The sequence below is a fragment of the Antechinus flavipes genome, chromosome 2, assembly GCF_016432865.1.
Source record: "Antechinus flavipes isolate AdamAnt ecotype Samford, QLD, Australia chromosome 2, AdamAnt_v2, whole genome shotgun sequence".
Taxonomy (NCBI): Eukaryota; Metazoa; Chordata; class Mammalia; order Dasyuromorphia; family Dasyuridae; genus Antechinus; species Antechinus flavipes.
In genome coordinates, this window is record NC_067399.1 from 616054322 (window position 1) to 616165738 (window position 111417).

The 111417-nt window shown below is 37.6% G+C and overlaps 1 protein-coding gene across 2 annotated transcripts; it reads left to right on the plus strand.

Moving 5' to 3' along the window:
* The first annotated feature begins 23297 nt into the window (after positions 1–23297).
* On the plus strand, positions 23298–103947 carry CNNM1 (cyclin and CBS domain divalent metal cation transport mediator 1). 2 transcript variants are annotated; one of them, XM_051981838.1, is made up of 12 exons: positions 23298–25083; positions 46322–46465; positions 52647–52787; positions 54012–54181; positions 69012–69111; positions 69355–69402; positions 73294–73356; positions 82548–82708; positions 96999–97182; positions 97346–97474; positions 99849–99971; positions 101348–103947. In XM_051981838.1, exons 1-12 carry the CDS (start codon positions 23505–23507, stop codon positions 101425–101427), a joined length of 2922 nt encoding a protein of 973 aa, XP_051837798.1. In that variant the 5' UTR covers positions 23298–23504; the 3' UTR covers positions 101428–103947. The 2 variants fall into 2 exon arrangements, with proteins under 2 accessions (XP_051837798.1, XP_051837799.1); XM_051981839.1 differs by lacking the exon at positions 73294–73356 and having other exon boundaries at positions 23453–25083.
* The last annotated feature ends 7470 nt before the right edge of the window (positions 103948–111417 follow it).

A 111417-nucleotide genomic window follows, 5' to 3' on the forward strand; every position in this document is an offset into this window, starting at 1 on the left:
TGGGAAATGAATGTAAACTGCTTGCATTTTTGTTTTTCTTCCCGGGTTATTTATACCTTCTGAATCCAATTCTCCCTGTGCAACAAGAGAACTGTTCAGTTCTGCACACATATATTGTGTCTAGGATATATTGTAACCTATTTAACATGTATAGGACTGCTTGCCATCTGGGGGAGAGGGTGGAGGGAGGGAGGGGAAAAATCGGAACAGAAGTGAGTGCAAGGGATAATGTTGTAAAAAATTATCTGTCAATAAAAAGTTATTTTAAAAAACAATCTCATGGGGGGAGGCAGAAGCCCACAGTTAAATTAATAGTAAAAATATTATGTTATAAATGAATAACTTAACCAACAATATCACTGCATGGTCTTGCAATGTTATGATATGAGATTGTATTAAGGCATTTCAAAATAATGTCATAAATAGGCAAAATGCCATATGTAATCTGCCTGATATACCTAATAGGGGAAATAAGGGAAATGCAAAACATAAAGAGAGAGGTATAAAGTCTTATGGAGAGTTCAGATTTCTGTACTTCATAGTTGGCAAAGCACTTTCCTTATGACAACCTTATGAGATGTGAAGGGCAATTTATCATTTTAATTCATTTTGTTTTTATGTAGTTCAGTTGTATCTAACTCTTCATTAATTTGGGGCTTTTTTTGGCAAAGATACTGTATGGTTTGCAAAAATTTCAGCTCATTTTATAGATGAGGAAACTGAGGCAAACAGGGTTAAGTGACTTGAAGGGTCACGGAGCTAGTAAGTATCTGAAGTCAGATTTGAACACAGGAATATGAGTCTTCCTGACTTCAGGTGTAGCACTCTAGTTGCCCATTTTACATATGAATAAACTGAATTTCAGAGTTACCTAATAAGAAGAAGCATATCATAGTGGATAGGGCACTTGGCTTGCAGTTGGAAAGATCATTACTAGTCATGTGATCCACCTGTATCACTTACTCTCTCTGTGCCTCAATTTTCTCATCTATAAAATGAGGTCATTGGATTTGATGGCCCCAAAGATTCCTTCTAGCTCTAAATATATGATTTTATCACAGAACTGGGTCTCAAACCTAGGCCTTCTGACTTTTACTTAAGTGCTTTCCATCACACTACAATGAGATAGCGATGCTGGGAACTCTTTAAATTCCATCCAACACAGGCAGACCCCATCAGCAAGCCTTGATTAAATGATTCCCTATGAGCTAAGTGATGGCAAGGACCAATTATTCTTTACCTTTATTTCTTCAGTAGCTTCCAAGGTGTCTTGCATATAGTAAATACCCAACTAACATGCTGCTGAATTGTTCATTTCTTCAGTAGTCTCACTATCAGTCCAGTCTGCATCTTGTCTTACCTTTGCCATCTAGTGGTGACAAGGGGAAACATCAAAGCAGTAAACCTTTCTCAACCTGAAAGGATAGAAGCAGAGAATCAGAGTTGGAATTGGAAAGGTCTTTCCAGGTCATCGTGTCCAAACTTTAATGATTTGCACAAGATCTCTCACAGGGGACATAAAGGGGCAGAGGGGAAATTCAAATCCGGATCATCCTCTCTGACCACAAACCTTCTAGGACCTGTGCTTATGGTTCAGTCATTTTTCACTCAAGTCTAACTCTTTCTGACCCCATTTGGAATTTTCTTGGTGAAGATGCTGGAGTAGTTTGCCATTTCCTTCTGCAGTTCATTTTACAGATGAGGAAACTAAGGCAAACCAGATTAAGTCACTTATCCGGGGTCACACAGATAATGTCTAAGGCCAGATTTGAACTCAGGAAGATGACTTTTCCTGAATTCAGGTTGGGCATTCTACCCACCGTATACCCACCTACCTATCCCACATGCTATACACCTTCTATGGGAATTTACATTTACATACAGAATGTCTTAAACTGAGTGATGTTCTAACCTGCAAATAGAAAACAAAAAATCTCAGAATAAAACTGTATGATCACTGGGGCAGCTGGGTGCAAAGTAGAGAATGCCCAGCCTGGAATTAGGCCTGAGTAGAACCGGTTGAACAAACAAACAGAAATCAGAGGATGAAAGCAAGGAAGAAAGTGGCAGTGATGGAAATTATGAAGAGGGATGTGGTATAAAGTATAAAATCTGAAAACTCAAAGTAACAATACATAAAAGTAGCACTTGATGGTTACAAAATGTTTCCTCAATCATCTCAATGTTCTGCACAATACTGTGAAAGTTGAAAGACAAGTACTATTATCCTCATTTTACAAGTGGGAAAAATGGGTTTCAGAGAAGTCCTTTAAAATGTCCCACATTACTAAGGGATAGAACCAGAATGTCAACCTAGGTGTCTAAACAGAGCTGTAACTAAAGTTAGGTGACAAGGGTTTTGCCCTGGCACATTAAAATTTAAAGTGCATTGATGACAATCATATCCCACTTCAGTGGTAAAATCAACTATAGTTAGAGCCAAATTAGCAAAATAAAATAATTAAAGTATGTTGGAATCTTTACAAACTGTTAAGTCATTAGAGTTGATAGAGACAATAATTATCTAATTTAGCATGATTCAGTATCATTGATCTGATCTTACAAGGAGATGTTTTGGGCCAGAACCTGAAACAGATATACATGGTATACATAAATCCATCAATATGGGAGGCATTATACATAATTTACATAAGCACATAGCAATATAACACAGAACAACATGAATCAACCTGAAAATTTACACATGTCCATAAGTCCTAGAAATAGTCCAAAAGGAATCCATTGTCCATTAGTTCATGTGCCAGGAATCCAACAGTTCCTGTAAGCTCTAAAGTACTGCAATAGTCTCATCAACAATTTTTCATCTCAAGGAATCCAATGATTCTTCCTGGTTTTTCAAGAACTAAAACAGTCTCATCTTGTGTTAGGAAATCCAATGATTCCTGAAGATTTTAAAAGTTCTTTTAACAGTCTCATTGTCTGCCATGCTCTTTCAATGTCAGATGTTTCTTAAACCTTCTCCTTTGTTTTAAAGTTTTTCTGCTTTTCTGTTTCTCTCTGATGGACAAGGCGAATATAGCTTGTTGGCACCCATCTGATTCCTTCTCCATCTGTATCCTTCTCTGTAAAAATACAAACAAACCCTCTTCCCCAAGCTGTTAACCTATCTAATTTGGATATCTCATACAAAACCCTGAAATCTCCCCAACGTGTGAACGCCAATGAGTACTTAAATACTTCTTGCTTATAGGAGCTCTCTAAAGGTGTGAACACAAGCATTGTATCAATTAGTTCTATTTAATACCTTGTTTCAGGTTCTGGCCCAAAACATCTCCTTATAAGATCAGATCAATGATACTGAATCATGCTAAATAGATAATTATTGTCTCTATCAACTCTAATGACTTAACAGTTTGTAAAGATTCCAACAAAAGTAGAAATCTATCATATGATTACATGAATCATATGAATACACCCAGAAGTGTGCCATAAATAAAGAAATAACTACTCTTCCCCCCCCAAAAAAAAGTATGGCTTGACCATTTTTAAGTTTAATCTGAATTATAAATACTTTATCTCTTTCTTAAATCCAAATAATCAACAAAACAACAAATCAAGCTCTGATTTTATGGTATTTGCCCATTTTTGAGGTGCAAATGCTTACACTAAAAATTTAATAATCAATTCTTAAGGGATGCTAGTTCCAGCACACTCCTGGGTGACTGCACACCCCAACTCAGTGAGTTTTTTTTTCAGCTCAACTCATTATGCTTCCTTCTCTAGCAGATCTGAAACTTGTGTCCTATAGTCTCAGGCATGTTTCATAGTATTGGCCCCATTCCCCAAAATTGCTACTTACCGTTCTGCTTCTGATTTCATATCTCAGGGTTTTTCAGTTGCACCATCCTGCTTTTCAAAATAAAAGAAGAAGGTAGCCTTCCAAACCAAAGGCTATTGAAACTTGTATATCTTTATTTTGTATTGTGTGTAATTATGCATTCAAAATAAAACTATTCCTCTTCTTTTTAGGGACATCACCTTACATTTGTATTTGGTTTAATTTCTGGTTAATGTGGCATTGGCTGGAATCCTGATTATAAATTAGTAATGCTAGAAATTAGAATCCTGATTATAAATTAATAAAGTTAAAAGTAAAATTAGAAGTTATAATCAGCAACCCTGATTATAAGTGAATCTTGTTTAGCTCCATGCAATTCAGAAACCAGGGTAACATTAAGTATATTTGAATAACCAGAAATGCTCCCCTTCCTGGTTCTATCCCTTATGTTAAAGGATGGTAAGGTTGATAAATACAGATGTGAAAGTGAACTCAAGAAGTTAAATGACTTCCCCACAATCTCACAGCAAAGTGTTTGAATTCAGGTTTCCAAACTTTGAGTCTAGCTAGTTTTCTTGGTTAAATGATAACTATGACATCTATTAATTATCACCCAGTGGGATAGGCAGGCAATGATTCCTTTATTCTTGATTAGCTTTTTATTAAGTTCCTTCTCCAGTTCCTGATTTAACTAGTTGTCATTATCTACTTCACCATGCTTCTCTTCTCTGCTTTTGTTCTCTCTTTTCTTTGTCTTTATCCCTTTATTTCCACTTCCATTTAGCTACATGAATATAAGAAGTTAAAAACAATGGTGCACATTCATGCTGTAACCTGGGAAATGTCCCATTCTTCTCAAAAATCATACTGTGGGAACTACTTGAAAAGCATTGTGTACAGGTGTCTGAATGGAGAGAGAAATACTAGCTGCACTCTCAAAATCACTAGTAAACTCCATTCCTCCTTCATTAGTTGAAGTTGGCAAATGGATTGAAAAAGTAATCCAGAAATAACATAAATAGACCAAAGGAGAGGATCTTGAAATAACAACACAAGACCATCACCTGCATACCATGTAGGACTGAAGAGACTCCCAAAATAGAAGACTTAAAAGTTGGGATCTGAAAATATCCAGATTATTACCCAAATACCTCCCTGGAATTCTCCTGCAGAGCTAGAGTCTTGTGAACTTGGAATCTTTTGAACTTGGCAATAGCACGTCTTGGCAGATTTCACCCAATAAATTGCACACACAGTTTTCTCCTTGAGAACAGGGGTATAAATTTATTGAACACAAAGGATTAAAACATACGATAATTACTTTGGGGAAACTTTAGAGATCCATTGGAGAAAAGTTCATCCAGGAGAGTTTGGTTTCTCACTTGAGGGTGAGGGGTTGACTCTTAATCAGCTCCAAGTCCCAGATCCCTTTTAGTAAAACATTACATGCCTTGGAAACTAAACTAGGACTAGACTTCCCTTCTGAGGAGAAAAGTTTGAGGTTTTTCCTCTTTTTCTTTTCTTTCCCTATTTTTTTGCTATTTTTAATGTTAAAAAAATAATTTTCCATGATAGGATGTGTCTTTAATAAGCATCAAGGCAAGCAGGCACCTAAAAGAAATTTGTAAAACTGTATTCAATTGTTGAATTTTTAAAATAAAATTAAAAAAAGTTTTGGGCAGATGAGTGTAGCCTCCAAGGTCACCAGCTATGGAAAATCTGGATCCTTAAAAACTTTATTAATTTGAGGAGTGTCTCAGAACTCTATACACTGCACATTGTTGAATCTCAGGGCATAGTACTATAACCAGAAAATTTGCCTAATGGACAACTACTGGACTAATGTGTCCCAAAACTACTTAGATGTAATGGAACTGATCTACTTATCCAATCCTAATTTCTCTTCTACCCTCTAGTCTTACATCTCTAACTGCCTACTGAACATCTCTAATTAGATATCCTATAGATGCCTTAAAATCAACATGTTCCAAACTGAATTTGTTAGTATTCCTCCAAAATCCTCTCCACTTCCAGACTTCCTTATGACTATGGAAGGCACCGGTATTGTCCCAGTCACCCAGATTCACAATCTGGAAGTTACTTTGGAACTCCTCACTCTCTCATACCCACTATATCTAATCTATTGCCTAGTCCTGTCAATTTTATCATGACATCCCTCTTACATATCTGCTTCTCACAACCATAGTTTTATGGATGAAAGATGAAATACTTGAGGAAATTGCTTTGAGTTTCTGAGCATATCAAATTATTAAACAATGCATTACAAATGGGTACCATGTCTCCTTAGCTTTGGCAGTAGACCTAGAATACATGGGGAGATAATTTTTATGCATTAAGAATAACTAATCAAATAACAATTAAAAGAAAACAATTAACCAGGATACAAAATTGTCTCCCCATGTATTCAGAATTTTTATGCATTAAGAACAACTAATCAAGTTACAATTAATTAAAAGAAAACAATTAATCAGGATACAAAATTGAGTAATCTGATTTCTAACTGAAGGAAATATTAGGAACTTTCTAAATTGGGAGGGGCAGAGCCAATAGGCATAATTCTCTGAAATCAAAAAAAAAAAAAAGAGGTGTCCCTCTCCACCCTGTCATGTGCCTATATTTAATCTAAGGAAACAAAAACTGATTGATCAATTTGGGGCCAGTTTCCAGATAAAAAATAAAGATTGCTTAAGGTATATAATTGTGTGAAAACTCCTTGGATCAATCTTTGAATCTGACTAGGTTTCTGGTCAGTATAATCTTGGTCCTTCCTGAAAAGTCTCTAGGTAGCAGAAAGAGCAAGTTTAGTTTCCCAGCCACAAACAAAGCAATAAAGTTTTGCTTTCTGCCAATTGATATATAGTTTTCTCACAAGACACAAATTGAACTAGACCCTAAATTGAACAGAAAGGGAACTGAGCAAGATCCAGAATTGGATTCCAAGATGGAGTCAGCATGATTTTCTCCACTCCCACAGATGTAAGCCCTCATTACCTCATGCCTGGTGATCAGTCTAAGTCTCTCCTTACTCTGATCAGTCCTCTGGGAAGTTACCACATGGATATCCTTAAAGTATAAGTCTTATCATATCATCCCCCTATTCAATAAAAATCCCCTGGCTCCTTATTATTTTCAGACTCAAAGGTAATATTCTCCTTTGGCTTTCAAATCCCTTCTAGCCTCAACTCTTTTTATCTTTCTATTCTAATACCTTACTCCCCTCCATATGCGCATCAATCCAATGACACTAGCCTCCTTGCTCTTCCTTGACCAAGATACTCCACCTCCAGCCTTCAAATGTTTTCACTGACTCTCATGCCTACAATGCTCTTCCTCCTCTTCTTCATCTCTTAACTTCCCCAGCTTCTTTCAAATCTCTATTAGTCCCACTTTCTGCAAGAAGACCTTATCAGTCCTTCTCAATTTTAGTGCCTTTCTAGTGGATGTACTCCCAATCTATCCTGTTAATAATATCTTGTCTGTACACAATTTTCTGTATACAAACACAACATACAGACATACATACATACAAACATAGTTATCTGCATACAATGTCTTTCCCATTAGACTATGAGCTCCTTAAAGTAGACACTGTGTTTTTACCTTTCTTTGTATTCCTAATGTTTAAGAGAGGGGATATAAAATATGCCCCAAATTGATATTTAATAAATGCTAGTTGACTGGATTGATTTGTGCAGAAATACTTGGAGGAACTCTTTTAGTAGTGGTAAAGAACTGAAAATTAAGGAATGTTTATCAATAGTATATATCTATATATCAATTGGTTAAACCAATTGTGACATATGAATGGAATAAAATATTATTGATGAGACAGTTTCAGAAAAACCTGAGAAGACCTCTATGATTTGATAAGATCAAAATGAGAACAATTTATATGATAAAAACACTTTAAAGATTTAACTCTGATTGATACAATAATCATTCATGATTCCAGAAATCTCATGATGAGATGTGCTACTCACTTCCTGACAGACAGTATTGAACTCAGATTGAGACAAATATGGTCAATGCGAGAATTAATTCAGCTTGACTATGCTTATTTTCACAATGGTTTTGTTTTTCTTTCTTTTGGAGGGAGGGGAAGAGAATATATATTTTTGTTAATAGGATATTGCATACGTACAATCTATATCAGACTATTTACCATCTCACGGAGAGGAGCTATTATGAGAAAGGGAATTTCCTGAGGAGTGTGTCTCTTGGCAAGAGGCTAATCTAATATCCATAGTTCTCTGGTGCTGGGTGAACTAGCATCAAGGAATAAGTCATGGGATGGAAGATCAAGGACCCTGAATTTTCTCTTCCACCATTAACATGAATTATGACATTAACATGAGTCCAATAGGAATAGGAGGGTTTCCTGTTTAGTAGCTCCAACTGAATTTCCCTTCCAGGGGAAATTTAATCTCTCAAGATAGTATTATAAGACTTATATGGATCTCTGTGGGGTAAAGAAAAACTTACCAAAATATCAGGGGGTTCTTTCCAGGAAACACAAGTTCATTTCCCTTTTGAGGGAAGACTAAACCTGAGGGAGACATTGAATCTAAGGGGCTTTAGGAACCTAAAGAAAGTAAGACTCATTAGAGAGAGAGAAGAATTGAACTGATTACTCATGGTTATTATGAGTCATTCTACATGTTTTCAGCATTTGTTTATGCGTTCCTGTTAGTCCTTGGCATCTTCTGTATTTTCTGTGAGATGGAATAAACATTATCCTACACCCAATAAATGTACTGTTACCTCAAGTTGTGATGCAGCATCTGGGTGAGGAGCACCCTTTTTATCTACAACCATGAAGAGCTAGATATGAGGTATATTTGGAGACTGTTACAAATAAACTGAGTTATAAAATAACTGTGATTTGGGGGACTGTCCCACAAATCAGACTTAAATCATATAAAACTAGAGCTTGGGGGCTCTTGGCTTTGGGTTATATGGTATAGGCCAGAGGGATTCATAGGGCTTAGCCAAGAAATATCTTTTAAACCTGGTGGATCAAAATTACAACAAGCACTAATTACCTGCCTTGTGCAGACTACTCTTTTAAGGAACATCTCAAGTGTAGATTACATAGATCCAGACCTTCAAGGAGTTTAGAAATAATCTAGTAAATGGAGACTTCCAGACTCAAGTGCTGGAGCAATTAAAGGGTATGCATAGTTCAGTAATTTTAAGGGCATAATTCCAAATTATTATCTGGAGTGCTTGGAACAATTCACAACCCAACAGTGGCATATCAATGTGCCTGTTTCCCACAGTCCCTCCAGCATTTGTTATTTTTCTTTTTTAAAAATTTGTATTTGCTAGTCTTCTGGGCAAGATATAGAATCTTAGAGTTGCTTAAATTTTGCTTTTGTCTACTTGTTGTCTTAGTATTTTAAAATCTTTATGAATTATGATAGATGTGCTATAATAGCATACATTTATCACTCACTAGATTCATGCAGGTTATCACATAGTTGTTTTTTTTTTAAAAGAGAGAGTATTTTTTCCTTAATTTTCCATTAATCTTGGAGTTTGTCCTTTCTATTTTGGATATATGATTATATATGAACTTATGGAATAGAATGACACTTGTAAAGCATTTATCACAGTGCCTGGTACATAGTAAATGCTTAATAAATGCTTTGAGGAATATTCCTTGTCTTTGCCAATTTGACAGAAGAGAAATAAAATTAAGGTCACATGGGGGTTATTTCTATTCTAAAGACAGCACAATATCTTGTTGCAGCACAATTCTTGAAGGTCCAAGGAACTGGTTGTCACTCATCTTAGGAGCTCTACCTCCCACTTGCTCGTTGTCAAGTGCTATGAATTAAGACTGTGTGTCATGCCTTCTTGTTTGCCAGAGAATTATGAGCAGTAACTTGATTTAGGGATTTTTGGAAGAATACACAAGTGCTCAAAAATTGTCAAAGTGGTCGCCATCACTGACTTTATTACACAAATCCATTACTCCTCAACTTTCGTGGTCTTCTTTCTCTTCTAGAATTTGTGATGTTCTCTCTGTATGCTTGGCAACTCTCTAAAATTCAGGGCAGGTACTGACATTCATGCTTTGGTAAAAGTTCTTCACAGAAAGCATCCTATACCAATGATTCTCATTTTTTCTATTTTTTCATTCTTTTTGTTTTATTTTATTATATCTTTATTTCTCATAAAGTTATTAGCTTCCATTTACTCAATTCTAATTTTTAAGGAATTATTTTTCTCAGTGAGCATTTGTACCTCCTTTCTCATTTGGCCAATTTTGTTTTTTAAGGCATTCTTCTCTCATTAGTTTTTTGTGTTTCTTTGTGTGCCACTCTCAATTATCTTACCATTTGTTCCTTCATCTCTCTTACTTGATTTTAAAAAATCCCCTTTGAACTCTTCCATGGCCTGAAACAAATTCTTATTTTTCTTAGACGCTTTGGATGTAGGTTCTTTGACTTTGTTATCTTCTTCTGAGGGTGTATTTTGATCTTCCTTGTCCCCATAGTAACTTTCTATAGTCAGAATCTTTTTCTGTTTTTTATCATGTTCCCAGCTTATTACTCAGCTTTTAACTCTTTGTTAAAGTAAGGTTCTGTTTCCAGTGTAGAGAGTACACTGTCCCAAGCTGTTTCAGAGAATCTTCTAGGGAACTGACCTCAAGCAGTCTTTTCTGCTCAGAAAATGTGAGGAGGATCCCTTGTCCACTGTAGCTGTAAGTTCTACTGTACTAAAGCAACAGAGTTCTTTCTCTATGCTAGTAAAGAGACCTCTTGTGAACTGAGACCTCTAGAGACTGCCCATCATTAACCATCACAGCCCATGCTCACTCCTGATTTGCTAGTTTCCTAAGGCCCTCTCACTTGGCAAAGCTTTCCTGCCAACTTTCCAAATTAATTTTGCTATCTCTGGACTGAGTGATCTAGAAACTGTCAGTGTGCCACCAACCCAGAGAACCCTGTGCCAATTCCTGCTTTGCTGTAGAGGGAAGGGGCTGAGGCCAGGACTGTAGCCACAGCTCTGTTGGTATGGCCTGTAGTGGAATGGCATGCTAGATTCCCATCCTAGTGCCATAAACCTTTCCTGCTGACCTTATAAGTTGTCTTCAGCTGGAAAATTGTCCTACTTCATCTTTTTGCATGTTCTGATGGTCTAAAATTTGTTTAGAGTTTAAAGGAATTTGGAGTGGTTTGGGGAAGAGCTTGGCAGTTCCTATCTTTATTCTGCCATCTTGGCTTCCTATATGAGTGATTCTCAAAGTTTGGTGTGGGGATCCTCTAGGGGCTCTGGGAGATCAAACCTATTTTCATAATAATGCTAAGAGGTTTTGATTTCTAATGCAATACCTACCAATAAATGTAACCCACAAATAATTAAGCACTTTGGGGAAGGTGCTCATTGAGAACCACTGCCCTATACCAATTAAATCACAGCTTAAGTTCAAAATATGTTTTAAAAGAATTTGAGCAGCTTACAGCAAAGATGTTAAACACAGGGTAAGATGACTTCATGTGCCATCCCTTCCTTACTCCCACTCCAGTATGACAGAATTGGTTTAAAATGTACTTGGGAAATATTTAATAAAATAAAAATACAACACTGTTAATATATGATTTTCTAAGTCAATATGCAGCCTGCAAAAATCCTTATATTTGGTTTAGTTCCCCCCCACACACATTTCTATTGACACTACTAATCTAGTCTAATCCCAATTATATTCTTTTCCACTCCTGCACTGATATGGTCACATCTATAACCTCATCCAACTCTCATAATTATTCTACCTCCAAAAGGAGAGAGGCAGGTAGGTGTAAAGTCAGAGAATTTGGGGTTCAATGTCTGGCTTTGATACTTACTTTGGGCTGGAGTTTTCTTCTCTGGAATAAAAAGGTTGGATTAGATGACTTCTAGTCTGAAAAATGCCAATAAATATTTAACAACCAGCCAGGGATAGGACAGGAGGGGAGGAGATTGCATATGGGACACAATTTTAAGTTTTTTTCTGCAGCAGTAGCCTTTTCTTCATCACTTTACATCTAGACAATCAACCAAACAATAAGTCAAGCCTTGATTTGTGGCACTCACTGATTTACAAAGCATAAATGCTCACATTTGACAATTTAACCAGTGGTTCTTGATAAGTTGGCTCCTGCCTCTAAATACTCCATAATCATGATCTATGATGTAGATCTTCGAATTCCACTCTTCATTTTTGGCCTATAAACTGCCATCTCTCCCACTGTCTCATCCTCAGCTTCCTCATTCCCTTTATCATGACCTGCCGTTCTTTCCCCTATTCTTTTTTTCCCTAGCTTTTCTTACTTCCAACCCATAGCTACTCCCTGCCCTCCAAGACTCATCTAGGGGTTCATACAATGCAGAAAATGAAGCTACATAAAGCAAAGCCATACAGATACTACAGATTGCTAGTACTACCCCATTCTTAATTTTCTTACTTTCTAACTCTTTTTTCTTAAAAAACAAAAACTATCTTTTATATATTGGGTCCCTCCTAGATAAATCACTTAATTTCTCTGGACTTCACTTTCCTAATCTGTAAAATAAAGAGATTTAATAAAGGGGGTGATTTGTAAGATGTTCTTTCCAGTTCTAAACCTATAATGATGCAAAGATGGGACTCCTGCCTGCAAGGAATTTAGTCTAGTAGGGGAGCTGGCAGGCACACAAATAACTACTTTATAAAGTAAATTTGGCTAAGCACATGAGAGTTATAAAGTGCTTTGAGAAGTCTGAGGAATAAATAATTGCTTCTGATTGGGAGATTCAGGGAAAGATTCTCTTTGTCACTGACATTTCAGCAGAGACTTAAAGGATAGAGATGCCATTTCAAAAGATAGAGATAAGAGGCAAAAAAAGGTATTATTGGTGCATAGAACAATAACACAGGCAAATTTTGGAGAAATATTGGTCATAGGTAAGGTTTAATATATTCTTTTTTTAATACATCACCTCACATCACCATCACAGTTCCAATAGATTTGTGATAGAAAGTGCCCTCCGCATCCAAAACATCTAGGGACACTAAATGTGGATCAAATCAGTATTTTCACCTCTTTTGAGGGAGGGTTATTGCTGCTTGTTTTTTTTTTCTCTTTCTCATGTTTTTTTTCCATTTTGATCTGATTTTTTTTTTTGTACAACATGATGAATATGAAAAAAGTTTAGAGGAATTGCATATTTAACCAAAAAAATATTTAATGGGAAAAAAATACATTATTTCACAATAACTCTTAAGATCTATGCTTTTATTCCTATTTTACAAATGAAGGTATTGAGATTTACAGACTGTAATGAAGACCTAGCCTCAACTGGGGCAGTAGGAATGGAAAGGAGGCCACAGAGAGGAGAGATGCTGGAAAATATAATCAATAGGCAGTTGAGTAAAGATGGCAGCTGAGGGACCCCTCAAGGTGCCTGTAGTGTAAGCATGGTGTTGATCAGTTTCCACTAACTGACTTTCTCAAGAGAAAGAGCTGGAAAGGACAAAGAAAGAGGTGGGAGATGAAGAAATAGCCATTCCCTTCTCACTCCTCCTTTAACAAAAATTAAACCCTTTGAGAGAGTTATATAAGGTTCTGAACCAAACTATCAAGTTTGTGCTCTATTCTAACAACTGTGCCAGAATCATTGTCATAAAGCACCATCTGGATCACATCACTCTTTCCATGGCTCCCTATTATCTACTGAATAAAGTATGACTCCTCAGCATGGCAACTGTAATCTGACTCCTATGCTTATTCTTCCAGGTTTATTTTTTACTTTTATGAGAATAAGAATAGTTAGTAGGGTGAGTGCTGGATTTGGTGGTTGGAAGATCTGAGGCCAAATTCCATCTAGCACACAAACAAGTCATATAGATTTCAGATACCCCATTGATAAAATAGAGACAAGCCTACCTTATAGGGTCATTGTGAAGTTCAAATGAAATAATGCATTTAAAGTACTTGATAAATGATAGTTATTATGATTACTCCAGACTTCAGCCACACTGGATGATATCCCATGCCACAAACCTGTTTTATGAACTTAGCTCTCTGTGATCTTTCATGTGTCTCCCTCTTCCTTCTCAATCTTGATTCCTGGTGGCTAGCTGGACCAGCAGAGAACACATTAACTAAGAGACTCCTTGCCCTCTGGAGCTTTGAAAAAGAACCCATTTGCCCAGAAGAGTGCAGGCAGACATTCAGGCTTTGTTCACAGATCTGGTATTCACTAGCAGGAATTTGTCCTGGATTATTGTATACATTATGGTATATTTGGTATGTGATGTATATATTATATATACATTATGGTATATGGTATATAATGTATATAAATGGTATACTTAATTAAGAAGTAAACTTCTGAGTTCAGCCATTCCAGATTCAAAAAAAAAAAGTTTTACTGGTTTTTTTCTCAGCCCAGGAGTTGGATCCAGAAGGATCTCTGGGACTAGATATCTTGTAAATGAAAAGTCATAGGATGGGGACTTATATGGATGAGTACCTGGGAGCTATCAAGGATAGAGGATGCTACTTTTTGATTGAAATGTAAATTGCATGAAGGAAGCAATACAAAATCAATCTAGAAAGGAGTTGGTGCCAGATTATGAAAGGCTTTGAGAGCCACAGTAGCTCGTATTTTATCCTTGAGGCAATAGGGAACCACTGACATTTTTAGAGCAGGAGAACAAGATGGTCAGGCTTTCAGAATATTATTTTGGCAGCTATGTGGAGAATAGAATAGCAAGGGAAGAGACTGAAAGCATAAAAACTAATTAAAACAGAAATTCTTAACTTGGGGTCCACAGATCCCCAAGAAATCCATGGAGAAATTTCAGGACATCAATGCACTTAGGTAGGGTGAAAAATACATCTTTTTTAACAAACAATTTTTGGTTGCTTTTATAATTCTATGTATTTTGTTTTATGCATTTAAAAACATGATTCTGAAAAGAGGTTCATAGGTTTTCCCAAATTGCCAAAAGGGTCCATGGCCCAGAAAAAGTTAAGAATCCTTCAATGAGATCACAGAAATAGTACAAGGAAAAGGTGATGAAAATCTTAACTATCCCAATGAGTAGAAAAACACAAACTGCTATGAAACTGGTTTGGGAGGCAGAATCTAGAAGATTCAGCATCTGATTAAAGAGTAGGGATGGGAAAAGAATGGTAAAGGACAGTGAATAAGAAAGAATTGTAAAAAAGATGCTAGTAGTCCCAACAGGAACAGGTGAGCTAGAAAGACAGGTAGGGTTGGGGAAAATAATCATGAATAACATATGACTCTTAAAGGTTTAGAAAGCACTTTACATGTATGATTTCACTTGGTCCTCACCCAGTGAGGTAGGTACTATTACTCCCTGGCCTTTTACAAATAAGGAAGTCCCTCTCCTTTAAGTTTGTCATTATTTTGCAGGGCATCTGGAATATTACAGTAGCCTTCTGATTGGTCTGCATGTCACAAGTCTCTCCTCACTCCAAAGATTCATCTGTCAAAGTGATTTTTCTAAATCCCCTCCTCCCATCTTTGAAAAACTCAATTTTTCTACTATTTCCTCCAGGACTAAACATAAAATCTTGGTGTTGGCTTTTGCCAAAAACCAGTCTTCTTGTAGTTTTTCTCCCCTCTCCTTGTAGCAAACAATCCACCTACATTATCTTGTTGACATTCCTTGAACACACTACCTGACCTCTTGCTCCTGCCTCCATAAAGGCTGAACTCCATCCCTGCCATGTTCTGTTCCTTCATCTCTGCCTTTTAGTTTCCATGACTTCAGTTCAAATCCCACTTCTACTAAGTGACCTTTACAACCTCCTCCTCTGCCATGGAGCTGCTAATGCTTTCACCTCTGACATTACTTCCCATCTACTCTTTAAACATGTAGTATGTATTTAGTAATCATGTTTGCCTCACTGTTTGAAGGTAGGCTGCTTAAGGGAAGGCAGTGTTTTCCCTTTCTTTGCCCCAGCACAATGCTAAGACACATTGCCTGGTGCATAGTGCTTGTAGACTGACTAATCCACCCTTCTTCCAAGTAGGCCTGGGAGTGGAATCTAAAAGTGAAGTCAGAGCACTGCTGGAGGTAGGAAATAAAGGGAATTAGGAAGAGGGAGATTTAGGAGCTCAGAGTCCAGGAAATAATCTTGACAAGGATGAGAAGACAATACCAATCAAACAAGTATCAGAACCAGTAGGAACCACAGGGCTCATTTCACAGATGGGGAAACTGAGGCCCTGAGAGGAGAAAACAGAATATGGAGGCACTAAAATTGGGTCTGTCTCTTAGGTTTGGGACAGTTACTTTCTTTAGGACTAAGACAGAAAAGGTAAGAAGAGTTATAGATCAGTATATGTGTGCAGAACCAAACAATTCTCTTGTTGCACAGGAAGTATTGGATTCAGAAGTTAAGAATTTCTGTTTTAATTGGTTTTTATGCTTTCAGTCCAGATGTGAATTCTGCCACTGTATTCTCTTCAATTGACAAAACTAGCTTTGAGAGCCCAGGCCTTAATCTTTGATAAGGGAGCAAGGCCTGAGCTCAAATGGAACATGAAGACCTATCCAAATACAGCTTACAGTGTTTTCACCTAGTGTAATATATCCAATATAATAGGACCTGTAGGAGACAGGCAGGAGCCCATGAGAGAAGTAGTGTACCATAATGGTCAGAGCCCTGGATTTGGAGCCAGTGTCACTCCTAGTCCCCTTAGCCGCCTCCTCAAATGATGTTATATGTACTTATGCAATGTACAATGTAAACTTCTTAAAGTTCAGCATGTAGCGCATTGATTTGTACTCATCAGGTGTTTATTTTACTTTTTAAAATTTGATTTTTTTAATAGTATTTTCCCAAATACATGTGTAGATAGTTTCCAACATTAATTTTTGTAAAACTTTACATTCCATCTTTTTCTCCCTCCCTCTCCAAGACAGCAAGCAATCTGATATAGGTTAAATATGTACAATTCTTTTAAACATATTTTCATGTTTGTCATGTTGTGGAAGAAAAATCAGACTAAAGGTGAAAATAACATGAGAAAGAAAAACCAACGAACAAATTATAATAACATTAGCAAAAAATGTGAAAATACTATAGGATTTTTCATTCACATTTCAGTCTCCATAGTTCTGTCTTTGAATGTGGATGACATTTTTCATCCCAGGTCTATTGGAATTGCCTTAAATCACTTCCTTGTTGAAAAGATCAGCAGGTGTTTAACAAATGCTTGTTGGATTGGATTAGATTTTCCCAGGTTCATACTTTGTGTTTGAGGTGGGATTCCTTCCAGTTCCTTCTTGCTATGGCACTGGCACACTTTTTTCTAAATTCTCCCTTGGAGTTAAGTCTCTATAAATCCTCCCCTATCATTGACAGTGTAGTCTTGGATATAGTGAACATCTCTGGAAAATCTTGGAACTTCCTGCCAAAAGAGCAGCAAGCAACATACTCACAAAGGAATAGAATCCAAGAAGGACAGACTCCACATACAAAGGTGCACACTTAGGTGTTATGTCTAAAAGCAGAGGGGAAAAAATGCCATGACATGTAATAAGATTTGAATGTGTTGGACCAAGCTGTAGATCTAAAAGAATGTTGGCTATTAGAACATGTGGGCAGTTAGTACTGAAAGGAGACAAAAAGAGAAAAGGGTCAAAAATAATCCAGTTCTAAGATTCATCTTTTTTTTTAAATTAAAGCTTTTTATTTTTCAAAACATATGCATGGATAATTTTTTCTTTTTTTTCATAATTATAACTTTTTATTGACAGAACCCATGCCTGGGTAATTTTTTACAACATTATCCCTTGCACTCACTTCTGTTACGATTTTTCCCCTCTCTCTCTGCAACCCCTCCCTTAGATGGCAAGCAGACTTATACATATTAAATATGTCACAGTATATCCTAGATAAAATATAAAAATACAAAAAAAAATTTGGTGCAGAACCAAACAGTTCTCTTGTTGCACAGGAAGTATTGGATTCAGAAGGTAAAAATAACCCAGGAAGGAAAACAAAAATGCAAACAGTTTACATTCATTTTCCAGTGTTCTTTCTTTGGGTGTAGCTGCTTCTGTCCATAAGATTCATCTTTTTAAAAAATAATAAAATGCAATCAAAATGTTGAGGCTATTAAATAAAAAAAGGAATCCTTCCTTGAGCTTATAATGATTTATATAACTGCTCCCCAAAAAAAAACTCCAAATTAAACAAAAACAACCAATTTTGCATGATAGAGTGGAAAAAACATTAGTTTCTGAGTCAGATGTGCTAGAATGAAGATGAACCAAGACTATAGTACAGGGTAATGGAGGCTCTGCCCCAGGCACTGACATCTAAAATGGTTCCTGTGCCTCAGCCTCAGATTGTTCCCTAAAGCAGTTCGGTGCTGCCATCCCACCATTTTCCAGGGGCCAGCCTTCCCACTAGGACAGACTGCTTCTGATTTATCACTGGGAATAGGGATTGCATCATGAGGAAGAACTGGACTCAGCATGATGGTGATGGGGGAAATTCCTTTGACCCCATCTTCTCAGTAGTAAATTCCTCTCAAAGTCTTATACATCTCTGCCTTGCATTACCATTATATCTTCTGGCCCATCCTCAAGGGTTGACAAAATCAGCTTGCCTGGATTTGAATCCCACCCATGAAAACTGTGTCACCTTAAGTTATCTCTTTGGGTTTCAGTTTGTTCATCTGTAAAAGGAAAGACTTGGAGTTAATGACTTCTCAAGCTATCTAGATGATTTCAGAAGTCCTTAGCTCCATGATCCTATCATTTCTTCCTCTCACTAGCTTTCTTCTGAAAGCCTCTTCTAATTCTCTTCAAAGTGGTCCCTTTTCTTACTCCCTGTTATAAAATAGGCTATTTCAGCTACTTTCTCTGCTATCATCCCTCAACAATCTCCTCCATTCCCTTAAAGTTTACTTCTAAATTTACATCTAACCCTTTTTTCTAGACCTTTCGGTTACCATCTTCTTTCTCGAGCACATGACTCGTGGTTTTCATATCTACTTTGGACCCCTATCTCCTTTGAACATCCAAGACTCGGTCCTCCCAAGTGCCATTCCATCTATTCCTCAGCCTTTCCAACTTCTGTGAGCATAGTTTTGAATCTATCCTTTCTCCCTCCATCAACTAACTTTGCCCTAGATGCCAAAATTCCTACTTATAGCTCTGGATTCAAGTTTTGGTTCCCATACCAGCTAAGTACCTTTGGGAAGTCACTTAAGCTGAACTTTGGTTTCCTTATAACATAAGAATAACAGTAATCCCTGGGTAGGCCTCCCAGGGCTACTGGGATAATCAATGAGATAATGGGTGGAAAGCAGCTCTTTCTAATTGCCCTGTCAGTTCTGCAGGTGCTAAAACTGGATTGGGAGGAAAGACTTTTAAAAACCACGAACAAAAATATCCTTTCCATTTCCTCCCCTATTTATGACCTAAATACAACTGTCCTTTTCTACTTCTGCCTTCCTTTTTTCCTTTGCTTTTATTTTGTTGGACCGTGTTAACCAATGCTTTAAATTGTTCTTGTTACTCTTCTCCAAATTCCCTCCTGTTTTATCAGTGTTTTTCTGGTAATGAGGTGTCCAAAATGGAACACAGTACTCCAGGTGCTGTCTCCCTAGGACTCCACAGAGAGGGTAGTCATCTCTACACTTTGTGACATGAGGCTGCTCTGGTGCAGTCATAATTTTCTTGCAAGATTCTGCCGTAGACATGTATCTAATTTGCTGCTTAGCGGCACCCAAAGGGCCTCTTTCAGCCATTACTCTTTTCCAGGTGTTGCCCTCCCAATGAAAATTTGCCTTAATGATTATTTTCCCCTAGATGCCTCAACATATATTTTTTCAGCATCATTTTCTTTCCCATATTTCTAATCTAAAAAAAAATGTCCTTTCACTTGGGTTTTATTGGCACTTGCAGCATGCCTTAATTGAGTGTCATCTGCAAATTTAATTAACACATTTGAGACAGGATGTTGGAGAAATGGGCTACTAAGGGACCCTCTTGCTATTCCTTTATGACTAGATGCCGGCATCTAAAGTGAGAGCCTGAACCCCTTTCACAGATGTAGTACACAGGTGCTCTTTTCATTTGTTTAAAAAATTAAAACTACATTCAGTTTCCTGAATAAGTCTTTTTGCAAAATCAGCCTGAATCCCTCTCCTAAATAAGAGCCATTGGAATCCCCATCACTAACCTATGACTCCATTAAATTGTCTCCTTTCTCCAAGATTATCCTCCTAGAGACCGGATCATCATAGGGACTGACTTTCAGGACAATCGAGTCCTGTTCAGCTACCACAGCAGTGACCCTGAGATTCTCTATTAAATGTAATTCCAAATGCTCCTTTCAGCAACATCACCTGATTGGCTAGAGGCTATTTCGCCTCCCATCTCTTGTGTTTTTTTTTATACTGTTCTACCCTGGCACCCTGCAAAGGATTATTTGGACCACTCACTCAATGCATTGATTGGCTAGTAAGCCTGGCCTTCTGCCTACTTCATCCCTCCTACTTCCTATTCCCCCTATTATTCCCAAGTACTGTTTTATCTCTGGGCAAAATATACATATCTTTGCAACAGCCAAAAGTGACAACTGATAAAATGCCATATGACTAGTTTGTTATTGGTTAGGAAAGGCCAATGGTGTTGTTATTAGAACTGAGTGGCAATTAGTAACCACAGAAATCAATAAACATATATTAAGTACCTACTATGTGCCAGGCAATGTGCTAAACACTACAAAGTTATTTTCTCACATAAAAATGGGGATGTTGATATTCTGTACTTTTTAACTTTGCAGGAGAATGTGTTACCACTATGCAAGTATGGGTAATTATTACTTTCACTATCAGAGGGTTGGCCGATGAATCTCTTGGCCATAGGAACTCAAAAAGTCTAGTGGCAATTTACAAAGTTTGCAGACTTTCTGCTGCTTAAGTGCAGAGTATATGTATATCCACACTAGTAATACTGTGGATTTCAGAAGTATTTTATTTTATTATTTTTATCATGACCCTAAAATTTCTAAGTGTCCACACTGAACATGCTTAGTATTGAGTTTTTGTTTTTTGCACTTAGTGTATAAAGTCAGAAAATGCACATTCTTTCTGACATTAACCATGGGATTTTTAGCAAATCACTTAACCTGTCTACCTCAGTTTTATGATTTGTAAAATGGGGATAATAATTAGCAACCACATTCTATGTTTTGTTGTGAGGATGATGTGTAATATTCGTAAGGTATGTTCCAAACCTAAAAGGGCTAGCTTGTATCATCACTAAGCAACTGACATAGTAATAGGTCCTACCTTTCTTATTACTTACTCCAAAAACAAAGATAAAAAAGTGAAAAGTCCAAGAGAAAAATAGCAGATATGCCTCAAATGCCATGCCAGTTTTGAGCTGCAGTCCATCACTTCCAGCAGCTTGCCCTTTGATGACCTACATAATATGATTCAGCTTTGGGTTTTCCCTCTCTATCCCACCCAGCTCAAATTAGGTCCTTCAATTCTCCCTCCTTTAGATTTTGTAACAAAGTCTTCCTTGAACAAGCAAATCTGTTTAATGTTCATGTAGAGTAAGATTATAAGGTTTTTGAGAGACTGCTTTTGCCTCTTTCCTTCAGTTACCTAGCACAGTATCTGGTATACGGTAGGTGCTTAATAAATGTCGTAAATGAAATTGAATGTGAAATATGTAATACAAGACACAGGGAAGAAAGGAAGGAAGGCACATTCTTCTAGATTCTAAATATTTGAACTTTTGTTTTCACTATAGCACAGGAGCTGAGTAGGAGATATTCACTCCAGCTCTCTGATAAATCCACTACCTATTGCATGCTGCTATAATGTCATAGTAAGTGTACTGGACATTTTTGGTAGCATAATTACTCTTTTCATGTCCTTGGAGTGCTCTCGGTTACATCATGACATTGGAAACAGGAACCTGCTTAGACTAAAATAAAGGAAGAGGTATTTGATCCCCCTTTACTGTTGGAAAGCACACTTCAGTTTTTTTCATTGTTCACTTTTTTAAAAGGTTCAAATTTTTCTTTTAAAAGATTTTGAAGCATACTATTTACCTCCAGAGAAAGAATTTATACTGTCTGAATACAAACTGAAGCATGCTATTTTTTACTTTATTTCTTTCTTTTATTCAACTCTTCTTGCACAAAATGACTAATATGGAAATGTCTTACATGATTACACATGTATAGAGAGAAGAATAGAGTTTGGAACTCAAAACTTTAAAAAAAACACAATTGTTTTAACATGTAGTTGGAAGAAAAAATAAAGTATTATTTAAAAAATAAAGAAGATTCTGAGATTGTGATCTGAGATTGTGAAAGCTTGCCTTTAGTGCCATAGTCAAGATTGTGGATGTTGAAGGGATGAGGGAGTATCTTGAATTTCAGGTACCTTTTTCTTTTGGAGATGAAGTTGGGGAAAAAGAGAAGAAAGTCCTTTACCTTTCGATACGGGGATATTGATGGGCCATCTCTTTGTTGGCCTCATTTCTGCTTTTTATACAAAACCTGTCCAGCAGTTGTAGTTGGAGTCTGGCTCTCTTCTGTTTTAAGACTGTCTGGTTTGCAGGACAGAGCCCACAATGGATTATTGCATACATTGTCACAGAAGGTAGATATGTTGCTTAATTCTGATGAATTGCTTCTTTCTCTCTTTATTTTTGAGGTAGAGTTTGATGGAGCTCTATATTCAGAAAAGTAAGAACAAAAGATTTCAACAAATTATTTTTTTTTAATGTGAGAGAGAATTGAGGCCAGAAATTTGAGTTCCAATTAGTTACAAAGGGGAGACAAATCGATTTTTAGTACTGATGGAAAGAGTGGTAAAGAAAAGAAGGGAAACTGTTCAACAGATAAGACAGTTGGTTAGTATGTGTTTCTGTTTTCTGTTTCTGTAGGAAAAACTGGGCCATATTAATTCAAATAATTTTAAACAATGAATATAAAAGACTGTTTGAAGAGTCTAACCCAAGTACCAAGATTTGTGCCCAAAATGCAAATTATTATCCTCAGAATCTCTTGCAAATACAGGAAGGAATGCTGCTAAAGGGTTGATTCCAAACAAGGCAAAATGCAAAACAATGTAACTTGCCAAGAGAAAGCTGTAGGATGCATTTGGCTGAGCTGATGGGGAAAGTCGCTAGGATGGATATAAGGCTATTTTAATCAGGAAAAATGAACGAGTTGGAACGTTTGCCTGGCTGGCCACTTCACTAGGCCTAGTTATCCTTGGAGAGGCCAGGGGCTGAATAAATACTTCTGATAATTCACACACACACACACACACACACACACACACACACACACACACACACACACACACCACACACCCGACCGCTCACTCACTCACTCACTCACTCACACTTTATACTAGGCTTTGCATTCCACTACCTTTCGCCTGTGGGATGGTCCCACCAGTCTTCGGAGATTGTTGCTTACCTGCCTCGCAAGGACTATCACCCTTGAAGCCGTGCCAGGTGGCCACGGGCATCGCCCCAGGGGGCGTCGGGAAGGAGGCCACCCCCGCCACCTACCAGCGAGGTGCACACGTGGTGACCCGTTTGGGGCCGGGTTCCCAGCTCCCGGCTCCTCCTCCCGGTCCGTGCTCCCCTCACTGCAGTATCACGTGCGCCCGGGCCGGGTGCAGGATGGCGGCGGCGGCGGCGGCGGCGGCGGCAGTGGTGGCTGGTGCCAGTCTCCGGTGCTGCTGCAGCCGAGGTGCAGTGTTCTTGCTGTTTTTCTCGCTGTCCCCTCAACCTCCAGCCTCGGCCGCTTGGCTGCTAGGGCTGAGGCCGGAGGATACCGCGGGCGGCCGCGTCTCCCTGGAGGGGGGAACCCTGCGCGCTGCCGAGGGGACCAGTTTCCTTTTGCGGGTCTATTTTCAGCCGGGCGCCGCGACGAGCGCGGCGCTGCTCCCTGCCCCGACCCGCTCCTCGGGGGAGAATGACACCAGCGACTGGGCCCCGAGGCTGGTGTTTATCGAAGAGCCCCCCGGAAGCAGTGTCGTGGCCCCGAGCGCCCTCCCGAGCCGACCCCCGGGGTCTCAGCGGTGCCGCGAGCAGAGCGGCTGGGCATCGGACGTGGAGGTCCTGGGTCCGTTGCGGCCCGGCGGCGCGGCAGGCTCGGCTCTGGTGGAGGTGCGGGTGCGAGAGCTGCGCAAGGGGGAGGCGGAGCGGGCCAGCGCGGGAGGCCGCGGGAAGCTCTTTTCGTTGTGCGCCTGGGACGGGCGCGCTTGGCACCATCACGGCGCGGCGGGCGGCTTTCTGCTGCGAGTCAGGCCGAGGTTGTATGGCCCGGGCGGTGAGCTGCTGCCCCCCGTCTGGCTGCGGGCTTTAGGAGCGGTCCTGCTGCTCGCCCTGTCGGCCCTGTTCAGCGGCCTGCGCCTGAGCCTGCTCTCCCTGGACCCGGTGGAGTTACGGGTGCTGAGGAACAGCGGCTCGGCCGCGGAGCAGGAGCAGGCGCGCCGGGTGCAAGCGGTGCGGGGCCGCGGGACTCATCTGCTGTGCACCCTCCTGCTGGGGCAGGCTGGAGCCAACGCAGCTCTGGCTGGTTGGCTGTGCGCCTCGCTGCCCCCGGGCATAGGGGATGGAGGGGAAGAAGACTGGGACGGAGGAAGTCACTTTCCCTGGCTGCCCACGCTGCTGTGCACCGGCGCCGTGTTTCTGGGCGCCGAGATCTGCCCGTACTCGGTATGTTCCCGGCACGGGCTGGCCATCGCCTCCCACAGCGTCTGCCTGACCCGGCTCTTAATGGCTGCTGCCTTCCCGGTGTGCTACCCGCTGGGCCGCCTGCTGGATTGGGCGCTGCGCCAGGAGATCAGCACCTTCTACACTCGGGAGAAGCTGCTGGAGACGCTGAGGGCCGCGGACCCCTACAACGACTTGGTCAAGGAAGAGTTAAACATGATCCAGGGCGCCCTGGAGCTGCGGACTAAGGTGGTGGAGGAGGTGCTGACCCCTCTGGGGGATTGTTTCATGCTCCGCTCGGACGCCGTGCTCGATTTCTCCACGGTTTCCGAGATCCTGCGCAGCGGCTATACCCGTATCCCAGTGTACGAGGGTGACCAGCGGCACAACATCGTGGACATCCTGTTTGTCAAGGACCTTGCCTTTGTAGACCCTGACGACTGCACCCCGCTCCTTACAGTCACTCGATTCTACAATCGGCCCCTTCACTGTGTCTTCAATGACACCCGGCTGGACATGGTGCTGGAGGAGTTTAAGAAGGGTGAGCACTCTCCCTCCCCCTCCAATCCCCCTGATCTCCAGCAGCACCTCCCTGGGCCCAGAAAGTCATCTCTCCTGGCCTTTATGGGCTCGATATCTCCCCCAAGTACATCCCCTTCAGTCTGTCCAACAGAGCATCTCGCAGCCTTTTCCAAACTTTTGCTCCCACAGAGTCTTGTGTTTGTTCTTCCAATATTGCTCCATCAGGCTGAATGGGCCTCTCTGATTCCCTTTATATATAGATATGTTTGATAACTTCACTCATCTTTGAATATTCCAACATTTAACACCATAGATTTAGGCCTGGAAGAGACCTTAGAGATCAAAGAACTTTAGATGCTTCATTTTACAGGTAAGGAACTCCAAACCCAACAAGGTCACACTTAGTACTAAGCAGGAGAGCTAGGAATTTAATTCATATTCTCTCTCTTCAAATCCCAAGCCCTTTCTGCTGTTCCTCCTTGCCTTTCATCCTCCCATCTTTCAAAGCCTAACATAGTCTTCTTTTTTTGGATTACATAAGGAATACTCTTCACTCAGCTTCCTCCCACACCTGCCCTTATTGCCTGAGCTTAATGGTGTTCAGAATAAAGATTTGTCTTTCTGCCTGCCAAAGTCTGCTTTAGAGGTTCAGAAAGACAGGTACTGGGTATTTCAGGAGAGCCAGGAAAGAATTAGTTGCCTGGGGCAACAGCAGTGTAGCTATGGACAGAGCATGAGGGTAATGATATATAATTATAGCAATAACAATAATCATTGACATTTGTATAGTGCTTTGAAGCAATCTACATACATCATCCCATTTGGATTTTATGAGAACCCTGTAAGGAAATGGAGATGGTTTTATTACTCCCATACTATAGGTCAGTTATTAAGCCGATAAAATATTTACTAAGTGCCCGGCGCTATGCTAAGCACTGCAGACACAAATGAGAAGGAAAAAAAAAAGATATTTCTTGCCTTCAAGGAGTTTACAGTCTAAGAGAGGGAGATAACACAGAAAAGGAAGTTGAAAAAGCTGGGAAGAGGAAAGGAGATTGGGCAAGTCCAAGGAGTGGAGCTGGTAAGGGACAAAGAGTTGCCAAAGTGAGGAAAATGAGGCATGTCTATAGTTATTTTTTCATGTTTCACTATTACATACACATAATCCCAGTTAGTCCTCACAGTGATGTTGTCAACTAGATAGTTTAAGTGTTAATTATCCCCATTTTACAAATGAAGAAACTGAGGTCCTTGCCTCAAGATCAGAGGCAGAGGTACAAATTACTATGGTAGTATAAAAATTTAGAGTTAGAATGAGGATCATCAAGTTCAGCAAGCCTCAAACTTTTGGTCACAAGACCCCCACTCTTAAAAATTACTGAGGATCCCCAAATAGGATTATAATGGCAGATTGTTTATAGCTGTCAGTAGGAATCATATTTATATATAAAATATAGAAATAAAAATGCATCATATTAGAAAAAATTAACATTATTGTGATAATAGTTTTGATGTTCCAGATCCTCTACAGAGGTCTCAGGGGATCTACAAGAGTCCCTAGTCCACACTTTGAGAATCATTGTTTAATCCAGTCTCTGCCTTTTAAAGAAAAGGAGCTTGAAATTTAGAGCATTGAAGTGTCTTGCATAAGATGACAGAGTTAAATGACAGAGGCAGGAACCTTCTGGATACATATGTGGTGCCCTGCCTGTTATAGACCAAACAAGAAGCTAGTGAAGTTCCTGGCCAAGGCTGTTAACAAATGCAACTTTAAAGTAATGAGCTTGATTTTTCTCTAATTATAGATGACTTTTTAGATTTAAAGTTTACCCAGCACATACATGTTATATCTTTTGGTTTTCCCAACAACCCTGTGAAACAGCTATAGATATTTGTGTCTACATTTTACTGAGAAAACTGGTGATTAGAGAAATTAAGTGACTTATTCAGGCGTACACAGTAGATAACCATGGTGCTATTCAAACTCAGGCACTTGGGCACACTGTGTTTATTGTTTTCCTTTCAAAGTAATCCTCTTGTGAGCTGTATACTCTTATTACACTTACTACTATTACTTTTATCAGAAGATTGATCATAGAACAAAGTGCTGAAAGGGCCATGATAGGTGAATCCAAATCCATTTTACAGATGAGGAAACTGAGATTTAGAGAGTTTAAATAACTTGTGCCAGAGCATAAACCAGTAAGTGTGGAATTTGGTGGAATTTGAATCCAAGTTTTTCTGAATCCAAATCTAGGATCCTTTGCAGTATCTCATGCTGCCTTTCATTTCTAGGACTCTGCTCTTGGATTTGTCTTCAGAGAAAATTTATCAGCCATGGAGATAAAAGTCTTATTACTTTCTAATCATGTATGAAGAGATTATTAGTCACTTCATTCATCAGACTTGGCTCATCTCTTGGGACATTTCTGAAAATTAGATTTATTCAAAGGATATAGATTTAATACAGGCTCTGTTGAGAGGAGGAGGAAGAGAAGCAATAATCTGTGTGATTGCCTTAACTTCCTACTTCACAATTATCACAAACTCAGAACTTCAGAACTAGAAAGAACCTTAGAGATCATCCATCTAGCCTAGATTCATTATTTCATAGATGAGCAAATTAAGAGTTAAAATGACTTTCATCTACGTAGCGGAAGAGCATATAGGACACTAGAGCTGGATTCAGGAAAAACCTCTCAGATTCAAATCTGACAACAAATACACTTATTAGCTATATGATCCTGGGTAACTCACTTAATCTCTCTGGGTGTCAGTTTGCTAATCTGAAAAGTTAGAGTTAGATCTAGTAACCTCAAACATCCTTTCCAAACTTCCATCCATGAGCCTTTCTTCTGACTTCCAAACTAGTGCTTTCAAACATGGTGCCTTGAACTGCATCGATGAGGATGTGTTGGGGGTAAGGGTTAGAGTTGGTGCACAGACCCCTAATGTGGATCAAAGTACCTTGTACTCATCTCCCCCTTCTCAATATTTTTACACAGATAAAGATTAGGTGTGATTGTGTGCATGCATGCATACATAACATACATACAGATAGCAATATGTATTTAAGCCTCCGGGTTTTAATACTAGTTTGATGAGGGTTCCCCCATCTCTCTTATTTACTGCTAGCTTCTGGTTGACTACTTTTAGTTAGTATAATAATATTTCTATGGCACTGTTCATCAAAGTAATATCTTAGCACCTTGAGGTTCTCACAGGCAACAGAACACAGTATAGTACAGTGGTCCTCAAAGTGTAGTCCAAAGAATTGTTGGGGTCTCTGAAATCCTTTCAGAAGGTCTACAAATTCAAAATTATTTTTATTTCTAATATAGTAAATAACTATAAATATAACCTATGTGAACAAAAACTCTTTGAACAGATCCTCGATAGTTTTTAACAACATGAAGATACTGAGAACAAAAGTTTGAGAACCAGTGGTAGTATGTTAGTATGAAGGAAACAGTGTTTCCTTCATACTTCATATATATATATATATACATATATTACAGTATGAAGTATAGTATGAAGTTAAAGTATGAAGGAAAAGATCCAGAGGATATGAGTCACACCTCAGATTTTGTTATTTGTGTGATGACATTGAGCAAATCACTCAGTTTTCTTGGCCTTCAGTTTTTCAGCTGAAAATGGACTAAATGGTCTGAGAGATTTCTTCCACCTCTAAATCTAGGATCCAAGCTGAAAAGCCTTTGGTAGAGCTTATTAACTTAGAATCCTTGAAGTAGTTTTTTTCAATATGTTAATAACTACATTTTAATACAATTGGTTTTCTTTGTCATCACATATATTTCTTTTTATGCATTTAAAATCATTATTCTGAAAAAGGGTCCATAGACTTTGCTACATTGACCAAACAGGTCCATTAGATAGATAGATAGATAGATAGATAGATAGATAGATAGATAGATAGACAGACAGATATATAGATATAAAAGGTTATCTGGAGACTACAGGATTGATGATGGATTAAATATTGGGAAAATGACCAGTGTGGCTAAGAGTGGAGGAGTTGGACACCAACTTTGCTCCAAGGTAATGAATGTCTTGAATGTAGCATCTCGTAAAGAGGCTCATCCTGTGTTAGCAAAGAAAGAGCAGGGTGAGCACCAGTGCAATTACAATTTTGTGAAATGTTGAAAACTTAATGCTTTAAGGATTGTGAAGCATGTGAGATAGGTACTGGAAGGACCATTACTTCTATTTTATGAGAGAAGTTTGAGTTTCTGATGAAAACTGTTCAACCAGGGAGTGGGATTTAAACCCAAGATACATGACTCCCAGCTCCAGAGTTCATTCCACAATACCATAATTGCCCTAGGTTAAGGCATCCTGCCCCGTACCTTTACAGGAGGAAGACTGAAAGTTGGCTACCAAATGTCTAAAATAACATTATTTTGTTAGATGCAGCCAATGGAGGGAACTTCTCCCACTGACACATCATCTTTTTAACTTAATTTTAGTGAATAGATTGGAATCATTGAGAACTTCATAGTGGAGGTACACGGCATGGGGGGGGTGGGTAGAGAGGAAGGAATAAACATTTCTATAATGCTTACTATGTTCCAGGCACTGTGCGAAGCATTTTTACAAATATTATCTTATTTTACCCTCACACAATCCTGTAAGGTAGATGCTGTAATTACAGTTAAGAAACTAAGGCAGAGGTTAAATCGCTTACCTGGGGCCACATAGCTAGTGAGTTTCAGAAGCTGGCTTTGAAGCCAGCAGCCTCTAGGCCCAGCACTTTATCTACTGTAGGACCTAGTTGTGACCCCCTTGTCATGAAGCTACAATTACTCAGAGGCAGAAAAGAATCCAGTTCCCTCTCCATCACAGCCCAGTGCTGCTCATTCTTCTGAAGTCTAAGTATTTTGGAGGTTAATCTTTGAGTTTCCTATCTCTTCTCTTGTTCTATAGAATAGGCCTTAGTGAAATCCCCATGACAGATTTCTTTAGTCAGATCCAGAGAGGTCTCTGCAGGCACCTTCTATTAACAGTCTATTGACAGTGAAGAGATCCAGTGCTGAGTATTATAGATTCGAATCGCAGTGAAAAGCCTTCCAAAGCAGTCTTCTTTATAATAGAGTAATTGCCCTGTTCGTTAGCTGGATCTTAGTCATAGTGCTTTTTTCTGGTAACAATGAGTTATTATATCAATCTAATAAAATATAAAAGCCTTTTCTCTTACTCTGGTCCCCAGACCAGTCACTTTTTTCATGTTATAAACTGGTTACATTGTGGGTGAAGGGAAGAGAACTACATCATATTCTTCTGTTCTCTCTTTGTGGCACCCTTCAGGTTTCTCATTTCTTTCCATTTCAGATGTCTTGACCACCTAATCGTACCCAAACACCTCCCATGGAGATATCTTTGTGTTCTGAGCTATCTTTTCTTTGATAATTCACTTTTGTGATAATATCACTAGTGATAATTCACTACTGAGATGTTTTGAGGCAGCCAGGCACCAAAATTCTACCTCAGATACTTACTAGCTTTGTGACCCTGGGCAAATCATTTAACCCTTTTTGCCTCAGTTTCCTCATCTGTAAAATGAGCTAAAGAAGGAAGTAGCAAACTATTCCACATCTTTGCCAAGAAAACTCCAAATGGGGTCACAAAGAGTTGGACGTGACTGAGACAATTGGACAATAAAAGATGTTTCATTTTCAGGACCCACAATCTAGGATTTTTACACATAGAATTTCAGTGAGAAGGGGTGTTAGCAATATCTAAGTCTGACCAATATCTGAACTAGAATTACTCTGTAATGTACTCAGTACATGGCCATCTAGCCTTTGCTTGAACATCTCTGACAAGGCAGAGAGCCCAGAGCTTCCTGAGGTAGCCCATTCCACTTTGGATTGCTTTAATGGTTAAAGAATTTGTCCATATACCAAACTTGAATTCTCTTCTTTACACCTTCTTCTTGTCCTTCCTAATTCTGTCCCCTGAATCTAAGCAGAACAAATGTTATATTTATGTATGACAGTCTTTCAGATACTTGGAAACATTGATCATTTCCCCCTCAGTCTTTTTTTCTCCAGGCTAAGAGCCCTCCACCTGCCTTAATTCCGTCAAACAATTTTCCTATGGTGTGATCTTAGGGCCACTCATCTATTATTCCTTTCTAGACTCTGATCTTTGTAGAATGAGACATGCAGAACTGGACATGGTACTTCAGATATGGTGAATAGTATAGTCATTTTCCTAGTGCTAGTCACTATGCCTCTCTTAAAGCAGCCTAGGATCATGTTAGATTTTCTTGACTGCCCTATCACTGTATTGACCCAGGATGAGCTTCCAGTTCATTCAAACTCTTTTTAAACTACTACCTAGTCTTTTTTCCCATGTTTTGAATTTGTGGAGTTGATTTTTTGAACCCAAGTGCAAAAAATTATATTTATCCATATTTGAATTTCATATTTTCAGATTCAGGCCAATATTTTAAGCTATTGAGATCTTTTGTAGATTCTAATTTTATCATGCAACATGTTAGCTGGCCCTCGAAACATTGTGTCATTTGCAAATTTGATCAGTATACCATCTCTTTCTTCATCCAAGTCATTAATTGTTTTTGTTCATTCTTTTCAGTCATATCAATTCTTCATGACCCTATTTTGGGGTCTTCTTGGCAAAGATAGTGGAGTGGTTTGCCATTTCTTTCTTCATCTCAGTTTTTACAAATGAGAAACTGAGACACATGGGGTAAAGTTGATTTGCCCCGGATCACACAGCTAGTAAATGTCTGTGACCAGATTTGAAATTTGGAATATGGCTTTTCCTGATTCTAGACTCAATACTCTCTCTGCTCTACCATCTAGCTGCTCTAAGTCTTCGATAAAAGTGTTAAATAGCACAGACCCTTGGCAACTCTACCAGAGATTTCCTTCTGAGCAACTTCTAATCACATGATAATTTTTACAAAAATCCATTAAAAACAAACAATTTAGATATTGTAAAGGGGTTTCATACTTATTGTCCTCATTTTACAGATGAGTATCTGGAGGCATTTGAGAAATTAAGAATTGCCAGCAAGGGTTTCTATCATTGGTCTTTGAGTTGGATTCAAACCCAAATCTTCTGATACCAAGTGCAATGTTTTTTCCTCTACATTTCAGTCTCTTTTAAGTAACTTTTGTTTTCAATCTCTTTATCCTATAAAAAATTATTGAGGATATCTCCAAATCATTTTTGTTTATCTGGATTATATTTATAGACATTTACCATATTGGAAATAAAAACTATTTTTGAATTTGTAGACCCTCTAAAAGGATTTCAGAGATCCCCAGGATTCTCTAGACCATACTTTGAGAACCACTGCTGTAGAGCCATGCTTCATAACCACTTTTTGTGAAGCTAATGAATAATAAGTTCTCAGAATCATGTTTCTAGATGCATAATATAGATGGAAGATTACAAAAGAAGCCAATTTTATTGAAATACAGCTGCATCAAAATATTTTTAATTCATGGACCCCAATTTTTAAAAAATACCTGCCTTTCCAATTCTATAAGATTTTCTGATTCTGTAGTATGAAGAGTTGGTCATGGAAGGAAGGACTTGGGAGAAAGGAAAATCAAACAGCAAAGAAGAGCACCCAACCCATATTATTTCTACAAATGGAAGCTCTCTAATCTTTTGCAAGTTACAGGATATCTCTGTGATTTAGTGAAGCTGAGTCTATTGGAAACATACATAGGCAGCAGCCTTTCTTTAATGAAAAACATTTAAATCATATTTTATTTCCCCCCAATTATGTGTAAAATGATTTTTAATATTCTTAAGTCTTCAATGGTGTGGCACTTTCAGGAGAAAAATAATCCCGTAATGACATTAGTGGAACTGAGTCTGGGAAACACAGACAAATTTAGAGCAGAGAATGAAACATTGAGATTATTTTGTCATTCATTCATTTGTTCAACAAACATCTATAATGCATCTACTTATATACAGTCAGACTTACTCAAGCTCAAGTATAATTAGATGTTTTATCCACTGTGCTCAGAATAATATATTTTGAGGTCAGAAGCTTTTTGGATACTGGTTACTGCTGTGTGTGTGTGTGTGTGTGTGTGTGTGTGTGTGTGTGTGTGTGTTAGAACAATAATGTATAATTATTTGTATAATTGAGGACAATTTCTGTGATACTTTGGTCTTTTGTAAAATGAAAAAATTGGATCAAATGATCTCTAAACCATTGGTTTAAAATCCTGTGCTATTAATAGCATCTTTTTGTAGAAAGGACATTTAAAAATACTGTCAAGTAACTGTTTGCCAAGCCTGCCCAGAAGATACAATTTTGTAGAGTTGTACATTTATTTAGCCAGGTTATCATCTAACTTTTACTCCTGTTGTTTACTATTTTTACTACTGTCTTTTTCCAAATAGAATATATGTAGAGGGCAGGGATGATGTTTTTATGTAGTCTTTTGTTTCCCCAGCACCTAGAAGATTGCCTTGCATTTAGTGTGGCGCTTAATAAATCTTGTGAGATAGGACTGTATTGGAGTCCATAAACACTTTCCCCACAAGTCATTTCCCCTCTCTGTGCCTCAGCTTACTGATTTGAAAAATATGGAGATCGAATTAGATGATTGCTTCTATCTTATTAATAAGACCATTCAGTACAGTATTTATTAGAGGTACACTTCCTCCAAACCAGCTCTCCCGATTCCACCACCATCAGTAACAACATTTTTCATTTTTCCCCTCTGGCAGAGGAATAAAAGCAGCAGGAAGTGGGCTCTGTTCAAAATGCTAAGACAATTTTTTAAATATTTTCTTTATCCGACATCTCAGGGAATAAGGTGAGATAAGATATTCAATTACAAAAGTATATTTTCTAGATGACTAAAGTTTGCTTCTTTGAGGACCAAATTTTTGTTTATTTTTACTGTATGACGGGAATCTCTTGCCAGAAGAAATTATATACATCTCTGCCTTCTTGGGCAGAGGTTGGGGAATATAATTACTCTTTGCTTGATAACTGGGGAGTCATCATTTTGAATATCCATTCCTGTGTTGTGCTATAGTGCAGCCCAGATCTGTGCCTCCTTTTTTCTGCTTTTTAAAAAAAAAAAAGTTCTGCTTATCAGGCTAAAAGCAGCCACTTCTCTCAGCTGCTTTTATGTCTGCTTATCTACCACTCCTTACCTCACTTGAATCTGTTGCTTCCAATTAGCTGTGGGCTAGAAAACCAGACCAAAAAAAACCCAAAAAAACAAAACCCAAACCTGTTCAGGAATTGTATGTAAATGTAGGTTTGTTGGTAGCAGTGCCTGCTAGGAGAGCTTTTTGACAACTCTCTGTGTGTACGCAGAGCTCTGCCCCTCCCCCACCTCTTAGTTTGGGGCTGTGAGTGGGTGACCCTGCCTTGGGGAGGGGGACATCCCTGGGAAATGCTTTACCGCCCTGCCCAGAGAGATTGATGGTCAGAGCTAGTTATGCTTTTGGCTCCAATGAGTCACAGCAGTTTTTCAAGTCTTGGTAATGCTGGTAACCATGGTTCCCATGATGGCAGGATTGAGGAAGGGGGTTCTGCTTTATCATCCTTCAGATGAGGAACACATGGAGAAGGGAAATGGCTAAAAAGTACAACCTAACCAGAGCAGAAAGAGATAGGGTGTTTTTAGTCTTCAAAGACACATTGTCAAAGGATTATCGGGATAATATCTGAATCTTTCTTTTCCCTCTGCAAAGCAGAGTAATTCTTTAAAGCGGATTATAGTTCCACATCTCTCTCTGCCTCTCTTTTTCCCTCCCTCTTCCTCTCCCTCTCTCCTTCCCTCTCTCTTTCTACCCTTTTTGCTCTCCCTATCTCCCTCCCTCTGCTTCCTTTTCTTCCTCCTTCCTCCTCCTTCTCTCTCGCTGTCTCTCTCTCTGCCTCTCTCTGTTTCTCTCTATCATATCTGGCTCTCTGTCTCTCTCTGTCTCTGTCTCTGTCTCTTTTTCCTCCCCCCACTCCCTCCTTTCCTTTCTATATCTCCCTATTGGTGTCTCTGTCTTTGTCTCCTCCTCTCTTTTCTACCTTCCTGTTTCTGTCTGTCTCTTCTGTATATTTCTGTCTTTCTCTCTCATCCCACTCTCCTTGTCTGTTTCTGTCTATTATACACACACACACACACACATACACACACACACACATACAATCTCCCTGCAATTCCAATGCAGTTGGAGAGTTCATAGCACTTTATTGAGATGCAAGAGTTTTTAAACACAGCATTGCTATTGCAATAGCAAGCTATAAGTATCATTATACCCCTCTCTCATCTATTGCTTGGGAGGGATTGTGACATACAGGAAAGCACACCGGACTTGCTATCAGAGGCCATCTAGTTTGGCCCCCTCATTATAAAAGTCAAGCCAAAGCAACAAGCACTTATCAAGCAATTATAATGTGTCTGGCTGTATTCGTGGGACTACAACTACAAGGAGTCCCTGTGTTTATTATATTTTATTTAAGTATATTTATAAATTTATATTTAAATATATTTATCATATTTTGTATAAACAGAAAGACAGTCCCCTGTAATGCTGGAGAAACTGAGCAAGACAGAGATTAGAGACCAATTCAATAGTTTATTAAATGGAGAGATAACTGGGACCAATGGATCCATGTTGGTCCCAGGGCTGGATGAGACTATCCTCTCAAAGAGTCCAGCACTAAGTATCAGAGGGCAAGCTTTTTTATAGGATAACAAGAACAATGATATAATGGGGGAGGTACCTGGATGGGGATAACCTAATGGGGGGGGGGAGGCCACTAGGATGACACAATTGGAAGGAGGTTATTGATATTCTAATGACATCTAAAATAGATAACCTTTATCCTGTCAAACATTTAAGAAGGAATGTCTATAACCTAAAGATATAAAACCTTTATCTCATCAACCATTTAAGAGGGAATGATTATAACCTGGGGTTTTGGGGCAGAGCAACTAAGGTAGACCTTTATGTCATCAAACATTAAGAGGGAAAGGTTATAACCTGAGTCAGAAAAACTAAATAGGACAATTAGGGAAGCTAGGTCAGGGCATCAAAAGGGAACTTTGGCACAACATCCTGACCTCAAGGAGTTTTCATTCTTTCTTATTTTTTTGTCTGCAGTACATTTTGATGGGGGAAGACAACACAGAAAAGGAGAGAGGGAAGCACATGTATGGGCAAAGAGTCAGGAGTGTAGCGAGAGAGAAATGAAGTAAAATGGTAAACCTGGGCACTTTCCCCAAAATAGAGGTTCTAGAGTCACCAATGGGGTAAAGAGGCTACAGGGTCCAACACTGCCTCTCCCTCTAGGCAAACTCACATGCTTTTCATCATCTGTAAAATAATTTAGTTGGTAGACCAAAGTAATCTCTAAAGTGCTTTTCATCTCTCATGTTCTTCTGTTTCCTAAATGGTAAATCCCCCACAACAGTTTACTTAAATGCCAGTTGGCTGAGTGTAACAGACTTTCTGTAGGCAGAGACATCATAAAAATGATACATTTGTTGTTCAGTTGTATCTGACTCATTGTGACCCATTGGAGTTTTTCTTGGAAAAAATAATGGAGTGGTTTGCCATTTCCTTCTCCAGCTCCTTTTGAAGATGAGGAAACTGGGGCAAACAGAATTAAATGACTTGCCTAGAGTCACACAGCTAGTAAGTATCTGAAGTCAATTTTGAACTCAGGAAGATGAGCATTCCTGACTTCAGCCTAAATTCTTTTTTTTTTTTTAATAGCTTTTTATTTACAAGTTATCTGCATGGGTAATTTTACAGCATTGACAATTGCCAGACCTTTTGTTCCAATTTTTCCCTTCCTTCCCCCTAGATGGCAGGATGACCAATATATGTTCAATATGTTAAAGTATAAATTAAATACAAAATAATTATACATGTCCAAACCATTATTTTCAGCCTAACATTCTATTCACTGTATATCTCACTGGCTGTTTATTTCATTCTAAATCAGTTCACATCTCTTCCTATGCTTTTCTGAATTGTAGTCATACAATTTTTAGAAAGTAACAATACTCCATTATATTCACTTACTACTGTTTGTTCAGCCATTCCCCAATTGATGAGCACCTACTTTGTTGGCACAAAAAGTGCTATCATGAATAATTTGGTGCTTTTGGCACCTTTCTGTCTCTGACATCCTTAGAATATATACAAAACATATACATAAATTCTATATACATAGGACAAAGGACATTTGAGTCTTAGCAAACTACAAATTTTTTTTGGAATGGTTGTACTGATTCACAGTTCCACCAACAGTGTACCTGTCTTTCTGCATTTCTCTTGTTATGCATTTCTCTTTTATTAATAACTTGGAGCAGTTTTTCATATAGTTGTATAATTAAGAGTTCATCAGGAAATCCCTGAACAAGAGAATTCTTTCCAACTCAATTAAAATTACAGGATTTGAGGGGCAAATAACAGAAGTTATACAGGGTTAGCCAGAATAAGAACGTGACTCCATAGAAAAGTACAAAATACCTTAAATAAACATAAATGGCAAAAGAAGCTTCAACTTTTTATCATGGGAAACTTGTATATGACCCTGAACCATCCTGACACTATGCCTTCTTTGTTCTGTTTCTGTATAATACCTGAATAGGCCTGTAGTTGGTATAGATTTCCATGATGTTACTTTGTCCGGTTGCTGCCAAGACAGCAAGAGAACAATTGGTCTCTTGTGAATAAACTTCCCCCAATTAACCTAATTAGCCCTAATAAAACCTATTAATAACCTAGTTGGTATGATCCCCTCTTTCTTTGTAATGTCAGTATTCTCTCAGAGGATATGCTACCCTATAATTGGCATAATTAGGGCAGAACAGTTCTGCCCCCTAACATTTGGCATGGATAATCTGCCTCCTTCCAGAAGTATAAAGTTTTTCCCTTTTCAGACTCTGAGTGATTTTATTTATAGCATTTAAGGGATAAATGCAGGTTGAGGGAGTAGCCCAGAACATCTTGCACTCATGCATTTTATTACCTCTTACCTGTCCCTTATATTTTAAAAATTCAACAACTGAAAATCCAGAAGCTGCTAAACTTCTTAATGTTTCTATTACTTGCACATTCCCTCTTCTAATTTCATGAAGTGAATTGAGAAGACATTGAATCAGAGCCTCCACTGATCAGCATTCCAATTCAACTGCACTTTTTAATGGTTTATAATTCTTCTTTTGAGAAGTGTTTGTTCATGTCATTTTTTGAGGGTGGTTCTTAGCATTATGTGTTTATGTTAATTCCATATATGTTATATATAAAGTTTATGTACCTTATATACAATCCTTTCATCACATTTAGAATAAGGATCTCTTCTGTATGCATTTATAAACTACTATAGAGATGATATCCTTATTATATAGAGAAATACACACATATGGTATTTTTGACATAGATGTGGCAAACAAAACTTTTCTACAATTTGTAGTTTCCCTCTTAGTTGCATTGATTTTGTTCATGTGAATACTTTTCAACTTCATGTAATTGAAATTAACAGTAGATAAACTTTGAATACCCCTGCTAACCTAGTTATTTATGGTTAATATAAAAGTAAGTTAATTCTCTTCTCTCCTATACAAAATTAGCTACTTAAGATGAGTTAATTGTTCTCTGTGCAGTAATATGTAATAGAAGAAGAATTAGCATAGATAATCAATAATTAATTATATTATAATAAGAATATAGAGCAAGAAAGCTAATTAACAATTTAAAAGAAAAAAGGAATTAGAGGTAAGTCACAAATTGATAGATTAAACTTTAAAATTTAAAAGTGTGGTAAGACAAATTCATGACTAGAATATGAGTTATAGCAGAAAGTGTGCCTAAGTGTCTAAGTGCCTAAGGCCTAAAAGTGCCCTTAAAAGTTATCCATTCCATTCCCTGCTTCCAATGCTTATATGTGTGTACACACGTGTACATACATGCACACATACACACAATGTGTTTTATAAAGAAGAAAGCACCAAGGAGAGAAGAGGTGGTAGTACATTTGTATCTCCTTATTTGCCTCTGTAAAATGAAAGTGTTGGACTCTGATATTCTATGATCAGGTAATTTTAGACAAAGCTCCAGGCTCCTAAAATGTAAGGGATCTTAGAGACCAACTAAATCTAAACCTCCTCATATTAGAGATCCTTGAAAGTAGGAACCCTCATTTTTTTTTCTGTTTGTTAGTGTACACTTAGCAGAGTTTACTATATAGAGTTTAGTAAAAATTAGTAAAAATTTTGTCTTCATTTGTTCATTCATATTATAAATGAGAATACTGGTAATATTTCTTTTTCAAAAATAATAATAGCTTTTTTATTTTTCAAAATACATGCAAAGATAGTTTTAAACATTCTCCATTGCGAAACTTTATCTTCCAAATGTTTCTTCCTCCCTCTACCTCCTCCCCCCTCCCTTAGACAGGAAGCAATTCAATATAGGTTAAACATGTGCAGTTCTTCTAAATATATTTCCACATTTATCAAGTTGTGCAAAAAAAATCAGATGAAAAGGGAAAAAATGAGGAAGGAAAAAAAAACAAGCAAACAAAAAACATCAAAAAGGGTAAAAATACTATGTTGTGATCCACATTCAGTCTCTATAATTCTTTCTCTGGATGTGGATGGTACTTTCCATCACAAGTCTATTGGAATTGCCTTGACTCATGAGATGATATTTCTTGCTCAAAGCCACATATTAATAGCATAATTCCATTGTTAGTTGCCCTTGAATCGCGATCTCCTAAAGCCAAATCTAGTCTTCTTTTTAAGAGACCACATAGGAAGGAACTTTGCAGTACTAGGTCAAAAACAGAGGACATCAGTGGATACATGTATGACTTAGTGACTAGAGTGCCAAATTTGAAGTCCAAAAGACTCCAGGAAGAAGTCTGAATCCTGCCTCAGATATTTCATAGCTATATAGTCTTGGTCAAGTCATTTAACATCCTTAAGCCTCAGTTTTCTTATCTGTAAAATGGGAATTATAAGAACAACTATATTTATAGAGTTATTATGAGAATCAAGATACTGTGCGTGAAGTACTATGTGAATCTTAAAATACTATAATAATGTTAGAGGTTATTAGTTGAAAAGATAAGAAAAAGGATGCTTCTTAATAACATTCCTCTTTTTAAAAATAGTCTACATCTCTTTCTGAACTTCAAGATCATAGAGTTTTAGAGTTTAAAAGAATTTTAGAGATAACTAATCCAAGGATTAGTTAGAAAAATAAACCTTTTATCATTTTATGTCACTTTTGGCAGCCTGGTGAAGCCTGCAGAGCCTTGTAAAAATATTTTTAAATGCATAAAATAAATATTTAAGATAATAAAAAACGGGAAGTGATCAGAAAAGAGAATAAGTATTTACATAGAACCTATTATGTGCCAAGCAATATGATAAGTATTTTTATAAATATCTCATTTGATCCTCACAGGAACCTTATAAGGTCAGTGCTATTATCTCCATTTTATAGTTGAAGAAATTGAGATGAATAGAGATGAAGTTATTTGTTCAACACAGTAAGTAGCTGAGGCTACATTGGAACTCAGGTCTTCCTGATTCTCAGCCCATCATTCTGCCAATCTGCCCCTCCCAGCAGCTCAAAAAGAAACAAATTATATTGAAATTTTGTTATAATTTTTTTTCAAAAAAAGTTTATAGGCCCAGGTGAAGAACCTTTGATCTAGTCTAATCCTTTCACTTTAAAAATGAGGGAACTTAAATTAGAGAAATGATTTGCTTAAGATCACACTAAAAGTAAGCAGTTGGTCTGAAATTAGAACCTAAGACCAAGTCCTTGGATTATAGACCGAGTGCTTTTTTCAGTGTCTCACCAGAAGAGCTTATCAAACAAGAAAAGAGTATTTCTAAGAGGAAAAATTAATGAAATTGAATCTTAATGGGGATTTCAGTTGGCTCAGATTATAATTAGGATGGTTGGATGGAGAGTGGGGAGAACTTTCTATCAAGAGTCAGGAGATATGGATTCAGTTCAACTGCCAATTTTGTGTATGACTTTAGAGACTTTTGTTGGCCTGCAAAATAAAAGCATTGGACTAAATGATTCCCAAGAACCATTCCCTTTGCTGAAAATCTGTGAGCCTATATTCACCATGCTCCAAGGTGCATTTCATGGTGTGGAGCATCTTTTCACTACATCATGGGAAACCATAAATATATACATAGCTGAGCCTTGAGTCTCTTGAAACCCTGGCCAGCAATTTTGCATTTTATGAATTAGTCTTTTTAATTGATTAATCATTCACATAGCAACATTTATAAGAATAAACCATGAGTTGGGCAGCTAGGTGGCATAGTGAATAGAACATTATTTTTGGAGTCAGGAAGACTTGAGTTCAAATGTGACCACAGACACTTAGCTGTGTGATCTTAGACAAGTCACTTAACCCTATTTGCCTCAGTTTTCTCATCTGGAGAAGGAAATGGCAAATCACTCTAAAACCTTTGCCAATAAAATCCCAAATGGAGTAAAGAAGAGTTGGACGTAACTGAACAACAGCAACAACCTACTATATGTTAGGTGTTGGAAATATGAAAAAAGTTCCTACTTTCAAGAAGCTTGTGTTCTATTAGGGAAATATACATACATACAAATAAATACAAAATAAAAAGCTAGGGCATCAGAAAAAATTTTACGTGGAAGTGGCTTTTGGGCTGATGTTGAAGGGAGCTGCAGATTCTGTAAGACATCTTTAGAACCATAAACTTTGAAGCCTGAATCCCCATAAGCTTTGGTTTTAAAATTCAGAGCAACAGTGCACAGAAACCACACAGTTGATAGAATTGAGCAGAAATAATACCTAACAGAGACTGCTTTTATCTCCAGAACTGGGAGGATTTATTGAGGAAGGATGCACCTTCCCATTGGATATCTTCCTCATTTCTAAGAGAAGCATGATTGTGCACAGCATTCTTAGCACAAGGACTTACCCACCCCATCTTGTGTCAGATGAATGAATAATAGGCACATCTATCAGCAAAATGCATTTTAAAAAAATAAACAGGAAGACCTTTTACATTTACAACAGAGACAAGTATAATACTGTGGCTGATTTTCCCATTGGATTCTGGGTCAGAGTGACAATGTCTCATTCAGCTCTTCCAAAGCAGTAAAACAAAGTCACTCTCTTAACTCACTTGAAATTCTCTAGTGCCAGAGAAGAATCTTTTGTCACAGTGGTCTGAGGATGAGTCTAGAGAGCATTTTAAGTGAAACATTGGAGCCAAAATAAGAAGCAACTAGCTAAGACTAGCTAAATCTTGACTTGCCCCCCCCATCAAAACCAGGTCCTTGGAGTTTGCTGGGAGTGTGCTATTTGTATTCAGTAATTATTATCCTGGGACTTAAAGATAGTCCCTGGGAGGACTGAAGTTTAGCAAAGATACTAGATAGACAAATATTGGAGTTGTGCTCAGAGATAAAAATTGAAAGAATGGCAATTGATGCTTTCATTAAGAAAGAAATTATAGAGGGAAAAGAGAAGAGAATCCAGAATAGAATATGTTTCACTTAGGAGTCAGGAGTAGATTATAAATTCCTTGACTGTCAAGGGCTGGGTTGCTCTCCTATTTTCTTTCTTTGTATTACTAGCACCTGTTATGTATACTAGCATATAAATAGGTGCTTAATAAATACTTGTCTAATTAAATTGCATTGTAGAATTAGGCCAGCCATTCGATGCAGAATAATAGGCTTTTATATGGCACACTTAGGAAGGGATATGTGTCTTAATTGGAAATACTCACAGTTGGAAACCTATAAATGGAGGCTAGGATGATGAGGTAAAGGTAATAGAGGTAGTCCCCATCCCCAGACTATGGAAATAGTTGTTATGGCCAAAGAAGAATAGACAAAGACTATAACATGGATATCACTAGAGGCTTGATATACATCTTGGGTTTGATGATGGAACTATTCAGTGTATATCACTCTATGGTAGGGCCTGCCAGTTCTGCAGGAACAATTCAAGGATATAGAGGAATCCAGAGTTTCATTCAGTGAAAACTCTTTGGCTCTCCCTTTTTGATGTTTGTCCAGGTACATGGGAGATAGAAGTCTTCATCATGGAAGTTTCTGAACCAAGAAGCCCCAGAAAAAGGAGGGGGTGCCACATAAAGGAAAGGAATATGTATAGAGCACAGATAACCTATCTCAAAAAAACAAAACAAAACAAAACAAAAAAAAACTAGTTAAGACTTCCATAGGGAAGTGAAAAGGGCTCAGTCATTAAGTTATGGAGTTTTTCATTTCATAGTCCTGTGCCAAAATTAGCTTTAAATATATAAATACATCAGAACTAAAAAGATCTGCTGAAATGAAAAAAGTGATTCTTGGGTCTCTGCCCCAGCTTTTTGTGGTTCTAAATTATTTAAAGAGCAGTCCTGTTTTCCGGGGAGAGTCTCAGTCATCATGTGGGTAGAAGCTGAAATCAATGCAGTGATATTTTGGGGAAAGCTTTTCTGAAATTCCATTGGTTTCTATGCAGTAGAAGTACCACTGTTCCCATCCACATCTATAAATCTTTCTGCATCAAAAACTAAATTTTCAGACCATCCCAAGAAAAGAGACAGAAAAGGGCACAGTCAGGATTCAAGCTACTTCCCCCATAATTGCCATTAAGAGACAAAGATACAAATGTTATAGATTAGAGAATCAATAATTTGTGTTTCAAAACAGCATCTACCCAAAGGAAAATGAAGATGCTTGCAAAATTAGGAACAATGTGACATCAATAGGTTTCCATTTTGAATTGCTGTCATATGTAGGCTAGTTAAAACTTCAATAAAGGATTGAAGGAATTGTGAGTTCAAGAGGCACAGTTCATGGTCCTAGAACCTTTCCAGTTGAGCTGACAGAAACAAAAGTTTACCACTCAGATATGTGGAGACCATCATTTATTGTCATTGCCATCACCAGAAATTGCCACCAGATGGAACTCTTTCACCTCACCTGGCGTAACTTGTCACCATACATGCTGTTCACCCATTCACTGGACTCTTGCACAACAGAATATTAAAGCTAGAACTAATGTTCTAAACAAACTGATTCATTATTTTTGATCTTTGGTTTTTATGCAGAATTCATTCCTCCCAATGGAATGCCACCTTTTCCCATCTTTCTCCCTCTTTGCCTTCCCCATAGAAGTATGACATTTTTAAAAAATCACTAAGGAAAACCACTTTCTAATTTTTTGACTTAGAATTTTCCAGTTTATGAGACATTCATTAAGTTCCTACTATGTGTGAGGGTCTATTTTAGGCTCTAGGGATGCAAAGAAGTTACAGTTACAGTTCTTCTAAAGCTTAAAGTTTAGTAAGGAGAGCATTGATTTAGAATTGAAAGGGAACTTTAGAGTGTCTCTGACCCAGTCATCCCATTTTATAGATGAGGAAACTAAGAGGTCCCTGGGGGAGGCTAATAGAAGGGAAAACAGAAGTAGTAGGAGAAAGGTATAAGAAAGGGGGAGGGGTTGTAAAGGGGAGGGCTGTTTGAGGGAGATGGTGGTCAGAAGCAAAATACTAAGGAGGAAGAAAAGGGGGAAAAGAAAGAGAGAGATCATGGACTTTCCTGAGATCTCTCAGATGGCAAGTAGGAAAGATAGCATTCAATCTCAACTCTCCAGTGCTTTCCCCTCCCCGCCCATATCATGAATACCTTAGGTACAGAGACACTTGCATCAAAAGGCATAGAATATCTTCCTTTACACTTCTCAATTCATTCCTTCATTTGTTCTTTGTTGTTTCTGACATGAAACCTTTCTCATCTTCATGTTTACGCTTTAGGTTGGAAAGTGAGACAAGCATATGTTCTAACAGAAAAAGATAATGGGCAGGATTTCTTTTGACAGGGGTTTTCATATATTTAAGTAATCATTTCTCATTTTGTCCCTAACTGCACTGGTCTTTTTTTCACCTATGTTTTGCATTTTTATGGATTTTCCTGAGCCAATCACTTAACAGAGATTTAAACTGATAGAAGTTGACGTTTTTTCTGCTGGATTCATATTTGCACAAGTACCTTTATTTAGATCATCCTTAAATGATCTCTAAATGCTTTCAAAGTAAAGAAATAGCTTAGATCCAGGGAATGGCACTGCCAACCATAGCTAGGACAAGATATTTGTATGTTCTAGACTGGGTAAGATGCTCCCTTTCTGCTTCCTGCTGCTAGAGACTAGAAGGCCTTTTATAGAGCTAATGTGACTTATCATTAAATAAATCCCAACGTGCCACAGAAAGCAGACTTTTCTAGGATTCAAAATTGTACATTTATTTAAAAAAAGAAAATTTAAATGTTTGTCTGTCCTTTACAAGTATTGCACTTTTAACCACTGCTCACTTCTGCTATCCCTACATTCAGCACTGTTGCTAATAACCTGCCACTAGACTTGCATTTTTAAAATGATAATGAGATTATACAGAAGAGAAAAGCAAAATTAATAGTGGGTAATGCTTTTAGGGAACACAGACAATGCAGACATGATGCCCAGAATATTGGTCTCTTGTTAGCATAAAGAATACTGGACTAACAAGAATAGTTATTGGACCTAGAATCAGGAGTTTAAAAGGTTTGAATCTTACCTAAATTCAGGTCTTTGGATTTCAAATCTCTTTACTCATCACTGAGTCATGCTATAGAAACCATAGAAAAGAATTTACTTTCAGCTCATTGGGGGACCATTAAATTAACTTTCATGAAAAGGACAGTATGGGAATAGGGCCCCAAATGGTCTAATACATACAATCCTTTGTTTCAGATCAGCACTTCAGTGAGCACCAAGGACAGGGTTGAGTTTTATTTTGCTTTTGTTTTTTTTGTTTGTTTGTTTGTTTTTTACTGTTACAGATCGTGCATTTTCAGATAAAGTTACAATATGGCTAATTTTACTTACATGCTTTACTTTGTTACGAGAGATCTCTTCTGGAGAAGGGATGGAAAAGGATAATCTGTTAATATTTGTAATATAGATGAACTCTTTGGGATCAAGCACTGATGTTTGTGTTTCTTTGAATCCTCAGAGTTTAGCATTGTGACTGGCCCATAGTAGATGCTTAAGTAAATGCTTCTTGATTGATTGATTTAAAATATTTTTTTAAAAAATAAAAGCCTGGTGAATAGCTGACAGCTGCTACTTCTTGACAGCAAGATAATTTAAGAGAATCTCTTGGATCTTTAATTCAATGTGCCTATTTTTCAAATTTCCCTTGCCTCAACAGGAAAATCTCATCTAGCTATTGTCCAGAGGGTGAATAATGAGGGAGAAGGAGATCCCTTTTATGAGGTGATGGGCATCGTTACTCTAGAGGACATCATAGAAGAAATAATCAAATCAGAGATCCTGGATGAAACAGATTTATATAGTAAGTGCCAAATGTTTGTTTTCAATCTAGCTTTTTTGCTATTCCCCTTGGAACCTCCATGAAAAGAGAGTTGCTGAAATATCAGATTTTTTAAAAGCGTCCGCCAGAATTGTTTCTTCTTTGGATGGCGTCCACTTAAAATGCTATGCCATATTGGCCATATTTCTGAGGTACATCATGGCCCAAATTTGAATCTTCCTCTGAGTTATTGTTAAGAAAATGTGATAACTAACACTTTTCCCTCCCACTTTTCATCTGTGTTCCTGTGACTACAATGAATGAACAGTGATGACAACCATTAGATTATGTAGAACTTATCTGGATTGGGGAGATTTTGAGTTTGTTTCCAGTGTCTTTTGTCCTCAAAGAAAAATGTCTGAGCAACCTTACACATCTCATGAGAGATCTGTGGTCAAGGAAAGTTCTCCATCCCAAGGTCGGGGGCCTTCTGATGGCTTCTGGCTAGCCTGTTATGACAAAGCTTTAGTCCTCCTGTTTACTTTCCCCTTTGGGGTATGTGAAAACAGGGATGGAGGTAGAAGAGACTACAGGCTGTAAATTTCCTTTCCAGGAAGGAGTGACCTTGGGTAATGACTCCCATTGCTGATACTGACAGATGCCCTCAATCACCTTTAATTGTGGCTAGATTGCTATAAGATTTTGAGGCTTGAGGATTTATAGGGGAAGTGGCTTCTTCTGGGAACCCACAAACTTAGGTTTTATTTTTAACCCTAAAACAACCTGAAGATTTTGTTTCCCAAGGACAGAATGTATCTAGGAAGAAAATCAGTTAAGGAAAAAATGTGGTGTTGTTGAGAGGGGTAGAGAAATCTATTTTAATTTACCATGGGTTCAAGGTCTAGGTCATAAGTTCTTAACCTAGGAACCCTGAACTTAATTTTTAAAGAAATTATTTTGATAGTTGTATTTCAGTATGATTTCAGGTAGAGCATCTTCCACATTCTCTGATAGTGTAATTATGTCATTCTCTAATGGCAAAATTGGTCTCTGTTGTGATTCTATGTGTTGTATTTTGTACAAAATATATTTTAAAAGCCTTATTCTGAGAAAGTTTCTAAAGGTTTCACCAAATATTGCTCAAAGGGATCCACTACACAAAATAGGTTAAGAACCTTTAGTCTAGGCTAACTAGAGGGACTCCAAGTAATAATAATAGTTCACGATAGCTAAAATTTATATAGCACTTACCATGTGGCAGGCATTGTGCTAAACACTTTGCAAATATTATCTCATTTGATCCGCATAGCAACTCTGCTATTATGCTATTATTATCTTTATTTTAGAGATGAGATAACTGAGGCAAAAAGTTAACTATCTTGCACAACCAATAAGTATCTCAGGCCTAATTTGAACTTAGATCTTTCTGAATCCAGGCCAGTGTTCTATCCTCTCAACTACCTTGTTACCCCTCTAAATTCCAATATTCTTATTATACAACAGGGTGATTGTGCCAGAATTCAAAGACAATCAAGGCAATCCTTTTCTCTATTCCTAATGTTGAATTCTGCTGAGACAGTAATTTCTTCAGGGATCAAAGCAAGGGGGCATTCCCAAAGATAGCATTGATAAAATTGACTTTTTCCAGATAAAATCCCATTTGAACCAGTTCCCTTAAAGTGTCCTTTAATGTTCTCTGAATTCTGAGAGACAAAGTAAGGTACCCACCCCCCACGCTTAGATTTGTGGATGTAATTTTTTTATTTTAAAAAATTGATTAGTTTTCAACATTTACTTTTAATATATTTTGATTACCATTTTCTTCTTTTTTTCTTCTCCCCTTCCCCAAGATGGCAAGCATTCTGATATAGGCTATAAATAAATAGACAATCATATTAAACATATTTCCACAGAATAAAAGGGAAAAAGCACAAGAAATAAAAAAAAGTGAAAATAGTATGCTTCGATTTGTATTCAGACTACATAATTCTTTCTATGGCTGTGGAGGACATTTTCTACCATAAGTCTTTCAGACTTGTCTTAGATCATTGTATTGTTGAAAAGAGCAAACTTTATCATAATTGATCATCGCACAAAGTTACTGTTACTGTGTACAATGTTCAGCAGCAGTTCATATAAATCTTGTCCATTTTTTTAAAATCTGCCTCTTAATCATTTCTTATAGGACAATAGTATTCCATTACATTCAAAATGACCCTTTATCACTAGATCTGGAATGAGGCATTTGAGTGGAAGTTTTGAGATTGTTCCCCCAGGCCCTTTTTTCCATTAAACACTAGGAACCTTCCCTGATAAAGGTACAACTTACTATTGTCTTTTTAAACAATCCCTATGTGCCTTAAGGAGAGCAGAGTTTTCCAGAACTAAAAATATGTGTACTTATATGAAGTAATAGTAAAAAGTCTCTCATGGTATATCCATTCCCTGTTTCCATATATTTGTACTTCAGGCAGCTACCTCAGCAACCCTGTTATGGCAGAGCCTCTCTTCTACTGTTCAGCTTTCCATCCAGGATATATAAAGGCAGGGATGGAAGTATAATACACCATGAGTTGTAAATTTCCTTTTCAGGGAGGAGGGACCTATTTAAAGATTGGTTTCTCCATTCTCAGCTCTGCTGTCAACTTGCTATTAGCTTTGTATTTTAGAAAGAGAACCATGATGATGGGGGAAGGAGGAGGAGAAGGAGGAAGAGAAAAAGGAGGAGGAGAAGGAGGAGGAAGAGTTGAAATTGTCATTGCAACATTTATTAAAGTGCACAGTTGGGGAGAGGATTCTGCAAAAATGGCTGAGTAGATCAGAAAACTTTCAGTTCCCCAAATTTCCTCCACAAAATAAGACAGAACATTGCCTCAGAACAGCAGAATTAAATGCAAAATAAAGCAGTTGTCCTTCTAAGACAATGTGAGAAGATCTCAAGAAAGACCTGATCTCCAGGGGTGGAGGTTTGGCTTGAGTGAAGTACAAATACCTTACAAGCCAACTTTGCAGAATCAACAAATGACAAGCCCTGGAGATAGCTAGGTTGAGAGTCCCTATCAGCCTCAGAAATTTTCATCTCATTGACAGTGTTTGGAATGTAAAGGCTGAGTAGGAGAAAATTGAGGGACCTTCCACTGTCAAGAAATACCAAGCACAGCTAAAGATTGACCAGATGCATCCTAGTCTGTGACTGACAGAGCTAGTATACTGGTGAGTGCAGTAGAGAGGGGCAAGGACCCTGTTGACAGTGAGCACTTGCAAGAGAGCAGTCTCTGGTTTTGGTTCTGGGGCAGAGAAGACAGCTGTAGTTTGAAGCCAACAAAGAGTCTAAAGGGAGCAAGATCATTTTTAGCTCAGTGTGGCTGGAGACCTAATAATGATTTAGTAGTGGAGAGGAGAACCCAATATTATACTCAAGACTACAATTGGATTATACTAATAGCTGCTAAAAAGAAAAAGTAAAAAATAAAAATAAGTAAGCAAAGGAGAAAGAACTCAACATAGGGCTAGGGCTAGAGAAGATTTGGATTCATATTGAGGGAAAGATAATGGAGCTTAAAAAAACTATTACTTTTTTAATAAGAAATGTCAGATGGTTTCAACCACACACAAAAAAAAGAGTTCTTGGAAGAACCGAAAAAAGCCTTTACAAATCAAATAAGAGACATTGAGAAAAAATTAGGAAAAATTAAGAAGAATCCAAGAAAATCAAGAAAATTATGAAAAAAAAGTCAACCAACTAGAAACAGAGAATCAAAAGCTTAAGGGAAAAGTAATTCCTTGAAAACTGGAATTGGGCAAGAGGATGCTAATAATATTCTAGGACATCAAGAAAGCATAAACCAAAATCAAAAGAATGAAAAAAAATAGAAGAGAAAGTAAAACACTTAATCAGAAAAATAACCTACCTAGAGAATAAACTGAGGAGAAAGAATATAAGAATAGTTGGACTACCTGAAAATTACAATTAAAAGAGTAATTTTGATACAGCATTATCAAGGAAGATTGCCCTGAAGTTATGGAACAAGAAGGCAAAGTAGAAAACAAAACAAAACCAATTACCTCCCGAAAGGGAACTCAGGAGGAAAATTTACAGGAATATCATAGTCAAGTTTCAAAGCTCCCAAGTTAAGGAGAAAATACTGGAAGCAATAAGAAAAATAAATTAAATATCATGGAGCTACAATAAGGATTGCACAAGCCTAGGAACTATTTGTACTGAAGGACCATAGGTCTTGGAATACTATATTCTGTATATCAAAGAGTTGACCAGGGGTAACTTAACCAGTGAAGTATAATCCTGAATGAAAAAAAAAAGGATATTTAATGAATTGAAAGACTTCCAGAAACTTGTGGAAAATAGCAGAATTTAAGGGAAAATTTGACATATAATATCCAAGAGAAATATAAGATAAACACTAAAGACCAATTATAAGGGACTCAATAAAGTCAAATTGTTTACTTCACATATATGAAAATATTAGCAGTACTCTTATGATTGTCATTATTTAAGTATTTTGAAAGAAAGATGTGGACTGAGCTGATTTCATTAAAAATACTGGATTGATTTCATTAAAAAAAACTATAGGAGAGAGAAAAAGGAGTAATTATCTCATGCAAATGAAGCATAAAAAATTGATACAGAAGAAGCTTGTAGGGAGAGGACAGATATTCTTTTAGGGAATGAGTTAAAGAGGGAACAACATATATATTATTAAGGGTATAAAAATCTTTTAAATTTGGAAAGAAATAAGAGAGCAAGGGAATAAGGTAGAGGAGAAGATAAGGGAAGGATTCATATAGGTATGAGTAGGTTAAAGAATTGTGGTCAAAGCAGATGTAAAGCAGAGGATTGAGGAATGATAGGGTAAGTAGAGTGAATATTGTGAGGAAAAATAGAAGGAAAATATACAAGTAATTGTAATTTAGAATGTGAATGGAATAAATTTACCTATAAAAGAGAAATAGATAGCAGATTAAAAATTTGCATTCAACAATATGTTGCTTTCAGGAAACATTATAAAAATGAAAGATATATACAAAGATAAAATATAGGGCAGGAGTAGAATTTAGTATGTAAAAAAGCAGGGATAGTGATCATGATCTCAATTAAAGTTAAACTAAAATAGATTTAACCACAAATGATTTAATCATATCCTTCTTTAGAGTGGTGGGGAGAGGGAAGGAAAAAAAATAAAGTTAAAAGTACACAGCAGGGGACAGCTAGTTGGCATAGTGGATAGAGCACCAGCCCTGAAGTCAGGAGGACCTGAATTCAAATTTGGTCTCAGACACTTAACACTTCCTAGCTGTGTGACCTGGGCAAGTCACTTAACCCCAAAATTGCCTCAGCAGATAAAAAGAAAGAAAGAAAGTATACAGCAGAGACAAAATGAAAACTAACAAAGAAACAAAGCCAGACAACTTTGAAAACAATGTATTATATTTAATTTGAAATGGAAATTAATTATTTTATATTGAATCCTTTCTTTTGATCTGCTGTGTACATGGCAACATTTTTTCTTTTCTCATTTTGTATTTAAGCTTAAAATAAGAAATCAATCCATGCAGTGTGAAAAGGGAATATTCTCTTATATAGTAAGCTGGCCTCCTTAGACCTGATGGTGAACCTGTTATAAGAAATCACACAGGCTTTGTGTTCCTCTCCTGTCTTTTATTCCATGCCTATTTCTTTCTATATCCAAAGAAATAAAATCAGAGGTTTAGAACTGCAGAAAGCCTTATAAACCACATGGTTGAAATTCCTCATTTAATAGATAAAGAAACTGAGGCCCAGAGATGAAATGACTTGCCTAGGTTCATATAACTAGTAAATGGCAGAGCCAAGATTCAACTTGTACTCCCTCACTCCTATGCTCTTCCCACTGCACCAAAATTTGGTAGTTTCATTTGACTTATTTTCCATTGTAAGAAGTTTCTATATGGGCAGCTAGATAGCTCAGTGAGTAGAGTACTAACCTCTAAATCAGGAGGACTTGAGTTTGAATCTGGCTTCAGACACTTAACACTTAACTGGATGACCTGGGCAAGTCACTTAATCCCAATTGTCTCACCAAAAAAACAAAATAAGTAAATAAATAAATTTTTTTAAAAAAAGAAATTTATATGTAACATCTCAAGAATTGAACCTGTTGGTGAGACATTTACCATTTTTCTTGCAAGCTGTGTACACACCCTTTGTCTCCTTGTGGTTCTTTAGCAGACAATCGGAAAAAGCAGCAGGTGCCTCATCGGGAGAGGAAGAGACATGATTTCTCCCTTTTCAAGCTTTCAGACTCTGAAATGAAAGTGAAGATTTCACCACAGCTTCTATTGGCGACACATCGATTTATGGCCACAGGTATATCTGAGTCTCCAGAGTCCCTGGTCCCACTGAGTTCTCCACATCAAAGGCTACTTTGGGATGAGCCACAATAATTGGAAGAAAGGGACTACCAATTCTCATAGTAATATAGTCTTGAATATGTTCTTTGGCTTCTCCTCAAGTCCTTTTGAGGGAAAATATGGTTTAGTGGTTAGAGCTACTGGACCTGAGTCAAAATACTTGCTCTGTAATCCTGCTTTAGATACTTATTAGACACTGGAGATTTAGATCATTTAATGTAACTGTCAGAGTACTCGTTTTCTCTTCAGCAAAATGGGAATAAGATACTTGTATTACTTTAGTTGGGAGGAAAGTGTTTTGCAGAATGCTGTAAACCATGAGTGTTGCCTCTGCTTTTCCAAGAAAAAATAACTTTTTCCTCTCGAGTTCAGTCTAGAAGATTCTTCCCTCCCATCCCTATCACCACCAAATGCCTCCTTCTTTTAAAACAGTGTGGTAACTGTGGCTCCCAGAAAGCTGCAGCCATAAGTGGCTGCTAGAAACAGAAACCATAATTAGGGTGGGGTGACTGGAACTTTGTGTATGGACACCAAATTTAAAAGGGACTGAAAACATTTGTATCTCTTCCATAGCATTTGGGATAACATAGCTGTATACCTAACTGGTATAATAATTGTTCATGATGATAATGATATTGACAAAAACAATAGCTAGAATTTATATAGTGTTTTAAGTTTTGCAAAGCATTTTACACAATATTATCTAATATTATATTACAGCAATCTTGGGAGGGTTATTATTATCCCCATTTTACAGATGAGGAAACTACAGCTGAAAGAATTACACAGCTAGTAAATGTTTGAACTCAGATATTCTTGATTCCATGCCAACAGATGAGTTCCAGGGGATCTTTTGGTGGTGACACTTTTTTTTGGCTAGAGTAGACTCTCTCTTCTGTGCTTATAACCTAGGGACCTGTATTTCCAGTTTTCTGTACACCCAAAAGTGAATGCTGCTCAGGGGGGAGGGGATAGTGGAGAGGGAGCTGCAAATACATATCAGTTTAGGTCCAGTGCTAGGGCGACTGGCCCATCAAGGGGAGCAAAAGAAAAAGGGCTGTGCCTTGCACAGTCCCACTGGTACTGAAATTGTTAGCCTGACTCCTAAGATCAGCGCAGGGCCATAAGGAATGTCTCTACCCCACTTGTGCTGAACTCAACCCAGCTTCCTTTCTTCTAGAAGTGGAACCCTTTAAATCTCTGTACCTTTCGGAAAAGATCCTGCTTCGACTCCTGAAACATCCCAATGTGATCCAAGAACTGAAATTTGATGAGAAGAACAAGAAAGCACCAGAGCACTACCTTTACCAACGCAACCGGCCTGTGGACTATTTTGTGCTTCTTTTGCAGGTGAGTAGATCCAGAAAGTAAAGGAGGCTTGTCCCCCTACTCCTGTCAAGTTGTCAGTGAATGAAGTGGGCCTTTCAGGATCAGCAGCAGGGACCGCACCTTATACATAGCAGAGTTAATTCAGTTCAGCTAATATTTTGTCTTTAATGTTATTTTTATAAAATTTTGTTTTTATATTAACTTCTCACTGTCTACACATAGCTCTTTCTTTTAACAAAAGAAAAAAAGAAAAAGGCAGTTCAGCAAAATTGGCCAATACCTTCCCCATGCTTGACAATTGATGAAGAAAAAAGTTAATACTTTATTCTGTGTCTGGGCACCAGTCTGCTAGAAAGTTTGAAGATTTTCTAAGTCATTTTTGACACATGCTCACAGGAAGAGAAACAAAAAGGAGACAGGAAGGGAAGGAGACAAGAAAAGAGGAAGAGAGAGAGGGAAGGATAAAGAGAGAGAGAAAGAGAGAGAGAGAGAGAGAGAGAGGAAGGCAAAAGAGAAAGAGGGAGAGAGAGACAGAGATAAAGAGAAAAAGAGGGAGAGAGAAAATGCAGAAAAAGAGAGAGAGAGAAGAGAGTGAAAGAGAGAGAAAAGGAAGGAGGGAGGGAAGGGGAAGGAGAGAGAGAGAGGAAAGAGAGAGAGGAAGAAGAAGAAGAAGAAGAAGAAGAAGAAGAAGAAGAAGAAGAGGAAGAAGAAGAAGGAAGAAGAAGAAGAAGAGGAAGAAGAAGAAGAAGAGGAAGAAGAAGAAGAAGAAGGAAGAAGAAGAAGGAAGAAGAAGAAGAAGAAGAAGAAGAAGAAGAAGAAGAAGAAGAAGAAGAAGAAGAAGAAGAAGAAGAAGGAAGAAGAAGAAGAAGAAGAAGAAGAAGAAGAAGAAGAAGAAGAAGAAGAAGAAGAAGAAGAAGAGAAGAAAGAAGAAGAAGAAGAAGGAAGAAGAAGAAGAAGGAAGAAGAAGAAGAAGAAGAAGAAGAAGGAAGAAGAAGAAGAAGAAGAAGGAAGAAGAAGAAGAAGAAGAAGAAGGAAGAAGAAGGAAGAAGAAGGAAGGGAAAGAGAAGGAGGAAGGGAAAGAGAGAGACAGAAACAGAGATTCAAAATGTTTCTATTTTCCCATGCCCTCCAATATGCTTCTGCTCCAAAGCAATTTTGAGGTAACATTTATAGAAATCTTAAACAAAGAAAAAGGTGGTAATTTGATAACACATAATAACATTCCAGAACAATCATCACTCAGTTCTTTCCTGGACCACTTCCTCTTTAAAGATCTTTCCTGTGATTAATATCTTAGTCTTGGTTTTCAAAAGAAAAGATACTCTTCCCAGTTGAGTCCTAGCTCCAATCACTAGGGGCAATCTCACCTCGAAAAGAGAAATTTTGTTATTTTCTTTCATGAGAAAAGACTAGGTGCTTTATTCGATCACTTCACCAAAAGAAAAGTCTAAAAGGGTTCTGGCCAGATAAATATTACTTCATAATATTTTCAGTTTTACAATTGTATTTTAATAAACACATGTCCATACAACATAAGGAATATTCCACACCCATAGTTTCTCACTTATGCAACACCACCACCAAAATGGAGAGAGGTTCACAGATTCACAGGAAAAGACCTCTGAGGACATGTAGTCCAACCCCCTCACTCACTCAGCTCTTCTTTGGGCTCAAGCATGGTCATAATAATTATCAAACCTTCTGGTTTATTTTTTTCTTCTTGCTGTTTAACCCAGCTTTTCTGAAGGCTTCATAGTCATCATTTCTAGTAGGACATTAATATTCCATTGCATGAATATTTCACTATATGGTCAGCCATTTCCCAATTGATGGAATCTTCTTCCAGTTTTGGGATACTACAAAAACAGATTCTTGCAAATCCTTTCATACTTGTCAAAGAGGCCTCTGAGTGTGTCTTTATTCGCCTTTCCAGTGAGGTGCTAAAGAACTATGGCCTGAAATGAGCTAAGTTCTGTTGGATAACCATAGACTGGTGATTAGAGAGGACCAAGAGGCATTTCTCCACACCTAACAATATCTCCCTACCCAGAATTGCCACTATCTTTAAAATGACCCTTAACTGCTTGCCATCTAGGGGAGGGGGTGGGGGGAGGGAGGGGAAAAATCGGAACAGAAACGAGTGCAAGGGATAATGTTGTAAAAAAATTTACCCTGGCATGGATTCTGTCAATATAAAGTAATTATTAAAAAATAAAAATAAAAAATAAAAAAATGACCCTTAGCCACTCCTTTGCAGGGGTCCTCAAACTTTTTAAATAGGGGGCCAGTTCACTGTCCTTCAGACTGTTGGAGGGCCGGACTATAGTAAAAACAAAAACTTTGTTTTGTGGGCCTTTAAATAAAAAAAGTTCATAGCCCTGGGTGAGGGGGATAATCGTCCTCAGCTGCCGCACCTAGCCAGTGGGCCGTAGTTTGAGGACCCCCGGACTAAAGGGTTGAAGGCTACTGTGAAAGTACAGTTGTTTTCTTAGTGAAATAATACTGTATTAGAATATGCTATTAATTGGATTCACTTTTCAGATGACCCAGCTAGTCATCTAGTAGGACACTGAGGGAATGGGATTCAAGATAAGATGTAGTAGGGAAACCCATCATATGGTAATCAGGAGATCAGGTTTCTAGCCATGCCTATGCTACTAAGAGTCAGCTTGCTGGTGCAATGGATAGAGCACTGGACTTGGGAGTCAGCAAATACAGAGTTCAAATCTAGCCTCAGATACTAGTCAGCTGTATGTTCTTGGACAACTCAATCCTTCTGTCTCAGTTTCCTGATCTATAAAAGGGAGATGATAATAATAGTACCTATAGTGTAGTGTTGTTCTAAGGACAAAATGAAATGATATTTGTAAACTGCTTTTGCAAACCTTAATGCAATTTATAAATACTAGTCATGGCTGTTATTACTAACTAATGAACCTTAGACCAGCCACTAATATTTCCTAGACTAAGTGTCCTCATCTATAAAAGAAGGGAATTGAATAGAGTGAGTCTATATGATTGTCACAATCCAGAGCAGGAAGATTAAAATGATTCAGCATTGATCCTGGGTGATGGTACCCAGGATGCAGTCTCTGTACAAGAGTGGTTCCATTGGGTGGGGTTCAAAGTAAGTATGTAGTATGCTTTCTAGAGCCCCCAAATTGGGGTACCAAAATGTACTATGCCTTCTAGAGCCCCCACGCTGGGGTGCCAAAATATACCATCCGGACTAGCTCTCTGGAGGATCTCAGGACCAGCCTGAGTCCTTGGACTTAGTGGAGGAGTGAAGAACAGGGGACCCACGAGGCTGGTCAAAGATGGAGTCTGTTTTTTTCAAGTCTTCTCAGCCCCTAAATATCTTAGTATGATTACATCACTACAGCACACTGAGCACATGCCAACTATAGAACCATTATATCACATTAAAACACAGCACAGTATGCAAGTGTTAACTATAAACACCCTGATATGTAAATTCATGTCATTGTAAGTATCCCTTGCTTCAAGTAGAACACAGGTGGTCATACCCTCCTTCACTTCTCAGGAAAGGTGAGACACAGCCAAAGGGAGGTGGGGAGCCAAACCAGACATTGTCAGCAGATTTCCTTTGGGCTGAAGGGTCTCATACCTTACCCAGAGTTCCCCACTGTCTGTGACCCTCTACATAGGTATGTATGGGAGGAGGCAAGGACAATATAGTTTTTTTTTAATCATAATACCCAGAATTGTGCCAGTGGCCACCACTTTCATGATAGTTCAAGTTCCTGATATAAATAGATAAGCAGACAGACAGAGAGATGGATAATAGATATATAGATGGATGAATACATAGACAGATAGATAATATATGTACACGTACATCATCTCTTAAGCACTTTCTATGCATCAAGTACTTTGCTAAACAGAAAAGCAAGCAAGTAGGACAATCCCCAGCCTCAAGGAGATTGCATTCAAGTGGGAGAATTCAATGTATACAAAGAATAAGCTTCCTGAAGACAGAAGCCTTTGTATTATAGCTGGATGCTGAGTGACACAGTATGTAGATTTAAGAATTCACACATTCATCATTTATTAAATATATAAAGCACTGTACTTGATATTGGACAACAAGGGTAGATATGGCACAGTCCCCGATCTCAAGGAGCTCATGGTGTAAAGAAGGGAAAGATGTGTATACAAATAACTATGAAGGAAGGGAGAGTGAAAGGGAAGAGGATCCAGCAGAGTATCATGGGAAATCTGAAGAAGAGAAACCATATTTACCCTGTGCTGAATGTATAGGAGAAGGGGTGTGAAGTGAAGGGTCAAGGGAGAGTTCTAGCCTTTGAGAAGGCATTTTGACAGAGATTGGAGGAGGCAGTGTAAAGAATCTATTCTGAGCATGGAAGACAAACTGATCTAAAACACAGAAAGGAAGGGATAAGACAGGAAAAGAGGGTTTCCCTGAAACACAGTATGCAAAGAGGATTTGTATCACTTAGGACTGAACAGTCATAGTATTGGGATTGGAGGGTGTACCCTTTATCATACCAGTGGGAACTGTTGAAGGTTTCATAATCAGAAAAGTCCCTTGTAGCTACTGACTTGACATGAAGGAAAAGGAAACTTTTTGATTCATTGAAAAATGCAACATTTAGAATCAGAGTGAATGAACAAATTAATGGGGGAAAATTTATAAGGCACTTCCTATGTACCAAACATTCTATAAAGTACTGGGCATACAAATGGAAAATCTAAGATAGTTTCTGCCCTCGAGGGTTCCATATTCTAAAGACACAGATGGGACTTCCGGTTAAGATGGCGGAGAGGAGGCTCACAGTTGCATAAGCTCCGCGCTTTCTCTCACTATCCACTTCATTACAAGCCTCTGAATCAATGCTTGACTGAAAAAAACCCACAAATAGTTACCAAGAGAAGCCATCCTTGAGATCCGCCAAGAAAGGTCTGTCTTTACTGGAGGGCTGGGGCGGTTTTAGATCGGGCGCAGGCGGCGGGCAGCGGCAGTGAGGGCACAGGAGCAGACTGGAGAGGGGGTGGAGAGTGATCGTAGCCGTTTCTGCGGGGAGAGCTTCGCTACAGGTTTGGATACTTTCCTCTGGCAGCAAGTCAACAGCCCAGCAGAGAAGCTAAAAACACCGGGGCTGAAGAATACAACCCCAAACAGCTGGAGTCTCTCGGGACCTGGCCGCCCCCCCCCTTCCTCCCCCTCAGTGACTCAGCACGCTCTGGGATCTCAGAGCGCAGGCGCAGCACAGTCCTGCTAGTGCCTCACTGCTGCCCCCTGCAGTCTGTAGAGGAAGCTCGATAACACACCCAGCCCCCCCAAAGAAAGACTCCAGTTTTTTCTGTTTTTCTTTGGTAGTTTGTCTCTGATTAATAGACAGAATGAGCAAGAAGCTGAAGAGGACTTTAACCCTTGACAGCTTCTACACAGATAGAGAGCAGACTCTAAATCCTGAGGAGACTAAAAACAGGCAGTCCCCAGGTGATTCCCCAAAGGAGGAGATTGTCTGTTCCTCAGCACAGATGAACCTCATAGAAGTGATTAAAAAGGCTCTCACAAGGGAGCTAGAAGAAAAATGGGGAAAGCAGAGTGAGGCTTGGGAAAAGGAGAGGGAGGCTTGGCAAAAGAGCCTGGAGAAAGTTAAAGAGAGAGTGGATAAAGAAGTAAAATCCTTGAAAAATAGGATTAGTGAACTGGAAACAGAAAACAGCTCTCTAAAAAACAAAATTGGCGAAATGGAAAAAAATTCCACAGAACAAAAGAACTCAATGGGACAATTAGAGAAAGATTTTAAAAAAGTGAGTGAAGAGAATACTTCACTGAAAATCAGAATTGAACAAGTGGAATTGAATGACTCGAGGAGACAAGAAGAATCAGTCAAGCAAATCCAAAAAAATCAAACAATGGAGAAAAATGTGAAATACCTTCTGGGGAAGACAACAGACCTGGAAAACAGATCCAGGAGAGACAATCTGAGAATCATTGGACTCCCAGAAAAACATGATGAAAAAAAGAGCCTGGACACTGTCTTCCAGGAAATTATCAAAGAGAACTGCCCAGAAGTCATAGGAACAGAGGAAAAAATAAACATTGAAAGGATTCATCGATCACCCACTGAAAGGGATCCTAAAATCAAAACACCAAGGAATATAGTGGCCAAATGCCAGAACCCTCAGATGAAAGAAAAAATATTGCAAGCAGCTAGAAAAACCCAATTCAAGTATCAAGGAGCCACAATAAGGATCACCCAGGATCTGGCAGCATCCACATTAAAAGATCGAAGGGCCTGGAATATGATATTCCGAAAGGCTAAGGAACTTGGTATGCAACCAAAAATAACTTACCCAGCGAGAATGAGCATCTTTTTCCAGGGAAGAAGATGGACATTCAACGAAGTAAGCGAATTTCATCTATTTCTGATGAAAAAACCAGAACTTAACAAAAAGTTTGATCTACAAATATAGAACTCAAGAGAAATCTAAAAAGGTAAAGATTAATCTTGGGAACTATATTTTGACTATATAGATGTATAAAGAATACATGTATACCTTGTTCTAGAAATTGATGTGGAAAGGACATTGTACCAGAAAAAGGGTAAAGTGGGGGTAGTACATCTCATGAAGAGGCATAGGAAACCTATTATATCTGAGAGAAAGAATGGAGGGGGATGAATATAGTGGGTATCTTACTGCCTTCAGAATTGGCTTTAAGTGAAAAATCTTAAGACATATTCAATCTATGGTGAAACTTCTCCCATCTCATTGAAAAGTGAGAAGGGAAAAGTGGAAAGGGAAGGAATAAGCTAAGCGGAAGGGAATACGGGAACTGGGAGGGAAAGGGGTAAGATAGGGGGAGGAACTCTAAGGCAGGGGGAGGGACACTAAAAAGGGAGGGCTGTGAGAAGCAAGGGGTGCTCACAAGCTTAATACTTGGAAGGGGGGGAAAGGGGAAAGAAGGGAGGAAAGCATAAACCGGGGTTAACAAGATGGCAAGTAATACAGAATTGGTCATTCTAACCATAAACGTGAATGGGGTAAACTCCCCCATAAAGAGGAAGCGGTTAGCAGAATGGATTAAAAGCCAGAATCCTACAATATGTTGTTTACAGGAAACACACCTGAAGCGGGGAGATACATGCAGGTTAAAGGTAAAAGGTTGGAGCAAAATCTACTATGCTTCAGGTAAAGTCAAAAAAGCAGGGGTAGCCATCCTGATCTCAGATCAAGCTAAAGCAAAAATTGACCTAATTAAAAGAGATAAGGAAGGACACTATATCTTGCTAAAGGGTAGCATGGATAATGAAGCACTATCTATATTAAACATATATGCACCAAGTGGGGTAGCATCTAAATTCTTAAAAGAGAAACTAAGAGAGCTGCAAGAAGAAATAGACAGTAAAACTATAATAGTGGGAGATCTTAACCTTGCACTCTCAGAATTAGATAAATCAAACCACAAAATAAATAAGAAAGAAGTCAAAGAGGTAAATAGAATACTAGAAAAGTTAGATATGATAGATCTCTGGAGAAAATGTAATGGAGACAGAAAGGAATACACTTTCTTTTCAGCAGTTCATGGAACCTATACAAAAATTGACCATATATTAGGACATAAAAACCTCAAACTCAAATGTAGTAAGGCAGAAATAGTAAATGCATCCTTTTCAGACCACGATGCAATGAAAATTACATTCAACAAAAAACCAGGGGGAAGTAGACCAAAAAATAATTGGAAACTAAATAATCTCATACTAAAGAATGATTGGGTGAAACAGCAAATCATAGACATAATTAATAACTTCACCCAAGAAAACGATAATAATGAGACATCATACCAAAATGTATGGGATGCAGCCAAAGCGGTAATAAGGGGAAATTTCATATCTCTAGAGGCCTATTTGTATAAAATAGAGAAAGAGAGGGTCAATGAATTGGGTTTGCAATTAAAAATGCTAGAAAAGGAACAAATTAAAAACCCCCAGTCAAACACTAAACTTGAAATTCTAAAAGTAAAAGGTGAGATCAATAAAATTGAAAGTAAAAAAAACTATTGAATTGATTAATAAAACTAAGAGTTGGTTCTATGAAAAAACCAACAAAATAGACAAACCCTTAGTAAATCTGATTAAAAAAAGGAAAGAGGAAAATCAAATTGTTAGTCTTAAAAATGAAAAGGGAGAACTCACCACTAACGAAGAGGAAATTAGAGCAATAATTAGGAGTTACTTTGCCCAACTTTATGCCAATAAATTCGACAACTTAAATGAAATAGAAAAATACCTCCAAAAATACAGCTTGCCCAAACTAACAGAGGAAGAAGTAAATATCCTAAACAGTCCCATCTCAGAAAAAGAAATAGAACAAACTATCAATCAACTCCCTAAGAAAAAATCCCCAGGACCAGATGGATTTACATGTGAATTCTACCAAACATTTAAAGAACAATTAACTCCAATGTTATATAAACTATTTGAAAAAATAGGGATTGAAGGAGTCCTACCAAACTCCTTTTATGACACAGATATGGTACTGATACCTAAACCAGGTAGGCTGAAAACAGAGAAAGAAAATTATAGACCAATCTCCCTAATGAATATTGATGCTAAAATCTTAAATAAAATATTAGCAAAAAGATTACAGAAAATTGTCACCAGGATAATACACTATGACCAAGTAGGATTTATACCAGGAATGCAGGGCTAGTTCAATATTAGGAAAACTATTAGCATAATTGACTATATCAATAACCAAACAAACAAAAACCACATGATCATCTCAATAGATGCAGAAAAAGCATTTGATAAAATCCAACATCCATTCCTAATAAAAACACTTGAGAGCATAGGAATAAATGGACTTTTCCTTAAAATAGTCAGGAGCATATATTTAAAACCATCAGTAAGCATCATATGCAATGGGGAAAAACTGGAACCTTTCCCAGTAAGATCTGGAGTGAAGCAAGGCTGCCCACTATCACCATTATTATTTAATATCGTATTAGAAACACTAGCCTCGGCAATAAGAGTCGAGAAAGATATAAAAGGAATTAGAGTAGGCAATGAGGAAACCAAACTATCACTCTTTGCAGATGATATGATGGTATACCTAGAGAACCCCAGAGATTCTACCAAAAAGCTATTGGAAATAATTCATAATTTTAGCAAAGTAGCTGGCTACAAAATAAATCCCCATAAATCCTCAGCATTTTTATACATCACCAACAAAACCCAACAGCAAGAGATACAAAGAGAAATTCCATTCAGAATAACTGTTGATACCATAAAATATTTGGGAATCTATCTACCAAAGGAAAGTCAGGAATTATATGAGCAAAATTATAAAAAAGTCTCCACACAAATAAAGTCAGACTTAAATAATTGGAAAAATATTAAGTGCTCTTGGATCGGCCGAGCGAACATAATAAAGATGACAATACTCCCTAAACTAATCTATTTATTTAGTGCTATACCAATCAGACTTCCAAGAAAATATTTTATTGATCTAGAAAAAATAACAACAAAATTCATATGGAACAATAAAAAGTCGAGAATCTCAAGGGAATTAATGAAAAAAAAATCAAATGAAGGTGGCCTAGCTGTACCTGATCTAAAATTATATTATAAAGCAGCAGTCACCAAAACCATTTGGTATTGGCTAAGAAATAGATTAGTGGATCAGTGGAAAAGGCTAGGCTCACAAGACAGAATAGTCAATTATAGCAATCTAGTGTTTGACAAACCCAAAGCCCCCAACTTCTGGGAAAAGAATTCATTATTTGATAAAAACTGCTGGGATAATTGGAAATTAGTATGGCAGAAATTAGGCATGGACCCACACTTAACACCATATACCAAGATAAGATCAAAATGGGTCTATGACCTAGGCATAAAGAACGAGACTATAAATAAATTAGAGGAACATAGAATAGTTTATCTCTCAGACTTGTGGAGGAGAAAGAAATTTGTGACCAAAGATGAACTAGAGACCATTACTGATCACAGAATAGAAAATTTCGATTACATCAAATTAAAAAGCTTTTGTACAAATAAAACTAATGCAAACAAGATTAGAAGGGAAGCAACAAACTGGGAAAACATTTTCACAGTTAAAGGTTCTGATAAAGGCCTCATTTCCAAAATATATAGAGAACTGACTCAAATTTATAAGAAATCAAGCCATTCTCCAATTGATAAATGGTCAAAGGATATGAACAGACAATTTTCAGAGGATGAGATTGAAACTATTACCACTCATATGAAAGAGTGTTCCAAATCATTATTGATCAGAGAAATGCAAATTAAGACAACTCTGAGATACCACTACACACCTGTCAGATTGGCTAAGATGACAGGAAAAAATAATGATGAATGTTGGAGGGGATGCGGGAAAACTGGGACACTAATGCATTGTTGGTGGAGTTGTGAACGAATCCAACCATTCTGGAGAGCAATCTGGAATTATGCCCAAAAAATTATCAAATTGTGCATACCCTTTGATCCAGCAGTGTTTCTATTGGGCTTATATCCCAAAGAAATACTAAAGAAGGGAAAGGGACCTGTATGTGCCAAAATGTTTGTAGCAGCCCTGTTTGTAGTGACTAGAAACTGGAAAATGAATGGATGCCCATCAAATGGAGAATGGCTGGGTAAATTGTGGTATATGAATGTTATGGAATATTATTGTTCTGTAAGAAATGACCAGCAGGATGAATACAGAGAGGACTGGCGAGACTTACATGAACTGATGCTAAGTGAAATGAGCAGAACCAGGAGATCATTATACACTTCGACAACGATATTGTATGAGGACATATTTTGATGGAAGTGGATTTCTTTGACAAAGAGACCTGAGTTTCAATTGATAAATGATGGACAAAAGCAACTACACCCAAAGAAAGAACACTGGGAAACGAATGTAAACTATCTGCATTTTTGTTTTTCTTCCCGGATTATTTATACCTTCTGAATCCAATTCTCCTTACGCAACAAGAGAACTGTTCGGTTCTGCAAACATATATTGTATCTAGGATACACTGCAACATATCCAACATATAAAGGACTGCTTGCCATCTAGGGGAGGGGGTGGAGGGAGGGAGGGGGAAAAAAATCGGAACAGAAACGAGTGTCAATATAATGTAATTATTAAATAAAAAATTAAAAAAAAAAAGACACAGATGACTTTTGTAGAATAGTAAGTAGGTAGGGAGGTAGTATCACATCTGTCCCTCCTTACTTTCAAATCTAACAATATTGTTACTACAACTTTTCCAGCTATTCACAAGAGCCAAATGTTTGGATATCTGTAACTAAGTAACCAGGTCACTTGAGAATTTGTTTGAACTACATGAAGAAAAGACATGAATTAGGAAAAGGTTCTTTAAAATTTATAAAAAGAAATTTAATAATTCATTCATAGCAGAAAATATGGTAGTAAAATTAATACAAAAACCCAATAAAACAAAATATTTTCCTTTTCAACAAACTTCTGAAGAACTTATTTCTTTTGAAATTATAGACCTGTTAGTCAGTGTCATTTATTCTCCAAGTTTCTGATCTGAATCTCCTTGTCCAATTCTAGATATGTTTTCAACAGTTTCTAGAATTTGTTGTTGCTCTAGTGCTTGAATATATTTTCAGCTTAGTTAAACATTCTTTTTTTTGGAGGGAGGGAAGGTATTGATCTGTGATTTTATTAGGATATGGGAATTCCTTCAGGGGCTCTAGACTGGCAACTATCTATAATAGTCTTAGAGAGTTGTGAGTTCTCCATGGTTGAACAATTAGGGTTTATAAGAGGAAAGACTCGAATCCCTGTATCCCTAATTCTCAGGTCAGACCTCTAGCTGCTACTCCATGCTGCTTTTTGAGGTTGTATTGACTTATTTATTAATAATAATTATAACTTTACTAAATATTGTGATGAAAATGGATTTGCCAAATGTAACCAAAAATGATTTACCTCCAGATGGAGCGCATGAAACAATTCTGATCTGAGAATAGACCCTCCGTGGGCAGTGTTCATTACATGAACTCAGTCCACAATATGTTGACAAAGAAGTATTCAAAAAATGTCTGACTACTGCATATTTTTTGTTGAAATAAAAGGTTTTTATGATGGCATTCGGGAGCCTAAATCATTACCATAAGAAAATACAGAAGAATTACCAGTAATGACTCCAGATTTAATGATCCATGCAAATTGTGCAAGAAAAATGGTGTAGACTGTGTATATGACTGTTGGCTGCAAAACTTTTAACACCTGTGGAATACCTAGTAATACTTGATCTAGTGTGGCTTGAATTATACAACATCAGAAGCTAGCTATCTTTTATAGACAGATAGTTGATAAGTCTATACAGGCATTGTAATGTTCTGGAGAATTTAATAAACTGTATTGGAACCAGACCATGTTCACAGACTGAACTGTTGCCCACAATCTTCTGGATATAAAAACAGCATTTTAATAGATAACACCATCCCAAATACTTATATTCTCCAAGCGTTGTGAAATAAAAAGTGTTCAAAGTATAGAGATAAAAACCACATGGGGATAGGATGAGATCTATATTATCCCCTGTGCCCTATCTGCTGTTGGAGTTGTACCAAGGATATTTTCAATGAATCTCCAGAGGATGAGTTTACATTCTGATAATTTTATTCAGCTACAAAAAGCAAATTTTTAATACCCCTGTGCAAGTATGTAGAACATGAAACATAAAGGAATAATAGCAAAATAGAGCAACATTTTCTATCTAAACACTTTTGGAAAAGATGAGAACAAGATTACATCGACAAAAATAATACTTGTAGTGATATATCATTATTTCATTATGATTATCTCCATCCCAGCACTATAATCTTCCTCTTAAATCCCCTGTTAGCTACTGTCTCCATCAATCGTTCTAGTCAAAAAGTCTCTTCTTTTATCCACTGAAGAGGTATATTCCAAATTCTTCCAATTTTTTAAAGGGCTCTAAACCATTATTTATCCATAATAAGACTGGAATCAGGAAGACCTGTTTTTAAATCTAGCCTCAGACACTTACTAGCTCTGTACGCAAGTACATTAAATACGCAAGTCATTAAATCTTATTTGCCTTAAGTTACTGGAGAAGGAAATGGCAAACCATACCAGTATCTTTGCCAGGAAAACTCCATGAACAGGATGGTTTGTAAGGTATGAAGAATCAGACTTGACTAAATGAGTGAATAATAACAATGCATAATAAAAAGGGGAGGAAAGGAAGGATAAGCATATATAGAGTACTTACTACATGCTAAGTACTATGCTAAATGTCTTACAAATAATAACCTTTTAATAAATAAATGAGTTAATAAGAAATATTTCAGTTTTCAAATAATAAAACAAAATCACACCAAACTGAGCCAGACTTGAGCTTTAGAATGATATTCGGTTCCTCTAAGCCAAAATAATATAGACACAAATCTCTGAAGCTACCTTAGTATTGGTCTTGCTGCAGATAGCATACAATATGCAGGATGCCCCCTCTTAATGCAGTTTTAGCCTTGGTTAACATTTATTAATCTAGAAGTATAAATGCTGCAAACTTACCAAAAAAATTGAGAAACTAATTATTTAAATTTTAATTATTATTGTGTTTATTATGAAAAATTGAATGTAACTGCAGTCTTGTGCTATATATCATTTTCAGTTTTTTTTAATTTTCTAAAAGCTTTCATGAGAGGCTGCCCAGTGATAGAAAGACTTGAATTTGTAGTCTTAACCTTAACACAATCCAAAGAAGGAGGTTTTGATTCATATTAGGAAGTTCTGGTATGACCCTGCTAGAAAAAGTCTAATGAATATAGATCAGGTGACTGAGGTGGCCAAGCAAGACTGCTGGCCATCCAGAAACTGTCACATACAAAGTACATGATGATAAGTTATACTGTGTTGTTAAAAATTTAAATTTAAAATACAGCATTCAAGGGGCAGCTAAATTGCACAGTGAATAGAGCACTAGTCCTGAAGTCAAGAGGACCTGAGTTCAAATCCAGTCTCAGATACTTAATACTTCTTAGCTGTTTGACCCTGGACATTCCAACTGTCTCACCAAAAATTTAATTAATTAAAGCATATCACTTAAAATCACAAATTTAAATAAGTAAACTCTCAAATCACATTTTTATAAGCTTGTAGCATTTATATTTCTGAAGTTTACCAAAAATTAAAACCATGCTAAGATTTTGGGGATGCCCTGTATGGCACCCTGATTCACTGAGACAATAGAACCAGCAATTTGGAATGCTGCAATGGTGTACATATATTAAATCCTTGCCATAGTGTGGACTTGGATTAAGGAAGGCTTGGATTTGAATTCTGTCCCAGACACTTACAAACTATTTGAACTTAAGTAAATCATTCAACCTTTCAGTTTTCACATCTGTAAAATGGGGCTAATGATAGCACCTACCTCAAATAGGCTCATTGTGAGAAGCATATAAAATATTAAGTGCTTTGTAAACCTTAAATGCTAGATAAATCAGCTGTCGTTATTATTACTCTTATCATTATCATGTATGATAATTACCTATAATAGATTTTTTTTCACCTTCTTAGATCATAAGCTTGATGAAGTCAGATACTGTGACTTTATATCTAAACTTTACATGTCCCTCCAGTAATTAGTGCAGTAGATTGGCAATCACCTAGAGGTCAGGTTTTTGCACATAGTAAGCATCTATCTGGTCAATATCTATTTGAATTCATATCTATATAAGAAACATTAAATCTACTTTACATTCGTTTATGCTATTTCTGTGTTTTGTATCAAGTGTAGGCTGCTACCAACAAAATAAAAAGGCATTGTCCTTTCTTCTTTCCCTAGGGTAAAGTAGAAGTAGAGGTTGGTAAAGAAGGTCTTCGCTTTGAGAATGGAGCCTTCACTTACTACGGTGTGCCGGCCATCATGTCCACTGTGTGCTCAGGTACTTCGATTATGCTCTTAATCAGTCCCAGTCTGTACAGCATAAAAGTATCTAAAGCTAGTGACGACTTAGGGATTTGACTCTTGAGTTTCTTCCCACACCCTATCTCCCATTCTCTATCTTCTGGGTGTATTCTCAGTTTTGTGGCTTCATTTGGGGCTAGGGATAAAGGAGAGGTAGGATGCAGTGAGCAGATGTGTTTTCTGAGTTATGACTGACTACATTTCACACTTCTTTCCTCAGATAATGATGTGCGGAAGATTGGAAGTCTGGCTGGATCCTCCGCCTTTTGTATGTATTCCTCAGTTGCTCTTCTTACATACAGCAATATGCGCCTGCCTCAAACACATTGCACATGGGCTTTGGACTGAGCAGTTCAGGCCCCAAGCTTGGAATGAGCATAAAACGTCTTGTCTTCTTGTTGCTGGGCTTGTTGCTTATTTTCTGTGTGACTAAAATGCTTCCTGCTTATCTACATATCACTGAAATATTGAAGGGGGGAATTTTCCTTATTTATTTTCAAGTACCAGAGAGTCAGATTATATTCATGCTTCTTTAGAAAAAAAAAAAGACTAAAGCTTTTCTTTTTCAGTAGATAAGGAAATGGTTGGTATAGTAAAGAATACTGAAGTCTAAAATCTTGGGTTTGAATTTGGGCTCAGTCACTTATTCTGTGTGACCCTAGATATATCAAGTTGTCTCTCTTGGTCTCAGTTTCCTCATCTGTAAAATGAAAAGATTTCACTAGATGACTTGTAAGGTCTCTTCTCTCTCTAAATCTGTGATCCTCATAAATTAGGTTTTTTCTTAAAGACCAGTAGACACCACTAATATATTAATTGGTCTTGATCCTTGAGAAGAACTAGTGAGGATACCCTGAGGAAGTTACTGTTGAGTTGGTGTGACAGGTGACTTGCTTCTCAGTGAAATCTGAGTAATGATGCTCCATCGCTCTGTAAGTACACGTAATATGGGCAGTGCTGATATGAGGCTGATTGTTGCTACGCTGCAAATAACATGGCAACCGTTTGTCTATTCTCTGTACCATTGGCCTGCTTTCTTCCATTTAGTTCTTATAAATGGACATAGGTGCATGGGTATGGTATATGTAATCCAGGAGGTATTTTTCTCTCATGTGCTCTTGGGTTCCCTAATCTAAATTTTGTGTTACTTTAGTCCATTGACTCTCATTGTAGCCATTTATATATCCAAGGAAGCATTTTCTTCCTTTTCTTTCTTTTGTTTTTACATTAAAAATAGAATAGCGCTTTGTTTTTATGCATTCATCAAAGGATCCCAAAGCACTTGATTATCATATTTCCTGGTGAGTGTGTTCCTCTGTGTATGTTTACATTGCTATGAATTACAACGTTATTGCATTACTATTAATAATTAGAGTAACATTGCTTACTCCGGAGGGAGAAATTGAAAAAATGAGTTGTCTGAAATCCTACAGAAAATCAACAAGCCAGCTGGAACTAGAGTCCTAACCCAGGGTTCTTACTGCATCAGGGAGATTCAGAATTTATGTCCTTTACTCTGCCTCAGGAAACTGAACTTTCATATAATCATTTGCTGTAAAACTTTACTTCATAGTCATAACAGAAATAAGAGTGAAAGGATGTTCCTATAGACACTCCCTGAGATGATAGCAAAATAGTAAATGTAGCAAATCTCTAAAATGAAGACAGAACATTTCAGTCTTGCTTAATTTGGTAGGTGAGGGTAATAAAACTTAAGTGTGGTCGGGAAAGTCTTCCGCTGAGGGAGATGGGGAGATGGAATCGTTAAGTAGGAACACAATGAAAGCAATTATTGATGCCATCTATGAGGTCATGTTCCAGTGGGAGATACACTATAAGTACTCCCATGCCTCTATGAGTTGAGTAGTTGACACCTCGGTTTCATTAATGTTGTTGTAATGGGTGGTAAGTGACTCAGGAAGACCTACAGAGTCGGAATGATGAGAAAAACTTTGTTCCCCTCGAGTGAGCTCCAGACCTCACTTCCCCTTGAAGATCTATGGGATTTAGAGAAGAGCAATCTTTAGAAATCTAATAAGCTATAAGACTGTCTTCCCCAAACTGTTAGGCTCCCAAAATTCCAGAATAGATAGAAGCAATTGAAGACTAATTCAAAAATTCCCTCTTCCCTTCAACTCAGACGATATTTATTCTCTCAAAAAAAAAAGTGAGAAATAATACAACACTTCTGATCCCCTCCTTTCCTTTGTCTTATGTTTTTAAAAATTTTGTCCCATTTAAAAGTTTTAAAAAATATTTCCCCCCTGAGTGAAGTAGGAATATATTTGCGCCCAAGCTATGTGGTACCTTCTGAGTTATATTGGTCTGATCAGCCACAGTTTGACAAACTGTACATTGATCCTAGTATCGATATTATGTTGTCATTTTGGTGTTCCTCAACATCAATGATGAGCAAGGAGAACATAACTTGCAATACTGACTAAAAGCTTCAGTCGCTGTTGAAGTCACTGTCACACTTTTGATGTGACAAGTTACTTTGTTTCTTCTCAGTGAAATCCCAGTAAGTACCAATGTACCATTGATTTGGGTAAATGCGTCACTCACTAAAACAAAATCAAAATATCTTTTATATAATCCTTTAGGAAAAAAAATCTACAGGCCATTGAAGATGAAAACTGCTATTTTTCTATCTCCACTCACTGAATAAAATGCTTAAAAACCTGGTAATAACTTACATAAGGAGCAGTTGTTTAGAAGGAAGCATCTGCAGGGAAGGTCAGCCAATAAAGTCATCTCCTTTCACAAGTCAAGCTGTGAACCAAATAAGAGAACTTTTGATTGAATAATGCAGATTGAACGGGGAATGAGTCCCTGATTTGCCTGATTTCCTATATTATGATTCATGGCTAGACTGAAATTATATCAGCCATTGAGGACAAGGAGTAAATATGACAAAGTGGCAAGAGAATTTGCCCCATGGCTGTCATTGAAGTTACACATAAAGAACCTCACTTTTCCTGATAGTAGCAGGGTATGATTTTCTAAAAGGCTCCTCTTCCTATGGAAAGCTAGCTTATGGTACAGTGCTGAGCTTAATAAAACCAGAGGTTCATAGATTAGAGCTGGGAGAGAGCTTGGAGGTATGAAGGCTGCTTTGAAGTTGGCTTCCCCATCAGATGTAATTTAGTATCTCAGATGTCAGTTACTCTGATGTTGATTCTATTCCTTCTCCTTTGAAGGAACCTTAATCATGCTGCAGGTATGGAAGTGAGGGGTATCAAGATTAACTCCCCCCTGATGAGTTGCTCTGGCATAGTCAGTTTCAATGTGTGCTCACCTGTAGGTAATGTCTGGTCTCCTCCTGAAAGGCTTCAAGTTAAGTTCCCCTCACCCACCTTTAATTTTGTGGGAAAGAAAGGAGAAACGAAAAGGAAAAACAAGACTGGGGGGAGGACAAATAGTGCAGTTTATGCCTGCTGAGAAGTAGATATATGGAATTAAGACTGCAAGGGAATTGATCTCCCACCCCAACCTTTATTCTTCATTAAATAGCACTGTCATCCATAAGGAGGGAGATCCTCATTAAAATATAAGGAGGGGGAGTGCAGCTAGATGGCACAATGGTAGAGCACCAGCCCTGAAGTCTGGAGGATCTGAGTTCAAATCTGATCTCAGATACTTCACACTTCCTAGCTACGTGACCCTGGACAAGTCACTTAACTCCAATTGCCTCAGCAAAAAAAAAAAAAAAGAAAAAAAAATAACTACAAGAAGGGTACAAGTACTTAATATATTTCCTACACAAGTTACTATTTGCAAAAACATGGCTACCAGTTATAACTAGGACAAGGTGACTAGGGCTCTGCCTCTAATGGGTGGCAATTTAGAAGGGGGCACTGGGCACGTTTAGCCCTTCAGAAACTTAGAAATAATTAAGTTTGGCACTAAGTTAACAAGAATAATTAGTTAAGATAAGAGACTGATGGAGAGCAGCTTCCTTGCGCCTTGTAACCTGTTATAGCCTTAATCCATCGATAACTCACCTTCAGTTAGAGCCAGAGACAGGTTTACTTCAGAGTAATGTAATGCTGTGAAGTTCCAGGAACAGACTCTTACATTTTTCCTCTTCCTTTGTTTTTCTCCTTGTGTTTATCTTTCCTTTCTCCTCCTCACATTTCTTTGACCACTGCCTCTCTAGTGCCTGTCTCAGTGTCCCGTACCTTCGCCTTCAGCAGAGGGGAATCCTTGGCAGGCTCCCCAGGTAATCGTGCATGGCTGTCTCAGGGGACGCTGTGGAACTTAGGGGACTGGAAGGCGCTGGTTACCCTGCCCTGCCCTGCATGAGGAGCTGGTCTGTACTTCTATACCAGGATAGGAAATGGGTCTAGTCTCTGGATTGAGGACATTCATGGCCACATCACAAAATGTTACCTACCCAAACATGTAAAAGCATAATAATTTACATATGTAGCCTAGGATTTACTAGTATAATGTCATTCAAAAACTTAAACTCCATGGAATATAGCTGTGTTTATTTACACATATAATGTCCAAGAGAAGGTATTCCAGATAACATGGCATAATGACGATGGAAGCAGGCAAAGCCATGTCCAAGACATAATAATTATGTAACTGTGGATATTTACAGAACATTTCTTGCCATAATTTATGCTCATAATGAAGCTCCTAATTGTCACAGGTGAGTTGCTGATCCACAGTGATGGATAAAGCTTAGCAGTTCCCTGAATCAATAAAATCACAAGTTCAGACCAAAAAGGAAAGAAGAAAAAAATCTAAGCAATTTTCCAATTAATTCCATGTCTCATAAAATAATTAAATATTATTCTGCTTATTGTTATTTTGCAAATGAGATAAAGCCTGAGACAAGTATGCAGTTCAGTAAAACCTTGATTAACCGGAGTCCAATTCATCAGAAATCTTTATGAACTAGATTTGGGGGCGGGGTGGAAGGCAGGGGGAAAGAGCAAATGAAAAACAAACTTCCAGATTCCAGAGTATGCCCAGGAATTACTTAATATTCAGCCCAACCTCTAAATCTTCTCTGTCTCCAAAGGGCCTGTGATTATAAATAATACCCAGAATGATACTGTGGGTTTCCTGAAAGATCCTCAGACATGAGGAGGTCACTGTGGATTATACTTTTTGCAATTAGAAAAATGAACTCAAAGGATTTAGAATTTTTATTAATAAGATTTGAAAATGAAAGGATTGTCTGCTTAACAGTTAACCAGAAAATTGAATTAACAAACATGTTTCAGGCATTGTTTAATCAACATTTTACTGTGTAAGCTTCACAGTCAACCAAGGGCAGGAAGGGCAGGTTTCTATTTGCACACAGCTTTCCACTAATGCTTGGTTGCTGCATGTCTGGGAGTGACCTTCTCAAATTTTTCAATTCCATTCTTCATCCTTAGCTTGGACCTTAGATGTTTAGTCATGGAAAGAAATGAGAGATACCCAATTGGAGCAGAGTGAGTTGTTTTCCTCCACTCTGCATGTGTTAGAAAGAAAGGAATGATGAGAACAACAGAAAAAAAAAAACAGGAAGAAATATGAGCATGTTATTTTTTCTTCCTACCAGCTTTCCTTCCTATTGCCTCATTTTAGTTGACATCTCCAATGCGTATCTAAAATAGCTGCCTCCTACTGCAACTATTAATTGATCACTACTTTATTATGTTTCTACCTAAGACCAGTAATAGATTATATAAAAGAAAGTCTTAGTGCCCATTTGGGTTCCCTCTTTGAACTGATATTTTCATTTTCTATTTCCCTTTTCAAGGTGGGAGTGAGATGTATGTATACTATTTTTTTTAATGAATTCTCCTCCTATATGAGTCTCCTGGTCTGAATCCAGATATCTCAACCATCTTTTCCACTTTTTGGAAATGCTAAGTTGCAGCTAAGCTGATGAAAGAAAGAAGTGGATCTAGTATATGAAATGGGGATGTTCGTGGCCATATCATAGACCGTTATACCTTGTCCATGTTGTTCATAATAATTGTTTCTAATAGAAACCTCAGTTTGAGTAAAAGAGAGAATATTGTAGAGTGTTGTAAAAAATTGGAAATATTTTTGGAAAGTCATTAAAACCATGCATTCTCATTGTCCCACCTAGCCATTTACCTTTCTCTCCTACCCACATCCTGCAGAATATCTATCTGTGACAAATGTTAGTTCTTTACTGATACAGAGCCTTATGAAAACAAAACACAAAACTTTCATGAAGGGCAGACAACTGTATTTTAAGTTTCTTTTTATGACTGGGTTCCAGACTTGTCTCTGACTAATGATAGCCATGTAACTATGAGCAAGTTAACAGATTTCAGAACTAGATCTTTTTTCCTAAAACTGAAATCACTGCTCTGAAATCCTCGATAAACAATATTATTAATTTTCTCTGCGTGTACTCAGGCAGCCTAAAACAAATGTAGTTTGTTTTGTTTTGTGAAATATGGTCAAAGGAAATATTCCTGTTTCCATCAGTTCTGCTAGAGTGAACATTGCTATGTGAGCAAGCTGATCTAGGATCATAACTGAAATGAAGTTGCAGAATTTAGATTGTGGCCAGAAGTTGCTTTACTAGAATATTTTGGCAGATTTTTTTTTCCAGTTTTGCATATTTGTGCCACCAAATGATGGGTCCTAAAATTCTAACTTTTGCTATTTCAGAATCATGTAGCTAAATGCATCCCAATCAATTTGGCAAAGAAGTCATAGCTCAATGAGAACTGCCAGACTTAATTCTATCTCTACTTCTCTCTGTTCCCTCTTTCCTTCTCCCTCTTCCTCTCATTCTCTGTTTCTTTGTCTCTCTGTGTGTCTCTGTTTTTCTGTGTCTGTCTGTCTCTCTCCTCCCCTCCCCATTTCTCGTTCTCTTTCTCCATCTGTTTCCGATTTTTTTATTTCTCTGACTCTGACTCTGCTTCAGTTAGAAGAAAACTCAAAGACCATCTAGTCCCACTTTTTCCTGTCCCAAGAATCCCCTCTATAATTACTGAGAGCAATTGTGGTCACTAATAGATCACTGGTGAAGATCCAGCAGGTATAACAAATGGATATGATGCCAAACTTCTGCTTCATATCCTCATCCATGAATACTATGGGAAAGTACCACCTCTGTACTACCCAAGCTTTGGAACTCACTGATTTTTTTATCCAGAACCCACTTGGAAGGAACTATCACTTCCTCATTTTTACTCATCTTTAGCTTGTAGACACAGGTGCTATAACTAAAGCAAGAGCCTAATTCCTGCCTGTTACTGTAGCGTGGAGGCTTTCTGAAACATTGATGATTCTCATCCCTTCCCACACCCTGATTTTTAATCCCACCCTCCCTTTAGTCAGTCAACTCAAATAACATTCCCTTTCCCACTTTATATAACAAGTTCTGTATGGTTTCCTTCTAGCATTAAGGTGGGAGAGAACAGGGCATGTTCACCAATTTAGCCATAGCTACTTATAATAAAGAGAATTCCCAGACGTAGACATCCTTTTATGGAAACTTTTGCTCCATCCTCTTTGGAATGTACTGGGCTCTCTCTCCATGCTAAATTTCCTGAGTCTGTGCCCCTGTGTTCTTAAGAAATATCAATGGGAACTAAACACTAAAGTCTTTTTCATGCTCATGACATTGATCTGTTACTAATTTCTGCTTTTTATTAAAATCATTTCCATGTCTCTTGCTTAGAAGTCCCTAAATATATGCACACACTTATTAAAAATGCAGAGTCAACAGTGTTTTATCTTGAGAGGAATATCAGACTAGAGAAACAGAATAGGCTTTTACACAGAATTTAAATTAGCTGTGGCTCTGTTACATCAGAAGGAGCATTTTTTTTCTAAAAATAATTTCCCCTCAAGAGAAAAATTGATATCAATTATGCCTTTATTTAAAAAAAAAAAAAGGAGGAATGGCCTACTGGTCTCAGAGATTTGATCAGTCCATACCTGGCTTAACGCTTACAAAATCCAAGAGGTGGAAGAGAACTCAAAAACCACTAATAAGTTACTTAGTTATATTTTGTGTTTTGGATTTTTTTTCGAAGTCTGCCCAAACCTATGAACCCTTTCTAAGAATCATATTTTTATGCATAAAACTCATAGTATTTCAAAGGAAATCAATCATACAAAAATTTAATTTCTAAGAATTAAGGATTTCTGATATAGTCTAACACACAACTAACCAAGGGTACCCTATACAATATTGCTGACAAGTCAATAGTCTGTTGAATTTTGTTTTGTAACTTTGGAGGTGTGTGCTGCTGCCCATCCACCACCATTCCTATTTTTTTTTTCCTTACCACATATAACTTAGGCTGTTACATCACCCTGATCTTTGGTTCCACAATGTGCCGATCCTAGCTCCAAGAGTCACAGAGTAGCAGGAGGAGGTGGTTGGAAATGGAGTGACCATTTCTTCTTGTTTACAGGGAGTAAAGAGAGTAATTGCCACAGACCCAGTAGTTGCCACAGAAACAAGTGGAAAGAACTCCAGTTAGGATTATGGGAAATTAGCTAGTTCAACCTCCTCCCTTTACAGAAAAAGGAAATACTATATCTCCCTTATTGTGAACCAAGGAGCAACACCTGGCATAATGCCCTTCCTGACTTACGGTTGGGTGATTCACACATTAAGGTAGGGAAAGTCGGAGGTTATCAAGCATATTGAGTGGTTTCTAAAGGCACTGCCCCTAACACACCCTCCTTCCCCATTGGCTGTGTCTATCTCGTTTAGGATCAGGACCCTTAAGCTAAGAGCTGGTGTTTTAGAGCCAGATAACACACTGAGAAGCTTCTGGTGGACAGACTGCCCTACTTTCCACAATTACATAAGACTGGATTAGGTGGAGACATCAGCCTGGGTCCCTGCTGAACCAGTTATAACTGGGGAACAGCTACTGTCAGAGCTGCCAAAACTCAAATCAGATTTTTTTTTTCAAGGGCATCCTAACAGGATATGAAGTAAATGTTTTTCTGCTGAATGTCTCTGTCATTAATAGGAACTGTTGTTTTCATGCAACCCTTGAGAATACCTTCAAACATCCCAATTCCCTCTAATTAATCTGTCTTATTACAGAGGCAGCATGGGACAGTGGAAAAATGCTGACTTAGGGTTAGAAGACTTGGATTCAAAAACTATCTCCTACCTAAGTGATCTTAGATTTAGGAGCACTTCAAGGCCTTTTCAAGCTCTAAATCTGAATCTAAATCTAATTAAATTTGAATTTAAATGTAAATTGGTTCTTATGAACCAAAGAACTACCCCTTCAGTCCTTATAATTATTAATTTTAGGCAGGTAAGAAGGATTACCTGTATCCAGATCTTTTGGGGGCTATGATTTTATTGGTGGGGGATGCAAATTATGGATCCACAAGAACTCATTAGGGGGTTAAAAGTATTGTGGCTGAACAATTTATTACCCATCTTCCAGGCAGGTGATGAGTCTCTCATTTATTAGGCAGCTATGTAAAGTCAGGAAAATGAGTTTGATGCTGCCTCAAACCTTTACTAGCTGTGTAATCTTGGACAAGACATCCTCTCAGATTCAATTTCCTCATCTATAAAAAGGGGGTAATGATAGCCCTACCTTACAGAGTAGTTGTGAGATCAAATAAGAATATATATATATATATATATGTATATATATATATACATGTATATGTATATATATATATACTCACTTATATATAATATATACATACGCTTTATGTATGTGTTCTAGCTTTAATTAATAAGTACCTATTATGTTCTAGACATTATGAGAGTTACAAGGACAAAAATGGTTTCACTAATATAAGGTGCTCCTAGATGAAGAACTCCCTTTAAGAAAAAAATTAGTATCTTCTCTAAAATTTAGTAGTCTTGTAAGTTTGGGCTATTGAGAGGATGTCACTTGCATAATTGGTACTTGCTCAGAAGCAGAATTAGAATCCAAATTTCTCTGGCTTCAATGCCAGCCCTCTTCACCAAACCATGCTGCCTCTGCTTATTTAGAGGTATATACAAGTCAGCTGACAAGTAGTCTTGAAAGGGAAGGCCTTAAAAACTTAAAAAAAAAAAAAGCTTTTATGCATTAAGGTGGTGTTTGAACTGAGACTTGAAGAAAAATAAGATGAGGAAAAGGGCAATGGGGAAGGGAAACTAAGAAATATCTAGCTTACCTTCATCCAATGAGAGAGGAAAACCCATTAAGGCCTGGAAAATATCTACAGTACTGACCTTCATCCAAGTTCCTGGGCCAGTGATAGCACAGCTAGGTGGTACAATGGATAGATCCCCTGGACTGGAGTTAGGAAAACTCATATTCCTGAATTCAAATATGACCTCAGATATTTACTAGCTGTGTGACTCTGGGTTAATCTTGTCTGCCTCAGTTTCCTCTTCTGTCAAATGAACTGGAAAAGGAAATAGCAAGCCACTCCAGTATCTTTGACAAGAAAACCCCATGAAGGATCACAAAGAGTTGGACATAACTAAATAAAAGCAACAAAGGGCAATGATAGAGATTTCTTGATTCCCAAGGGCTGTCCTTTTTGAAAATTTCTAAGTCTCTTTACAGTGAAATCTAAGATCTTTATCTTTGAGTTATTCAGGCCCTAAAGCTCTCTTAGGAACAAGGACCCAGTTTTCTTCCAAGATATTTACCCTTCATCCCCATGGCTATTAAGAAGATGTGATCTACTGGTTTCTACTTGAGTCCAAGCCATAGGGCTAACAGCTTTATAAATGATATGTATCTCAATGAGTACTTCTAAGGTTACACATTATTATTTCCAGTGTGTGTTTTGCTAGATGGATTCAAGTTGTTTTCATCAAGGGGCTAACTTCCTGTACATGGCAGGTGCTTCATACAATCCATATTGTAATTGGATGATGACCACCCTAGCTCATAGTTTGGTGAATTGGGATACAGGGATTCAATTTCCCAAGATTACTCATTGACAGAACTAGAAGCAGAATCCCCAAGCTTCTGATGGCTTCCCTTAGTCTACATTAGAAATGCTCCTCCTTGACAGTCTGGGGAGAGCTCAAGAATAGGTTTCATTTGGACATGGGGAATGCTTGCCTTTACCTTGTGTGGGTTGCATTTATGCTTCATTATTTTCATGAGGTCCGCATTGAGGTATATTGTGACCCCTTTATGCCATAGTAGACAGTCAGACTAAGTAGCTATAGCTAAAACCTAGATTGATTATGGTCTACTTTCTGGTGACAAGATTTTTCTAAAGTCAGATGGGCTGAGCCTTGGACAGCAGATCCTTCAGCAGGCACTTTAGAGCTCATGCTCTGCTAGCCTAGCCTTAGAGAAATCAGGATCATATCCTTGTGAGGCCTCAGCGTAGTATTTGAAAATTTTCATAATTGAGGAAATCTAAGGACTACTTACAGAAGTCAAGCTACTTGAGGCCAGTGGATAGAGCCCATGATTAGAATCTGGATGACCCGAATTCTAGTTTTGCCTCAGATACTTTACTACCTGAACGACCCCAGGCAAAACCCCTGTTGTCTCAGGTTTATGAAATCAGAATGATAATAGTATCACCATATCTAATAGGATAGTATAGTAAGAACTAAGGAGATATTTGTATTTTTCAAAAATTTAAATGCTAGTTATTATAATCATTTTAACCTTCTGGGTGACTTTGTGATGGTGAATACAATGAATATTTAGATCAAGGAAATTTGGAAATTAACTGACTATATTTCCTTTTTCTTTATCTTTTTGTTTGTTTTGGGGTTTGGGGGAATCAATCAAGGTTAAATGGCTTAGGGTCTCACAGTTAGTGTTTGAAGCAAGACTGGAATACAAGTCACCCAGATTACAAGTCATTCATCTATTCACTGTGCCACCTAGCTGCCCCTTTTTTTTGAAGTTTCCCAGCAAGAGAGGTAGTATGGCTAATGAGGAGAGGGGTGTATTGGAGCCAAGAAATGAGTTCAAGTACTGCCATTGACACATATTGACTAATATGATCCTGGGGATATCACTTAAGTTCTCAGCTCAGCTCTCTGTCTTAGAAGTTGTATAGATAGTATTAACTTACATTGGTGGATGAGAGTTCTAAACCAAGCAGTTCCCTGTACCAGTGAGATTACAGTTCCAGTCCTTAACCTGTTAACTTCCTGGTGCTTGATAGAGTGATTAGATTTCTCTAATTTTAAATACACATGACTTCCAACAACATGACATCTAGGAAAGACTTTTCTCATTGATTTGTAACACCAATTCTTTTCTTTAGCAGGGGGATTTAATCCTATTTGGAAGTTTTTCATTTTTTAGTGAGCAATGGATAGGTAAATTAGCCTCAGCTGACCCAGCCAACAAAATTAGCTCTTAGCTAATTAACTAACAAGTTTATCTTTGCATAGCAAAGATCTTAAGCAGTGGTTCTCAAAGTATGGTCCAGAGAATCCTGGGAATCTCTGAAACTCTTTTAGAGGGTCTACAAATTCAAAAATAGTTTTTATTTCCAATATAGTAAATGTCTATAAATATAATCCAGATAAATAAAAACGCTTTGGAGAGTTCCTCAATAATTTTTAATAGGATAAAGATACTGAAAACAAAAGTTTGAGAACCACTGATCTTAATATTATGAAGATCTTCTTTGGGAAAATCAGGAGATTAGAACAGGAGGACTATGTGTAACCATAGTCACTGAGAAGTTGACAATTCTGTACATTGGCAATGATGGGTCTGGGAGAATTTCAATGCCACACCTGATACAAGATTCAGTTCAGTTGAAAAATAAAACACTTGTTCCTATAAAGCAGGACTTCTTAAACTTTTTTCACTTGCAATCCTTTTATGCCTGAGAAACTTTTACATGACTCCAGATATATGTATGTAAAATAGGTATGCAAATCAAACATTTAGCGATAATAAATCACACCCTCACATTCAGATGAGACTCCATATAGGGTTGTGACCCACGACCCACAATTTAAGAAGCTGGGCTATAAGGAGGGGGGGCTCCCTGCACTATCTCTCATCTTCTTATTCTGGTCCTTTTTTGCAGCTAATAAGCTATGGTTGTAGTCCTGTGGATAATTTAGCATTCTTCCTCCCAAAATGGCTTGATTTCTTCTCTATAGAACCTATAAAGGGAAGGAGCATGAATGAAAGAAAAGAAAATTTATCCATTGAGTTGTTTGTGCTATGGACTCCTTTCTAAGGCTATTGACTCCTTGTATAAATAAAGTGACACTTTCCCCAAGAAAGTGAAAAGTACAAGGGGCATATTAGCACTACCCAGTGTGACCATTGCTTAAAAGTCCAAAGGTGCTCAGTAAATGCCTCTCTTTGTCTCTTTTCCGTTTTCCACCCCTTTCCCTCCACCCTACCCCACCTCCATCTTTTCTCCCCCTTATTCCTTCACCCTCTCCTCTTCCTCTTCTTCCTTCTCCTCCTTTGTCAACATCTGCAGTAAACCGATCCCCTTCTCGCTGCAGTGGGTTGAACCGCTCTGAGTCTCCAAACCGAGAGCGCAGTGACTATGGGGGCAGCACCACCCAGCTGTACAGCAGCAACAACCTCTACACGCCTGACTACTCAGTCCACATCCTCAGTGATGTGCAGTTTGTGAAGGTAACCCTCCAGGAGGGCTTTCCATTCCTGTCGCCTGGCCCCCTCTACTTTGCACAGACTCCATGAGGTTAAGCAGCTGCCCAGAGCCAGGGAGAGGACAATTAATCATTGAGTGACCATCCCTTAGACTGTGTCACCCTATAATAAACAATATATGTCAGAGAAACAATCCATTTTCCAGCAACGAGCCAGGAGGTAATCATTTTCTGACATTCATAAAACCATTTTTTTTCATTAACCTTCATTATTCCTCATGTTATACCCAGCAGCATGCTCATAAGGTAGGTCTCTTTTCTCTTTTTTTCCACATGGAGAAACTAAGACACAGAGCAAGATAAAACAGTTTTCCCTGAGGCACAACAGAATTCCAAAATTTTGGTTCCCTCATCCACATGATTCAATTTGCTTCTGTGTGTTCCTTCAGTATTATAAACTTAAAGAGAGACCATGTTGCCTAATGGATAGAAAGCCAGCTTTAGCATCAGGAAGATATGGGTTTAAGTTATGTCTCTAATGTAAACATAGGTACACACATATCTATATATACCTATATATACATACATGTATATACATATATATATATATATATATACATACATACATATACACACTATATCCTTGGACCATAGGCAACTCTCTAATACTGTAAATTGCAGAGTAGGTATTGATATGCATTGACAGAGGAAGCTTCCCTACTGGAAAACCAATTTAAACATGCCAATTAAAATTTATTTAATATTTATACCAATACCAATTAAATACATATGCATATATATTTAATGCCTATACCAATTAAGTAACAAACCTGGACAAAATAAGCATAACAATATTAGGAATAATAAAAGCAGGTGCTTTTGGGGCCATATGTAAGGAAGAGGAGATATTATGATCTCATAATCAGAATGGCTTAAGATTTATAACTTAAAGCAGAAGTTGACTGAATTTGCCCAGAAACATTTTTATTATTCTATATTACTCTATGTCAGTAGTATATGCTGGGGGGAAAGTATTCTTCAAATATCACATAAAAGATTTTCGCCACAACTTTGTGTTATTAAAGAAAAACAAGATTTATCATGCCTTTTATTTAAATTGATGTTGGTACAAAAACTTCTCAGTAAATATTCTCTTTCTTTTTCTCCTCTGGTCCCTTCTCCTTCTTTGAATTTATATTCTACAAATTGTTTGAAATCTATTAGTGATCTGGGTCTAGTGTTGGGGGAAAAGCACTGGACCTGAGAGTCTGGAGATCTAGGCTTGAATCTTGGATCCACTATTAATCAATCAATGAACAAGCATTTATTATTAAGCACTTAATATGTGCCAAGTGCCATGTTTAAGCACTGGGGATATGAAGAAAGGCAAAAATAGTCCTTTCCCTCAAGGATCTTACATTTGATTTGGGGAGAGAGTATGTAAATAATTAGGTATATAAAAATTACATTCAGAGTAGATAGAGAGTAACCTCAGAAAGGAAAGCTCTTGCATCCTTTTTAGCCATCCATTCTAGGGCAAACCCTTAACCTTTCTTGACCATTATTTTCTCATCAACATACTGGCAATAAGCTACCAGGGTTATTATGAGAATCAAATGAGTTAATGATGATGTAGCCCTTTGCAGTTGTAAAGTGCTTTATAAATACATGTCATTAAGGCTTACAGCAACATCATTTTCACAGTGCCTGACTGTCCTCTTAAGCCAACTTGGTTTAAACCAACAAATTGCCTTTAGGGTACTCATTCACATAGTAGCCCTCACCATGGTACTTACCATACTAAGCTTTCAGAGGATGCATTTTGAAATCACAAATATGAGAAGAAAAACATTTCCTTTCACTGTTGCAGCAAAGCATAAACAATGTCTGGTGATTTGCAGAAGAGAGTGATCTCTTGGGCATGTCTCTGGACATACAGCCAGAGACCTGTAAAACAACACATTAAAATCACAGTCAGTTCTTCAAATTACACTGTATGAGGGAAGGTTAAGGGATGAGTGTGTATAGCAAGAAACAAGGCACATGTAGCAGAACAGAGGACCATTGATTTAGAGCTAGAAAAAAACATCGATTTAGAGCTTAGTCATCTAATCCAAGTCCCTCATTTTACTGATGAGGAAACTGAGACCCAGAGTGCCTCATCTGCAGTCACACAACTAGCAGGGAAGAGAACTGAAATTTGAACCATGGTCCCTAGACTCCCAAATAGTGCTTTTCCACCACACCATTGCTTCATGCCATTGGGACCCTCAAAAAGTAGGTGTGGAAACTAGCATAGAGAACATGGAAGCTCTTAAAAATTACAGATATAGTTGAATTACAGAATGCATCTATTTTTTCCTGAGATAATTCTCTATGACTGTCCTCTCCACACTGGAACCATTTCACTGCTAATACAAACCTTCATCAGAATTGAATAAGAGAAATGAAAGATGTTAAGATCTCAGTTTCAGTCCTTTTTATTTATTAGCAAAAATGGTAAAAATTCAAGCAAGGGAAGTTGGGAGTAAAGGCAAGAAATTTTGGGATTATTTGAGGGCTTTGTCCATTCTTCCCTCCTTTATCATTATTGGCAGTGATCATGATGTAATTTCACTGAAGAGAGCATCCTATATTTTTGGAGACATTTTTGATGGGTGTACCCGTGGCACTGTAAACCAAGAGACTTCTTGAGCAACAGCAAATTTTTGTAGGCCTTGATGTACTTGGGGAATAGGAATTCGGTGGTTCCTCAAAGAACTTGTTCTATAATGGCTATCATGGGAAGGCACTACAGATCCTTGAAAAAATATACTAAATGAAGAGTCTAAAAATAATTCTTAACTGGGTGTCTTTCTCAGTGAATTTCTGAAAGGCCTACAGATATTAACTTTAGGTCATCACTTGTAGCATGTAAAGAAGGGTGGGAAGAAAGGTAATGTTAGTGTTAAGTCTCATATTACCAATAATGAATGGAGACATAAAAAGCCCAGGTTATCTTTCCTAGAGTGTGAAAAGATCAAAATTGATATAACCTTTTGTTTCTACTTATGTTGATTCTACAATGTAATTGATTTTGTGATGTATTGATTTTATAATTGAGTCTGCACCTGCCTAAAACCACATTGCTATATCTTTCAGTTAAACTCGAGAATTCCATTTTCCTCTTAAGTTAATTTAAAAGTATAATTAAAAGAAAAGTTTGTCTCTTGCTTACAAGTAGCCCCAGGAATACTATTAGGATATTTGATTGTTATTTTTAAGTCCCCACCCCAAGTTAACTTGGCATCATTCCCCAAAAATATGTTGTTTGTCCTTGTGAATTTAAGGGAGATTTTAGCTTTTCCAAGGAGATAGCAAGTCTGGTAGTTTTGATCCCTGAGCAAATAAAATGCAAATAGGTCCCATATAAACAGTTAACATTCCTTAATTGTCCAAGAGGAGTGTGATTAGCCTCAACTGAATGCCAGTCCATCTTTCTTAGAATGGCCAATCATGATGTTCCACAATTACCAAGATCCCTTCTTTCTTGTGTGTCAATAAAAATGGCTCCCTCCTCATTGGGATTGCTGGCTTTATTGAGGAAACCATTCTGACCCATTTTGTTAAGTTATATGCATCCCTGTCAATAAACTGATTTTGCTGAGAGTACATACTTCAGTTTACTTTTATTAAATTTACGAAGACAAGTGAAGTATTGGAAAAGCTCCTGGTAGAATCCATGAATCAATGAAGGCCAATATCCCCTTTTTAAATGTTAGGTTCACCCTTCCACTGCAAATATATAGCTAAGTAGCTAAAATATTTTCTTCCACTGAAGAACCTAAGATAAAGTATCCATATGTGGAGAAACTTGAGAAAAACAGAGATCAGTTAAATCTCCGTCCAAAAACCTTGTTTTAAATGTTTTATTTTACTATCAGATTTATAATTATAACAATGTGAAGGCAGCTTGTGAGCTCATGCTATTGCTCAAAATATTACTTTTTGGCAGATTCAAGTTCAATCTGGGAAGCAGCTACCACAGGAAGTAACCAATGGATGAAAAGATATTTTAGTTGTCATGTCAACAAGTATTTATTATGCACTTACAGTGTGCTGGAACAGAACATTGCTTCCATCTCTAGTTGACCCCTCTATTTCTCTTTCCTTTGCCCCATGGAAGGAAGCAATGAGGACTCTGAGGGAACCTGTGAATAATGACAGCAAAAAGAGCGTAAAGGAGGGTGGTTGCTAGAATGATTGAATAAGCTCCATTAGTGAATTGCTGAGAGAACTAGCTGCAAGGACTCTTTATACCCAATTGACCAGAAGTCTCTGGAAGGGGAAAGATAGGATTCTACATGAGTTCAAAAAGAACACTTAATCATTGACTGGAACAAAAAAATAGCATTAGATTAAGCATTAGATTAATTTGAGTTGAGGATTAACAAATAATTTACAAAGGAACGCTTAGATACTTATATAACTTTAAAAGACAGCGCTGTACTTTTCAGGGGTCAGCAAACTATAGTACAAAGACCAAGTCTGACCCTCAGCTTTTTGTACAACCTCTAAACTCAGAATGTTTTTTTTAATATTTTAAATAGTTTTATTGTATTTATATACAATATACACACACAAACACACACACACACACACATATATATATATATTGCCAGCCCATTTTATATCTTTAAGTGCCTCATTGATTACTGTTGTTTAAATCTTTTGATAAAGAGATATATTTTTTATATAAAAAGAGATAAAAGGAAAGTTCTTCTAGCCAAAAAAGGAAAATTAGTGAATAAAAAACCATTGTGTTTAAACCACAGAACCTTGAACTTATCATTTTATTATTACCTAGTAGAAGAGGACTTAAATAATAGAACTTAAATGATAAATTTTTTATTACAGGGTCTATTTATTTACCATATATTATTATTTATAATGTAGTGTCTCTGATTATATGTTTGTTATATTAGAGGACTTATTTAAGACCTTGAAAACTTCAGCCTTAAATTACATAATATAATAATAGAAAATATAAGAAAGATATTCAAGCTTAATAAGATCATATTTTCCATATTTGTGGAATATATTAATTGGAATAATTAAATGGAATATGGAAAATATTAACCATATTTATGGTTAGTCTGTGGTCTGTCTAGCTGTCAAGCTAAACTTCCTGAAAATGCTTCTTTGTTGTTATTGTTTGCAAAATTAATAGCAGCTTTGTAGTCTCTGACAAAATGTAAGGGATTGCTTAGTTAGTATTTGCTTTTGTGGAGAGAGAAAAGGGAGCAGGAACTGTTTCTGTTTGTTGGAAATAAGTTGGATTGGGAAAGCCTGGTTGGGTAACAGTTAAAAAACACGTTGCAACAGTAATCGCCAAGGTTCCCTGCTCCACCCTGTCTGTATGACCAATCACCTCTGTTGATCAGTCCCAGCTTTGAACTGTCAAAGAGATTTTCTATATAAGTTTTTTTTATACAATAGATCCCTTATGTCTTCTTCCTCCCCTATCTTCATTTACCCTTTCCTTGTTTCTCCTTTCCTCCCCGTTTCTTTTCTTCTTTCTCCTCTCCTTCACTTCTCCAGCTCTTCTTTCCTTTCTCCCATTTTCCTCTCCTTATTTTTTTTCTTTTTCTTCATTTTCTTCATCAAGCCTTTACCTTCCAAAAACCTTCCCTACATCCACCAGCACCTTACTCAAACTCAACTGCTACATTGTCTGATTATTATAAAGTAGAAAATGAGAAAGAAAATACTTGAACTGTGTAAATAACAGTGCCCAGAACTAGATATTTCCCCCTTGGTTGCTTTTAATCCTAGTTCAAATTACAAGTTTGTCATCCTAGTTCAAATTACAAGTTTGTCATTTTTTTGAACAAGACTAAAATTGAACCATACTGAGTTTGCTCATGTAGACATCAGGAAATGTACTTTAAAATATTAACTTCAGGGAGCCACCAGAAAAAGGCTTTACTTGTGGAAAAAGCAGTTGGTTCCATTATGGAAGCAGGTTTTGATTATGAGCTTTGGTTCAATGCCTGTGTACCAGACTTCTTTTCTGTCTTATAGATGTCCAGAGGTGCCAACCAGGTGAAGGTGACCCCAACACTATAAAGCAGTTGTTGGAGCACTGTCCAGTTTGAGTCACCTCCCCTAAAGAAATTGAGAAAGGCCACCTAAGTGGGATTATGGAGGGCAACCTAATGTGGCCAGGTATGTTGGTAGCATGGAGTGCCAAGCCTTGGATGATTTTATTGGGGAAAGAATAGTAAAGGTGATGTACCTGAAGCAGTCCAATAGAAAAGGACATAGGGATAACCAGTTGTTAAAATTCTGGTGTTCCATATCCTAATTATTATTTGAGTGGTAGTACTTACATGTTGGGGGGAGCCACATTGCCAGATCTATCAGGGTCCTCCAAATATGAATGCCAGCTTTCTTTGAAATTCTGCCCCACTTTAAGAGGTTTTGGTGAATGTTGGAGATTTAATATAATAAATGTTCAAAAATATTTATTAAGTTGAATTAAAGTAGGGAAGACTTATCTCCATCATCCTTTTAACTTTAGTAGTAAAGTTTGCCTCTTTTAGTTGGGGTGTCCTGCTTTGATGCTCCATTCAGGTCAGTCTTTTTATCAGGACACTAGACCTTTCTAGCTTTCCTGACATCAAACTCATTAGTCCTGTGTTCTACTTTGTATCATTTAAAAGAGGTTTCAGTGCTAAGACCAATTAAGCATTTAACACCTCATGGAGTAATTAGTAAAGATAGATAAGGGACCTATGATGCCATTGGTATAAGGAATTCATGGAAGGAAACTCTTTCCATCAATGCAAGCATACCTTTTCTGAAAAGCATAGTCTTGGAGAGTTTTCCCAAACACTGATAGGTTAAGTGATCTGCCCAGTGTCACACAAGCATTCTGTTTGAGGGAGCTGATTTTGTCTGATCTGACTGGCTAGATGGGTATCATCCTATTTCTCTCTCACCACTTCATCTGAATGCTTCACAAAGCTAGAAGCTGAATAGAAAAATATGGCCTTTTTCAATAGAGAGAGGCATAATTAAGTATGGCAGCTATGTTGGGTGAAGAGGTCATTCTAGGCTTTCCTAAAGTATCCCACATGAAAATAACTTTTTTTTCCAACAAGAACAAATAGAAAATAATAAAGACAAGAGGAAATGGATGGAAGAAATACAAACTGGCAAATACCTTCAAGGTAGGCGGTACAACATAGGGGGGAAAAATGCTAACCTAGCAGTCAATACATCTGAGATAATGCATATAAAGGATTTTGAAATCTTAAAGTACAATAAAGTACATTATCTTTTCCAGCTCATTTTACAGATGAAGAAACTGAGGAAAACAGAATTAAGTGACTTGCCTAGGGTCACATAGTAAGTGTCTGAGGCTGGATTTGAACTCATGAAAAAGTCTTCAAGACTCCAAGCTCAGTGCTCAGTGCATCCTAGCAGCATCATTATTGTTTGCATATATAGCAGTTGGATTTTAGCAAGTCTTTGACTTCTCAGTTGACTTCTCTGTAAAATTAGGGAGTTGATAGATGATTCTTGAGGTGCCTTTTGTCTTTACTATTCTTTTGATAAGAGATTTCACCAGAGTGAAAAATATAAGCCTGTTTACAAAGCAAACTTTTACCCTGAGATAGTATAGTAAAAAAAAAAAAAAAAAAAAAGAACATTGTTTTTGATATCACTTCAACTCTCTGGGTCTCAGTTTTCTCATTATTTAAATGAGGGGACTGAATGAGATGGCCTCTGAGGTTTTTTCCCCAGGTCTAAATTAAGGATCCTATAATTTTATTATCAGTACAGAAATATTGTATTCAGGTTTAATTACTATAATAGACTTGGGAAGCCAAAAAGACCTTTAGAGATTGTCTTTTTATAGATGAAGCCACTGAGGTCTAAGGTCCTTACTAAGGAGATTCACTGTATTCATATCCCTAAGAATAATTCATAGCAGTGTAGATTTAGAGCTGCCAGCAACCTTTGAAGCCAACAAGTCTGCCTCCTCCATTTTGCAGATGAAGAAAACTGAAGTTCAAAGAGATGAAGTAATTTTATTGAAGTCATAGAGGAAGCACAAGATGGCACAGTGGAGATTTGAATCCAGGCTCACTGGCTCCAAATCCATCTACCATGCTGCCTCCCATCATCTCATAAAACATGCTTCCCAATGATTAATCAGAATCTTATATATTCTCTTAAGAGTTTGTTATTGTTGTTATTCAGTAGTGTTTGACTCTTCATGACACCACCTGGGGTTTTATTGGCAAAAGTATTAGAGTAATTTGTCATTTCTTTCTCCGGGTCATTTTACATATAAGGAAACTGAGGCAAACAGGGTGAAGTGACTTGCCTATGGTCTTACTGCTAGTATTTATCTGAGGCTAAATTTGAACTCAGGTCTTCCTGAATCTTTATTAAGTCTTTCAGCACTCTATCCATTCCGCCACTAAACTGTCCTTTTCAAGAGTTTGGGTCCAAGCAAATACAATATAAGCAGAAGAGAAAAAAGGGATAACAGAACTGGTGGTGAGTGCTGAGAATTCAACTCTGGGGAGCAAGAAGCCCATGTAGAGCCTGGAAATGACTATGGCTAATTGGGTACCATCAGTTCTAATCTTTGTCATAAACTGTCCCCTTCCTTGACCTTGGCCCTTGTCCAATTAGCCTTCATTATTTCTTAATTGCAGTTGCTCTGTGCACTCAAATGAAGAACTCAAAGAAAGGCATGTATTTGAATGTATTAGGGGAGAATTCTGGGCCTAGAGCATTGCTGTTCCCTCGGGTAGCTATGGGGCTTGGAACAGACCTTTGCCATGTTTCTCTGAAGCTCTGCTAGTTAGCAAAGTCATGTACATTCAAAATAGCTGAACTTTCTTCTTAGAAACAATTGTTCCAACTTGTGTTGAACAGGAATGTGACTCAGCTTTTCCCTAACCAGGACTTGTGCAATTAGAGACTCCCAGAGCCTAAAGTTGCTTAGGGATGAGGCTGGGGCTCTGGCCTGTCAGGAGCTCTCAGCCAGAGATGGAGAGAGAAAGCATCCAGTGACTCACAGGAGAATAAAAAACCATTGAGATTTGGATGAACCAGAAAATCCTTCATTTGGATCCTAGGAAAGACCATGCCTAAGCTCCTGAATCAGTTGAAACCCAAGCTGTCATTTTCTGACTTAGAAAATTATTTTCACATGTAATGGACATGAAACACTTCTGAAGCTCAAGCAAAAAGATGTCCCAGAGAATGACCTAATGCTCGAGTCTTCAGTTTAAGCATGTAGCCTCAGTTTTGCCTAGAATCATGCAGTTCTAAGGCTCAGAGAGATTACTAACCTATAGTCACAAAAGTAATTAGTGCCAATTAAGTGTCAAAATCTTGTATGAGAAGTGCCACTTAAGTCTTTATTTAATCACTTCATTAAATAGGTGCTAATAAGTGCTCTCCACCAAGCTGAAAGCTTTGTATCCCTCAGTCCATGTCTCTCTTTAAAATGACTCAAATTTGCACTGTCTTAAGTATTCCTTCAATTTATCAATAAACATTCATTAAGCACCTACTATGTGCCAGACATTGTTCCGCTTTGTTTCCATCTGGATTTGGAAGTATTATACCTCAAAAATTGCACCCCAAGAATTTTTAAAAGGAAAAAAGAAACTATGTATTAAAAATAAGTTATAAGAAGAATTCCAAGTTTAAAAAAAAAATCTGTAAACACAATGGGACATAACAGAAAAAGAATGCCACTCTTGGAGTTAGGAAAGTTCTGAGTTTGAATGAAAGTTCCAATCTGAGTTCAGTTCTGAGTTCAAACAGCGAGACTAATGCTTGCACAGTCACAATTATAGGTATAATTATAAGGAAACGAGCCCTGTTGTGCTCTTTTTGTTCATAGGGTTGTCATAAGAAAGGAATAAAGGGATTTTTAGTTGTAAAACTTTATGTAAATATGTGTTACAATATAGTTTTGTAGCTATAGAATGATAACTGAAGGAGGCCATGTTGATTTCGACTCCCAGCTGTACCACAATTAACCAGTTGATCAAATTGCTTCCCTTCTAGGAACCTCAGTTTTCTTATCTGTAAAAAAAATAAATAAATAAATATTAGAAGAGGTAGACTAGGTCCAATCATTAAAGATTTCTTCCAAAACTGACATTTCTTTGTGTCTGAGAGTTGTTTTTGCTGTGATCCAGAGAGTCCAAAATGAGTTCCCAAAACAAAGCTATTGTAGGTGTGGGGAGGTTAACACGTCACAGACTAGGGTGGGCCTTGGGTACTATTTTTGGTTAAGTGGTGACTTAGAAGAAAGATTAAAAATCATAGAATCTCAGAATAAGAAGAAAGCTCAGTAGTCATCCATCCCAACCTATTCCTAAAAAAGATTTCCTTCCACCACATGTCTGACAAATGATTGTCCAGCTTTTGCTTGAAAAATCCACATTGAATCATAGGGCTGCCCATCAACTGGGGAATGGCTAAACAAACCTTGGTATATGAATTTAATGTAATATTGTGCTATAAGAAATAACAAATAGGATAATTTCAGAAAAACTTGGAAGACTTATGTGAATTAAAGCATAATGAAATGAATAGAACCAGAAGAACATTGTAGACAGTAATAGTAATATTGTCTGGTGAAGAATTGTGAATGACTTGGATATTCTCAATAGCACAATGGTCTAAGACAACTTCAAAGGATTAATGATAAGACATACTAACCTCCTCCAGAAAAAGAAATGGTATTGATTAAATTTAGACTGAAGCATACTATATTTCACTTTCTTCCTTTCATTTCTTTCTTTTATAATCATACAAAATGACGATATAAAAATGTTTTACATAATTGCACATGTATAACCGTTTTCTGATTGCTTACTATCTTAGTGGGAGGAGAGGAGAGGTAGGAAGAAAGGGATAGAACTTGGAACTCAAAACTTTAAATAAAAGTAGAGAGAGAAAGAGAGAGACAGAGAGAAGGAAGAAAGGAAGGAAGGAAGGAGGGGAAGAAGGAGGGAAGGAATGAAGGAAAGAAGGAGGGAAGGGAAAAAGGAAGGAAGGAAGAAAGGAAAGAAGGAAGGAAGGAAGGAAGAAAGGAAGGAAGGAAGGAAGGAAGGAAGGAAGGAAGGAAGGAAGGAAGGAGGGAAAGAAGGAGGGAAAGAAGGAAGGAAGGAAGGAAGAAAGGAAGGAGGGAAAGAAGGAGGGAAGGAAGAAAGGAAGAAAGGAAGGAAGGAAAGAAGGAGGGAAGGAGGAAAGGAGAGAAGGAAGGAGGGAAGGAGGGAAGGAAGAAGAGAGATCCTCATTGAGAGAATTCCCATCTTACCTGAGGCAACTTCTTATACTGTTGGATATCTCTGCTTTTTAGGAAGCATTTCCTTACAGCAACCCTAAAGTTGCCTCTGTACAGCTTCAGTTCATTGTTTTAATTCTGCCTTCTAGAACCAAATGGTACAAGTCCAATAAACCCTTCTTTTAGATAATCCTTTTGTCCCACCAAAATCATCTGTTTTCCAGGCTAAACATCCCTAATTCCTTTCACACAACCTTAAGGTATCAACTTAAGACCTATCACCACTTTGACTACCTTCCTCTAAATGATCTCCAACTAATTTGTGTTCTCTCGAAACTAGGACACACAATGAACAATTTATTTTTCCATTCCCAGCTTCCCTCTCAGCAAAATAGGAAGTCTCCTGATTTAATGGCAGACTGTTTAATTCAATATTGCATTTTAAATGTGGTATGACCAGGGCAGAGTGAAATGAGACTACCACTTCTTTATTTCTGATTCAAACTAAGATGGCCCATGCTTCACTGCTGAATCAGCTTGGCCTTTCAGTACACCAGAAGTCCCATGTCTTTCAGGAGATAGAGAAAGAGGAAAGAAATACTTCCACAGGCTAATGAATATCCAAATATACTCTTGCCTTTATGCTCATTCTGGAACCCACCTCCATCTTTTTTATGCACAAGAGGGTTCTGTTGTGGGCAAAATTGTGTCCAATGCACAGGACTTTAGGTGCCACTGGAAATTCAACATCAAATGTACTGAACTTATATACTTTGGAGAAACCAAAACACTATTCCCAGCAGACACAGATCACTCCTCCTACCTACCCATACATATCCTTAGCTCCTTCAGAGCACCTACATCCCTCAAACTAAATATAAATTCTGGGTTATGATAATTCAGCCCAGACAGAACTGAAATAGAACTTTTGGGAAGAGATTTTTGGAGTCTTTCTAAACCTAACACCCAACCTTAATGCTTAGTCAGACCTTGTATACAACAAAGAAAATGAATCTCTTTTTTTATAGGTTCAGTAAAGAAAAAATAATTTTATTCTTCATTGTCAAAATACTTTTTTAGTTTTTCAGAGCTCACGAATGGGGCCATAGAAGTCCAATACAGCAAAAATTATTGATCTCATAAGATTTTCTTACTTAAAAGAAAAAAGACTTCAGATGAATTGTTTTGTAGTTATTTTTCCTCTAATACCCTAATTCCTAAATAGCAAAATTTCCAGGCCTCTTGAAGAACTTCAGAGCTTAAAGTTATCATTTGAGACAGCTTGTGGTATAGTTGAAAAGGTATTGGACTGGGTGTTGAGAACTGGATCCCAAATTATAGTTGTTCCATTAATTTTCTGTGTGACCTCTTGATCTCTACTGTGGATGTTACTTTAAGAACTGCTGGCCTAGATTAGGATCACTAAAGCTCTATTTAGAGAGCCCTGTATGATCTAAAAATAGTTTGAAGCTCATTTTATGCTAAAATCTTTTTCCAAATAAGCAAAGAGAAGAAATTGACATAGGGTCCACGTGTGATCATCCTTAGGAGCCATAAGAAGGATTTTCTAGTTTCCCAAACCTAGAGGGCTTCCTATTCCCATGTGAGTCGTTGCCCATTTTCTTTCTGTCTCAGACCTGGAGCATTGTAGACAAGGATTCCTCAAAGAGCTTCTCCACAAAGAGCTTGAAAGGCCAGAGCTCTGGCTGTATCTTGAGCAAATTTCTGGTCAATGTTTGAGATTATCGAGCACAGTCCTTGGAAAAAATTAGAAAGTAGAGAAGTTTGTTTTCTATATCTTTCCATTCAAATTTCAGTTAGCCTCTCCTCTAGAGACAAAAGTCTTTCACAATCCTCATTATTACAGCACATTATTCACTCACCAAGGGAATCTAGATGCCTCCATGATAGAAAACCAGATTTGGAGACAAGAATACTAGAGTTCACATCTGGCCTCAGAGACTTATTAGCTAGTGACCCTAAACAAGTCACTTCAACACTGTCTGCCTTAGTGCCCTCATCATAAGGGTGCTTAAGATTCCTCCTGTCCCATTAACCCCTCTCTTCTATTATAATTTACTTACCACAGTATCTCAGAGCTGGAAAGAACTTTAGAAACCAGCTGTTCCAATTCATAATCTGAATAGTTGTATAACATTTATCTATCAATCAACATTGATTGATTGATATGATATATAATTATACAACAAATCTGACGAGATCATCCGGCCTAGCTTGCCCTTCTGAGGTCTAATCTCTCCTCCAGAGGAGAGTCCCTTGAATTCAGCTCTCAGGATTCTTTTTCTTCTTTTTAGACTTTTATCTTATTACCTTAAGACCCTGTCTTCTTCTGGTGTTTGTTTAGTTATTAGTATGTATTATTATGAATTGTGTTCTCTCTAAACTGAAACACACAATGAACAATTTATTTTTCCATTCCCAGCTTCCCTCTCAGCAAAATAGGAAGTTTTCTGATTTAATGGCAGGCTGTTTAATTCAATATTGCATTTTAAATGTGGTATGACCAGGGCAGAGTGAAATGAGACTACCACTTCTTTATTTCTGATTCAAACTAAGATGGCCCATGCTTCACTGCTGAATCATCTTGGCCTTTCAGTACACCAGAAGTCCCATGTCCTTCAGGAGATAGAGAAAGAGGAAAGAAATGCTTCCACAGTATTAGTATGAAAGTATTAAAAACTGATAGTGACACTGAGTTACTAGGTTCAGAAAATATGTGTATATATTAAGATTTATTTTGAATTTTGCTATTACCTCAGGAAGAATTTGTCACCAGTTGCAAAAATATTTTTGAATAGTGTCCTTGCCCTTCTGAGTGTTCCTCATCTTATTGTGTAGTTCAGAGACTAGGTGGTAAATATTCAAAATGGTACTGCCTCTTGGCCTAGGTTGAGATGGTTGCTTATACCAGTGATGGGCTCCATAGATTGAGGTCTGATTAGCCCATCCTGAACCATCTTTCCCTCTCTCTGCTTTCTCTTAGATCACTCGACAACAGTATCAGAATGCACTCACTGCTTGCCACATGGATAGCTCCCCTCAGTCTCCAGACATGGAGGCCTTTGCTGATGGAGATTCCACCAAGGCACCAACTTCTCGTGGAACCCCGCAGACCCCTAAGGATGACCCTGCCATCACCCTTCTCAATGATAGGAACAGTCTTCAGTGTAAGTCAATGGGGCTGGTCATGGAGGCAGCATCCAAAGGAAACTGCCAAGGAATTAGGAGCCTCCAGTCTCTCTGGCTACCAGCCAATCACTGCGATCCTGGGCCTCCAGAAGGGTCTCTGGACCACTCCAGATCAACGCAGTGGTTTGGTGTCTTCTACAGGCAGCCGGACAGATGGTTTGAAGAGCCCTAGTGAAGCGGTGTACCTGAAGATGGAAGAAATCTCCTTCGAACAGGAGGAACTGAATGCCGAGGAGAGCAGAAATCCTCAGTTTCTTCCAGTTAGACCAGGTCAGATGGGGCTGCAGTTCCTGATTTTAGAGCTGGAAGGGCACTTAGAAATTGTCTACTATACCACATTCTTCCCCATTTTACAGGGGGAGAAAACCAAGGCTCTGACAAAAGGACTTTTTCACTCATAGTAACAACTAGCATTTCATGTAGTGTTTTAAGGTTTGCTATTCACTTTACATATGCTGCCTCATTTGGTTCTCATGACAACTCTCTGAGGTAAGTGCTGTTTTCATTCCCATCTTGAAGCTGGAGAAACTGAGGGCCAGAGAAGCTAAGTGACTTGCCTAACAAAAGTCACACAACTAGTTAGTATCAGGGGTAGGATTTGAATTCAGGTCTTCCTGACTCTGAAGTCCAGCATTCTATCCAATCTATGGATAGCCTGGCTCATAAGTGGCAGAGCATTGATTGGAATCTGGGGATCTATTACAAAAGGACTATGAGAATGATCACCTTTTAGTAGGACTGTGGCCAGTGAGACTAAGTGAAGGGAATATTGTGATTTGATTTATTCTTATGCCCAGGTGAGTCCATTTCCCTTCATTCTCTAAGTACTTTAGATAAATCATTTTCAAAGTGGACCTTCTTCAGACTCCTAAGGATGCTGTAGCAAAACTAATTAACCTCCCAGGCACCAGCTCTTCTGACTGTAATTGTAGCTATAGGCCTTTCACCTCTATTTTCTAAATCTCCATAACATTAGGCCTCCCGGATCTGCCTCGTCTCTGTGGCACTTTGGAATCAGTAATGTCAACATTGCCACCATATCTGGTCCACCTTCCACCTCTTCTTTGATATTCTCCCCTTCTTATACAGATCCAGATCACCAATTTGTAGTTTATTTAGAAGGGAAAATAATATGTAGGTATGTATATGCATATATACATATGTGTATTACATTACAAATAAATAAATTTTATATAAATATAATATAAATATATAACAAATTTTATTTGTCTTAAACATACATATGCATATGTACATGTCTACATATACATTACATATATATTCAGAAATAATACATCAGGAAGAGGTAAGTATAATAGTTTATAAAAGAAATCTGTATAATTTAAATGAGATTTTCCTCAGCTTTTTTTCCTAACTACAATTTTCTTACCTCAGCCCTAACTTATCTTTTTAGGTGAAGTGGTCTGTGTACTTAGTGCTGTAGTTATCAAGCTTTTAGGTGTCAGGACCCCTTTTTACTCTTAACAATTACAGAGGGCCCCCACAAAGAGTTTTTGTTCATACATATTATGTCTATTGATATTTACCATATTTGGGCAATAAAACAGTACTATTACAAAAATAGTTTATACTTCATGAACCCCCTGAAAGGTCCTTAGGGATCCCTAAGAAAATGACCTCTCTCCATACAGAAATCTCCCATTTAGATCTAATTCTTTGGTTCATTCTTCTAATCCTAGGTCCTTTCTCAGAATAACAGGAAGTCTCCTCTTTTAACTATGGGGTTTGGAGTATTCCACTTATATTGAAGCTACTTGGTTAACCATTCAGTAAACATTTATCAGGCTCATACTATGTACTGGTTATAGTTATTCCCTGGGAAGATAAAAAATTTAAAGAACAACCTGCTTTCATTGATGTTAAAATCTCCAAAAGGATAAGAAAGAACTAGCAAAAGACAGTACAGCACTCGAGATTTACAACAGGTAGCCTTTTTTCCTTCACTGATGACAGTGATTACTCTGGCCAGTCATTTCCCCAAACTTCATGTAATGAGTAGTATGCCAATCTCTCTGGGGGTAGTGTCCCCCAAATCTGCTTCATTGTTATTCAACCCCATTGCCTCCTGATTTCATCTCCCTTACAAAATGAACATTACACCAATCCATAGGGGGCTTAATATTTTAAGATTAACCCTAAAATACATTCCTCTAGCTCAGTGGTTCTCAAAGTGTTCCAGAGAATTCTGGGAGTCTGAAATCCTTTCAGAGGATCTACAGATTCAATGTGTGTATATTTAATTTTAATATTGTAAATATCTATAAATGTAACTCTTATAAAAACTTTTTGGACAGATCTTCAATAATTTTTAATAATAAGAAGGGATAGTGAGAACTATGCAGTATATACTTACCTTGCTAAGACCAAAAAAAGAGCCAGGTAATTTTGTTTGGTTTCTAAAGTGGAGTAGGTTTGGTAGTAAAGAGAATCAATTTAGTACAGTGGAAAATATACTATACTTAAAATCAAAGAACCTGGATTCAAATCTCATCCTTGAACATTTACTAACTGCATGACATTGGCCATTACCTCTCTCCAGGTCCATTTCCTCACCTGTAAAATGAGAGATATTGTGCTATGGTCCTAAAATCATTTTCCATTTTTCCTTCTCCTCATATCTTAGAAACAGACAGTGAATGTTGTAATCTCATCTTGGACTCGGAGGACCCTAACCTGGGGAGTATGACCAGCCCCTCCAGCAGTGACTTTGAGGAGACACTGGGCAAGAAATTGCTGAGAACTTTAAGTGAGTAGATCCCTACCTATCTGGAAAGTCTCTTGGGAAGAAAGCCCTGCAAGAAAGCATTCCAAGATGGAATCATTGAATGACTTTGAAGGGGCCAGAACTGGGACCCAGGACTTTTATGTCTTACTCCATTGGGAAAATATCCCCATTCATTAAATATCCAGAATTCATTAATCAATTTGCCAAGCAAACTCAAAGAAATAAATTCAATGCACAGTAAAAAGCCAAAGTTAAATATCTTCCTCCTAAAAGTCCATCCTTCTAAATAATGATTGTAGTTTCAGAGCTCTAAAAGACTTTAAATGTCATCTAGTCCACTCATCCCATTTTACAGATACAAATATTGACATTAGATTAAATAATTTGCCCAAAGATCAGATTTGAACTCAGGATCCCTTCTGATTTCAAATACAGTACTCTGCCCACTATATAAGTCGATTGACTCTGATGCAAATTGATTTTTTTTTAGTACAACACTTATTTTTTGCTTCTTACTTAATATTCCTACAGTGTGTCATAGTAGGTAGGGTTTACCTTAGAGTCAGAAATACCTGGATTTTAGTTCTGCCATTGACCCATACTGCCCATGTGATCCTTGACAAGACTCAGAACATCTAAGTGAACATATACTATATGTTGCAGAGAATGTGCTGACCAGTATTGGTAGAGGGTATGTCCTTTCCCAAAGAAATCTTTGGTCCAGTCACTTTCCCAATCTGCATGGTCAACTGGATAGACTCCTGGCAACTGGGCATGAGACTCAGCTGCTCCCACCAATACAAGAGACTTGCCTTAGAAAGATATGATGGAGCAATTACCCTAAAACAGCATAATGAGATATGAAGGCTGAGAACAGGGAAATAGTGTCCAAGAGAGAGTTAATTCAGCAAGCTTTCTATGTGCCAGGCATTGTACTATATTTGGTGGATACAGAAAGGCAAATAATCCCTGCCCACAACAAGCTTACAATCTAACTGGGAAGGAAGTATGTATCACAAGGCATTCTGTGGGCTTAAATTCCCCTGTGAAATTTAATTTTCATAATCATTAGCTACCATTTTTTGAATCATGGGTTTTCTTACTTTGTCTTCCTTCTCTTCAGATAGAAAAAACTTCTTAGTCCTAAAAAACTTGCTGTCCCATTCAAAATGCCTGTAATGGCAAATGTGATGATTGCTTCCTCATTTCACTGAATTGAAGTTCAATTTCTACCCAAGTTAGAATTATTTCACTCTAGTCCAACCTATCATGTTCTTACATCTTTTCTACTTCTGAGGAAAGTAGAATGTATTGTAGTAAATATGAAGTCTTGAAAAATAATACAAGGTTTTGAAATGCTTCACAAATGGATCTTGGATCTTGTAATGTCTTTTCAGGTGTCGGGAAAAGGAAGAGGTCACCAGATGGGGAGAGGACCCCTGAGGAGAATTCCAATTTAACACCTCTAATCACATGACAGGAAATTATGCTTGAACATTAGGTGGGTGGATGGATTTCCACATGCTTTGGAAAAGATCATCCCTTCTATCATCTCCTCCATCTCCAGAGACCTGCCAAAGGCAATAAGGCACCATGTTTTTCGTTTCCTCCATGTTTCCTAACTGTCAATTTCAGCAGATATTTCCTTTCACCTCCATTCTGGCTCAGAGCCTTGCTGATGTTGTAAAGGAAACCAATGCCCTGAATGGAACATTATGGAAATGGTGTAAAGAAGTGACCGCAGCTTACCAGAACTCCCTTCAAGACCCATCTCTTCCAACTCCCTGGTGGATCTTTGGGATCCCCTGATGCTTTCTTAGATCATCTATTTTCATTTCATCAGTCCTTTCTCTAGGAAAGAAAGCCATTGTTGACCCAATTGAAACATCTGCACATGACTCAGCTCCAAGTGGGTTGGAGGATGGAGAGGCAGGTGAGAAAATTGATGCAGGAGAGAATGTAGAAAATAAGGTTTCAAAGCATTATTTGAATAAATTTTATAAATGTATACATATATATACATAGATGCATACATGTATGTATATATATATATGTATCTGTGTATATGTATATATGTGTGTGCGTATATACACACACATATATATATATTATATATATTTATACTTATATATTTCAACATAGTCGTCAAACACTTAAGAGATTCTTCCAGTAGTCCAATTCCTGCTCATGAAGGATTATGATGGCAGTGGCCTGCAAGTATCCATAGTGGCTTAGGGAATGATAGAGAAGATTCTTTAAGTAGCTTTTCTTGCCCAGGAATAGAGGGCAAAGGTTGGACCACACCTTCAGCATGCCTTGTGCAGCACCCACCAGTCACTGATCAGTCTATACGTCTGTGCTAGAAGACAGGCTTATGTGGATCAGCCAAATCCCAGGGGGAAGCCAAGTAATGAAATTTCAGCCTTTAAGGAAAGTAGCAAGAAACCTGTAAACAGCTATGGAAATGAGTTTTGCTACTTGAGAAACCAAAGAGTGCCAGGTCAGTCAAAGAGAGTGGCCCATTTGTATGTTTCTTTCTCAAGGAACTGCAGTGTGCATCCCCAGAAAAGTTGGAGAATTATTTCTCACATGCTCCTTCTTTTTCTCTCTCCTCTTTATCCTCTTCCTCTTTCTCCTTTTATGGCTAGACTGGCTGGCCAGCTTAGCAGCCTCTTTCATTTTCTGCTCTTTCTCAAGGGATGCTGAGGAAAGGCAGTTTTCAGAAATAGCCATATGGCAGTGTAATGACCATATCTTGGTAAGTCCTGGCATCTTAGTCGGGAATAAGTGTGCCTACAAAGAGATCCTTTGTCTTCTGTTCCTTCTTCTGTTCTGGCCCATCTCCTTCCTAATTGTTGTCCTGAGGGCCTGGTGCCCTCAAGGAACCTAAAGTGCTTCACCAACACTAGCCCTTTCCATGTGCCCCATTTTCCAGAATTATCTCCCCCTACTTCTTTTCCCACATCACCCAGCCTCTCAAAACTTCTCATCCCTTAGAGATGATCTCAGCTGAGTGCTAAGAAGACATCAATCAGATTTAACTAGTTCATGGTAACATGGAAAGTGTTTATAATTATCCCTGGATATTTGCATCTTTTAAAAGAGTGTTAGTTTACCCAAATAAATGTGTCATTGTTAGAACTCAGACTCCATGGGGCAAAATGAAGAAAATGATTTTGTCCGCTTTAAGAGAGAGTTTGGGAAAGGGAATTGGAGTGGTGTCTATCTCATCTCAACATCCCTTAAATTGTACCACACAGACAATTGCCCACTTTACCCATGAATATTGGAAACTATTGGAGACTCCTTAAAGATGCTGAGGGATTGGTTACAGGCCTGCTCACTGTAAGACTCCTCCCTCTCTTTTTCCCCAAACCAGGAACCAATTTCCCAGTAGAGTGGGTGTTGTGAAAGCCTCACTTCTAAGTGAGATGGAAATTTAGGAGTCTCAGCGTGTGTATGGCCCTATGCAGTGTGGTGCTGACCTTTCCCTTCTAAGCATGGCCAGCAGCCCAGTGGTGCATGACCTCACATAAACTCTCTTGCTGCATAAGAATATTTGTACCCCAATGCTTTCAGTGCCATCAGCCAGGACTAGAAAACCTTGTTGAGGTCTGTCAGGAGGTTTGAGTCAGAGCAGCTATTTACCCATTCCTCTTACCTTTCATGCATGGGCCAGAAGGACCTAGATCTAGGCCAAAAATTCTTCCCTTCACTCACCAGACATCTGGTTCCTTACTCCCTTCTTCCCTTCCCTCATCAGGCCTTGGGTCTCAGCTCTTGGCTATGTTTCTACTCTATTGAAGAGATTAGAGGGAGAGCCTCTCATCAGTACCCTTCCCCAACTTCATTCCTTCCTTCCCCCCATCTCCCCAGCCAATAATTCATTTTTCTTCAGGTAAAAAGTACTTGGTGAGAAGATTTTAGATAAAGTATTTATGAAGGATCAAATAAATTGTAAATAGTTTTTAAATAAAATGGAAATGCCTTTCCTGGATTGTGCCTGATTATTCTTCCCTATAATCTATTTGACCTTAAAAGGAGGCCACATTGGTAGAAAAAGTTCATGACTGCAATATGCAAGCCTGGGAATGTCCAATTTTTGGTCTTACCTGCACATTTAAGCAAAATTTCTCAATAACAAAGTAATTTGGGTGGTCCTAATATCCTACAAAGGTAATTTTTTTAGAGTTGTGCTTTCGTAAAGCAATTTCATACTTTGACCATTCTAGAATAAGTCAACTCCATCAAATTCCTATATAGTATTTTTAAATGACTTAGAATCTTTAGCTGCTGGTAATAAGCACACGCAGCTATTCCAATTCCAGTTCTGGTGAGAACACCTGAGAACACTAGAATAGCTCCATCTACTTCTTCAATGAAGGTCTTTGCTCTGTTTACCATTTCTGAGTGAGGTTTAATACCCGTTAATTGTCCTAATTGTTAATACTCTCCTGAGTTAGTTACTCAGAAGAAAGAAAGGATGGACAAGAATGAGGGGAGGGAAAAGGAATGGAGAGAGAAAAAGAGGGATAAAAAAGAGGGAGAGGAGGGGAAGGAAAAGGAAGGAGGATTGTAGGATACAGAGGAAGAAAAAAGGAAGAAGGGAAGGGAAAAGGGGAAGGGGAGAACTTGTCCTGACCGAGTTAATGAAAAAGGATTCCAAGGAGTCCCACTGAGTGGAAGAGCCATGAAGGATACCTAAAGAGGGGAATCAAGGGATCTGTAAGGTAAGGACTAAGTTTGTCTTCCTGACTCCTTCCCAACATGGTCACCAGTTAGGTGAAAGAGTGAAAAATACTTCTTAACCTTCTGATTTAGGGTTAGGGTTATTTATAAATAACAGGGATTCTCAGGGTTTAAAAAGTAATCTGAGGCAATCAGGTTGTGCAATGGATAAAGCATTGGATCTACATAGAGTCAGGAGGACTTGAAGTCAAATTTGGATTCAGACATTTGACACCTTCTAGCTATGTGACCCTGAACAAGTCACACTAAAGCAATAACAAAACACAACACAATCCAATCTAGGGAATAAGATTATGAGGGAATAGAGGGAAATCCAAAGCATTGTTGAGAATGGGATGCAGCAGAGAACTAAAAGAACCATCCCACCTTACCCCCTGGGAATTCCTAGAGATGAGGTTCTTCAACATGGGGCATGATACTCTTCTTGCTAAAGCAGCAATAGTAGCATCATTACTTTGTAAGATACTGATGCAAGATACACAGTGACCAAGCCTAAGGAATTTTGCAACTAACTCAAGAGGTATGTAGGATACTTTGTAGAAGTAGATGAGCCTGGATATTAGGTATTGGGGAAAACATTTCTCAAGATCAAAGCAATAGAACTGTGTGGCTATGTAAAAAGAGAATTTAAACTGGCAAGTCAGGGTGAACTCCACCGATTTCTATGCTAAGAGAGATCACTACTATTTTAGACATCCCCTGTCCTACCAGGATATTCTGATAAGATTAACTACAAGAAACTGGAACAGACCTGATCTTTGGGAACTCCTGGAGGCATTAGAGTTAATGAAGTTTAACACATTCTCTCCAAAATCTTCTGACTCTCTGTCCCTATTACTCAGTGTCTCCCAAAACAGAACTTTACCACCTCATAGCCCAATTTAGACTTTTTATTTTCTGTGTAATGTCACCCCAGATCTATGTGACGGCCATTACAATAACATTCTTTCTTGAATTGGAATCTTTGCCATCCACATGGCAACAGTCCATCAGCTGGTATCACTATTAAAACCCATTTTCTTATTTTTGATTTGGTGACTTCCACTCAAATGTCCCAAGATGGGAATAATTATTCCCCAAGAGGTCCTTAAAACTTCTGGGTTGAGAAATTCCCCATCAATCTCATGGTGACTCATCATTGAATGCACAGAGGTGATCGAATCTAGACTTGATATCACTATCATCAAATTGGTTGTCTTTCTGAAGCCATTATCCAAGGTGAGGCTGGGGACCTAGCTCATTAAGCACAATGACAACTACTTCGTAAATCAGAAAGAACCTGGAATGAGCAAATGAGAAGTCCTGAAGGAAAAAGCACCTGGAGGCCCACATGGTTGGAGTTCTTCTTCCAGCAGATGGTCATGACCCTGGAAAAGAAAGCATATGGGAAGGGGACTGCTGACTATGCAGTGAAAAAGAACATGATTTGGTTTCTTGAAACATGTTTTATATATTAAATAAAAATAAGAAATAAAGTCAGAATCTTCAAATTAGAAGAGATCTCATAGATCTTTTTCACATTGTGTCTGAACAAGGACTCCTCTAAAAAATATCCAACAGGTGGCTATCTAGTTTTCAAACTTTCAAAGGCAGGGTGTCCCACATTTAAATAACTCTAACTGGATAGAAAATGGTTTCCCACAAACCTATGCCTGCCTTGCTGTATGTTTAGTCATTACTCCTAGTGTTGAATTCTGGGCAAACAAGCTTAATTTTTCTCCCACATGGCAAACCTTAAAAATCTTTAAAATAGCTATCATTGGATTGTCTTCATCCAAAATAACTGTCATATGTGTGGTTGTGTGTGTGTGTGTGATTTTACATGTATATCAGATTGCTTACTTTGTTGGTAGGGGAAGAAAGGTAGAAAAAATGGGAATCAAAATCTTATAAAAGTAAATGTTGAAAACTAATAAAAATTTTAAATGGCTATCATGGACCCTATTGAGCCATATCAAATAAGACTTTTCTACTGCAGTTTTCCCAATTGCAATCCAATTCCAAATGCATCTAGTTTGAGATAAGCTTTTAAGTATCTACAATGTGCCAGACACTGTGTAGGCATTGGGGATGCAAGTATGCAGAACAAAAAAATCCCCATATCATAATAGGGGAGACATACACACACAACCACACATATATACATATGACATGCAACATATGTATATATACACATATATCACTATAAATACAAATGCTTATAAAAATACAAAGTATTTTAAATTTAAGTTCAACTACAAGTAGTTTGGGTGGGACAAGTAGTCATTGGTGGGACCAGGAAAGGCTTCATGTAGATTTTGCCTTAACTGTGTCTCAGAGGAAGAGAAGACTTTTAAAGTAAAGCTTTACTTTACTAAGCATACAAAGCTTGTGGGCTAGCCAGGTCTAAAGTACAAAGATAGAAGATGGAGAGTTCTCTGAGAAACAGAGAAGGCCAAATGGCTAAATTGTAGAATATGGAAAGGGGAATAATGTCCAATGAGGCCGAAAAAACAGATTGGGTAAAGCTTTAAAACTAAAAAGAGGGATTTGGTTTTTTATCCTAGATCCAATAGAAAGCCACTATTGTTGAAAGAGGGATTCACATGATTAGATCTGTGTTTAAAGAGGATTGTTTTGATAAGTGTTTGAGATAGACTTGGCTGATACGAGAATTGAGGCCAGTAAGAAAGCTGTTATAAAACTCTGAGAGATGCTGAAAGTCTCATATTAGTTGTGTGAGTATGGGCAGAATTGGATACAAGAAACTGTGGAAGTAGAGATGGGCAAGATTTTGAAACTGTTTCACTGTGTTAGGGTTTAGAAGAATGAGTCCAGGATAATGTTAAGCTTACAAACCTGGAAGAGTTTACCTTGCCAGAAAATGGGAAGTTTAGAAGAAGAAATAACTGGGAAAAGTTAAGTTCAGTTTTAGGATGTGTTGAGTTTGAGATATCTCTAGGACATTTGGTTTGAAAAGTCCAATAGGCAAATGATGACACAGTGCTGAATGAAGCTTAGCAGGGACTAGAGCTGAATGTATAGACCTGAATCCTCTTCAGAGAGATGATAGTTAAACACTTGAGAATTGATGAGAGCCCAAGACAGAGAACCTTGGGAAACACCCACACTTGGGGCCATGAAATGGATGAGTCAGCACAGGAGACTGAGCAAGGATAGGTAGAGCAAGGAGAGGGGAGAGTCATGAAAACCCAGAGAAGATCCAATTTTCTACCAATCTTTATGTGACATTTTCTCGAAAACCTTCATCATTTTGGCTTTCTTCCTCTAGATTCTCTCTAGTTTTTCAATGCCTTACCAAAAACACAATGACTCAATTGAACCCAGTTGTCTTTATAGAGTATGGTCAAGGTGAAATATAACAGGACTGTTGTTCTCCTTTAGTCCTAGAACATGTTTTATTGGTGGCCCTGCCATACTCCAGATTCATATTGATCTTGCAAGGACATTAAAACTTCCAGATCTTTGTCAGCCAAACTGCTATCTAAACCAAAGCTTCTTCCCATATGGAATTATGTAACTAAATGTAAGAGTCGTGAAAAATTTAGCAACAATAAAAGGTATCAAATATTTCACTAAGATTTAATTCTTTATATAAAAATAAATAAGCACATACATCTCAGTATGCAAACTGCCATTGTCTTTTATTAAATGGTAAAAGTATATGCATACCAAAGAATTTTTAAAATAAATTCCTTTGTGATTTATTATCAATACATGTTTGATTTGTATGCCTATTTGTATACTGAGAGATATGTACCATATACTTAGGGTTGTGTAAAAATTTCTTGAGCAAAAAAGAGTTGCAAGGGGAAAAAATTTAAGTAACCCTGATCCAGACCTATCTTCCCTATTTTGTCCTTATGAAAATGTTTTTGAAAGAAAAAAGTTTAAAGCTTTTTATTAAATTTAATTTTTAAAAGATATGGATCAATGATATCATCTGCTGAGATCTTAATGTATCTTGATTCTGAAATCCAACATATTAGCTATCCTTCTTAGTTTTGTGTCAGATATAAATATGGGAGTTTTACAATTACAAAAATTACAAAATTACAGATTCTATGGAAAGGAAAACTATTCCATAGGAGAACCACTAAAGTCCTATCCCAAGACTTTATTGGGGGAAAAGGTGACCCCGAGTACTCAAAAGTTTAGACTTTAGACCAATGGACATGAAACTCTGGCAAGTCATATCAAGTCAGAAGGACTTAAAGTACAAAATATATGTTCAAGCCAAATTTTGAGAGGTCCATCAGTAAATTAACAATAGGTTAACTACTCTAAAATGCAGACTATTAAGGTTGGTATCATGAAAGTAATGGAACTTGTAGGACTTGTAGGGATGTTGTTAGAATTCATTGTGAAGAAAGAGAATACTGGGCATAGTTAAGTATGTACCTTCAACTTTTAAAAAGCAAGTAATTGATGTTATGGCCAATGTCTCTATAAAGGAATTCTTCTTAAAAGAATACTTAGCATTTCTGTAACACATTAAAGATTTGCAAAGTACTTTACATGTTATTCTTATTTAGCTTTCACAATCACTTTGTAAGACAAGTGTTATCTTTATTTAAGAAAGGCTTAGAGGTTAAATGATTTGTCCAGAGACTCACACTAGTGTTTGAGATAGGATTTGAAGAAAGGGCTTCCAGAATATAAATCTAGCATGCTATCTATGAACTATTTAGCTGCTTCAAAAAGGGATAGGTGACTCCAAAAAAAATTATAACTGCATTTGTGAATAATCCTAATGCAAAAAAAAATCAAAAGAAAATAACAGAGCTATATAGAGTTCTTTTAAAATCTCACTTTTTTAATGTCAGATTTTTAATGTTTCAATCAAATACAATTAAGTTGAAATACAGATGTAGGGATATAATACCTCATTAAGTGATGAGCTCAAATTTTTAAAAAGGTACACTTAAGAAATAGAAAAGAGGGGCTTATAGCCCAAGACCAATGCAAAAGAGTAGCATGAACCTCTAAGTTTGGTGTTAAGCTCCAAGCTTAAAGACCAATGAGTTAAAACTTGTATAGATGCTATAGAAAATAAAAAAGAAGACACAAAGAATAGGTAATTTGGAGGAAGGCAATATTCTCAAAAGGAGTGAAGGCAAAATTCTGTAGCCACTATTTTATTTTCATTTTTCTCAGCAGGAAACCACTCATTAATCTGGAAAAATAGAAAAAAAATTTAAAAATCAAAACCAAAGGCTGAGACACATCATTGGATAGTGGCTAAATCACTTAGCCACATTATAACATGTGGAATTCAAACTTCTAGACCTAGACATGTTAAATCTGCATACTCAAAGAACTTAGAACTGTATATAACCACTGCACTATGAGAAATCATGGAGAACAAAATACTAGAAGACTGGTGAAAGCAAGCATTGATTTTGATTCGCAAAACAGGACAAAAATGGAGATAAACTACAGATAAGTATAGCTGATCACAATTCTAGATAGTAGTAAAATCTCTAGATGATGTTATTAAGGAATCTGCAGACACAGAAAAGAAAGCAAAGATCACTAGGAACAAGCATAGGTTCATTTAAAGCAAGTCCTATCTCTTTTTCTTTTGTTTTTAGTTAAGGTTACTGGGAGTGATTAGTTTGTCAGACTATTCCTAAAGACATAGCAAATTTTTATTTCATTCAAGTGTAAGATCTTGGCAAAATGGATAAATAAGGGCTGGATAAATTTTATTGGGTAGCTCATTTGCCAATGATATCCAAAGCATATTAATGGCATTGTCAATATAGACAAAGTTTTCTGAGAAGGTTCTTATAATTCATTTACTGAAATTCAACTAAACTCATTAAATGTTGACTGTGTCCAAGGGACTGATAATACAAAGACAAAAATGAAGCAGTCTGTGCCCTCAAGAAACTTACATTCTACTAGGAAATTTATAAATATACAAAGATAAGTAAATACAAGTTTTCTTAAAGAGAGAGAGAGCACACTAATAATGGGATATGAAGAAAGATTTTATAGAAGGAATGTTTTTTAAACAAAGAAAATGAGGATTATGTAAGGCAGAGGTTTATGTAAATGGAGACATGAGATGGAACTGATTTCAGAGAATAGTTGCAAATCTATTTTGTTTGAAACAGACTATGTTAAAATGAATAATGTGAAGTAAAACTGAAAAGGTAAGTTGGAACCAGTTCATGGAGGGATTTAAATACCAATTCATCGCTCTTCTTACAGGTAAGAGGAGGCTGAAGGGTTTAAGCCATGGAATGGAATGATCTGACTTTTTGGCCTTCAGAAGATTACTTTGACAGTAATATGAAAGAAGGGAAAGTTTAAAGACAAAAAACCCAATAAAATTGCAATTGTAACAATCTAAGCAAAAGGTGATGAAGGTATGAATTAGGAATGTGGCCACAAAGAAGGGAAGACAAGATATAATGGAGTTAAAATCAACAAGACTTGGCAAATTATTAAATATGGCAGTTGGAGAAAAAGATGATGATGACACTATGAACCTAAGTAACTAGAAGGAATAAAGCTGTAAGACAAGTGGTTCCATTTTGGAAATGTTTGAGCATTTAAGCAGTTAGATGGCATAATAAATAGAGTCCTAACCTTAGAGCCAGGAAATCCTAAGTTCTCTCTCTGATCTAACTATGTGAAGTCACTTAATTTTTCTTAGTCTCCATCTCCTCATCTGTACAATGAGAATAGCATCTATTTCACAAGGTAG

What these genes read in the sequence shown, in the direction of transcription:
- CNNM1 (XM_051981838.1), top strand. Translation starts at nt 23,505, where the DNA reads ATGGCGGCGGCGGCGGCGGCGGCGGCGGCAGTGGTGGCTGGTGCCAGT. An exon ending in ACATCGATTTATGGCCACAG is followed by an intron (nt 52,788 to 54,011) that starts GTATATCTGAGT and finishes CCTTTCTTCTAG; the next exon opens with AAGTGGAACCCTTTAAATCT. An exon ending in ATTTTGTGCTTCTTTTGCAG is followed by an intron (nt 54,182 to 69,011) that starts GTGAGTAGATCC and finishes TTCTTTCCCTAG; the next exon opens with GGTAAAGTAGAAGTAGAGGT.